The sequence below is a fragment of the Plecotus auritus genome (assembly GCF_963455305.1).
Source record: "Plecotus auritus genome assembly, chromosome: 5".
In the NCBI taxonomy this organism is placed as follows: Eukaryota; Metazoa; Chordata; class Mammalia; order Chiroptera; family Vespertilionidae; genus Plecotus; species Plecotus auritus.
Window position 1 is genome coordinate 10,723,746 of NC_137776.1, and position 127,406 is coordinate 10,851,151.

General features: G+C 42.4%; 3 protein-coding genes across 7 annotated transcripts; all 3 read right to left on the minus strand.

Annotated features, from left to right (window-relative positions):
- Positions 1-659: 659 nt before the first annotated feature.
- Positions 660-22,489, minus strand: TMEM237 (transmembrane protein 237). 2 transcript variants are annotated; one of them, XM_080669009.1, is made up of 12 exons: positions 22,358-22,489; positions 20,583-20,614; positions 19,064-19,146; positions 16,364-16,498; positions 14,988-15,105; positions 11,545-11,702; positions 9,454-9,577; positions 9,051-9,242; positions 8,145-8,218; positions 7,418-7,511; positions 6,469-6,590; positions 660-1,292 (listed from the first exon to the last, which is right to left on the minus strand). In XM_080669009.1, exons 1-12 carry the CDS (start codon positions 22,394-22,396, stop codon positions 1,225-1,227), a joined length of 1,239 nt encoding a protein of 412 aa, XP_080525135.1. In that variant the 5' UTR covers positions 22,397-22,489; the 3' UTR covers positions 660-1,224. The 2 variants fall into 2 exon arrangements, with proteins under 2 accessions (XP_080525135.1, XP_080525134.1); XM_080669008.1 differs by lacking the exon at positions 22,358-22,489 and having other exon boundaries at positions 19,064-19,120; positions 20,572-20,614.
- A 1,181-nt stretch (positions 22,490-23,670) lies between these two features.
- On the minus strand, positions 23,671-54,269 carry MPP4 (MAGUK p55 scaffold protein 4; the record flags this gene model as incomplete). Its single annotated transcript, XM_080669054.1, has 21 exons — positions 23,671-24,211; positions 25,985-26,119; positions 27,725-27,833; positions 28,222-28,315; positions 30,383-30,463; positions 31,873-32,022; positions 33,643-33,684; positions 35,043-35,057; positions 36,416-36,436; positions 38,519-38,557; positions 41,486-41,503; positions 42,740-42,804; positions 45,433-45,629; positions 46,267-46,338; positions 46,716-46,801; positions 49,101-49,182; positions 50,033-50,164; positions 51,338-51,418; positions 51,626-51,703; positions 53,240-53,361; positions 54,191-54,269. The coding sequence occupies 21 exons, from the start codon at positions 54,267-54,269 to the stop codon at positions 24,020-24,022; spliced, it is 1,890 nt and encodes a 629-aa protein (XP_080525180.1). The 3' UTR covers positions 23,671-24,019.
- A 3,226-nt stretch (positions 54,270-57,495) lies between these two features.
- ALS2 (alsin Rho guanine nucleotide exchange factor ALS2) lies at positions 57,496-114,071 on the minus strand. Of its 4 annotated transcripts, none has more exons than XM_080669233.1 (34): positions 113,997-114,071; positions 101,589-101,667; positions 100,751-100,905; positions 98,103-99,034; positions 95,763-96,120; positions 94,067-94,235; positions 92,827-92,923; positions 90,591-90,668; positions 90,130-90,312; positions 87,199-87,370; positions 85,264-85,444; positions 82,864-82,929; positions 80,501-80,663; positions 78,478-78,609; positions 77,457-77,585; positions 76,303-76,373; positions 75,840-75,906; positions 75,293-75,495; positions 75,113-75,178; positions 73,722-73,820; positions 73,080-73,244; positions 71,551-71,662; positions 71,270-71,347; positions 69,547-69,680; positions 68,466-68,630; positions 66,532-66,649; positions 66,228-66,385; positions 64,356-64,478; positions 63,722-63,898; positions 62,795-62,840; positions 62,527-62,588; positions 61,624-61,773; positions 61,291-61,387; positions 57,496-59,073 (listed from the first exon to the last, which is right to left on the minus strand). In XM_080669233.1, the coding sequence occupies exons 2-34, from the start codon at positions 101,606-101,608 to the stop codon at positions 59,035-59,037; spliced, it is 4,965 nt and encodes a 1,654-aa protein (XP_080525359.1). In that variant the 5' UTR covers positions 101,609-101,667; positions 113,997-114,071; the 3' UTR covers positions 57,496-59,034. The 4 variants fall into 4 exon arrangements, 3 of the variants coding, with proteins under 3 accessions (XP_080525359.1, XP_080525357.1, XP_080525358.1); XM_080669231.1 differs by having other exon boundaries at positions 68,466-68,633; XM_080669232.1 differs by lacking the exon at positions 113,997-114,071 and adding an exon at positions 102,329-102,349 and having other exon boundaries at positions 68,466-68,633.
- Between the last annotated feature and the right edge of the window lie 13,335 nt (positions 114,072-127,406).

Sequence of the window (127,406 nt, forward strand, 5' to 3'; positions counted from 1 at the left end):
ACAGTGGGAGCTGGGACTGGCAGGATGCCAGCGCATTCACAATTCTGTGAAAAGGGGGAATCCCGTTTCAGCAACTCCAGCCTCACAGACAGCAAACCACTCCTATGATGATGCTTACACCAAATTTAGACCTATTCTAGGCGCATCCATTTCTATCATCAATACGTCAGTCCTCTTCTGCTCTACAACATTCAGCTGTTTGCGAAGGAGGGCTGGCCCACTAGTTTTCTTGATGTGCCGGAGGCTTGGAGACACCTTGCCCCATTGAGCCTTATTACTGCCCTGAGCTCCAGGGTTTCACACCAGTTGAGGCACCACTGGACACAGCTCTGAAGAGACCTGTTCCAGTACAGGCCACCTCAGGAGTGGGATTTCGAGAGCCAAAGATCCCTCGAGAATAGATTCAGTGGATTTCTACTCATTCTTCTCGTCATGCAAAAACAGGCAGCGGAAAGGGTTCTGCAGAAGTCAATTGAGTGGTAGCTCAGCAAGCTCACTGGCCTCTGCTTTATTTCCCGGAGCGCATGGCCTGCTCTGCTTCTCTTTTGCTACATCTTCTTTTTTTTGCTACATTAGTTTTTAAAGTTTCCTAAATGATTCTGATGTGCAACCAGCTCTGGGAACCACTGATACAGATTTTAAAAAGAAGTAAACTTTTTCAGTTATAAAACCTTTCAAACAAAAAGGATATATTTTCTTTTTATTAGCCATGAAGTAAAGCATCTTTCAAGCTAAATTACATTACATTATACTTATTACATGATACACAGTCACTAAGTCACTTTAAAAAAAAAGACAAATTTCATATTTCAATGAACTCAGTAAGGAGATATCAAAAATAAATAATGAAGGTCTTTATTTCCCTTCTTCCCCATTCCCTAAATTTATGTTTAAACCTGATATAGCTTTTGTAACAGTAAAGTTACTCGTGTTCTTTAAGATAATGATTATAAATGCCACTAATTTGACAGAACAGGAAATAAGCACTTTCACCTACTTGTCTCTAGCTTATTACCTCCTTTGTCATTAAGATAATGATGTTTTCGTATAAACTGCAGGTATAATTTTAACAATTTCCATAATCTTGAGAATTTTTTCAGTATTACATAATCAAAAAAACCAATTCCAACTACACCTGTGCATATCTTATAAAAATACATTTAAAAACAAGGACGGGAAGAATTCTAAGCGCTGGGCCATTATTCCTCTGAAGGTGAGCAGGCATTAGGAAGAGGCGTTGATTCCTTTATCTTTATCAGGATATTCTTCCACCTCAGAGGAGAACATCAACTCTGGGAGAGAAAATGAACAGAACATACTCAAAAAGGTTCCCCAGGACCTCAACAAGTTTTTCAGTTTAGTTATAAACAGTCCTTTCACGTACTGACATAATATAAACAATAGAAAGCCCTCAAGTACAAGTAAGAATTCTTGATAATGAAATCTGATTTAAAAGGTGAGCTAATGACAAGGGTACAAGTTTTGCATTTAAAATTTTCCAAAAAGTAAAAATTTCCAAGTTTTAAATATAGTGCTAGCCCCTGAAAAATAAAACATCTATAATGGAGATAATATAATAATGCTCACGAGGAAATGTAAGTCACCTGGGGAATCCAGGATCATTAAACAGCTGAAATGTCTAATTCTGTAAGTGATCATGATAACCTAAAATGTAGGGGACAGATGTAGAGAAAGGACCTGGAACTAATACGAGGTGCTTGCCAGGATATCTTAAATGCGCTATCCCATTTAGTTACCATAACGACCCTATAAGTGAGGTATTACCATTCCTACTTTATAGTGATTTTTTTTATCCACATGGAAAAAATGTTATATAATTCACATGGCCCTATGAGAGAGCAGGATTCTGTAAATATTTAGTAAGTAACACACACTTTGTTATTTAGTCTGAATACTGCACAAGCTTGCTAGATGTAACTTCAATCCCAACTACAGTGTAGAAAGATATTAGTGGACATTTCTACACTTCAACTATTACTTAGCATATACTGTATATGTAGTTTATTAAAACAACAAATATTTAAAAAAGAAAACCTTAGGAACCGAATACAGTCTTCTGATGTAAGTATTATAAGAAAAAAAATCTTTTTTTCTTCAGATTACTTTATTTGAATTATAACATCTATTAAAAATGAGTGAGGTTTTTTTTTTCCCATCACCATTTACCCCCTCCCCCCATATCCTCTTCCACGTCTTCCCTTCTACCAACTGTGCCCCTGAGTTTTTTCTCTTTTTTCTTTTTTGCTCAATCCCTCCACCACCACCCCCCAACCCCCATCACCACCAGAGCTGTCTGCCTGCTCTCTATCTATGAGTCTGTCTTGATTTTGCTGGTTAAGTAAGTCTGTTCATTAAATTCCACAAATGAGTGAAATCATATGGTACTTGTCTTTCTCTGACTGGGTTATTTCCCTTCGTGTAATGCTCTCCAGGTCCATGTGTATTATAGGGTAAATTTTTCTTCCTTTTTATGGCTGATTAGTGTTCTATTGTATAAATGTACCATAGCTGTTTTTATCCACCCGTCTACTGATTTAAAAACTATACTGAGTGAAAGAAAATAGCAAAATATATAAACCCTTAGAAGATTTTTAAAAAATACTTTACATGTATCAAAATAAATAAAGCAACAGGAAGCCACTTAAGAATGACAATACAAAAAGGTATATTCATCAATGAAAATACACAAGATTACATTTTTTGTCTTGGTTTTTATAAATGGAAATGTTGGGAAAGTTCTCAATTCTAACACTTCTGAGACAGTTTGTAATTAGTTTATCAAATTGCAGCTAAATGCTCAGGATGTTCAATAATCAAGAACATAATAATAACCAAAGTCCTGGAAATGTCACAGAGGTTCAAGGGTGAAATTGTGGAATGTCTGCCAATGAAATACAACTTACACTACAAACACCTAAATGAGTGCTGAAGGACCAGCAGTTTGCCAATATGACTCCTCTCCTCCAAGGGTCCCAAAGGGGTGTGAGAACTAGAGACGAGTAAATCTCACTTCCCACAGGGCACACTAAAGGTCAGGTTACTCAACACTTTATTAGACAATGAAAGGTTAAGAATTTGTTCAACATAGAGGAAGAGGTAAGAATAATTCACTTAGGGAGAAACCAAGATGGCGGCATAGGTAAGCACCTAAACTGCTGCCTCGCACAACAATTTCAAAACTACAACTAAAAGACAGAACAGACACCATCCAGAACCACAGGAAAGCTGGCTGAGTGAAAATTCTACAACTAGAAGGAAAGAGAAAAGCTCACAGAGAATTGGAGGTACGGCAAAGGGTCTTTGTGCGCGCAGAGAGGAAGGGCGGCTGAGAGCCTGGCTGACTTTCTCTGGCGGAAGGGGGAAGGAAGCCCCCGACCGCACTGAACCCCAGTTCTGACTGCACTGAACCCCAGTTTCGGGCGAGTCCCTGGGGACCCACGCTTTTACGGGGGGGAGTCTGGACTCTCGTGCGGAGACTCGGGAGCTGGGGAAGGCAAAAGTCTGAAGGCACGCGCGTGCCAGTGCGCACAAAGGCTGCGGAGGTTGCCACAGGCTTTCCCTAGTGGAAGGGAGTCGGAGGCTCCTGACTGCACTGAGCCCCAGTTCTGACTGCACTGGACCCCAGTTTCAGGCGAGCCCCTGGGGACCCACGCTCTTGTGTGGGGAATATGGACTCTCGGGCGGAGACTCAGGAGCCAGGGAAGGCGGAGGACTGAAGGCGCGCGCGTGCCAGTGCGCACAAAGGCTGCAGAGGTTGCCACAGGTTTTCCCTAGTGGAAGGGAGTCGGAGGCTCCTGACTGCACTGGGCCCCAGTTCTGACTGCACTGAACCCCGGTTTCAGGTGAGCCCCAGGGGACCCAGGCTCTTGTGGGGGGAGTCTGGACTCTCGGGCGGAGACTCAGGAGCCGGGGAAGGCAGAGGTCTGAAGGCACGCATGTGCGCGCAATGGCAAGGCTGACTGGAAGCCAAGACTGAGACTCCACCCCATCCAAGCTGAGCACAGAGGCTATTGCAATTTGGCAAGTCTAATCCTATAAGGCTGTCTCCAGCACCGAACTTCTCCCAGCATAGACACAGCTGATCCTTATAGCCAACTGGCCTGGAGGTCAATTCTTCCCAGTGATACCAACAACAATCAAGACTTAATTACAACAAGGCTGTACACACAGTCCACAAATGGGGTGCACCAAGAGTGTCCACCTAAGGTTAACTGGGGAGGCAGACCCACTGGGCCATATTGGAAACCTAGCACACAAATCTACCTTACCAACTCAGGGAAGCAGTGAAAATGCGGCGTCAAAGAATCAGATCACAAACGAAAGAAATGGAGGAAAACAAACGACTGGATATAGAATTCAAAACCACGGTTATAAGGCTTTTCAAGAATATCCTAGAAAAGGCCGATAAATATAACGAGACCCTTGCCGAAACCGGTTTGGCTCAGTGGATAGAGCGTCGGCCTGCAGACTCAAGGGTCCCAGGTTCGATTCCGGTCAAGGGCATGTGCCTGGGTTGTGGGCACATCCCCAGTGGGGGGCGTGCAGGAGGCAGCTGATCGATGTCTCTCTCTCATCGATGTTTCTGGCTCTCTGTCCCTCTCTCTTCCTCTCTGTAAAAAATCAATAAAATATATTTTAAAAAAAAAATATAACGAGACCCTCGAAGATATGAAAAAGGACCAACTAGAAATTAAACATACACTGACTGACATAAAAAATATTATACAGAGACCCAAAAACAGACTAGAGGAACACAAGAATTAAGTCAAAGAATTGAAATACAAAGAAGCAAAAAACACTCAACCGAAAAAGCAAAAAGCAAAAAAAAAAAAAATCCAAAAAGTTGAAGATAGTGTAAGAAGACTCTGGGACAACTTCAAGCGTACCAACATCAGAATTATGGGGGTGCCAGAAGAAGAGAGAGAGCAAGATACTGAAAACCTATTGGAAGAAATAATGACCGAAAACTTCCCCCACCTGGTGAAAGAAATAGACTTACAAGTCCAGGAAGCGCACAGAACCCCAAACAAAAGGAATCCAAAGAGGACCACACCAAGACACATCATAATTAAAATGCCAAGAGCAAAAGACAAAGAGAGAATATTAAAAGCAGCAAGAGAAAAACAGTTAGTTACCTACAAGGGAGCACCCATACGACTGTCAGCTGATTTCTCAACAGAAACTATGCAGGCCAGACAGGAGTGGCAAGAAATATTCAAAGTGATGAATGGCAAGAATCTACAACCAAGACTACTCTACCCAGCAAAGCTATCATTCAGAATTGAAGGGCAGATAAAGAGCTTCACAGATAAGAAAAAGCTAAAGGAGTTCATCACCACCAAACCAGTATTATATGAAATGCTGAAAGGTATTCTTAAAGAAGAGGAAGAAGAAAAAAGTAAAGATAAAAATTATGAACAACAAATACATATCTATCAACAAGTGAACCTAAAAATCAAGTGAATTAAAAACCTGAGGAACAGAATAATCTGGTGAATATAATAGAATCAGGGGCATAGAAAGGGAGTGGACTGATAATTTTCAGGGGGAAAGGGGTATGGGGTTTTCATGAAGAGACTGGACAAAAATCATACACCTATGGATGAGGACAGTGGGGGGGGAGGAAAGGGCAGAAGGTGGGGTGGGAACCGGGTGGAGGGGAGCTATGGGGGGAAAAAGGAGAAACAATTGTAATAATCTGAATAAAGATTTATTAAAATAAAAAAAAATAAAGAATAATTCACTTAATTTGCATCTGACAAAGGCTGCATAGATGAAGCGTGATTTATTTCCAATTTAAGAGATATTTTGACCTTGTAAAGTGTATGACTGACCACTGTGCTGTACACCTGCAACTAATATAAAATAATACTGAAGTAATATTAATAAAATAATATTAATGAAACTGTAATAAAATAAAGAGATACTTTGATTGTAAGGAGAGTAGGAGACATGAAGAGCAAAGACTTTCTATAAAACATTTGAAGGGTTAAAAAAAACAAAAACCTCCTGAATATGCACCAGGGCCACAGAGGGCCTCATTCAGCACTTCCAGACCCCTGCTACCCTCGACGCTCCTCTCTGCTTCTCTTAGTATTGTTCCACCACTTTATTGTCACTCTTCTTATGTTATTTTACTTTAAATATCTTTGTTATCACAGTTATCATCCAGGGGTCCTCAAACTACGGCCCGCGGGCCACATGCGGCCTGCCAAGGACATTTATCCGGCCTGCCGGGTGCCGCTGCCTGTCCTGCTTAGCAGCCGACTCGTCCCGGGCCCGCAGTGCGCATAGGAATTTGTTCATAGTTTTTTTTAAACTATAGTCCGGCCCTCCAACGGCCTGAGGGACAGTGAACTGGCCCCCTGTTTAAAAAGTTTGAGGACCCCTGTCTAAAATCGTTACAAAAGGTTCCATGATATGCTCATACTATTTGTTCCTCAATACCTTCGCTGAGATCCATGCCTGGCCTATAAGACAAGAAAAGCCAGGACAGTCCAACCAGAATGGCCACCACCAGATTCACCAGGATCCACGGCTGGAGAACCTGTTCCTCACTTCCTGCCGCCCTAAAGACACAGAAATGCGCATTATTAATGTCTTGGTTTTTGTTCATCTATCTAAATACATCTATTTTATTCCTCATCTACAGGAATAGCAAGGAAAGAGTGAAATAAAATATGATACCCTATAAAATACAACCATATATATAGATCCCATAAATATGTATCCTGAAAACAAAGGTACAAAGGTTATTGAATTCTAAACACACCTGCTTTGTACAGTGATAGAAATGGAAATTCAGTGTTGCCAAATTTTTTTCTACGTTTCCCTTCCAGCTACTGTGGTGCTACTTACTCTTCATGAGATATCTTTCCTTTCTCGCTTTACCTCATGCCTCTAGCCACTCTCTCAAAAAAGACCCCCCACTCTAAGTCCTGTGAACTAAAATCTCAGTTGTCCTGTTAGCTCCATGGTTGGCCACTGGCCCGAGGAGGGTGGCGCGCCCTAGTCTGCTCTAGCTCCCCATTGCTTGGTTTTCTGACTCGATCCCCGCTACTCCCTCCCATCACTATTCTGACCTATTAGGCTCCAGGTTGGGGGTGAGGGTGCCAGGCTCTTCCAGTTCATCATGTAATGACATATTTTAAAACCGTAACTTAAGAGATTTAAAATAGTAAAAAGAGGACATTTCATTAAAAACGCAGGTGTTTATAACAATAGTTATCCATTTAAAAATGGAATAGGCATTTTCTTGCCACAATTTTGAAGAGAAAAACAGGGCCTTTATAAATAGATAAAAACACGTACAAGAGTGGAAGGATTAGAATAGTGCCATTACTCCCACTGTTGCTGTTATTACCATCAACAATTGCTAATGCCATTTGAACCTTACCAGAGGCTACCATTAACAGAAGAAGGTGTGTAAAGGTGGATCCTGTCACTTGTCATTTGCTGACTCAGAGATAGTGTAAGAGCAGCGAAGTACACTGGGAAAAAGATAAATGAAATTTGTATTTTTAACAGTCAAATTTATTTTTAATTTATAGATTACTTTAAGGTCAAAAGTAATCTGTACTTTAGGGAATGACAATATAAAAGAAATTCATTTGATCAATTTCAATAGGCTGGATTATTTTTCAAGAACACAGGTACTTTTGTGATGCTCACTACTTCATCTTTAGAAATGACTAGAACCTAGAAGATCTTTTAATAAATTAAATAATTGACTCAAGGTCCTAAAACTAGTTTTGTTAATATTTTCATAACAGAACAAAATGTATTCCAAATTACCCAAAGATAAAAAATATCATTTGTTACTGAAATGCTATGCCAGCTCAATCTGTTTAATGTCAAGTAGAAATACAAAAGCTAGATATTACTTAATAAGAACAAATTAAACTCTTAAAAGTTACTAAGCTCAACTTCTATTGAAAAATAGTGTTATCAAAATTATGGTTACCATCTTTTTTTAATTACAAATTCTACTGAACATCTGTAAGTAATGCTTATAGGTAGCAATAATATAACATCTTTCAAAAAATAAAATTAAACTTTTCCTTGTTCAAAATTACAATGTCACTCAAGCATCACACAGTTACCAAATTAAACTATTTACTCACAGAAAGATGCAAAAGCTGTTGGATCCAGGGCAAGAAAATTTCGGATTGCTACTGATGTTTTGGCAAAGTCAATCCTAGAAAATACAAAAGTCTCTTGTCATCGTGCAACCATAACCTTCTTACAAAACGTGCCTAGAGTTTTTCCTTCTCTGTTCTAATGCTGCCACATTTATTGTCTCTTATTAAGCCTTAAATAGCCACAGCTCATTTGGAAAGAGGGTCTTTGCAGCCATGATCAAGATAAGATGAGGCCATTAGAATGGACCGTAATCCAATGTGACTGGTGACCTTCCAAGAAGAGACACAGGCACGGAGACACTCAGAAAGACGGCCATGTGAGAACAGAGGCAGAGACTGGAGTGCTGAGTCCCAGGCCACGGACCCCCAGGATGGCCAGCAGCACCGGAAGCTTAGAGGCATGGGGCAGGCTCTTGTGGAGCCCTCCATTTGGGCCAACCTTGCTGACACCTCGAGTTCAGACTCCCAGCTTCCAGAACTGGCAGAGAATCAATTCCTGTTGTTTCAAGCCACCCAGTTTGTGGTACTTTGCTATAGTAACCCCAGTAAACTGATAAAATATCCAGACTCTCTTCTATATCTGATTAAAAGTATTTTTCAGGTTATATTTTGGACTTTTTTGAACTGATTATATTTGAAAGAAGTTTTAGACTTAGAGTGATGCTGAAACGAGTTAAGACTTTTGGGTGTTGTTTCTCCCCCCCTCCCCACCCCCACCCCGCCACAGTATTCCCACCTCCAGCTCCCTCCAACAAATAACAAAAACAGACTGGCCTAAAGATAGTCAAAACAATTCTATTTTGAAAGCTGTCACAGTCAGTGACACATGTTGCTCAACATTTCCCCCTGAAGTAAAGTTAGAAGGATCTATAGTCACAACAGTCTTACCTGTCAAAAGCTGAAACTGTACTTAGAGCCAAAAGCAAGTAGAGAAGACTCTGGAATGGATATGCTAACGTCTTGTATTGTTGCAGAAGGTTCGAGAGGTTAGAAAGCTGATCTCCTGCTAGAACATATATCACAACAATATTCCACACAGCACAGCCAGCCAAGAAGCCATGAGAAAACAGACCCACCATCCTGAATGGAAAAGGGTTTAATTATTGCACATGAATTACTAAAGTAAAAGGCTAACATATTTTTAAAACCTACTCACATATAAGAATAAAATTCAACATTTCATAAAAAGTAAAATCAAGCATTTTCTTATTTAACAGTGTTGAACAATCGACAGTTTTTTAAAAAAAATCATAGAATATTTGTTTTAAGAAAATCCAACAAAGGCAGCCACCTGAAAGCCCGGTGCACTGAAAGGGCGACGTCCCTGGTCGTCCAGGAGGGCTTCGTGTCCATCGACACGTCTACGTTCTCTGTGGTCTTTACCAACTCTGAACGGTCGGTGGCCTGGAATCGCCCTAAGAACACATTACACAATTATCCACCAACAAGAGAGAATCTGCCAGTCTTTTTAAAAATTATCCCACCCTTAAGAACCTTAGAAGGAGTGTGTCCATGTGCTTCCTTCTCAAACCAAAATAGATGTTGAAGTAACAGTTTGGGAAATTGACTATCCTATCCTATCTAATAAAGACGGAATATGCAAATTGACCGTAACTCCATGACAAAGATGGAAGTGCCCACAGCCAATAAGGAGGGAATATGCAAATTGACGCGACAAGGCGAGAAGCGGAAGGCGGCTCTGGCCAGAGTGAAGGCGGAAAGGCGGCTCCGGGCCAGAGCGAAGGCAGAAAGGCGGCTCCGGGCTGGAGCGAAGGCAGTGCCGGCAGCCAGGGGAAGGAAGGCCTGTTCATGCACAAATCTTTGTGCATCGGGCCTCTAGTATTTAATAAAATACAATAATGAGCTTCCCACTAGGAAAAAAGTCTAGAAACCTTTAAGATGACAATGTCTAATATATTCTAATTTAGAGATTTTAGAAGTACTAGCGTTTAAATGTCAACACTATAAAGGTACGCCAATATTTGAAAACCCTTTACATTTCTTAGGAAAGGACCCCAGTGTATGTAGCATGGCACATGCTCTGTGATGACAGAAAAGAAATGGATTGTTTCATAAACTTCTAAGAAGATTCCCGTGCAAGTATCAGTTCAAGTGTCAGCCTGCAACGCTGTGTGAGCAGAGCTTTACCCCTTTACTGTTGACTAGGAGGCCCCTTCTCATGTCTACCAATCACAATGGACCTCAGGCAGCAGGAAAGGTTCCAGCTTAGTCTTGCTCGCCAAACCTGGCTGCCAGGTACTTTGGAGAACAAAAGTCAGGGGTTTATCACCTAATTTTCCCTAAGAAAAGACAACTTTTGGACAGAAACTAGTATTTTTTTTACAGTCAGTTACTCTATTAGGGAAGTTTCTGTGCTAAGGGAAGCAAGAATAAAAACGGAGTGATACTGCATGAAAATAGCCTGAAGTGTATTAAATAGCCACAGGTCTACCGGTAAAAGCACTTGACTAGAAATCATGAGACTCTGAGTCCCAGTTCTACACTAACCAACTATGAGACCCTGGATAAGTCAGTCTCTCCAGATCACAGGTTTCTCGCTGGCAAAGGTCCCTTAGATGGGATATTACAGAACCACAATTTAAACAACTTACATAAAACCTAAATTATAAATTTTAAGGGCTAATCTTTATGTTCCAGACGAGTTCTTAGGCAGCATATTGACAGCATATCCATGGGAGGAGTATATGGTCATGACCATGCTTTTGGTAAGTTTTTCTTACAACACTACAAACGCAGTCTTGTAACCAGTTCATCAGAACTATTTCCAAAAGAATATGCAGTTATATTTCTTATATAATATGGTAATACCATCATGTATGTTCTCTCATTTATTCTTCATTAAAGAATTTATATCATTACCTGCCCTACCACCACCACTACCAATTGCAGAAAACTGGTGAAGTACAACAAAGAATAAAGAAATGGGTGGAGGGTAAGGGGAGATTTTAAAAATTACCCAAAATCTCATAATCCAGAAACAACTAGATATATTTCCTTCTAGTCTTTTGTCCTGTGCATGCTATAGTTGAGATTAAACTATCTGTGTACGTATGTTTATTTTTCATTCGAATTTTTCCACAAAATGTAAAATTCTCCCTAAACACTATTTTTAATGATGCAGATTTTATTGCATAGATAAAGCATATCTTACTGAAATCATTTCCCTGCCCTTTTATATTTAGGTTATTTCCAGTTTTTCACTCTTGTGAATAGCAGTGTGATGATTAGCTTGGTGTATACATTTTTATCCATGTTTTTGCTTATTGCCTTAATTCAGATGTCCAGAAATATAATTCCTAGATCAAAGGATAGCCTTACATACTCTTAAAGAGCTCATATTCCAAACCAAGGAACTACTTACGGCTTTTTTCCACAAACACTTTGTCTACAGGCTGGCTAATGCCAGTGGGAGCAGTAAATACAGACTGTTGTTCTGGACTCCTTTGCTCGTCAGTAATTATGTCTTCGTCTTCTACGCCTAGCTCATTGGCATACTGCAGTTCTGCTGGCCGGGCCTTCCTGGAGTCAGGGAGAAAGGAAGAAAACCGGGTGCTTACTGAATTTTTACAGACCCACACAAGGACGTACCTGTGAGTAGAATGAAAAGAGCCCTGGACTTTGAGCAGAGAAATTTGGATTTTACTCAAACAGATCAGTTGTTAACTGCTATGTAGGCTTCAGTTTTATCCTCTGGACAATGAAGAGGCTGAACTTTCCAGACTTAAAATTATATCATTTTATATAGACACTAGAGGCCCGAGCACGAAATATGTGCGCGGGTATGGTCCCTAGGCCTGTCCTGCGATCAGGGCCATCTTCCCCAGCTGCCCACAGCTGGCCCCGCACCCCCCCCCCCACCCCCGGTTCCCCATTCACCATCGGGTGATTGGTGCCTGATGCGGGGGGGCGGGGGGGGGGGGGAGGAACCGAGAAGTTGGCTGTTCCTGCCCGCTCACCAACCCCGCCCCCGCCGTGGGTGGCCATCAGGCGATTGGAGCCTGTCAGCCGGGGAAAGGAACCAAGAGGTGGTCAGTGCGCCTCATAGTGACTGATCCAGTGGTCATTCTGCCGTTAAGGTCAATTTGTATATTACCCTTTTATTATATAGGATTGATTGCTATTTATATGGTCATGTCTAAATACAAATAATAGTGTTATATAACTTCAGGGTACTTCTTTTTCTTTTTAATTTCTTTTTTTAAATAAACCTTTATTCAGATTATTACAATTATTTCTCTTTTCCCCCCCCATAGCTCTCCTCCACCCATTTCCCACCCCACCTTCTGCCCTTACCTCCCCCACACTGTCCTCATCCATAGGTGTATGATTTTTGTCCAGTCTCTTCATGAACCCCCCATACCCCTTTCCCCCTGAGAATTATCACTCCACTCCCTTTCTATGCCCCTGATTCTATTATATTCACCAGATTATTCTGTTCCTCAGGTTTTTAATTCACTTGATTTTTAGGTTCACTTGTTGATAGATATGTATTTGTTGTTCATAATTTTTATCTTTACTTTTTTCTTCTTCCTCTTCTTTAAGAATACCTTTCAGCATTTCATATAATACTGGTTTGGTGGTGATGAACTCCTTCAGCTTTTTCTTATCTGTGAAGCTCTTTATCTGCCCTTCAATTCTGAATGATAGCTTTGCTGGGTAGAGTAATCTTGGTTGTAGGTTCTTGCTATTCATCACATTGAAAATTTCTTGCCACTCCCGTCTGGCCTGCATAGTTTCTGTTGAGAAGTCAGCTGACAGTCGTATGGGTGCTCCCTTGTAGGTAATTAACTGTTTTTCTCTTGCTGCTTTTAATATTCTTTGTCTTTTGCTCTTGGCATTTTAATTATGATGTGTCTTGGTGTGGTCCTCTTTGGATTCCTTTTGTTTGGGGTTCTGTGGGCTTCCTGGACTTGTAAGTCTATTTCTTTCACCATGTGGGGGAAGTTTTCGGTCATTATTTCTTCCAATAGGTTTTCAGTATCTTGCTCTCTCTCTTCTTCTGGCACCCCCATAATTCTGATGTTGGTACGCTTGAAGTTGTCCCAGAGTCTTCTTACATTATCTTCAACTTTTTGGATTTTTTTTTTTTGCTTTTTGCTTTTTCGGTTGAGTGTTTTTTGCTTCTTTGTATTTCAATTCTTTGACTTGATTTTTGTGTTCCTCTTGTCTGTTTTTGGGTCTCTGTATAATATTTTTTATTTCAGTCAGTGTATGTTTAATTTCTAGTTGGTCCTTTTTCATATCCTCGAGGGTCTCACTAAATTTATCGGCCTTTTCTAGGATATTCTTAAAAAGCCTTATAACCGTGGTTTTGAATTCTATATCCAGTCGTTTGTTTTCCTCCATTTCTTTCGTTTGTGATCTGATTCTTTGACGCCGCATTTTCACTGATTCCCTGAGTTGGTAAGGTAGATTTGTGTGCTAGGTTTCCAATATGGCCCAGTGGGTCTGCCTCCCCAGTTAACCTAGGTGGACACTCTTGGTGCACCCCTTTGTGGACTGTGTGTACAGCCTTGTTGTAATTAAGTCTTTATTGTTGTTGGTATCACTGGGAAGAATTGACCTCCAGGCCAGTTGGCTGTAAGGATCAGCTGTGTCTATGCTGGGAGAAGTTCGGTGCTGGAGACAGCCTTATAGGATTAGACTTGCCAAATTGCAATAGCCTCTGTGCTCAGCTTGGATGGGGTGGAGTTTCAGTCTTGGCTTCCCGTCAGCCTTGCCCTTGCGCGCATGTGCGCGCCTTCAGACCTCTGCCTTTCCCAGCTCGAGTCTCCGCCTGAGAGTCCAAACTCCCCCCACAAGAGCGTGGGTCCCCAGGGGCTCGCCTGGAACTGGGGTTCACTGCAGTCAGAACTGGGGCTCAGTGCAGTCAGGAGCCTCTGACTCCCTTTCACTAGGGAAAGCCTGTGGCAACCTCCACAGCCTTTGTGCGCACTGGCCCGCGCGCGCCTTCAGACTTCTGCCTTTCCCAGCTCGAGTCTCCGCCCGAGAGTCCAGACTCCCCCCGTAAGAGCGTGGGTCCCCAGGGTCTCGCCCGGAACTGGGGTTCAGTGCAGTCAGAACTGGGGTTCAGTGCGGTCGGGGGCTTCCTTCCCCCTTCCGCCAGAGAAAGTCAGCCAGGCTCTCAGCCGCCCTTCCTCTCTGCGCGCACAAAGACCCTTTGCCGTACCTCCAATTCTCTGTGAGCTTTTCTCTTTCCTTCTAGTTGTAGAATTTTCACTCAGCCAGCTTTCCTGTGGTTCTGGATGGTGTCCGTTCTGTCTTTTAGTTGTAGTTTTGAAATTGTTGTGCGAGGCAGCAGTTTAGGTGCTTACCTATGCCGCCATCTTGGTTTCCCCCCCTTCAGGGTACTTCTTTAAAGTATGTCATTTTATTTTATCTAACACTGAATCCTATGCTAAATTACACATTATTTATTGCTGAAATAATCATAATTTGAATTTTGATAAAATGAGAAAATAAATTACAATAGCCTATTTTATTAATATTACCTTTAATTTTTAATATCTTGAATATATAATTTTTTTCTACTTATATAAAATCTTCTACTTGTGTTTCTCTTTTTTAGAGATAGCTCCTAAGAATTTTTATTCAAGTACAACATTTTACTTTTCTCAGTGGTCTACACTTTTCAAATTTGTCATTAGATTGGTTTAACTGATATCTTTGTAATACTACTTATCCTAGAGATATACTAGTATTTATAGTGTTTATCAAACTTCATCAGAAGCTATCATTTGGAAGCTCCAAATTAAGCATCAGAGTGTCCCTGAAGAATATTTAGAAGAACAAATAAATTCTTACTTTGTCTTCCTTCGAGGTTTTTTAATAACGGGCTCTTCAGCTGGCTCCACATCGATACCATTTTCATTCCGTAATAAAGATGGACTAGATGTCTTCTGGGTGAACGCAGTCTCCAATTCTGAAAAAAAAAAAAAAAAATAGATTAAAAATTTTAATTACTATAATGTAAAAAGAAAAGTAATATACAAGACTTTTGTAATACAAGAGAACATTAAAATTTTTAATTGGGCAACACTGTTTTGCATTTGATTTAAAAATTTTTATACCTCTAAACACAACAAAATGTTTGACATCGCAATGCCAAAAATATGGGGAAAATGATGTAACCCGACAGCGACACACACGGAAGAATGTGAAGACAGGCACAGAACGACATTATGCTGTCATAGCCAAGGACTGCTAAGAGCCACCAGATGCTAGAAGAGGCAAAGATGGGTTCTTTCCTAGAGCCTGCGGCGGGGGCGTGGCCCTGCGCACACCTCGATCCTGAACTTCTATCCTCCAGATCTGTCTGAGACTAAATTTCTGTTGTTTCAAGTCCCTCAGTTTGTGGCAATCTGTTAAGGCAGTCCTAAAAATTAATACAACATATTTTACAAAATGGGATCCTCTGATACATCCTATTTTACAACCTTTGTTTTTGACTCAACAATATATTACTGGTGGTTTTCCATAGCACAACATCACCAAAACAATGCTGTTAATGAGTACTTGGTTTCTATCAAATGGATAACATGTTTTATTTGGGTATTATCACGTTGTTAAATGTTTGATATTACCAGTGTCTGCTCTTATAAATAATATTGCAGCTAACCTCCTTTAATGACTGTAGCTGTTGTAGTTACTTCTACTCCTATACGTTTGAACAGGTTATACCATCTTACACTCCTATCAGCAGCGTATGGGTGTACCCTTTTCTCATCAACACTTCCGTATTTTATAAATTTTTAAAAGCATTGCCAATTCGATAGGCAAAATAAATTATATAGTCTTGTCTACCTTGTGAACAGTCCCTGAGACACAGCAAAACTCAATGTTACTGTTGCTTTATTATATTATTGTCAATAGAGAATCTATCCTTTCCCAACTAATCTTAGATATCAGTTTCATCATATACTAAATTCTTCTACACATCAAAATCTAAACTTTCTATTTTAGTCCTGAATTTGTACCACTTCCCTCATAATCTACACACATAGAATCAAGAGACCCTTTAAAGTGTTCTTGACTTAACCCATTAGAGCAACTCTAGTGATAAAAAATTTAAGCAAGCAGGAAAAATAAAGGGATATGGGTGGGGGTGGGAGAGGAATGGGAACATTCAGGTTTTTACTCATACACCCAAAATCACAAGCTAACCTGTTGCTTTTACATACCAAGAGGTACCCTTGACTTCTGTCTTCTTTGAACAGGAGCTTCTGGATGCTCTGTCACTTCTTTAGTTGGTGGCTCGCCGCTCTCAGATGGCCTATGAAGAGCAGTCTGAACAAGACCTTCCAAAGAAGCACTTGCTACAGAAATAGAGTAAAAAAATGGGGTAACTTGAACAGAGACCACTGAGTCGTAAAAAGATGGGAAAAGAGGGAACTGGGATGTTTCCTATGTAATATCCCCTTCTCCTACAGAACCAATCTTGATTTCCTTTCTCCTCACTTGTAACTTCAAATTTTAAGTTGAGAAAAGAAATAAAGGAACAAAGAAGAATGAAGAAGAAAAAGGGGGGGCTATTAGGAAGAAGAACAAAAAGGAGAGGAGAATTTGCTTCAGAATTTCCATTTTCACAACAAGGTAAAAACATAATGGAAGCTGTTGCCCAGAGAACTCTCTTATTTGTCTTATGCCTTAAGAATTTTCAGCTTCTATATAGTTTAGTACTTCACTAGTAAATTAACACATGATAACATCACCTTGATAAATGGAGTTAACAGAAAATTTATAAATCTTTTTATTTGGCCATTCATTTCAATCTCTCCCGTCATCAAGTCTTTGAACAGATTCTGACATATTTCAGCATATTTGAATTTTACTTGACTACATTCCCGTGCCCATCTTCTTCACAAAAAGAATATGTATTAATAAACAAATAAAAATATGCTTAACCTCACTAGTATTCAGATAAATAAAAAACTAAAATAAGCACCTTTTTTCCCACTAGATTGACAAAAAAAAATTTAAAAGACTGATATTGTCCAGTGTTGTCAAGGATTTAGCAAATGTGGCGATGTAAGAACTAAAGCTTCCTTAAAGGCAATTTAGCAGAATCTTATCCTATTGCTAACGCACACAGGTCCTTTGTCTAGCAATGTCGGTGCTAGCAATCCATCCTCCAGAAGTAGCTCTTCTCCCCCACCACCCAGCATTTCAGAACTGCAAAACTGTGGAAGTGAAAAATCTGAAATAACCTAAATGAACAGTTTTAATAAAAGCCTAGAAATGCATCCCCTCTTTTGTCTAGAGCACCGAACCTTCGTTTTCTCTTTTGTACAAGGAAGCGCTGGTAGCCATACCTCTGCTCCAACTGCCTTTACCCTTTCCTCCCCTTGCTACCTTCCTAAGCCCAGATGTGCATGTCTGTACTGAACTGTGAGTGAATTTTCAGAGCCTGGCATTCCAGTATCTTTGTGAATCCAAGTCTCTTTGAACCTCTTCTCTTTTTTTTTTTTTTGTGTGTCTACATGTCTTTTTCTCTTTCTCTGCGTCCATCTCCATTTCTTTCTTTTTCTCCATCTATCCCTCCATCCAGGGGTCCTCAAACTACGGCCCGCCGAGGACATTTATCCGGCCCGCCAGGTGCCGCTGCCTGTCCTGCTTAGCAGCCGACTCGTCCCGGGCCCGCAGTGTGCATAGGAATTTGTTCATAGTTTTTTTTTAAACTATAGTCCGGCCCTCCATCGGTCTGAGGGACAGTGAGCTGGCCCCTGTTTAAAAAGTTTGAGGACCCCTGTGACAATCGATGCTAAGCCAAAATAAGTTTCTGACCGAGTGAAAGTTGTGGCAATGAATCAGGGCATTTGCCTTGAAGCAGCTCAGCCAGCAGTGGAGGACAAGACTTGCGGGAAAGAACGCCAGCAGCACAAAGCCGGGGGCCAATCCGATAGCTCAGAAGAGGCAAGGGGCTAAGCGGCCTACAGCTGTGACAGTGGAAAGGAAAGGGAAAGGGACACAAGAGCGGTCATAGAAGGAGCAAGCAAGTAGAGTGAAGGGACCAGTTCGCAGTGCCACTGAGGCTTCAGCCTGGGTGACTGACTGGGAGAGTGGTGGGGAAAGAGGGAACAGGAATCTGTGAGAAGTGAAAGTTGATTTATTGTTGAAGGTGATGAATTCTGGATGTGCGAGTCCGAGTTACTGACGGAGCATCCAGGATTAACGAAAAAAGGGGTTCATAGAACTTGCTCATTATCGGGGCTTTAATACCTGCCTTCAGACTCATGCTCTAACATAGATATTCTTGGGCTAAAATGAGAGATCCAAGGCCCAGCTGGTTTGGCTCAGTGGACAGAGCATCGGCCAGTGGACTGAAAGGTCCCGGGTTCGATTCCAGTCGAGGGCACATGCCCGGGTTGTGGGCTCAATCCCCGGTTGGGGGTGTGCAGGAGGCAGCCAATCAATGATTATCTCTCATCATTTATGTTTCTATCTCTCTCTCCCTCTCCCTTCCTCTCTGAAATCAATAAATATATATATTTTTAAAAGTATTTAAAATGAGAGATCCAAGAATCCTATGTCTCTAAATCCAATAACCTGTTCAAGGGTCTGGAACCAATTATAGCTTAAGATAACTCATGTTGTCATGGGGATAAAAGACCCCCAAGAGTCCAAGAATGTAGAGGAAGTAAGAGTGTTGGTGGCACAACCCTTTATTTTATGAATCCTTCTAGGCACCCTTCAGGCTGCTCACTGCCTGTCCCTCACTACCACAGGAGTCCCACTGCTTCAAGGTGACCGTGGTTCTATCCTCAACACAGCAGTGACTTGGCACTGCTGGGACCGTGTCTCTCCCTGACCTGATGTTTATCACGCCTGAGGGAGGTCCTGGAAAAACCTGTGGTTCCACACCGCAGAGAGCAACTTCTTACCTGGCATGGTTTTTGTTCTCGGCTTCTTTTTCTTGGGATGACTAAGTGGAACATCATCTATAAAACAAAAAGGACAGAAAAGGCTGGGACAGTTTTTTCAAAAGGGAACCTTTAATAGGGAAGATCTTTCCCTCTCTTCTCTGGGTCCAGCCAACACCTATGCGTGAAGGGAAAGAAGGTAAGAAATTGACAAAGTCGAAGGAGCCCACCATGTGGTACTAAGAGCTCGCTGCTGGTCAGTAATGTCAGGAACAGTGACACAGAAAGTGTGCTCACCAAATATCCATGCGATCCCCAACTTGGGCCTATGCTTGGTTCTGGCCCATAGGCTACGAGAGAAGTGATCTGTGTCATCTGGAGGCCAGAACACGGAAAGAGCCAGTGAGAAGCCCTCCAGCTCTCTCTTCCCTTGACAACTGAGACCTCATGTTGAGATGGCAAAGCCACAGGACGGAAGTGGACTAATCACTGCCTCATTAGTGAAGAGGCAGTGAAAGGCAAATGCCCTGATTCGTTGCCACAACGGACTTTGCATTAACCAGATATAACCTTATTTGATATTAAGTCACTGAGATTTTGGGGTTGTGTAGCATAACCCAGTCTATCCTGACTAAATGAGACACAGTAAGATGCAGTCCCTAATACAGAACGATAACTAGCCAAGAGTTTTGATCCAGGTGACTCCATACAGGAATGAATGCTTTTATATTTGTAAGGTCAAATATCAACCATATTACTAGTGTTATTTATCAACCATCATTTAAAAATGGCAGCCATAGATTATTATGATAAAGGTATTGTATTATTATAAATTATACCACCCAGATTCAATTTTAAGAGAAACATTAATTAAACTTTTGAATATTTAATACCATATTTAGAAAATTTTACATTAACAGTGAACTCACCTTGAATAGCACTTTACATGACACCAACCAAATTTAATCAGGACAAAGACAAAAAAAAAGAAACTCCATTAATTAGAAATCTATAACACTGTCAGACTGAAAACTGACTTAAAATCATTACAAATTTAAAATAAAATTAGTTTTTACACCAAGTTTGCTCATTTACAAACTAGCTTATTTACAAATAATAAGCCAGAAAACCTGCTAATAAAATAACCCCAATATTTTCTGAATCTATATACACATACTCCCTTCTATCTATTAATAAAGTGGATTAAACAGATTAAGAACTCTTATTCGGTCACTTATTAAAATCAGCTTAAACTCTAGCAAACAAAAGGCGGCCAGGATTCCACTAACCGAGACCGTAAAACATTCAGAATAGATCCATTATCCTCCCATGTTCACAGTCAGGCTTTGAAACAGAACACTTCATTGTAACTGTTACCCTAACGATTCAGGGGTTGTTCACCTTTAAACTGTTAAGAAGCCTTTTCTTAAAAATATCAAGAAATCTTTTCTGAATTATGATGGAGTTGCAATGGTGGTCAATTTTCCACTTTGTTCATTTTGCACTTTTAGAACCCATAAGAAAATCACTGTCCTTTTACCTTGGCACAGGTGGAAGGGCTCGTGGGGGGCGCTATGGGAAAAGAAGAAAATCACTTGTAAGTAAAAAGCCGAGAGCAGCTTTACTTCCCATGTTTCAAATCTTTTGATTACTGTTCACCAGTGAAAGCCAGGCGGTTCTGATGAGAACCAAACGGGCAATATTTAAATTTCATATAAAATGCCTTCCTTTCTATGTACCTTTTTATCTACGGCCAGGCCTGTTCTAAGCACTAAGAATGCATTTAGGAACAAAAGCCGGAGATCCTGCTTCCACGGAACTTGACATTCAGTTCTCTCAGATACCTGAGCTGAGCCTGACTGAGAAAGGAGCCTGCATGTTTGACAAAGGGAAGCAAATACAAAAGCCCTGGGGGAGGTGGGCTGGGAGGGTCCCCGGTAAAAGGCCAGGAAGGCTGCAGCCGCTACCACGGAGAGGTGGGCAGAGGCCAGACTAATCAGGGTCCTGAAGATGGAGGGAAGGAAGCTAGATTTTGTTTTAATTCATTCATAGGAAGCCGATGGAGGTTTTAGGCCACCTAGTCACATACTTTTTAAAAAGATCCCTCTGAATACAGGATGAAGGATGCATTTTAAGGACAGCAAGAATGGAGGGGAACCCTTAGAAATGCTGCTTTACATGAATAAGAAGAGTTGTATTTGTAGTTCAGAGAGATTATAGTTACGAAGCACTGCGGGATCTTTCAAAATAAAATACTAACAGAAATGCCTACATCAGTTCAACGTGCCAAGGATCCCGCGCTGCTTGCAGGGAACATCGCTTCAAAGGGGTTAACATTCAGGCTGTTGCAGTTTATTCTGCAGCCGTCCCTTTCAGCAATCACCGGTTTAAACTGTGTGTTCATGTCAATGCTACCAGAAGGCAAGGAGGCTGTCTTAACACCACCCAGTACTCAGCATTCCCGGGGAAGGTACGACAGTCGCGTGAAAGCGCTTTTGTTCTAAGGATGCTACGCAGAGCGTTCTATCCAAAGGTCAGTTCACACAACTCCACGTTTCAAAAGTCCCGCAGAAATGACATGTCACCCATCCGAAACCCCAACCTGCAAGCCTCTCAAAGGTAGGACAGTTCAACTGAATGCAAAAACCCAATAACGCACCAGTAACGGAGGCTCGCTTACCACCTGCTTCTTTCCCATTCTTTCTGAAGTCCCCGGGGCCGCCCGCTCCCGGCGGCCTCACAGCCCCGCTCCCGGCTCGGGTCGGCCGCGCGCAGGCGCAGTGCGTCCCCGCGCGCAGCCCCCTCCCCGCGGCGGCAGCGAGTTGGGGAAACGCCGGGACTCGGCCTGGCCTCGCCTACCGGGTACCCCTGCTGGAGAGGGGCTGACCTGCCCCGGAGGAGACGCCAGAGGGCGTGGGGTGCACTCACGGTTCCCTCAGGGTTTCCCAAGTGATTTGTTTGTTCGAGAAACGGGAGAGATGCCCATGGTTAACAGCCTCCACGGGCAAAAACCGGTCTCTTCCTCGGCGGCCAACCGCCCTCCGGAGGGGCCGGCATTCCCACCCGCGGGCCGGGCCGGGGCGACCGGGAAGTGAGGCGTCGTCAAGGCAACACGCTCGCTGGGCCCGGAAACCTCCCGTGGCTCGGGGTTCGGGTCCCGGCTGGGAAAGGACTTCCCGCCCCGCCCCGCCCCGCTCCGTCCCATCCCGCGGGCGCCGAGGGCCGGTGCGCGTCCCCCCGGGCTCCCCTCCCGACCCGCAGCCTTAGGGCACCCCCTCCCGGCCACCGGCGAGGCCGGCGCCCCTCGCCGCTCACCGGGCGGCCCTCCAGCGGCAGCCCCGAGTCGGCCCTCATGGCGCTCTCCGGCGGGGCTCCCTCGGCGCAACCGCCGCGGCCCGAGCCTGGATCCCCGCGACGCCGCGGCCTCCGGACCCGCGGGAGGCGGGGGCTTCGGGCTGCCGGCTAGGCCTCCGCCCAGGCCGGTCTCCGCCCCGTTCCCGGCGTGCGCGCGGGTGTTGATACAGGCAATTGTCTAATTTTCTCCAGTGGCTTACCCTCCATCCCTCAGCTGTGTAAATCAAGTTCGGGAAGCCTTTTCTCAAAGAAGCACAACATAGGATCAAACCCGGGCTCACAGCACGTGTCGTTAAAAATGACAGTTTTCGTTTTGCTTGGTTGGGATTTTTAGAAAGACACTATTCACTTTAAATAACGAACTACAAGTATGTGGAAGCAGGCGCTCTGTTTTAGTTAGGAGTGGGGAGGTGTTGGATGTGGAGAGAGGGTGCGGAAGGTAGACACGGGCAGGAAGAGCGACGGGAGGCTCAGACCTGGGGAAGAAAGAAAAGCAAGACTTCTTGGAAGAATGTTCCTTTCTTGTGGTTTTCTCAGATATTGGTCTCTAGGACTAAAATTCTATCTACATAAAAGACAGCGACTGTCTGACCATCCGCCCTGCTGGTAGGTATGATGCGCACCAACCACCAGGGGGCAGACGCTCTATGCGCACCCACCACCAGGGGGCAGACGCTCTATGCGCACCCACCACCAGGGGGCAGACGCTCTATGCAGGAGCTGCCAAGCTGTGGTGACTTGGCAGCGGTGGTTCTCCGTTCTCAGGTGACACACCCCAGAACCAGAGAGGAGGGAACCCGATTCCCAATGGTTTATGTTGTTGCTGGGGCACTGTCGGCCCCCAATCTGGTTTACTGCCAAGCTGCTGTCACCTCAGAAGCCCTTTGAGCCGCAGCGCTGCCCCAGGTGCAGCCTGGCAGGGGAAGGATCAGGGGAGGTTGGCTCCAGGGCGTGTGGGCCAGTCTTGCCCAGTCTCACTCCGCTGGCCACCTTCTAATTAATTTCCTTTCAATGTGCACAAATCCGTGCACCAGGCCACTAGTTTAAGTATAAATGTAGATATTGGCTTTTAGGAAACAATATTATTTCCGCCCTGGTCAGAAGAATAATTTTTTCCTTGTAGTCTCATGTAAAATGAGGGCAGTGCAGTTTCTGTAGGTTTTGATGTTAGATGTGAAATGTGTATGTCACCCATCTTTCTTGTTGAAGTGAGTCAAGTAGGTATTTTTTGTAAAATTTATAAAACTTGTTTCATAAGGTAAAAAGCAGTTTCTGAAATTAAATACTACTTACTTTATTTAGGAAAGCGCTTTTTATCTGAACTGTACAACGACCATATGAAAACTGTAACAGGTTCTCATATCAGTCACTCGACTTCGTTCATATCCCTACCAACTGCTGTATAGAAGGTAAAAGCAAACAATTTTTTTCTAAAAGCCGAACAGGTAACTACATAACCATACAATGCAAACATTTTTTCAAGTAAGATTAATTAACAAACTGCAGGACTTTAAAAGTTGCACATATTATAACAGGGCAAATACTGCTGCTTCAGGCAGCAGCTGTTACTCCAGAGCTGAAACAGACAAACGTTGTTAAAACTCCAGCACGAAGCAGAAGCCTTTAAGACCCAGTCTCAGAGGAAACCCACGTGGCTGGTACCCACTGAGGCTCCTCCTGAGCCTTCTGAACTGCAGACACCAACTGGGCACATGCATCTTGCAAGATGTCATTCACAATCACGTGATCAAAAAACTGGCCAAACTGAGTCTCCATTTTTTGGGCTAAATCCTCCATCTCTTGTAGGTCTTCATCCTTCAGGGGAAGTGAAAGAATGCGGATAGTACAAACTCAACGAGAGGAGTAGAGATGATAGCAGTTTGTTACGCTGTTACATTCAGATGCGAACTATTTTTTAAAAATTAGGTCAAATAAGTGCCCTCTATTTTAAACCAAAAAACATATTATTCTTTTTTTAGTCTTACTAATGTTTCCCTGGTCAAGGTTTTCCAAAATTGAATGATGGTTTGTAGACAGACCAATCCTCTCAAGTTCTCATTTAGACTTAAATTATCCTATTATCTAAACATCTGGAGCGCTCAAACCATATACAACATAAAACAAAAATGTTTACCAATCAAATATAACTTAAACATAAATTTTAAATAAACATTAATAAGAATGGTGTTATTTTGTAGATACAAAATGGTCACTTTCAGCATGAGGATGGTAAGATGGTTCTATTGAATAGGCATACCTAAATTACACTTTGCTACATGATGACTTAATTCACCTATAATATTGTCTGTTTCTACTATTGTGAAATGTTCATTCCGTGAAGGTTATTTGGCTTTCACTTGACACTAATGCATTAAGTTCATTTCTGTTTTCTAATTTGTCCACAACAATTAAAATAGAACAACTTGTTGTCAATACACACATTAATAAACACACATATAAATGCAGACACTGAAATCTTGTGGCAGTACTCCTTTGCAAGGTGATCATACACATGATCCAGAAATAATTTATATATATAATTAATAATTTTGTTAATTTGTCTACATTGTCATAAAAATGAGAGAGAACACAGTTTTAAATGCCCATTAGACTCAGAGACTATATCCATGGACTCCACTGTCTGAAATGCAAACTGGAGAATCAGACTTCCATACAGAAGTCATTGAAATAAAAGAAGATAAAAATAATGAGAGATAAAGGATAATATAAAGATACCTATGCTCACTTAGGCAACATATACACTATAATTAGAATGATACAGGCATTCGTATGGTCCCTGTGTAAAGGATGGCGTGCAAATTCATGACGCATTTCATATGTTTAATTTCAGTTTTGCAAGACAAAACAGTTCTGGCGATCTTTTTCACAATGTGAATAAACTTAACACTACTGAACTATACCCTTAAAATGGTTGAGATGGTAAGTTTTATGTTTTATGTTACATGTTTTTTTTTTACCACACACACAAAAAGAAGTGGAAGAAGTAATATCTTGATCGAGACGATGGCCATCTGGGTGCATAGACATGTAAAAATTCATTGAGCTGTACACCTAAGACTTATACACCTTGCTGAGTATATGCCATGACTTAAAATATTTAAAGTAGATTTACTTTTAAAAACTGGGGTTGTGAGGGAAAATCAGCAATCCTAGGAAAAGTTCACTGATTAATCCCACCTGGCTTGGCCCTTCTATTATTACCATCTTCATTAATAAAAATTTTCATGTAAAGATGCCTCATTACAGATGAGATATATTCACTAAAGCATTTAAGAAGTAAACTCCCAAATGTTTTTATAAAATAATTCATTTTAAATACAGATATCAAGCTTGTGCACACCCAGTTTCTATATGGCTTTGCAAACTGTGGTTTGAAGGGTTAAGCTAGACACTCCCCCCTCCAAAAAAAGTAAGAAAAAACAAGAGTAGCATTATAACAGTTATTAAACTTTAACACTTATAAATGATGTCCAAGAAAGATAAATCATACGGCATTATTCATTAGAAACAAAACAGAAGTTATATTCCTTAACATAAGGAGGCCATGGAGACAGTACAGTGATTTACCTTGAATTTCATGTCCACAAAGTAGTCTGTAATGATCTTGGCGTTTTTTCGAGATTGCTTCATACAATTCAGGTTAGATGGCTTTATAAATATGACATAGGGCTTCAATTCATGGGTTCGAGCCACTTGAATGCCCTACACAGAAATTAAGTGCACATTTAAAAACTGAAGTCCTATCCTAGTCAGTGTGGCCCAGTTGGTTGGAGCATCATCTCATACACCAGAAGGTGATGGGTTCCATTCCTCATCAGGGCACATACCCAGGTTGGGGGGTCAATCCCTGGTCAGAACAACCAATCAATGCTTCTCTCTCTCTTTCTTTCTCTCTCTCTCTCATCAATAAAAAACATAGCCTTGGGTGAAGATTTAAAACACACACAAGTCCTAATTTCCTAGAGTCAACATGAATGTTCTCAAAATTTCTCAGACCAGAAATTAGCAATTATTTTTAGCCAGAGTATATTCTCATGTGCCCCCAAGTTCTCAAATCTACAAACATTTTAATAATCAAGAGAGCCCTAGCTGGTTTGGCTCAGTGGATAGAGCGTTGGCCTGCGGAATGAAGGGTCCCAGGTTTGATTCCAGCCAAGGACACATGCCCAGGTTGTGGGCTCGATCACCGCCCCCAGTAGGGGGTGTGCAGGAGGTAGCCAATCAATGATTCTCTCTCATCATTGATGTTTCTATCTCTCGATCCCTTCCCCTTCCTCTGTGAAATCAATAAAAAAAAAAACTATTTAAAAAACAATAATCAAGAGATAGGATTCTAGAATAAAAATTTACTTTAAATCCTGACTCTTCCTCTCACTAGCCATGACATCTTATTGAAAGTCAAGAATAGGATTCTATACATGATCTCACGAGACAAAGACAAAGACAGAAACTCTCCAGGAGGATCAGCTCTGTTTCATCCTCACTGCCCTTTCCTCTTGCCTTTGGTACTACTGACATCACACTGACGATCAGCTTTGAGCCTCATAAGAACAAATCTATCGTCCCCTGATTCTCTTTAGCACACAGGTATACTTTTAAAGGACTACAGAAAAAGGAAAGAAAAGACAAGTATCATAAAAATTGGGCCTACACACTGTATGTTCTTTATCTTACCTCAACTTGCTCTCTCCTGCTCCATTCCACATATAGTCTTGAGGAGGTAGCTATAGATATAACAACATAGGGACCTCACCTTCTTGTGTAAAGCAACATCTTATTCCTTCTACGAAGTAACCTTGATGCCTTTGTAATTAAGGTCAAAGCAAGATTCTAAGTTTTCTTTATGACCACCTCTTAAGCTTTGGTTTTGTATCTGAGAAAGTAAATTTATTTCTCAACTATACATAAGCTACTGGCAGTTGGTTCTTTTTTTAAATATTTTTTATTGATTTTAGAGAGGAAGGGAGAGGGGGAGAGAGATAGGAACATCAACGATGAGAGAGAATCATTGATCAGCTGCCTCCTGCACACCCCCTACTGGGGATCGAGCTCACCACCCAGGTATGTGCCCTTGGCTGGAATTGAACCTGGGACCCTTCAGTCTGCAGGCAGATGCTCTATCCACTGAGCCAAACCAACTAGGGTGACAATTGATTCTTTATGTAAGATCCTGGCCCTTAGATATGGGAAGTAGTCTTATCCTTAAAAGGCCAACAGTAACAGAACAAAACCTATAGCAGGTGCCCAGAATGAATGGCATGCGTTCATTACTTTGGGAAGATGGGAATCATTCCACCACAGACCCACCTGAGGCTCTAAGTCCATGACGCAGATCTTCCCTTCATTGAGGACGGCTTGAACAGCATCCACGCTGGTGCCATAGAAGTGGCCTTTGTACTCACCATACTCGAGCATCCTGCAAGGGTGGGACAAAGAAAACAAGAACTCTTTCTACAGGTAAGATATTAGTAGTAGTAACATGAAGATAAACTCCAACAGAATGGAATAAAATACTGAACTTTGCTAGCACAAAAACAATTAGTGGACATTTGACAGGAGAAAAAAATATTTGGAGATCTAGGACTTAATGAATTTTCCAAATTCTCTAAAATTTGCACTTCTATTCTGCTCCCTTTCAGAGCCCAGTGGCTGGTTTACTAGTATACCAATTTACATTCTTTGGTTAATTCTTCAGGAACAAAAATCAGTTTCCTCAGAAGCTTCGAGCAGTGCATAAAATAGAGACTCTAATTTGAATGTAAAACAAGCGGAGGTGAGAATCATATTCTAAACATCTAGCTTACCTGTGACTATACATGAGGCTTTCAAATGTTTCCTTTGACACATAGTGATACTCACGTCCATCTACTTCATAACTCTTTTTGGAACGAGTAGTATCTGTCAAAAAGAAATTTTAAAGATTTTAGAGTCTTCAAAATGTTTTGATTCATTACAAAATAAGTGAATGAATATGTAAGTATGTAGACAAAATACTAGATCCAAAAAGAAGTCTGACTTGGTGATAAAGTAGTTCTGATATCAAAATTATTTAATCTGTAAACCTTTATTTAATGCTCATGGTGTGGACAAGAATATATCAGGTTTTAAGCCAGGATAGGGATACCCTAAGGCAGTGGTTCTTAACCTTTCTAATGCCGCGACCCTTTAATACAGTTCCTCGTGTTGTGGTGACCCCCAACCATAAAATTATTTTCGTTGTTACTTCATAACTGTAATTTTGCTACTGTTTTGAATCGTAATGTAAATATCTGTGTTTTCCGATGGTCTTAAGCGACCCTGCTAGTGGTTCTCAACCTGTGGGTCCCGACCCACAGGTTGAGAACCACTGCTGTAGAGCCTAAGACCATCGGAAAACACAGATATTTACGTTACGATTCATTAACAGTAGCAAAATTACAGTTATGAAGTAACAATGAAAATAATTTTATGGTTGGGGGTCACCACAACACGAGGAACTGTATTAAAGGGTCGCGGCATTAGAAAGGTTGAGAACCACTGCCCTAAGGGAACACCTGATCTAACTTCTAAATAAGCACCAGTGAATTATGTATGAGCCCTAATATACCTCTCACGTAGCAATATCAGCAATATGTTGTTTATATAGTGCACTTCACAGATCTCATGTCACCCCTCACACTCCTAGCTAGGTGAAATGCTATTACCATAGCTAACTGAAGATTTTAGAGAGTAACTAACTTGCTCACATACATAGACTAATAAAAAGCAAAGTTGAGAACAAGAACCTAGGTGTTCTGACTCCTCCTAGATTAATCTTTTCTACTGCACCAGAGTGTCTCAGATTTGAAATGGAGAAAGCCAAGGACAGTCCGCAGTCTGTGGGGAATGGTGATTAGGGATCTCCAAAAGGGAGAGGTCAGTGGAGTCTGAATTCAGTCTGATTGGTTGATATAAGCACTTTGATTACAGAGTCTTCAACTTAAAGAGCATCTGGTATGGAACATAGGAGTCCACTGAATACCTGAAAGTGACTCATTGTCTGCTCATCCATGTATTCAACTAACGTGTACTGAGTATCTCAAATCCACCTCTATTCCAGCCAGTCATTTGTGATTTCCTCCACACCCTGAAGTATCTGGGGTCCCCTTTTGGCCTCTTTCTACCAAGACTTCCTCTTTGGCAAAACTAAGACAACCCAGGGGTCGCTCTCCCACATTATCCACCTACATCTGGTCCTTGGGAAACATCACAACACTTTTTACTGTGACAGACTCTAAAAGGGCAGCTGCTTCCAAAACCTCAGCCATTGGTCACTTCCCCCAAGCTCTATCCTTTAGATAGTTTTAGGTTCAGTTTGACACCTAAACTGCAGGAAACCCATATTAAGCTCTTTAAGTGGTTTCCCTAAGTTCCTCTGTCTTGCATGGTTGAAGGGGAAGCACCCACAAGCTCTTCCCACAATGTATGGTATAATCACACTTACAGTTACATAGCATTATATGTGCATATATTCTACATTTTAATAAAAAGGCAAATAAGAGTCAAGCACAGTGCCAGGAAGGTAGCAAGTACTGAATAAATGGTAGTTACTATTTTTTTTTCAAAAATTTTTTTTATTGATTAAGGTATTACATATGTGTCCATAGCCCCCATTGCCCCCCCACCCCACTCCCATACATGCTCTCACCCCCCTGCTGTCTCTGTCTATTAAATGGTAGTTACTATTGCTAAATATCAGTGGTCCTGAAAAGTCATTTATATTACTGTTAAAAATGGACAAAAGACAGTCACCTTTTAAAAGCCTAGTTAGTAATTCATTTCCCTCTATTAAAATAAGTACAGTTAGAAATTTTAAGAACTAGCCTTTGTGTCTTATATTTTTACAACAAAGAGCATATGACATAACTAAGTGAGCTCGGTGCATCTGCAGACGCAAAGAAATTTTTACCAAAACATGAACTGCGATGAAAGAGAAACGAAACATACGCGGCACAGCACTCTGAAAATGGTCAGGATTAACTTCAATGAGCTGTCTTCTCAGTTCATTCACTCCAACACCAGAAGGCCCTACACAAACAGTCACAGACAGAGCTCATCAGATGTGGCAAGGACAGGGATGTGGTGAAATCACCACGTCAGTCTTCCACTGAAGAAACCTGAGAGCAATGTTCTCAGGGGAATGACAGCGCTTCCATGAACTGGAGCAGCCCCAGAGGAATCCACATCTTCAACATGCAGAAATGAGGGGGGGAGCTGCGGGAATCTGTCAGCCCAGCAAACCTCGTCTAATGTTGGACCCTGTGCGAAGGCTCTACCTCATTTCAGAGCATCTGTCTTTCCTCTTCAAATGAGGTTTCTGCCGACTCACAGCCCAGAAACCAGGCTCCACAGCGAGCGGTCCAGTGACTGACAGAAGTCAGGGGCACTTTTCCCGGCAGGCAGGGGAGTCAACACCCCACGTGCCACCACTGGAGGCAGGGCTGACCGCCTGCGCACAGAGCCGTGCCTTGCGCAGGGCCCATGCTGCGGGGACTGCACTTGGTTAAATGCTCCGCTTTTGCTGCAGTAAATCCCTAGTGACTTTTGAATAAGGGGCCTTGCAGTCCCCTTTTGCACTGTGCGCTGCACACTCCGCAGCTGGTCCTGGCTGTAAGCCATCTTGTTTGCCCTGCAGGGACCGGCCCTGATCACAGAGAAGGCGGCAGCAAGACAGGTTACTGCTGCTGCAGGGACCGCCTGGCGGAGGTCTGGGCCACAAAAGGTCGATCCGCACTATGTGCCTTGTTGTTTAGCTCCAATGATATGGTCCAGGAGTTTTTGTCCCTTAAAGGAGATGGTTACAAATTTCTTTTAAAAATGGAACTTAAGGCCCTAACCGGTTTGGCCCAATGGATAGCGTATAGGCCTGCGGACTGAAGGGTCCCAGGTTCGATTCCGGTCAAGGGCATGTACCTTGGTTGCGGGCACATCCCCAGTAGGAGGTGTGCGGGAGGCAGCTGATCGATGTTTCTCTCTTATCGATGTTTCTAATTCTCTATCCCTCTCCCTTCCTCTCTGTAAAAAATCAATAAAATATAGTTTAAAAAAATAAATAAAAATGGATCTTAAGAATTTTTTTTTCTTATACAGACTAATGATCCCGTCTGGGAGAACAGTCATTTATGCTTAGAGAACAAATTCTAATCAGGCAAAAAAAAAAAATCTCAGTTATGGTCTTATCACGATACAACCTGTTATTCTACAAGTTCAAATACAAGACAGCATGTGACATTCAACTATAGACAATAAAAGCATGATACATGAGGGGTTTATCTATAAACACGCGCTCATAAAACAGGCTTTATTTTTTACGCCGTCCCTATGGCAGCCCCTAGAGAGTTCTGCTTTGCCCACCGCTCCCAGCAAGGCCACGGAGTGAGAAGGGAGACCTCACTGTGGAGGAGAGACGGCCTGCCCGGATGGGGGATGGGACGTACCCACGAGCACGATGAGGCGGTGCTTGTCCGAGGGGCGCCGCTGGTGCCTCACCACCTCCTCGTAAGGGGCCCTGTGGCAGCGGCTGGGGCAGCACAGGGCGGGCAGGAGAGACTTCCTGCGACAGAGGCGCATGCTGCGGCGGAAACCGGCTGCGAGGGGAAAGGCACAGAACGTGAGGCCCAGGCAGGAGAGGCCCCTTCCAGCGTCCAACCTGGTGGACACGCAGCGACTGCGATCTAACGTGCTAAGGAGCAGAGCCAGGCCTGCCTGGCGGTAGGAGAGAGGAAGCGATAGGGAGGCAAAATAACAAGATGCCCAGACGTCACCGCTAAGTGGCACCCACCCAGCGCCCACTCTGTGCCAGGCATTGTACAGGTGCTGCTCAGATAATGGCCAACTAAACCCAGGCCCTTTCCTCACGCAATTTACACTTCAGGGAGGAGGAGGGACAAAAATCAACAACAAAAGTGAGTGCTTAGGAGGAGGGTGGGTGGGTAGAGAGTTGACAAGGTGCTTCTTCGGGTAGGCGGTTCAATCCAGTGTCCGAAACGTGGACACTGAGCAGGTGTCCGGATGAAGTAATGGAGCCAGTTAAGGAGGCATCTGGGGGGAAGAGCAGACCCGGCTGAGGAACAGCAACTGCAAAGGTGCAGAGAAAGGAGCGGGCTTGAAGCGCTTGAGGAAGAGCATGGAGCTTGTGTGGCCGTGGGCAGTGAGCAGTAGGGACTGTGGTAGGAAGTGGGCTGGAGAGGAAGCTGGGGCGACCACAGGGCCTCGGTCCCACGTTGGATTGTGGTCAAAGTGGTGGGAAGTCACTGGATGGTCACGAGGCGGGTGTGACATGATTTGGTTTATGTTGGAAGAATTCCTCTGGTTGCTGAATGAAGGCGGGATGTAAACTGTAGGCCGAGGCGGCATAGGGTCGGGGGGCAGCAGTTTGGGGGCTACTCCCAGATGAGGGGGGCTGGTGGCTCGGGCCAGGGTAGAAACAGTGGAGCAGGCTTATGACTCACATCCTCCACATGGAAACAGACACAGACAGGTTTGGAGGTTGCTCACAACGTGTGTCCAGTGGCAGAGTTGGACATTTCAGTCATGATTTGCAGACTCCTGGAATCCTGCCTATTCTGCCCACTGGACCACGGGGCTTTCTGGTAGTGCCAAAGCTGCTCCCAGGCCCTCTCAGTAGATAGAGCTGGGGACTATATATATATATCACACACACACACACACACACACACACACACACACACACACACATCCATATTTGCATCTATATATGTTGAAAAGCATGAATTCACACCAATACCTTCAAGGCCAATTCAGCACTATAGGATTTATCTTAGCATGCCCGGCCCTCCCCACCACCCCACCCCCCACAGCCCCCCACCTCCCCATCCCCCAATTCTTCCACATGTGTAACTCCTTTCTCTAACAAAAACAAAACAAAACAGCTCTTATTATCCTCAATACATTTACTTATTGTATCACTGAAGAGCACCTGTGGGACAGTCTGGCAGAATACAAAAGATTTATATTGAGTAAATAATTAAGAAATACCCACTGGAAACCAGATGAATAACAACGAATGGTCAACACATCAGAATACAGACACACACACAGACACACACACACAAAAGATAGAGGGAAACCAGAACAAGGAACGAGGTTGGAAATGTCCATCAGCAAAACAAGCTATCAGAAGGTTGTCAGGTATGAATGTAACTTAGGAAGTGGCCAAGACCCACCTCTGATTCATCCAAACCTACCGATAAAGAACTTCTGACCGTAGCCAACGAACTCCTCCTTGTCTGGGACACAGAGAGCGGCAGGAGTGGAATACATGGGGAAGGAGGAGAAGTTTACTTAGAGGCATGCAATTCTCTGCAAATCTTCAGTGATACTATTTCAGCCGATGGCAGCACCGCTGTCTTAGCCTTGAGTGACTTCCTGAAGAATGTCCTAAGCACTTTCCATCCTATCCTGTGTACCAGACTACATGGAGACACCCTTCAGAATTTTAGCAGTACACTTTATATTGTCTGTCTCGTATGGTTGGGAACAGGAACCAATTTTAGGCTTATGTAAAGTTATAAGAAAGATATTGAGTCATTGTAAAAACATATAAAAATTGGGCATATATTCTTAAACATGCCCAAAATAAACTGATTAAAAACACACACACAGATAACTAACTGGCTTTGGCTTTAACTTGTAGCTATTGATTTCTTCAGGTCCTGTAAGTAACCTCTTTGTTAGAGATGGGTTTTTATCTTCTCCACTAGAGACCCGGTGCACAAAATTTGTGCACAGGTAGGGTCCCTAGGCCTGGCCAGCGATCAAGGCCAATCAGGTTCTCTGCCTTCCGGCCTCCCTGCCTCCTCCTTCCCTCACTCCCTCAGCACCCCGCTGTTGCTGCTAGTTGCCTGCTATGTTCAATGCCACCCCTGGTGGTCAGCACATGTCATAGTGAGCGATCGAATGCCTGCTCGAACTCCCAAGGGGACAATTTGCATATTAGCCTTTTATTATATAGAATTATTAAATGACTCATTCTGTATAGTTAGTATTTTCTCTACAGCTGCCAATTACTTCTGACTGTCCAAGAATGGGAAAGGCAAAAAGGGAGGAAAACTGTCCAGTGGCCCTGAAACTCCTGCCTCTGCTTCCCCTGGGGTCTCAGTAAAATTGTTATAAACTCCAGAAAGAAATACTACAGAAATGTCATTTCCAGTTACTTTTTACTAACATCTGTTTCTCATCCCTTACACAACTCTGTTCTGATCATTGAAAAAGTACATAAAGAGCATTTGTTCATAGAATGAACTGACACATACAAGCTTTTTCTCTTAACCTCTGTTTTCTTAAAAAAACACACATTTTAAAATATAAGGAAAACACACCAATATGGATTCCATCTCTGGTAAGTAAGCATATTTTTCTAACTGAAATATGTCAGTAAGTTTAAAAGGAAATGTTTACTTAGAGATATATTCATCAAGCTGAATTTCTTTCATTGTTTATTTTTAAATATTTTCTATGAAATTGAATATTTCAGCCTTAAAATACCATGTATCTTAAAATGTATTCTGTCAGGTATTCACTTTGAGGCACTGAAAGACCTTAAACATAGCTTTATTTGGCTTACCCAGGAAATAAAAACAGTTACCTTCTGAGAGTTCCTCTGGACATTTGAGGAAGTGTAAAAATAAATAAATAAATGAACATGAAAAAGTTAAGCCTTTGAGATCAAGCAGCCATCAAATAAAGACAAAGGACAAAGCGAGGCAGTCACGTCCCCCTTAGAGAAGCTGGGAGTCCTGGCGGGGCGAACAACAACCTTACCCCTACCCTCCCACCCCCCCCCACCCCCCGCCCGACCCAGAGCCATTGGCATGACCCTGCTGCTGGGGGCACAGTAGCTTTTTCTGCAAGTTGCTTATCTGGACTCTCCCTGAAGGCTTTTTATCCATGAAAACTCCTCTCTACTTGGCATGGAATGAGGCTTGAGAGAGAGAAATTATAGAAAGGCAACTGATTTGAGCCTCCGCTCTCCCCCTCCCCAAGAGGCCGCTGGGCTGCAGCCTGGGAAGCCAGGAAGTGGAGGAAGTGGGCAGGGGCCTGGGACCAGGCCTGGGGCAGGCGCTGCCCCGGGGGAGCCTGAGCGTCCTCCTTCCTCACCCTTCCCTGGCCCACCCCTCCCATCTCCAGCTGGCCCCTGAAGACAGGCGAAGCCGAGCAAACATGTCCTTGAGTACGGTAAGAGGAAGAGAACTCGCCTTAAGTGAGTTAGGGGTGATATGCCAAAGCAGTTATAGATGATGAAAGGGAGAAAATGAGAAGCACACACTTGAAAGAGTAATGCTCACAGGCCCCAGAAGGCGGCCAGTTTTTTAAAGATATTCGGAGGGGTCTCTGTTGCTATTAATGATGTCAACATTATTTTGAGGGACAGACACTTGATGATATCATGTACCATCAGTAATAACAAATCACACCTTAAAGAAAATAACGGATTCGGTACCCATCGCTCGCCATCCAGGTTATCTGCTATCAGTGTGCTATATACACAGTGTGTGGAATTGATTGATTTTCAGCAATTGCAAGGCCGTGTCTTTTTTCTGTTCAAACGTCTCTCTCCATGGTGACTGTCTTCCAAGCCACCAGCTCTCCGTGTTCGTCTGGTGAGAACTTACCTCCCTATTGTGTACCCAAGAACTTCCCGCGTATTTGTGATGAGTTTCGTTCAGCAGGAAATTCAAAGCATTGTGCAGGACGGTGTCATGGACGGCACCAGCTCTAGCCTTCCCGATTCCTACCAGTTAAAGGCCAGGGGTGCCCCTACCCAAGGTGACACCAACAATGCCCTCGCAGTTCCAAAATGGCCCTAACGGTTAAGGTGACATTTCGTCTCACAACGATACTGTTGATGAATTTAAACAATGCTTGTGTCATATCCCTAAATAGGTGTTCAGACGACACCAAAATCTGAAATACTATATACATTTTAAAATCAGAACCACATCCTCATGTTTTACTTACCAGATTCAAATGTTTCTTCGTCTATGGTTTCCCATGGAGGCAAAACACCAAAAGTGTCATTGTATTACTAGTCATACTCAATCTGTAGTTTAACAGCATAATTCCCTGTCCCTGTGCTTCTGCACACCCACCAACTGTAAGACGTGTTCCTAAATCAAGGCGAAGTCAGCGGTGTCTCTATGGCACATATAAGCCTTAAATGAGAGATGGTGTTGAGCAGTTGGGCCATGATATCAAGCAAGGGTACAGTAGGAGGTTAAAATAAAGGACGCAGGAGAGAGTAAAGAGAACGAGGCTCAGCGAGTAGGGACAGGCGGAACGTCGTGGGGAGTTCCTATAGGTGGTTGGATATTGCAGCTGCGCTGCTGGAGGGCCTGCAGACGCAGGAGGGGTGCACCCTGCGGAAGACTGGGGGTTCCTCAGCCAGGGAAGTGTGGCAAGGAGAATAAGTATATGAACGGTTTGACTGGGGGACTGGGAAAGATTTGATAAAACCCAACTTTCTCATCAGTTAAAATGTTCTTGTTAGTGTTGAAAAGAGATACTGAGGATTAAGAAACTAGGTTTTATATGGAGAGCAACTTGAAATATATAGCAACATCACCAATGCACATATCCTTGGATCAGGCAGTGCTGCATCAAACGTATTCATTGCAGCATTGTTTATAATAAAAATAAGCTGTTTAAAAAATATGAGGTGGCTTTTTATGTACCTAGATGGAATCATCTCCAGGATATATAATGCTAAGTTAAAAAGCCAGGAACAGAACAGTTTGTGTAGGGTATTATCAGAGGGTATTTTTATTGGTGTGGTTTTTGTTTGTTTTTTTAAGGTAAGGATGAGTATGAGAGAGAGGAGGAAAAAATGTACATCCCTGCTTTCATATGCACAGAACACCTCTGGAGGGATTATGGGAGAACCTGGGGGCATTTATTGCCTCAAGAAATAAAACTGAGTAGGGCAGTGGGGAAAGAAAGGAACTTTTTACTGAATATCATTTTTAGTTTTTATATTTGAAATATGTGAATGTATTGCCTAATAAAATTAAAATTAAAATTATAGAAAGGAAATGAATTTACTACAAATTTTTAAAAAAAGAATAATTACCTGGAAAAATAAATATTAAATCAGCATTACTGTATAGTTATTCTAGAAAGTATATGTGAATCTTTGAAATACCCACTATTTAAAGATTTCATATTGTTCTTCGGTTTCTAAAAACTAGATTAGCTTATTGTTAAAAACAAGACAATAGTTCCAAAATGGAGTCAAGTATGCTAAGCCCCACATCACCAAACTGAGACTTACCTTAATTATAATTTGACCTCTCCTGATGGACCCCTGCATCTCCTGAATGAAATGACCTTGCCATAACCAATCCACTTTTTGTACAATTCCTCAGAGCTCTTTTCCATCTGCTGGATGGGATGCTGATTCATGAATCATTGCACAAAGCCAATAAAATCCTTAAAACTTACTCAGTGGAATGTTTTCCAGCATCATAAAGCCAAGACAAATTAGCCTATCAGACCAAGGTCTCTTCAACTAGTCTCCCAACAAAAGTGATTCTTGAGCCAGTCTTAGTTCTGACACTAGATAAGAAAAATCTCCCAATTTACAAAAATAAATTAAGTATAGAAATATAAAAAATTTTCATATATTTCTTAAATTTGGAACCCGCTACTATTTATTTGTACTATATATAATCTATCAGAAGATGATATCAGACAATATCAAAATACATATTTTGCTTTTTAAAAATTTGATACCTCAATATTTTATAGTATTTCATATGGTGGTTTCTATATGTTCCACCTGAATGTTATTGAATGTAACACCCGAGTGTTACTAAGTGTTGCTGGGATCATTTCCAAGGTACTGATTTCTAGAAGGTTGGTTAGACCTGGAGACATCCCCACGGCTGGACTGCCCTTCCAAGTGTCAAAACCACAGAAAAAGGAGAGGGTGGGGGGATTCATTTTACACATTTCTAACAGAGGAAAGGCCTCTGTGGCCCCTTTGGCTGGCTCTCCTTAAGAGACTCTGGATCTGAGGGGCTCCATATTTCTCCTGCTGGAAAAACTATCCGGAGGAAATGTTACCTGCTTCCACACACTTCTCGTCAATCTTCATGTCGTCTTCTATACGAGAGCACCGAAAGCGAAGAGTAGAACTTAAAATGTGTTAGCATCACAAACAAAACTCCCTCTGTGTAGGCTTCCGTCAGGAAAGCACAGGCCACCTTATAAGAATGCTATTCTTACATGCCCTAACCGGTTTGGCTCAGTGGATAGAGCGTCAGCCTGCGGACTGAAAGGTCCCAGGTTCGATTCCGGTCAAGGGCATGTACCTTGGTTGTGGGCACATCCCCAGTAGGAGGTGTGCAGGAGGCAGCTGATCAATGTTTCTCTCTCATCGATGTTTCTAACTCTCTATCCCTCTCCCTTCCTCTCTGTAAAAAAATCAATAAAATATATTAAAAAAAAAAAAAAAAAGAATGCTACTCTTACAACTATTGCTCACTCACGGGATAAAAAGGACTCCACTGTATTAAATGAAGATGTATGATATGGGCGGCTGCATAACATAAAATGGTTACAAATTTTAAAGAATGGGCTTTTGAATGTTGGACAAAGGAGTCTGCCTTTAAGCGTCAGTTTCTATAAATGGGGATAGTAATAATACATCCCCTATAGGATTGGAATAAATAAGATAATGAAAAGTTCAGGCACATGGCAAACACTCAATAAGTGTTAACTAGTTTTACCTTTAGCCTGGTTATGTATAAGAGAATAAAAGAATATAACTTTTAAAACCATTCATCCTAATCCTGAAAACCCTTTACAACAGCGATTTTCAACCAGTGAGCGACAAGAATTTTTAAATCATTCAACACCTGACTATTTATCCGGGGGCACTGACCTCTTTTCCCTTAGGTTGTCAAATAAGAAAATGACAACAGCCAACACAACAATAGCCGTCCAGTGTGAATGCCCTGAATTGACCTGTGTGTTTAGGTCATAGAACAGAGTTGCATCTTATTAGTCCGGTAGCATAATAAGGTTGCATATGATCAGTTAATTCGTGGTACCAGAAATCCTTTTATACAAGTACAGGCACCTGATTTTTTAAAAGGTCACTTTGTAAATCAATTGAAATTATAAAATTTGTCAGATTGGCAAAAAGTACATTTTTTGGTGTGCCGCAGAATTTTAGTAATTAGTTTATGTGCCATGAAATGAAAAATCTCTGCTTTCCAACATGACCCAAACCCAACTCTGAGGGCTACTGTCCACTTCCATCCCTCACAGACCTTACACTCCTGTTAGAGTCGGCATCACTGGTTCTTCCTCTGGGCCTTCGCTTAAGCCAGCCTTGGGCAAACTATGGCCCGCGGGCCGGATCCGGCTGTTCTATCCGGTTCTCTTGCTCTCCCATCCGCTCCTTTACTTTGAATTTATATTAGTTCACACAAACACTCCATCCATGCTTTTGTTCCGGCCCTCCGGTCCAGTTTAAGAACCCATTGTGGCCCTCGAGTCAAAAAGTTTGCCCACCCCTGGCTTAAGCTGTTGCTTTTGCCTGTAATGTTCAAGGTCCCTTTGAAACACTGACCAAAATGAATATTCCTGCCGTGAACAGAGCGGCATTTTCTTCCTACTTCCTGGAGCTCTGCTGCTGCACATCTATCTACCTTGTAACGTAACCACTGGGTGTTTGCCATAGTCACCCTCCTAGACTGTGCCTGGAAAGCGGAAATGTCTTACTAATGTCTGCATACTTTACAGGTCTTTGTACAATGTCCTGCACATAGTAGGTACACGGATTATTTATTAAACTGAGTTGAATTTTCCTCTTAATATCAAAATATACTTTATTTCAGCATTGTACATCTGTGCCTAGCACAGTGGCCAGGACTTCCCTGGAGATCAATAAATAGGGCTTTAATAAATGTGTTAAGTATGTCCTAAAAGTACATACTATCTATAATAATAAAAGCGTAATATGCTAATTAGACCAGATAGCTGAATAACCTTCCGGATGTCCTTCCAGACATCTGGAAGACAACCTTCTGGACGAAGCTGGGGCTGCAAGGCCTGAGGCAAGCCGTGGAGGCTGCGAGGGCCGAATCAAGCTGCCGCGACCGACCAGTGGGCTGCAGCGGGTGGGCAGGGCCTCCCTCTGCGAGGGAAGCCCAGGCCCAGGTGCCTGCTGGGGGCCGAAGGGAAGCCTGGGTCCCGGGTGCCAGAGGGAAGCCAGTGCCGGCAGCCAGGGGAAGGAAGGCCTACTCTTCACGAATTCCGTGCACCGGGCCTCTAGTTCTATATAATAAACGATGATATTATAAAGTAGTACTTATCACATCCTGAAAAGGCACACCACTAATCAATGTTTTTAAATAAAATATTCAATATGAAACATTTTATGAAATAATACTATTTTATGGATAATCAAGTAGCATAGCTGAGATTTTCCACAGTATCATTCAATGCCTTATATTCATTTAGAGATTATTTTCTAGATTAGTAATTTATAGCAATAATGAAATCACTAGTTACTAGGACATAACTAGTTTGGTTTTGTTTTTTTGAAGGCAAACAAAAGCTATAGTAACAGCACAAGTCGCCCTGACTGTTGAACTTGTCACTCTGGGATCTAATAGAACTACTGATTTTGCTCTCTCGAAATCAGCGAGTCCACACTGCTGGCCAGGGTGGCTGCTATTTTGAAGACAGTATGTGTAAAGCAGCTGATTCACAAGAGCGGAGCAGTTTCATAACTTTTTTTGTTTTCTGAGTTCTTATGGTGGGCTGCCTTCGACTTTGGGACTGCACACTGTAAATGTTAGCTCTCTTTTCTTTTATTCCTCTCAGTGTTAAGACAATACACTGTGTGTGTCCTTGTGACTGACATCTGTTTATACATTGGGGCATTAGTGACTAGCACACCACTAGGTACATAGTAAGAGCTTAATAAATAGCTGAACTGAATGGAACTGATGAGGAGAACTACAGGACATTTCTAGGAGACTTTGGAGATGAGGGTTTTTCCCAAATACTATTTCTTACCTTCTTCCATAGAAATCGCTGGATACAGACAAATGATTGAAGCAGAGAGAGAGAGAGGTGGGGGGGGGGCACACATTAGTCTATACTCAGTTTCTCATATTAACTTACTTACAATAGGAAAGCAAAGAGCCAAAATTACAGTAATTAATATTCTAGGCTTATTCTCCAGAAATTTAGTGAAGATTTAGTAACAAAATGATAAGTGAATAGCCTATAGAAACTAATATGTTTATGAGCCTTATTAAAATTGGGGATCTACTTATTTCTGGCAAATCCTACTTTTCATCCCAATGAAAGATTGCACTTCTGAATTAATATGCTTAGTTCAGCATATTTTAGGAACTCATATCTTGATAGGAAGGGAGGGAGGGGGGAAAGGAGTAAAAGAAAGTGGGAAAGAAAGAGGGATGACAACTATAAGTGCATCTTCAGTAAATAAATTTTTGATAACCATGTGCAAACTAGCATAGGCCTGGAATTTTTCAATAAGTCTTCATTAATAAAAACACCCAAATCTCTCGACTCAGTAAACTGCTCCTGGGATTTCTTTTTCCTAAGGTAACATTTAAGCAGAGCAGGAAGATAGGAAATAATATCTATTGTAGAATCATCTACAACAGTTAAAAAGAAATGATCTAATAGTTTAGAAAGTGATCGCACTCCATCAGAAACATCCCTGTAAGAGGTGACCCTTTGAGTCAGTGGCTCCTACCCTGGCATTCCTGGCCTTAGGGATTTGTGAGGATTTAATAGGGTCTGCAAGCTATTTTCAGGATGGGCTTTTCAAAAACTCTGATACAAATTGCACTTGGGATATATGAGCAAATTGCGTGTCACCCAGAGGCCATACTAGTTATCAGATGCTGATTAGAAGCTTTGTTAGCATTCCCATGTGTCTCTGAGAAATGAAACAGGAAAATGAATTACAGAGGTATTTCAGTCTGGCTTGATGAACAAACTTTGTTAAAACACAAAGGAGCCTGGCCTGTGTGGCTCAGTGGTTGAGCATCGACCTATGAACCAGCGAGGGTTGCGGGCTCGATTCCCAGTGGGGGGCGTGCAGGAGGCAGCCAATCAATGATTCTCATCATTGATGTTTCTATCTCTCTCTCCCTCTCTCTTCCTTTCTGAAATCAATAAAAACATATTTAAAAAATAAAAATAAAGATCCTGTCTTGGGCAGGAAGCCAGCCCTGAGAGAGGAAGCCAGTTTGCCATGTGCACATGCTGGGTTTGAGGTATCAGCACACTCACAGATGGGTGATGTGAGGTGGGTGTGGGGCTGGTATGGCTGATTCCACCAGAACTCTCGTTGCTTCCTACGAAAAAAGAAATGCACTATGAGAAGAAAAACCAACCCAGGTCAACCCACGAGGTATAGATCCAGGTCAGAATGTTCTTAGAATTTTGCTGCCTCCACCCAAGGGAAAAGATTTCTTCCCCAAACACAATGTCAAATACATTCTCTAAATACACCGCCTTTCTTAGGTTTCTCCTGCCTCATGGGATATTGTTAGAGCCACACTGACTTAGAGTGAAAATTTTCCCCGTGATCACTAGTTCCCAGGCCACAGGCCTCAGTACAGGAGCCCTGCCCTCCGGCTCCCTCCCCTCCTCAGCTGGTCTCACTAGAATGTTCCGGCAGGTTCTGTTTCTCTCTGGCTGTGGATGCCTGCCCTCCACCGTTCCTTTAGAGACACACGGTCTCAGTTCCTGCTACTGCTCCTTGTCCAATAAACCTGGCATTTCGTGTGCTCCGTGCAGGACCCCACCAGAGCCTCCTCGCCACATTTGCCCTCATGAGACCATGAAGAACGATCTCTTTGGGCCTTTATCCCTGTTCGTGTCCTCAGCCCCCAGAGCTCAGGTCACCCCTTCCCCCTACACTCTAATCCCTGTAGACGGCCCACCACGCCCCTCCCTGAGCCCTCTCACACACACCCTGGGACTCGAGTCTCTGGGACCCCAGCCCTGCCTGTGAGCCAGCTCTTCACATCCTCGCTCTAGGAAAGCCCAGGTCTCCCTGAGGCCAGCTGTGCCTGCACCTTTCCAGGGGGAACCTGCCCCTCCCCCTCCCAGTGGTGTCAGGCACAGCAGCTCTGGGGCAGGGGAGCCCCAATATGTAGCTTTTGCCAGTTCCTCTGATATCGGCGCTGCCACCACCTCACTGACTGTGGCTGAGAGAGGGGCACACAGTGGCTGTCAGCCGCCCAGCGTACCGCTGCTCATGCCTGGAGCTGGGTCTGTGTCCTTGCTTCTCACGGCACCTCCAGACTGTTCTCCCTCCTCCCTAGAATCCCCAGCTCTGACTATTATCCCCCCACCCCCTCCTTCTGGTGACCTCAGATTACTCCTGCTCACCTCACGCTCTCGACACTGCTCTGCCCTAATTCCCGAAGACTCTATCAGGCACATAAATACCTCTTCTAACACCCTGGCCGCTCGGTTCCTGGATCTCCTCTCTCCCAATGGCCTTCCCCGCGTTCTACCTGGGCCACTGCCTCCCACTGTCATACCCTAGAACTGCTCAGACCAATAGCCACAATCTCTCCATAATTTCCATTCCCGGCATCCCTTTCTCTCACCAGCACCTCCTACCTTCCTAACCCCAATAATCTGTTGACCCCAGAGGACCTATAATCCACTGATCTTTCTAGGACCATTCCACCGACCCGTACCTCCTCACCTCCCTCCTTAGCCTAAATGTCATATTCCTTCATTTTAGTTACTCCCTGGGCTGTTAAGTCCAGCTCTCTGTCTAATCTTGGCCTGCCCCCAAGGAAACTGACCAAGTGTATGCCCTTTAACCTGAAGCGGGCCCTTGATGCCGATCCTACGGTATTTGCCTAATCCATTCGCTCTCCAGCTCTCATAGACATGTTTCAAGTTGTCTCCTCACTCCTTCCCGGCGCCTCCTTACCCACCCTTTACTCTCAGCTCATGACACGGTTGCTTTCCTCACTGAGAAAGGAAGAGCAGGTGAAGAGAACTTCCACAAGCTCGACCATACCCCACCCCCAACTCTGCTGCGCTCTCCGATTCCCTGCTGTCACCGTTGCTGTGGATGAACCGTGTATGACCCCACATATAGCCCGCCCCTCTTCTTCTACCTGCTCCAGGCAGTTCTCTTCTCTTTCTCCTAAGTCGTAAGACATTTCCTTCTCACTGGATTATTCCCACCAGTGTTATTTATCCCACCTACACAAAACTCTCTCCTTTCCCCTCTAGCAATTTCTCCATTGTTCTGGTCTGCTTTTATACCAAAATGTCTCTGAAATTTACCCCCTGCTCACTGTCATCGATTTCTTCACATCTCACTCTGCTAGCATGTTGGCCCCCAGCCCTCCACAGAAATCACTTTTATCAGGACCCCCAAGGACATCCATGTTGCTAAATTCAATGGTCAGTTCTCGGTCCCCTCAACAGCAATTGACCTAGTTGATCAGAACACCATACTGCCTTGATTTTCATCCTGCCTCATTGGTCATTTATTCTCAATATCCGTTGCTAGTTTCTTTTCGACTTCCTGGTTTCTTAACATGGGCTGAGCATTCCACCTTGTAAAAATGTTGTTTTGTTTTTTTGTCTTTACTCACTCCCTTGTACCTCAATAGCACAGAAGCGAGGGTGATGGGTTGAGATTCAGTATCTGAGGTTTCAACTCAGCCTTGAAAGCTTAAGAGAGGAGTTGGAACTACCCCTTAAAGTTTAATTTAGTTTCCTACATGTTTTCCCTCTTTTCTAACTGGCATTACTATTCGAGTCCTTTGGTGTTTAATAAGCTTAGGGCATATGGATACGTTGGCACTTGGATTTATAAGCCAGTGTGTGAGTTTGTCCATCTGCTTGTCTCCCTCTTCTCATCTGAACTACAATAACGGAGCCCGAGAAAACGCTTTCTTTCCCGATGGCTCAGCGCTGAGTCCAGGAGTGCGCACGCTCCTCACCTCGTCAGAAGGTGGCTGGAAGGGATGAGGCCAGCACAGGTGCCCGGGTCTGAGATCTTCCGGGCCTGCCACCAGAGCGCATCACTCTGGTCCACGACCTGGAGGATGTCCCCCTTCTGGAAAGGCAGCCCGGCCTCCACGCACGGGATGGTGGGGTCCTCCTGGGGCCAGTACTCAGTCATGGCTCGAACGTACACCTGACAGGGGGTGCATAATGGCACTCTCAGAAGAACCGTGCACGCCTGGGCCACCCAGACAAAACTTTCTTCCACTCTTCCATCTACCGTCCTACCTTTCCTCTCCATCCTCACAGAAAAGGAGGACTTGCCTCTTGAACTGAGTCTAAGAGCTATGGGAAAAGTGACTTCAGGAATACAATCTCTTGGTTCTGAGAGGTTTTGCTCAAATGTTCACCATTCTTTTTTTTTTTTTCAATCCTCACCCGAGGACATTTTTCCATTAATTTTTAGACAGAGGGAAAGACAGAGAGAAATATCAATGTGAGAGAAACACATCGATTGGTTGCCTCCTACACGAACCCCAACCAGGGCCCGGGCCGGGGAGGAGCCTGCAACCAAGGTACATGTCCTTGACCAGAATCGAACCCGGGACCCTTTGGTCCGCAGGCCGACACTCTATCCACTGAGCCAAACCAGCTAGGGCATGTTCGCCATTCTTTATAGGACTTCTTAACTTCTTGGTACCTCACCTCCTTTTATTGTATTCATTTACTCATTTGCCTCTCATGTCATCAGTACTGAAAAATATACACAGTATTGAACAAGTGCTCAACAGTGTAGAGAACAGTAGCATGAAGGTGTAGTAAATCCTCACCATCTTCTGGCTATTCACAGGCGGGTCAGAGACTGGGACCACCTTGAACATGATTGTGCCGCGAGACATGGCCTGGAAAATGTCGGAGGGGGAAGAATGACAAATGGCAGCGTTCAGTGAGTTCCCGGGATTCAGCACAGGGAGACACAACTCAAATGCTCAAGTGTAATGGTGGTTTCCTCCACAGGGACTTTCACAAGGGGTCACAGCTAAATAGGACCACCCAGAAATGGAGATTAGGCAGAAGTTTAGCTCTGCTCTGTCCTGGGCGGGGGGGGGGGGGGGGGGGGGGGATGGCATACAGAAACAGACAAGGTCTGGGGCCTGGAGAGAGGATGTGGGGAGAGGGATCCCGTCCCGCTCACACACAGTGAACACACCAGGGGCTGCATGGCCCGTTCGGCCTCGCCTCTCAGTGAGGCATGCAAAGGCCAAGAGGAGACTGTTACCAGAATGTGGATCACTTGCTCAGGGTCCAGTCCCTCCACTGCAACTCCATTCACTTCCACCAGTTTGTCTCCGGCACACAACAAACCTGGGCGGCCAGGAGCACAAAACAAACAAGGGGACAAAGATGTTGGCAAAGACGGAGGCGCCCTTCCCAAAGCTCTGTAATGAAGTCACTAACTCAAGCATGCTCTGACCGTTTAGAATTTACTGTGAAATACTAGTGCTGATACTAATAAAGCAAAGCGGTTATTCTAACTTACACCACCCCCAAAGTGCAGGAGAACCGCATTTTTCCACTTCCCCGCCAACCCTGGATATTAACCGATGGCGGCATCTTTATTTTTGCTAATCTGTTGTCGTGAAATGGAAACCGGAACACTGGTTAGAAGATAACACTACAAGTAAAGACGTCAGGGTCCTGAGGAAATGATAAGTGGAAAGGAAAAGGGGGGAACACCTCAAAAGAGACCCGTGGAGAAAACTGGGGGTGAAGATCAAGCCTTGAGAAATACGAAGCAAAGCAGAGGGACTGAGAGAGAGAGGAGACAAGAAGCAGGATGATGTCATTGGCCAGAAACCAAGGAGGATGACCGTTTCAAGAAAGGCAAGGTCAACAACATCACATGTGCTAGAGAGGCTGGAGGAAGGGCCAGGGGACTTAGCAACTAGGAAATCCTGGGGTGATTACTGTAAGGATGTTGGGGTAAAACGCTGTGCCAGGTGTTGGGGCCATGGACAGTGAGGTCAGGGGGCAGCAGGGACAGAACTGCTTGCTTCAGTAGCACAGCAGTGAAAGGTTCCTGGCAGGAAGAAAGGGCCAGCGAGAGGCGTTTCAGGAAGGGGAAGAGCTCTGCCTTTTGAAAGCAGGAGGACCAAGGGAAGCGTGAAAGTTGGGAACACAGACTGAGGCCGACCTGGACTTGAATCCTGATCAAATCGAACAAGTTCGTTAATCACTTTGAGCCTCGTTTCCTCCTCTGTAAAATGGCATGATAATACTTACCCTGTTAGGTTGCCATGAGAACTGAGAGAACATTATTATGGAGCCCAGGCGGAGGAGCTCAGTGAAGGAGGAGCTCAGTGAGGGAGGAGCTCAGTGAGGGAGGAGCTCAGTGAGGGAGGAGCTCAGTGAGGGAGGAGCTCAGTGAGGGAGGAGCTCAGTGAAGAAGGAGCTCAGTGAAGGAGGAGCTCAGTGAGGGAGGAGCTCAGTGAGGGAGGAGCTCAGTGAAGAAGGAGCTCAGTGAAGGAGGAGCTCAGTGAGGGAGGAGCTCAGTGAGGGAGGAGCTCAGTGAGGGAGGAGCTCAGTGAAGGAGGAGCTCAGTGAGGGAGAAGCTCAGTGAAGGAGGAGCTCAGTGAGGGAGGAGCTCAGTGAGGGAGGAGCTCAGTGAAGAAGGAGCTCAGTGAAGGAGGAGCTCAGTGAGGGAGGAGCTCAGTGAGGGAGGAGCTCAGTGAAGAAGGAGCTCAGTGAAGGAGGAGCTCAGTGAGGGAGGAGCTCTGTGAGGGAGGAGCTCAGTGAGGGAGGAGCACAGTGAGGGAGGAGCTCAGTGAAGAAGGAGCTCAGTGAAGGAGGAGCTCAGTGAGGGAGGAGCTCTGTGAGGGAGGAGCTCAGTGAGGGAGGAGCACAGTGAGGGAGGAGCTCAGTGAGGGAGGAGCTCAGTGAAGGAGAAGCTCAGTGAGGGAGGAGCTCAGTGAAGGAGAAGCTCAGTGAGGGAGGAGCTCAGTGAAGGAGAATCTCAGTGAGGGAGGAGCTCAGTGAAGGAGAAGCTCAGTGAGGGAGGAGCTCAGTGAAGGAGAAGCTCAGTGAGGGAGGAGCTCAGTGAAGGAGAAGCTCAGTGAGGGAGGAGCTCAGTGAGGGAGGAGCTCAGTGAGGGAGGAGCTCAGTGAAGGAGAAGCTCAGTGAGGGAGGAGCTCAGTGAAGGAGGAGCTCAGTGAGGGAGGAGCTCAGTGAAGGAGAATCTCAGTGAGGGAGGAGCTCAGTGAAGGAGAAGCTCAGTGAGGGAGGAGCTCAGTGAAGGAGAAGCTCAGTGAGGGAGGAGCTCAGTGAAGGAGGAGCTCAGTGAGGGAGGAGCTCAGTGAGGGAGGAGCTCAGTGAAGGAGAAGCCCAGTGAGGGAGGAGCTCAGTGAAGGAGGAGCTCAGTGAGGGAGGAGCTCAGTGAGGGAGGAGCTCAGTGAAGGAGAAGCCCAGTGAGGGAGGAGCTCAGTGAAGGAGGAACAGGATTCCTCTGGAATATTTATTCCTTCTTTCCTGAGTAACCAAGCAATGCAATGGCACTTATGGCAGCCCAGCCTTAGTTAGGACAGAGGGCTTTTCCTGCAAAGAAGGCTAAACTACCAAGCGTTTCCTAGTTTCCTGGTCCCGCTTGTCCCCTGCGGCGCCAGCCTACCGCTCCTCTCGGCCAGCCCGCCGTGGATGACTCTGGCCACCAGGATGTCCCCTGTCATCTCGTGGCGCTTGATGGTAGCTCCCTGGGGAGAGAGTACAGTGGGATTCCTCTTTCAGCTTCGTGACCATTCTTCTGCTGGCTTCCCTCAGGGAGCTCTGGTCTTTCAGATGAAGGCATTCATACCAGGCAGGGCCATACCAAGCCATCAAAAGGGAAAGTCCACTTTAGCTGGTTTGGCTCAGCGGATAGAGCGTCAGCTTTCGGATTGAAGGGTCCCAGGTTCATTTCCGGTCAAGGGCACAGGAGGCAGCCAATCAATGATTCTCTCTCATCGTTGATGTTTCTATTTCTCTTTCCCTCTCCCTTCCTCTCTAAAATCAATAAAGATATATTAAAAAAAAAAAAAAAGGGGGAAAGGCCATTCAACGTCGGCCCCCTGAGTTCTCTAACTGCACAGATATAACCACATTTAGATCCTTCCAGAGATAAAGAAACCTCCCACAATTACAACCTAATCAAGCGGGCTATTCTTAGAAAATCAAATGAATGCCTTACTTAGCTTCCTATTAATAGGGGCGGGGGGAGAACTTAGGCAAATACATTGGAATTGAGTGAAATATATGTACATGCCAGGAAGCCAAATAATCAAATATATTTCTTATCTCTCATAGCTCTTTCAAAAAAGAAAAACACTAAACAGAAATCTTTCCTCATGGAGGCATTACAACATGTGATGTGCTTGAAGCCACAGGCCAAAGTCCTTAAGATCCAGGTTAGCCATGATCACTGCGGGTGCCCCTCCCATGTTCTCAGTGCCTCAGACTGTGCCGGGGACCACAGGCAAGAATATGGCCAGGAAACCACCAGAGATAATCTGGTTCACAGTGAACCCCGGTATAATTCTAACGGAAATGAGGAAACGGCTGTCTTACCAGGGGCTGTTGGTTTTTCACCAAACAAACAATCCTCATTGCTTCCTCACCCTCCGGGATGTTGTCTGGCAGTGGGGGCAGCAGGGGCTCAAAATCTTTCTGAGCCACAGTGTCGTGGGCCCGGAGCAAGGCCTGGGGACAGGGAAGGGCAAGGTGAACAAACATCACACATAGGACATAGCTGTCTAGCAAACAGTGACTTGATACTATGTAAGACGCGACAATGACAGGCATCAACACATACATGCCAGGTGCAGTTCTAAGCCTTTTATAAAGTGGATGGACTCAATCTTCAGGATAACTCTGTGAGGCAGGAACGTTTATTGGCCCCATTTTACAGGTAAACGAGCAAGACACAGAGAGGTTAAGCAATACATATTATATTCATTCATCTCTGTTCAAATGTATTATTCTGTCACTTTCTCATTTCCTGGAAACCCATGTCATCCATGGTGCTCCTATGACCTTCAACTAAAAACAACTTTTCTAATATTTTCCCTAATGAAGACAGAATAGGGGGAGGAGGGGCAATAATCAAAACACCTTACTTGTTTAACCTGTCACCCCAAAATTTCATGTGGAACAGAATGAAAAAAATAGTTCCCTGGTTTAAGGTCTGATAAAAAGTTCCTTCTAACGACCCACCATGCTCAATTTTCCATCCCACGGCGGGGGTGGGGGGGGGGGGTGGGGGGGGGGAACAGTCCTACAGCGCTGCCTAGGTATGTGGGGCAGAACTTCATTGGAACTCAGAGAAAATTCTCTAGGGTTATCTTGTGAACTAAAATTTTTGACTCATAAATTCCATTGCTCCAAATGCAGACATTCTCTTGAAGCTCTCATGTGCTGATAACTTGATCCCCAAATCTGTAAGTACTAAGGGGTAGGCTTTTCTTCTGCCATCAAATGTTTTCCATATACCCTCTTCCCCCATAGCGCTAATCATCCCTATGCTGTGGTTTCTACATACCTTCACACACTTTATCCAAAACTTAAAATATTCCCAAAATGGAAAGGAAGGATGCTTCCTTGATTGCGCCGGGATTTTAGAGGCTTTACAGGGAGGGAAATAAGACACCATGGAAAGTTCTGGATGCCTCCTCATAAATATATCAGACCTGGCTCCTGACCGACACGTTGAGCCGCTCATATCTGGCCCCTACATGTTTTGGTACAAACGGCAGGTCACCCGTGTACAGCAATAGGACATGTACTCAGAGAGCACATCTTCCCGACATTTCCTTCCTTTCCCCACTTGGTCTACGTGCCAGGGGGGCATGTCTTGTCCATTTAGCAAGCACTTGCCTCAAAGTGCGGAGCCTGGAGGATCTGTCTCAGCTCCTGGATCTCGGGGGAACCAGGGGCTTCATGTAACATCTCCACCACCTGGTTGGTGAGGAAGCATACATTGTGAAACTGTTTAATGCGAGAGACAGCCGGCCAGTTTCCTCCCTTCTAGTTAAAGCTCAACGAGAAACCCTCAGTAGATGCACAATCATCCATCAGACTTTGCCATGAGCGCCTCTGATTTCTTTAGGAAGCACTGCGAGTAAAAGGCATCCCTACCGTGCTGCGGACTAAAAGCCACCTCACCGCATGGGACAGCGCCTGTGCCCGGGAGGCGGCAGGAAGGAGTTGCTTCCCTTGGAATTCCTGGAGGCAGTCATAAACCTGCAGAGGGCAGGGGTGCGAGAACGAGAGGGGCGTGTCCATCACAGGACTGCTGACATCCTGGGTGCCAGCATCTCCAGGGGAAGGAACAGCCCGGAGCCGCACAAGCAGCTGGGCCGCCTGCTGGCCTTTAGCAAGGGGTCTCCGGTTGCCAAGGAGAAACGAAGCCAAGTCACGCTCCAAAGGCTCCCCGCTTGGTTGCCGTGGGAAAGTGATCTTCCCTAACTGATTTCACGGAAAGACTCAAACGTTGACTCTCGTTAAACCAAGAAAGAGAGGGGTTTCTAGGACGGAGACCAATGGCGACTTGGGGCCAGACCCCCACAAGGCCCTGGGCTGGGCAGCTGGGCAGGACGTGAGCTCTGGGGTCAGGGTTCACCGATGAACGTGAACAAAAGGCCGGGCACACATATGCTTACTTGTACTCCACTCTTACCTTTTGTTTGTGTTCTCCTCCTTCCTTAGTTCTCCAGTAAAAGTTCCTTTATAAAAATTCCGACTTCATCTCTGCTGACCCTTAGGCGTTTTTTCCGTACCAGGACCTAGGGTTGGGCCGAGCACGCCAAGGCCTGCCTGCCTTCGTCTCATTTTAGAAACATCGTTTCTCTTACGGATGCAGAACCGAGACCAAGAGGCGGGCACAGCCCAGTCCCCTCCCTGGAGAGCTGGAGAGCCGCACGCCCTGCTCGACCTCAGGGCCAGTGCTCAGTGTCCGTGACCCCTAGCCAGCCTTGGGCAAACTACGGCCCGCAGGCCGGATCCGGCTGTTCTATCCGGTTCTCTTGGTCTCCCCTCCGCTCCTTTACTTTGAATTTATATTAGTTCACACAAACACTCCATCCATGCTTTTGTTCCGGCCCTCCAGTCCAGTTTAAGAACCCATTGTGGCCCTCGAGTCAAAAAGTTTGCCCACCCCTGCCTAGGCTGATCCCCTGAGGCGGGAGCACAAAGCACAGACGCTGCGGTGTGAGCACGGTCAGGGGCACACAGCTCGGGCTCTGGCTCCTCCAGGAGGGAAAGCACCTGACAGAAAGCAGGTGGGGTTTCCCCAGCTTGCCTGAGGTGTAATTGGTACATAACACTGTGGAAGTGTAAGCTATAAACGTGGCTGCTTCGTGATCCCAGGGCCCTCGGGGAGAAAAGAAAGGAGCTGCCATACGCTTTACCATCTAACTTAGTTCCTTCCTAAACTAAGCGGTTTGTTCGCTCTCTCTGAGAACTGCCCTCTAAGAACTTTTTCTGCCTGGCCAGCGTGGCTCAGTGGTTGAGTGTCAACCTATGAACCAGGAGGTCCCAGTTCGATTCCCGGTCAGGGCACATCCCCAGTGTGGGACGTGCAGGAGGCAGTCGATCAATGATTCTCTCTCATCATGGATGTTTCTCTCCCTCCCTCTCTGAAATCAATAAAAATACACTTAACAAATTTAAAAAAGGACGTTTTCCCAGTTGGGATTTCCTGCCAGGGACAAGCGGCCCTGCTGGGTAGGCGGTTTCTGCCCCCAGGATAGGCCAAGGCTTCTGGGTGTCAGGGCGCACCTTTAGCAGAGCCTGCAGCCACGGGGAGTGGAGGAGGTCGTACAGGAGACACAGTCCGCTCACGTCTCGGCTGTAGAACAGATTCAGCTCTTGCAGCACAAGCCTCAGGATTGGAGAGAGACCTGGGAAAGGCAGAGGGCAGAGTCAGGGTGACAGACAGGTGGAGGAGGCAAGAAAGGCAGTGTGATGTGAAGGACAAGCCAGCTGAGATGTGCCACAGGGGTCAGATGGCACTGAGGGGTGGCGATGACACTGGATTTAAGGCCAGATCTGCCTTCAGGCCCTATTCTGTCACTTGCTCAGCAAGTCAGCCAACTACCTGGAACCCAGGTGCCTGTGGCAAGAGAATATGCTAGCTCTCCCATAGGGTTGCTGCTAATGCCTGATGAAATAAGGTCATAGTACACAGATGGAAGATGTGGTGAGAGCAATATTGTTTTTATTCTCCCCAATCTTACCAGCCTTTGGCTTATTCCAAATTATCTAGTTGTTTTCTGGGTCCGCGTTCCCTAATTCAAACATAGAGTCATTTGTCTTTACCCTTTCAGAAAATGCTTATTAAAAGTGTTATTGAAAAACTCTAACTCCCAATAAGTTTTTAATATACATCTCAGGATTCCACTGATTAAAGGGACTGGACAGATTTTTGTGAATGCTTGGTTTTTTAGAACTATTTTCATAGAAATTCTATTTGATGCAGTGACATTTTGAATGTGAACAAGTTATGAAACCCTAAGTTTAAGTAAGACATTGGGTCAATATCTTTCCTTCCTGCCTTGAAAATTACTTAGACTTATAACCAATACATGTGGTAGGACACTCAAAAGTGTACAGGATCCTTCTAGGAATCGCAGTAAATCTATCAGAATTGTACCCATTTATTTGATCACCTATCCAGAGTGATGGTATCAGACCTTCCTAGTTTAGAAAAAGGATCCCGGGGCCACATACCATTCTCGGGATTGGATGGCGTAGAACGCTTCAGGTCCTCCTTGACAGGCATGTCTGCGCCTTTGCCTGAGTGTATCATCCTCCCACCTGAGCTCCCAGAAAGAATCCAGGCCTGGGGAGCAGATCAATAGACAACACACAGCTCACTCAACCACGCTGGCCATGCAGCTCTCGGGGCCCTGAAATGTATTTTCAACAGCACTTACTGGGCGAGCCAGGCACTGTGCTGCACACACACTGGGATCCTCATCCAACCAGAAATTCTTGCACTGTGGTCCTTACTCTCTGACCATCACTAGTTGTGCAAAAGAGAAAACTGCTGTTTCATAAAACACGCCCTCTACTTTGCCTACTTGATTTTGCGATCACTCAGAGCGTAGAAGCCTCCCTGGCCTGACTCAGGAGCCCCGTTCCCTCTCATTGTACCAGTCGTGTGTTACTGCTGAGCCACACTCTTAGAGCTTACTTTATATATTGCTTTAGGCAGGTTTCTTTCTTTCTCTATTTTTTAAAATATGTTTTTATTGATTTCAGAGAGAGGAAGGGAGAGGGAGAGATAGAAACATCAATGATGAGAGAGAATCATGGATCGGCTGCCTCCTGCATGCCCCCTACTGGGGATTCAGCCCACAACCAGGCATGTGCCCTCACCAGAATCAAACCCGGGACCTCCCAGTTCACGGTCGACGCTCAATCACTGAGCTATACCGGCTGGGCTGCTTTAGGTAGGTTTAATTTCAAGAAACAGGAACCCCAAACAATAGTGGCTTAACAGAAGTTTATATCTTGCTCACGTAAACGTCCAGAGGCGGAGACAATCCCGGGCTGGTTGGGCAGCCTTGCTCCATGAAGTTCTCAGAGTGGGTTCTCTCCACTCAGCCCTCCACCACCCCGGAGGCGGTGTGCTCCTCACCCTCCTGCTCCAGGTGGTGGCTGGGCGCCATCCATCACGTCTACAGTTCAGCCAGCAGGCCCGGGGGAGGGGGGCATGAGGAAATGAGGGCAGGGGAACGTGCCCACGGCTCTTTGAAGAAGTTTCCCAGAAGTTGCCCTCCCTTGACAATGAAGAATCACGTCATGCCCTGTGTAACCTTCAAATGTCCACTGCACTTGCATGTGGCTGGAAGAAAACCTCTAGAACTATCTGAGCCTAGAACTCAACTTTCCTTTTTTTTTTTTGTAATCAATAGACAAGCATTTATTTAAGGCCTATTTTATACCAAGTCAATAATTGCCACAAGGGAATTTTTCAGCTTTTCTTTACATACCAAGTACTTTTGCACAGTTTTAATACACACTGAATTTTCTGGAATGCTACTAAATGCAACTAAACCACTTAGACCAGAAAGCCCAGAACTGTACTTTAGCTATTGAAAACGGACAGAAGGGCAGACAGGTGGATCCCCGGCATTGAGGACCACTCGGAAGGGTCTCTTACCTGCGAGGCTGCGAACACGTAATGTTGCTGGTATCGAGAAAAGCTTTAGCGGGAAATTAGCTATCAGCTGCCAGTCACCTCGCTGTTCCAGATTAAATCTCTGCACATCCTCTTTGATTTAATCCACAGACGCCTAACCATTCAATGATCCCCAAGCCTCCCGTCACAACTCTTAAGTAATCCTTACACTGAAGAGTCTAGTAATTTCTTTCATTTTTAGCCTTCCTTTAGTATTTTCTCTCCCAAATCGTCAGCACATTGTTAATGGTTAAAGATTAATACTTGTGTTGAGTATTTCAGGATAACAGACAACCCGAAACAGAAGACAGCATTTTATTTTAGAGGAAGGGAAAACTGTGGATACCTGAGAGTAAGCCTATTAACCTTATTAATTTTCTCACACCGTGGTGAGAAAACGATGGGAGACAACAGCAGTTCCTTCTGGAAGGCCCCCCACCAAGCCACTGCTCTGAACTTAACGGTTCGCCCACCCTGTGACTCAGATGGGAGCTACTTCTTTGTCTGATCATTTCATATTGCAGGGAGGCAGCAGAGCTTTGAAAGTAGGCATCACAGAACACAAAACAGGAGAGAGGGTACTGCTGACATCAAGGCCAAGGGTCAAGACCAAATAGCGATTATAAGAGGTTTATCAGCCCCTTTATCCTAAATCAACATATGGCTTTCCCTTGCTCTCCACTGTAGATGAAAAGCCAAGCTGGGAATGGGATACATTTGTGAATGTTTTATGAAAAGCACTTAATTTTATTAAAAGTTTTTATTTTCACCCTAGCCAGTTTGGCTCCGTGGATAGAGCGTCGGCTTGCGGACCAAAGGGTCCCGGGTTTGATTCTGATCAGGGCACATACCTCGGCTGCAGGCTCCTCCCTGGCCCGGGCCCTGGTCAGGGTACATGCAGGAGGCGACCAATCGATGTGTTTCTCAATCGATATTTCTCTGTCTTTCCCTCTCTTCCACTCTCTCTAAAAATCAATGGAAAAACATCCTCAGGTGAGGATTAAAAAAAAAGTTTTTATCTCCAGCTCACTTTTCACTTTTGAACTTTTAATGCATGACCTGTATGAAATGACATCTCTACAGCTTGTAGGAGGAAAGAGCATTGGGAAGTTCTAGGTTCGAGGCTCAGCTCTAGCAGGAAGTGAATCACAGCCACTCCTTGTCTGCGAAACGGGGATCAGTGGGGTAAACCCTTGCCTCCCGGGCTGCTGAGCATTCCTCGGGGTGAGAGGTCCTTAAAAATTGCTACAGACACTGGCCTGGAGATTTAGGGCTTTTCCCCCCAAGAGAATTGAAATTTTATAATTTTAATGTTATTTGAAAAGTGTAAGTACAGTAAGAAGAAACTAAAGTAACAGGATAGTTTCATTCCTGACTCCAATAAAAGGATGAATTGTAACATGTTTTTTGTGTTTTGAAAGAACTGAGACGGCCTACCAGCATTTTAGAACTTCTCAGTGGGTCTCAAGTTTTTCTCTGTCCATTTCCACAATTATCCCAGTCTCTAGCTCCTAGGCAGTGAAAGGCATTCAGTACAATTGCCTTTATAAGTCAAATGTGGAAATCGATGTTTACTTAAAAGTCAAAGCTTTCCCTAATGGAAATGAAAAGTGTTTAACATACACTGATCTTCCAGTGCTGTCCCTCGGCAGCGAGCAGGCCCATTCGGGCAGAAAGCACCAGGCTTCTTGAGAAGACATTACAAAAAGGAGATGATTGGCTAAGGCCTAGTATTTCTAACCGGGATGTTAAATCCTCACTCCTCCCTTCCCTGAATCTGTTTCAGGGAGAGAGAGAAAAAAACCAAACACAAAACAAAAACAAAAACAAAACAAACATAAAAACCCAGTAACTATCAAAATATGCCCTTTATTCAAAGAAATAACAGACTTCTTTTAAGACCCTTGTCCTCGGGTTAATAGGATCAGAAGGTTAATAATTTGTCCTTTGCCACCAAAGGTGTTACAATTATAATTAAGTTTGTTTGTGTTAAAGGGAGAGATGTCTAGGACCCTCGAGGAACCTCTGCGGCACAGATGAGAATGTGGGCACCAAAAATGAAGCGGCTTCTTTTAAAACTGTAGGCTGCCCTGTGTCATTTCCTTCGCAATCAAAACAACCGCATAAAGATGAATGTCTTTTATTATGAAAATGCTGTTACATTACAGCCAACATTCCAAAACAATATTTAATAAACACTCGTCTTGATTATAAAGTAGAGCAGAAACCATGATCCTGCTTAAGTTAGCATCTGCTGATGTTTAACGTAAATCAGGAGGACACTCCGTACGCTCCCCACGTGTGCAGATGAGATGAGGAAGAGCACCTATGTTATCCAAACAGCTACTAGTGTTACTTGCACAGTATAAACCACCACTTACAACTTAAAAAAAAAAAAAAAGCAGAACACTCGGACGCTGAGGTGTCACAATACTTGTGAGATGGGAAAAGCCCAGCGCGTTTCCTTTTTCTCCCCCTTGAGTCCCATGCGAGGCGCAGGGAAGCACACACTAGGTCAGAGATGGATGCAGGTCTCCGCTTCCCTGTCTCCTAGTCTTCGCTCCACTGCAGCCTGCATGCAAAAGTCTCCGCCTCATTCCCAGGCCTCAGGCACAGCCTTTGCCTGTGGACAGGGGAGGATCCGCAGCAGCTCAGAGTCAGTGTTGGAGTCCAGTGTATTTACTCTGTAGCACTCATTGTAAGGAAACCAGGGACAAAATTCCTATGTTCTTTTACTCAGGAGGCAGAACACTCCTATTTGGACACGATCCTTGCGTGGGGTTGGATTTGTTGGTCATTATATTGAACCTCTCTCCCATGATGAATACCCTGGTGGAAAAGCTTAGAAAAAGTTAAAACTGCAGTTTAAAAGTTCCTCTTGCCCCTGTCTCAGCAAAGCAGCAGGATGCACCCAAGATTGCAAGGAACTCAGGAAGGCATAGTGTGGTTCCCGTCGTTTCGAGAACAAACTGCTCCTTGCAAAAGGGTCTGGGGTAACTGCAGGCAAACCAGAAACTCAAAAATATCCATCAACTTCCTTAACGTAGGAAGCTACGCTGAGAACCTTCCTGACATGTGGAGCAGCACACCCTTCGCTGAAGGAAGGGATGGAAGGGATGTCCTCTTTCTTCAAACAGTAGTAGATGAGAGTTGGGGAACTTAACATAGACCAGGGACTGGTCCAATCTGAACTCTACCTCCTTTTCGATCTTCCCTTTTACAGTCTTCTCCTCTGGGCTCAGAGCTCTGATCATTAGTAAGGCTCAGAAATAACCAAAATAACACAACACCCTAACTTCAAGACCATTCTTTTTTGCCACTACAGGAAGGTGCCAGATGGTGCTATAACACTCTGTAGAGATAATCCAGTTGTTAGCTGTTACGCAACCTAGTTAAGCTTCTCACGCTGGATCTGGTAGTAACATGCCTGAAAAAAATCAAAACAATGTCAAATTTACTTTGAAAGAAATTACATAAACATAGCAATGCACGTGGGACTGGAGAAAGGAAAACCCTTATTCATTCTGATGGCCCAATAAAATCAGTTGCTTTCATTTTCCCTGTTCTCTTCCAGTCTCCGATCCAATGTCTATATTGCCTAGCTGTAATTAATAGAAATACAATTTTGTGCATTTCCCTCTAATTAAAAAAAAAAAACACAACTTTTTACAAGCTGTATAATATTCTTCACTAAGTAATACTATAATTTGCTAAGGCACTATTAATTGGACATTCAGAGTATGCTGCTCATTTTAAGATACACAAATAACCATGATCAGAATCATCATGTTTGGTAAACATGCAGATTAAGCATCATTCCACACGTACTGAGTCAGAATTTCTAGGAACATTTTTAAAAAGCATACCTCGGTGATTCTGAAAGTATCCTGGCCTGGGAATTACTCACACTACAAACAACACCTCATCCAAATAATATATAATGTTTCCCATTCTTTAATTATAAATCTCCAGGAGTAGGACTACTCAAACTCCACAAACATTTTTGATGTTGTTGACATCAATGTTAATAACAGCTGTTTTCCAAAAGGGTGACTATTATTTAATCCATTATCAGCAATATTGGGAATAATACTGATTTTACCAGCAGTGGATACATTTTAAAACATTTTTGCTAATTTAGCAGGCACAAAATGACACCGTGTTTAAATCTGTGGTACCACAATATTCAGTAAGGTTGAGCATTTTCCTACATGTAAGTGTAACAGTTCAGTTTCTTCATTGGTGATATGTTTAGAGATGCTCTCCAATAACCTAAGTAGTTAATAAGTCATTCGTGGTCAGTATTTTCCCCAGTTCCCACCACCCTTTTTCAGTTTATTTAATAAAAATGATACTTCAGTTGGAAAGTTAAAAAATTAACCTAAGGCAGAAACCTGACATTAAATTCTAGTTTTTCCCCCTCATTTTAATGTCTGCCTTTCCTTCTTTCTCCCCTTTTCTATCTTTAACCCTAAAGCATCTGTAATTTGCAATATTGGTGATTCCACTCTTCTTCCAAAATTCTTAGTGAGTTATCCCACTACTTTACCATTTACTAAGTAAAACTTCGTTTCCATTTTTGTGTCTGATGTTTCCATTTTTATATGTGAAGTTTTCATTATAATGTCTACATGGGAGCTATCCCTTCCACCACTTAGTTGTCTATTCCTGTAACAGTGATATACTATCTTAATTATTGTAATTGTGTAACATTTTACTAACTGGCAGAGTGGTCTATTCTCCCTCTCTTTTTTCAGAAGTATTTTTGTCATTTTCTTTCTGTTGTTCTTCCAATAAACTTCAGAATGATTCTACCATAGTCCAAGAAAAATTGAGGTAGGGGAAGCAAAATAACTTTCAACAATCCCTAGAGAACCCAGGTCAGAGAACCTCCTTTGTACCTACTGGCTACAGTAATACATGGGGGGAAAGAAGATGCAATTCATATTCATTCTCTACATACTGCCTCCTGTGTTTTACCTTAGTTCTACTAAGTAGCTTGGATACTTTTTGGACACAGAATCCTGTTTCTTCTCTAAAATTACATTTATATAGATGCTCTACATTTATAAGCATTTATAAAACTTTGAATTATCAATTTATAGGGAGATTGGGTGGTGAATAATTTGCTTTAATATTTTAGAGGATAATTGACTGGTCAATTTCCTTAATATATCATATTTTAAAATATTAACAACTAGAGGCCTGGTGCACGAGATTTGTGCACTGGGGCGGGGGGGGGGGGGGTGTCCTTCAGCTTGGCCTGCGCCCTCTCGCAGTCCAGGACCCCTCACTCCTTACTGATTCGCCTGCAGTGGAGGCGGGAGAGGGTCCCGCCACCACTGCTCCGCTCGCCAGCTGGGAGCCCAGCTTCTGGCTGAGCGGCACTCCCCCTGTGGGAGCGCACTGACCACCAGGAGGCAGATCCTGCGTTGAACATCTGCTCCCTGGTGGTCAGTGTGCGTCATAGCGACCAGTTGTTCCACCGTTTGGTCGATTTGCATATTAGGCTTTTATTATATAGGATATGTGCTCTAAAGGCACTTAATGTTTGCATTAAAGTTATATAAGGCTAATGACAGATCTGTACTATGGTAACTGAAGGGGAGATTTTAAGGTAATATTAAGTAACACCTATACTTACCTTCAAGGTGGTGAACATTATGCCCTGTTCCCCATGCTGAAGATATGGGTCCATTAGATCCTCAATGAGATGTACCTCAGAGCCTAAATTCCTAATCCTGCCCAATAAGAAAAAGGTACTGAATCATTTATGTGTACATCTTTCTTCTGAATCTATTTGAGGGGGAAAGAAAGAATAGCTCAACAAAGAGGTAATGACATAGTGGAATGGTTTAATAGAAATAGAATTTTTTTAGTGGGGGGGAGCATATTCCTGTCATCAGTTCAGAAAAAGCAAAAGGCATACATGTTAAAATAAGTGGTCACTAACATTAAAGTCAGAAAGACTGGTCACCTGGCCCGTAGCACCACATATAAGAAAACAGGAAACAGGTCGTCCATGGACCACAAGAAGTCCTCCTGCAAAGACGCCAGGACGCCCTGAGAGATCTCCTCAAAAGTCTGCTGGATGACCTTCAGTTTGTCTGATGGGGTAAATGTTGTGCTGTTGGGGGGGGGGGGGGGGAGACAAAAAGATACCTGGTAATTTTCTTTTTTTAATATATTTTATTGATACTTTACAGAGAGGAAGGGAGAGGGATAGAGAGCTAGAAACATCGATGAGAGAGAAACATCGATCAGCTGCCTCCTGCACACCTCCCACTGGGGATGTGCCCGCAACCAAGGTACATGCTCTTGACCGGAATCGAACCCGGGACCCTTCAGTCTGCAGGCCGACGCTCTATCCACTGAGCCAAACCGGTTTCGGCTGGTAATTTTCTTAATAGAGCCATTTGTTATTAATTTTTTGAGAGTATTCCCTCCGGGGTACACCAGGCATAATGAGTCGCTGGAAGGGGTGACCTCTGTTCTCTGGGAAAAGAAGCTTCCAACTATCTACGATTCACTGGAAGAATTCACTAAGTCGCATGTCATCTCCCTTCACCAAGTGGATCTTATTTTCCTATTGCATGCTCTTCTCTGAGGAAGTTTAGTTAATTTCCATTTGGCTAAAGATGTGATTGTACAGGTAAGTTTCTGGGTAGGCGCTCCACTTCTGACAATACAAGGGCTCTGTAACGTGAAAGGTAACACAATGTCCCAAAAGAGCCTTTCTTATCTCCAGGCTGAGTTTGACAACATCTAGGAGGGGAGGGGCGCTTAGAGCTCAAGTAAAAATAAGATCTCATTAATATCTTAATAGACTAACCACTACTTTGATTTATGTGTTTTTTTTCCAACAAATAAGAGAGATTACCTGATCTGCTGTAGACATTCTACAGCTGAGGCAAAACAAGCATCTTTTGTGGTTGGCAAAACCTGCAGAAAGAGTATTTATGGAGCTCAGTGAGAAAAGCTATCTTTTACTGTAATACTAAAACAATACCGATGGCAGAGTGCGGGTCTTTGGTGAGTAACTCATGCTTGGGTACTATTCTACCAAAGTAAGATGGAAATTTCTAGTATCTCAAATCCCCCCTTCCAAAGAAAAGCACAGTTGCTAAGGAAACTAAAATCTACTATACCTTTTTAGTCTCTCCAAGGATTGACAAGGTCACTGGCCAAAATTTCCTGCAATGGAATCCATACTTTGTCAATACAAGTTATTACTTATGGTAAATTAACCCCTATAAAAACAGGTGATGGCTATATTGGCTTTCCTGTCCCCATTTAAAATAACTGTACCACAGACAGGTAAAGTTTTAATAAACATTCCAGAAGTAATTTAAGGTCTATCATGTCCCTTTATGGATCTGTTATTCTATACTCCAAAATCCCTATATATTATGAATATGACCTAACAATGGCCAAAATCTTTCCTTCACTCAGTTTTATTTATCTCATCTTTACTATTAAATTATTCCCCACTGAAAAGATTTACTTTCCAATTCAGGTTTATTACCTTTTTTGATAGCACAAATATATAATTATTGGGCATTGGGGTGATCAGCCTTATTACAGCACAAGAAAGCATAATCACTTAGTATTCTCCTAGAATAACAAGAAACAATACCTTTCAAAAAAAGAGCACTTCTAAAACTTTTAAACTAGAAATTATGTATGGGGAAGGAGGAACAAGAAGGGAAGGAAGCATGCCCAAGACTGAATACAATTAGCTTTCTTTGAAAATATGAATGTATATATATTTTGCTTCAAAAACTGCAAAATATCAGGTATGATAACTCAAATTATATGTATATAATTTGATATATATATAAAGCATGAACACACACAAATAAAAAATACATTCTAAAGAATAATTGGGTCCATACTCATCTTCAAAAATAAAGATTGTTAAATATCACTATTTTGTGAAATAAGACAGATATGCAAATAAGTGAATAAACTGCAAATTGTATACATAATTAGATATCAAAGTACTCAATTCCTGATAATGCTATTCACATTTTAAATGAAAACCACTTGATTCCACTCATAACTGCTGCACGTACCTCTGCACCCCAAGGAAGCCCAGCAGGGCAATATCTGGCTGCTTGTTTAGTCGCAGAACACACTCCCAGTAAATGTCCTCCTCGCGGTCGTTCTCCAGGGCATAGAGCATGAACAGTGGTGGGTAGAGCCGAGGCAGGAGCACAGGAAGCAGCAACCCAGAACTGGTTACCACGTAACTACAAAATAGTGGAGTGAGAATCATTCATATTAAAACTCAATGCAGAATCAAAGTTGAAAGTAGAGGTGGGAAATTCTGAGTAAAGTAGTTATAATATTACTCTACTTTTACATATGGAGTTCACATGAGGAGCTTAGGCCCCGAGTTTTGTCTTGGACCAACTGTGAACTCTTTTCATAACTCAAAATCTAACTGGAAACCCACTTGGTTTCCACTGTGAGATGATTTCTCGGTGATTATTCTAGATCAGCATCAGGTGGCTTTTCTCAGCAGCCTTTGTGCCCAGTCATTTGCGGCTGCACTTTCATGAACTTGAGAGCTAAATGAACCTCAGAGATCACCTGTCCAACCACATCACTTTAGAAATAAGGCAGCTGAGATCGAGAGAAAACAACTTTTCTGGGGTCATTTGGCCGCCACCCCCTTTCTTCACTATCTCCACCACCTCCATTTACCCCGGCTCTGGGGATTCGGATCTGGAATCTGACTTCCCAGTGCAGAAGGATTTCCTTTCTGTGGGCAGAGGAGCGGAGAGAGGAATTGTGCTGCCCTCTTCAGGAAGCTCAGGAAATAAAAACCTAAGGAGTAATAAAACATGTAATTATAGAATTACACCTCCAGAGAGGCTGAAAGAGTAAAAACACATTCCCATTATCTAATCTATTTAAGGACCTATGAAATCAAACTTTATATCAAATAGATATTTTAGTTGTCTATGAGTTTCTTAACTGATGCTTCTCAAAGAATAAAATTAAGAATGCCGCTAGTGAATAATACCACTACAAATCTTCATGTGTTATGGTTTTTTCCTGTCTAGTTATTTAAGAATGAAGAATTCTGATCCTTATGTTTCTTTTACTGGAAAATCCTATCTGAGGTCAATCTGTATAAACTCTTCAAGCAGAGACCATTATTCTCAGAGTATAATTATCTGTAGAAACTAAATATACAACGTTAAGAAAAAAATGAAAACCCAATTATTGTAAAATTTTAAAAACGTTTTCATTAATTTATTGGGGTGGCAATGGTTAATAAAATTATATAGGTTTCAGGTAAAAATTTCCAGTGTTCATCTAAAAAGCCAAGTTGCTAAAAGAAATCTTCAAGTGATTAAAATGCCAAATTGTTGAGGATTTTCTTCTAGGCTCTGAATTTGCCCTACATTTTATCTCCAATCTCAAATGGCAGGTTTTACCACGGACAAGTTTATTGTCCTCTTTATTTTTAAAGACTTTAACTGTGACCCCTGCTCTTTAAAGACAGCCAGCAATCTTCTCTATTTTTGTAGACTTATCCCCCTAATTTCATAGTTGGTAAAGCTAATGAAGGTCAGGAAACTTATCTTTATTATACCCTTGCTAACGCCAGAGCGGAAATACTCACAACCTAGTGATCTTTTAGATCACAATGCCCCTAAAAGCTGAAACATTTCCACATAATTTTAAGAAAGTTTTCTGGGACAAAATGATAAACTTTTGCATAATTATTTCAACATAGTATTTTGTTGGCTTACACCCAGTAAATGATCTTGAATTTCACTAGTTCCAGATTTGCTTACTGCTTTAAAACTTTCAAAAAATGCTTACTTGCCCGCTTTCTAACCTCCATCAGAGTCTCTGTTCAGAAATGACCTTATTAGTCAGGCCTCCGTGACCTTCTGTTAAACAGCAGCATTTTACCCCAGCCCCATTCTCTTTCCCTATCGCATTCATATTGTATATTTTGTCTACTCTGTTCCCACTACAATGTAAGCTCCAGGACAATACAGATTTCAAAAAAGTTTTGTGTGTGTTGTTTTATTCTGATAAATTCCCCCAGGAGCTAGAATGGTGGCTAACACAGAAATGCACTCGATAAATATTTGTTGAGTAAATGAACAAAGATGATACTGTTGTCAAGGAACAGGACATAAATACTCAGGGACAAAACTTCACGTTAGAGTTTATCCTCTGTGATGGGACCTAGAGATGAAATCCAAATAAGAGTACTCTATTTCATACCAAAATTACAGTTAAATAACACTATTTTAGCTTCCAGTATACTTAATGAGTAAGAAAAACATAAAGGAAATTAATTCACAATGGCTAAGGTTCTTCTTTTTTTCTATTTATAGCATAAACATGAAGTAAAAATGTACTTTCATGATTCAATCTACTTAAGGATCTCTGGCACAAAACCATTTTCTTGATGAATAGTTTCTGTGATAAAGGAAAACATTAACGATTTTTCACCAAGTTATAATCTCTAGATTCAGAGCAAAGATACCCAAACGTTAGTATAAACTAGTATCCCACAACTTGCCACCTTTTCATGGAAAGATCTCTTACCTCACCAGTTGGAAAATCCGCTTAAGGTAGGACTTAATCTCCTTCACAGCCTCCTGCAGTAACCGGCGGTTGGCTCCCACACCCACGTATGTCATTCTGTACACGGCAACCAGTGTCTCCATGAGCCTGCCCAGGGGGTGCAGAGGAGTGTCACAGGCCTGAGTAGGGAGAAAATTAACAAAATAAATACATAGAAGCAAAACCAGGAATATGACAAAAATGAGCAGTGAGTAGACTTGGATGATATGTTGTGGTTTTGCATCATTAATCCACAAGCCCAGAGTAATTTTGACTCTAGTTTTACCTTTATTAAATATTTCTTGATGTCATCATATTTCTCCACTGAGAAGGCACCAACATGCTGAGGGATGAATTCCAAACTCTCTAGTGTCTGAGTCTGTGAACGACTTAGTATCTCTGGACTATGAAAGGGAAAAGAAAGCCTCTTATGAATTTCACATCAAGAAAGCAAGATGATTGTAATGTGCACATAAAACACAGTTGACAACAAAAGGATAAAACGGAGGATCTAGAACAGCGTTTGCCCCAAATGAGCACATATATGGCAACTGACCTGCTATTAAGTTTATGTAACAGTCATTCAAAGCAGCATTTAAGGTTACTTCATAACAACAATAAATTAAAGAAGATTTTACTCCACTATAAACCATGGTGTTGGAAGATACTATGTCAGCCTGAAAGAGAAAACTGGTGATAGATTTGGCAGAAATGAGAGAAAAATGGGATAAAAGGGAAAGGAATAGCGAAGGAAAAAAGAAATCAAATCAGAGGGCAAAGGAAGAAATAAAAATGAGCTCAAGGAGTAAGGAGATAATGAGGATGCTACAGCAGGTGTCGAGGTAAGCACATTAATGGGTAAAGGGAAGCTTTGGACGAAGAAGCTAAGACAAAACACACTACTTATAATCAGCAGAAATGTTTGGTAATGGCGCTCTATCATTAGATTATAACCAATCAGAAATTAGAAACAATACGCAATCATTATTTTTACACTATTTTAGAGATACAAATAAGATATGGTTTTACATAAAAGTTCATTCATTCTCACTCCTTGGGAACATTCAACAACAATTCATCAAGGTTAACCGGAGGCCTAAAGTATCAATGTCTACAGTAACCGGCTGTCAGTGAAGGCTGGCCATCTGCAGCACACACAAGGGCAAGCCCAGTTTTAGTCAATTCTGGGAGTTCCTATTTCTTCCACTGATGGAGCAGAGGCTAAAAATCATGAACTTCATGAATGAAACACTATAATCAATTCCCATTTATCCCAAATACAGAAAAAAAGACCCAAACTTAAATGCTCAGCAATGCTTGTGGAAGTTACTAAGTTAAAAAATAAGGATATGAAAAAGGGCAGACAGGGGAAAGAAAAGCAGGAGAAAAGGATAAGAAAAAGTAGAAAAACAGCACGGCTGGTGTGGCCCAGTGGTTGAGTGTCGACCTATGAAACAAGAGGTCATGGTTCGATTCCAGGTCAGGGCTCGATCCCCAGTGTGGGGCATGCAGGAGGCAGCCGATTAATGATTCTCTCTCATCATTGATGTTTCTATCTCTCTCTCTCCCTCTCCCTTTCTCTCTAAAATCTATAAAAAATGTATATATATATATTTTTTTAAAAGAATTTCCTCAAGACTTTTAGCTCTTGCAAGCTTCCCGTCATGGCTTCTCAAGCAGCTGGCATTGCCCCTGCCACAGAGGTAGCGGAGGCTGGAGCATGAGAAAACGGAGGAAAGCCAGCCCAGTGTATGGCCCCCACTCTATCTGAGCTTTAGGAGTCTTTTCCGCATCTTGAGCCAAAGCAGAGGGTTTTTTCTGGGTCTCCTGTCAATTTACAGTAACAGTGCCTGCTTCAAGGTTCCAGGTTACACTGCGTTCAGGCTGAGGGATATTTCAGTTTAAAAACCTAGTTAACTCATGACTGGTTCAATGGTCCTTTGAATTCAGATGTTCTTCCCCAGTACACTAGTTGACATTTACTTTTCAGTGTTCAAATAGCTATCCATGTATTTGGTGTGGGTTTTATAGCTCAGTTCAGTAGAAAAAAAGCGGGGAGGGGAGGTGTTTTATCACTCTTACCCAGAAACAAAAGTACACCATTGACTTTGAAATTCAATTATATTTTTAAGTTAAGTGTGGCAAGCCTTGACTACTCGTTGGTTTTAAGTTCCACCTTCCTCCCATGCTCTGCTCTGTGCTGGGCAGGCATTCACTCACCTGTCTCTGTGTTGGCGCCGGTTGACAGTCAGGGCCACAGCAATATTGTCCCATGCTTTCCAAACTTCCCCTTGGCCGGGACTTTCACAGCCCAGCTGACGCCAACATTCATCAAACACTGCTTTCCACTTCTCATCAGCCGGCACGGCCAGATTTCCTAGTTTCCTGCTATAAAAAGTCATACCACGCTTTTATTAATCACCTTTTTTTTGTGCAAAAATCCTAAAAAGAAACTAATAAACAACTGGGAGTGCTTTTGTGACAAAACTGCCTGAATTTGACGGTGGTTCTATTTTAAAAACACTGAATAAAATTATGAAGGGATGGTTTTTAACTACTATTCATACACTGAAGTCTATGCATTGTTAAGTACAAAGCACACCGAATGGATTCCTTTGCTTTCTCCATTTACACAGAGTTGATTTTGTAAAGTTGATTCCTGTTAAAACAGGACTTTCTGTGCTTTGCTCAACTCATGATAGGAATTGTGAAATGCATTGAGTAGTGGGTTCTAATAATACTCCAAGAATAAACATGGTATAACAAATATATCAAGCTCCCATCAGAAGAATCTGAGATACTACCAAAATACAAAAACAAAGCTAAAGCTGGAATTAATAAAGGAAAATATACACATGCCAAAAACTTGTTGGGAGAACATAATATAACGTAGAGACTTAGATTTTAACTTTCTTTTTCATGAGTGCAGAGTAACTATTCCACTTGTTATATGTATACATGCCTGATCTTTATTTTTCAAATCAAATTGTGTAAGGGTTCCATTTAAGAATGCTTTCTTTTAATCAACTGGATACCTACACCATTAACAGTAATATTATTCCCACATACAGAACTTTTATTTTAAACACCTGTGCTCTAAGGCTTTAATCTAAACCAAGACTTTAGATTTAGCTATCCACAGTAGTGTCAGCTGACAATTTTATACTTCGTTAAAAAAATAAAGAAAGAAAAAGAAACCTTCAAAAACTTGTACTGCATTTAAAATATTAACCAGCTTTGATAAAAGCAAGACAACTCAAAACATTCAATAATTAATCCAAAATTAACATTAATTACTCACAAAACTTTGGGTTTGTCCTTATCACTCTCATACAGACTAGGCTTAAAGTAGGTTCCAGTGATTTTTATGCCAGATCCCCATTCTCCACTAAAATAACCTTCAATGTAATCTCCATTTGGCATAGTCAGTGTTCCCTAAGTAAAGTTAGAGAAAATGTGGAATTAGAAAAAGTATTTTCAATTTAAAAAAATCAAGAGAAAAAACAGTACCAACTGGTTAACATTTCCCTTTTTAACTTATTCTTTGCCAACCCCCAATTCTTTTTTTTAATTGTGTGTATATGCCTGTGCAGAAGGAGTATGTGAAAATAAACCCTGTAGCCGAAACCGGTTTGGCTCAGTGGATAGAGCATCGGCCTGTGGACTGAAGGGTCCCGGGTTCGATCCCGGTCAAGGGCATGTACCTTGGCTGCAGGCACATCCCCAGTGGGAGGTGTGCAGGAGGCAGCTGATCGATGTTTCTCTCTCATCGATGTTTCTAACTCTCTATCCCTCTCCCTTCCTCTCTGTAAAAAATCAATAAAATATATTTAAAAAAAAAAAAAAAAAAAAAAACACTCACAGAAAATATTTGTAAAATATTTTGAGCTGAATGAAAAGAACACACAATTTATACAAATGCATGGGGCGCTGCCAAAACAGTGCCCAGAGGCAAATTTATAGCATGTGAAAATATGCTCTAATGCAGCCGTGGGCAAACTACGGCCCGCGGGCCGGATCCGGCCCGTTCGGCTGTTCTATCCAGCCCGCGGAGCCGAAAGAGCAGAGGGTTCTCTTGCTCTCCCCTCCGCTCCTTTACTTTGAATTTATATTAGTTCACACAAACACTCCATCCATGCTTTTGTTCCGGCCCTCCGGTCCAGTTTAAGAACCCATTGTGGCCCTCGAGTCAAAAAGTTTGCCCACCCCTGCTCTAATGACATGTAACATCATTAGTTTTAAGGGAAATGCAAATTAAAATCACAAGATAACACTTCATATCCACTAGAATGGCAAAAAAAGGAAGAAAAAGCAGAAAAGAAAAAATATTAGTGAAGACATGGAGAAATTAGAACCCTCATACAATGATGGGGGAATACAAAATGCTGTAGCCACTTGGGAAAACAATTTGGCAATTTCATAATATGTTAATCATCAATTTTCCATACAACTCAGCAATTACACCCATAGGCATCTACCCAAGAGAAATAAAAACATATGTATATACTAAAATTGGAAATAATAGAATGCCCATTAACTGGTGAAGGAAGAGATAAACAAAATGTGTTTTTGGAATACTATTCAGCAATAAAAAGGAATGAAGTACTGCAAGTGCCTGGGTTGCGGGTTGGATCTCCAACCCCAGTCGGGGTACGTGTGGGAGGCAACTGATTAATGGGCCTCTCTCCCATCAATGTTTGAAGGAAGACCTCAAAAACACTGTGCTAATAAGAACCCACACAGAAGAGACCACGAGCTGTATGATTCCATTTATATTCAGGCAAACTTAGAGAGTAATCAAGTCCACCAGAGGTTCTCTGGGACTGGGTTAGAAATGACGGGTGACTTCAGATGGGCAGGAGATGGTGATGATAATGCTCCAAAATTGGACTGCAGTGATGGTTGTACAACTCTTACTAAAAATCACTGAAACAAGTGAATTTTATGAAGTTAGCCTTTTTAAAAAATCAAGGAAAATGAGTAGCATTGTATTAGAGAGAGATAGAAGAAAGTTAGTTTCCAACCTTTCCACTAAGAGTCCAGTCATCCGAAAATTCTCCCTCATAGATCGTATCATCTTCAGAAAGCAAAACCCCATTTCCCTAGGTGAAGAAACAAAACAAAAATCACAATACGTAAAATGCAGACAACTTGGGAGTACATGCAGTCATATTCTCTAAAGCCTTACATACTTTTAAAGACAAGAAAAACTAAGAAGGTAGAACATTAATAAATAATTTTAAAAGTTAATGACATAGGAGTTTTAAAAAAACCAATAGTAACTATGTGTAAACGTTCCACTCACCATCATTTTATTAAGGTGAAAGTTGCCTTCATAGTATAATCCAAACTGGGTAACTACCACACCATTCCCTTGACAAACATCATCTTGCCACATTCCCATATACTTTTCCCCCCTTCATAGAAAAAGAAAAGAAATGAAAAATCAATGATGATAAAGATGAGGTGGGGAAAAAACAATCATCACATGAAAGATACCAAGCATCATCCTAGGTTGGTATGTGTTCACTTTTTCTAGTTCAAGTGGTTAATTCAATCGCCTCAAACATGAGACCATGAGATAGCAAAAGGTATCGTCCTCAGAGCAATGTTCTTGCAGGGATTAAATATTATAGTCTACCCGACATAGATCTGCTTCTACTCCATGTACATCCACGATAACTTTAAAATATATAACTATTCAAAATGTGATAGGCAAACTCAAAACCTAGGAAGTTTTTTATTACCCAAAAGTTTAGTAACCAAAAAAAGAGAAAAAAGAAATGAGGTTTATCATACAAGAGAAATCGTACTAATCTCCACTAAAAAGACAACATAAGCACAAACTTCTGTTAAATACGCATGGATTTTAGTAATAACAGCAAACTTTTTTTTTTGTTAATCCTCATTCAAGGCTATTTTTCCCACTGATTTTTTTAGAGCGTGGAAGGGAAGGAGAAGGGGGGAGAAGAGTGAGAGAAACATCAATGTGAGAGAGGCACATTAATCAGTTGCCTCTCACACGGGCCCTGACTGGGGTTGGGAATCAAACCCACAACCCAGGCTTATGCCCTTGACTGGGAATTGAACCTGCAACCTAATGGTCACAGGCCGACGCTCTAACAACCGAGCAACTGGCCAGGGCAACAGCAAATTTTTTAAAAATTTCACATTATGACAACAACCTGAATGGAAAAGAGTACATAATTAAGTCCAAAGACAAATCAGGCCAAGTCAAATATGGGGTCAAAAGAACTCCGCACCTCCCCAAGGTTTACATGAATTTAACTAAGCTTGATATCTGGGTTGTGGCATAAAAAAAAAAGATGTTACACAGTTTCAGACATAAGAGCAAAGAAAATTTACCCCTTGAAAATTTTGGCTACACAAACATTTAAATTTACATGATTCTTTGAAAAAGCAACTGTATATACCCCTTTCCTGTATCTGACCTGAGCAAGAGGTATTTAAATACCATGCTAGGACTGCAAAAGGAATTTCCACAGGTCCCCTTCTAACTTTTTACCCCTATCTTCTACTACTTTCAAGGTTTTTCTTTGCATAATAGTTAATGATTTGGTAGCCTCGTTGAGACACTAAAAACTTTTTATGTGTGAAGCTTTAAGAAAAATGGTACCAATGCTAATTCTGAATGATCCTGACAATATAAAGAAGTAACCTATAGTTTGGTTCACAAATAAATGAATAAAATGTTGTCTGATAAGTCTTCTTATTAAAATTTTTCTCAACACTGTTGAATTAAGACACTCAGCCTTCAAAAAATCATCACTGTTTTTGGAGAAATACTTTGAGATTAGAAGCAGAATACTGTACCTTGTGATATCATCAAAGACACCATATCCTGATTTCTTATCCATTACCCACTGGCCAATGAACATGCTGGGAGAAGAGGAAGTCAATTTTCCACTTCGTAGGAGACCATGACCATGACGCATGTTATCTTGAAAACAACCTTCAAACACTTCACCAGAGGCATAACTGTGGTTAAAAGGGATGGATAAACATCACATCACATTTAATTTTGATGCTTATTTTTGCAAAGTTAGGAAACTTAAAAGTATATTCATGTCTTATTGGTAATTATAATGATTTAGTTATATGATTATTTTTCACCAATCAAATCTCATTTCCAATAGGAAAATGAAAAGAGTGATCTCTGAAAGAATGATAGATTTGTCCATATTAGAGTCATATAATAAACATAAATTTATAGGCAAGACATTTAGGAGAGCCTATGAGAAAGTTAGGGTTTATAAAGTTTGTACAGTTTTGTTAAGAACTAAATAAAAACCTAGTATTTTCATCTTGTGATAGATGATAGGCTGAACTTTTAAAAAAAGACTTTACACAGTTTCAGACATAAGAGCAAAGAAGATTTTGGCTATACAAACATTTAAATTTACATGATTCTTTGAAAAAGCAACACCAGTCCTACAACCTTTCCAATGTTATTACCTATAGACTCCCTGACCACACATCTTTCCTTCCTTCCAATGGCCCACATAATGGTCTTCTTTGCTCAGTGCTTTGTTTGGGATTCTGTATTCTCCATACCTGCCAGGAGAATGAAAAACAGCAGATACATGTATGGCATAGTCACCTTCTGCATGTAGACACTTGTAAACATTTTAACAAGGAAGAGAGAAGATTTACCAGTAGGAGGAAAGGGGTATACGGAGTCTTGGTTTATGCTGTATCTATTACCTAAACTGCTGGGCAAATATCAAAGGAGTGAGATATCAACCCCACTATGCAGAGATTAAATGTTTTATCCCAGGTCCAAGGGAAAACAGAAAACCTGTGTCCTAGGTCGATATATCACTGCCACTTAGTAGCCACATCATCCTGGGTAAGTCCTGGTACCCAGTTCCCTCACTTGTATAATAAGGGGGGTAAATCAGGTTATCTAAATTCTCTTCTCATCCTAAAGTTCTAGCAAATAGGAAACTAAAAGACACCACAAAAACTTATATTATCGCACACACACAAAATCACCTACCCAATCTATATAATAATATTTAGTAAAATAATGACTTCTCTATAATACAAAATAATTCATTGCCATTAATTCATCATGTAAATATGTTTAAGAATTAGAAAGCATGACAAGCTTATAAAAAAGTAATGCCATGGAGTACCAATAGGATAATATAGAACTTAGAAGATTTTTCCCTTTAGCATCTCACAGAAATTAAGATGACTTAAAACTACAGAAGGAGCCCTAACCGGTTTGGCTCAGTAGATAGAGCGTCGGCCTGCGGACTGAAAGGTCCCAGGTTCGATTCCGGTCAAGGGCATGTACCTTGGTTGCGGGCACATCCCCAATGGGGAGTGTGCAGGAGGCAGCTGATCGATGTTTCTCTCTCATCGATGTTTCAAACTCTCTATCCCTCTCCCTTCCTCTCTGTAAAAAATCAATTAAATATATTTAAAAAAAAAAAAAAAAGAAGAAAACTACAGAAGGAAAAATTTCTGTATGTCCTTTGTATACAGGGGGCAGTACTATTCCAACAGTCTCACCATCAACATTGCCCAAGGTTCTCAGTCTTCACAATCAAGAAGTGCATAGAAAACACAGTCCCATTTTAACAGATGCAAGGCTGGCTGTGTAATCTGAGGCCACCCCACCGCCAAGGTCATGGATTCGCTCTAGGTAAATCAAGGCTGCATCCTAGATTCCTAGCTTCGTGTGCACACATCTGCATTATAGACCTTAATACATGGTATGTATTTCTGGTAAGAAAAACAAAAATCTACTACTTGTTTTGAAAATGACTCTGATCACAAAATAACATAACTTGTGACTGAAGTTGAATTTATCCTCATGTTTTACACAATTTTCTTACCCATCTTCCAAGCCATTCCTGAACATGCCAGAATACATCTTTCCATCTGGCCACTTCAAAACCCCTCTGAAATGCATAATCAAAGAATAATACATGTCAAGTAATGTCTCAGATAATTATTACTTTCTCAGTAATCAGACTATCATCCTCACCCCAGGCATAAATCTTAAACATTTTCACCTTCCATGAGGCTTCCCTGAAAACCAGCGTCCATCATAGGTTGCATCCTTCAGGCGAGGATCCTTGTAGAAAGTGTATTTAGCGCTGCGTGAAATGGGCGGCTCCTGCCTCTGAACGCTGCTGCCACCTCCATAAGGTGGATGATCAGATGCCCCTCTCAAAGCCTGATCCACAGCTTGGCTTATAGCCCGTAGCCACTTAGTCTAGGAGAAAAAAAAAAAAAAAAAAAAAAAGTGTCAATAAGCTTAAGGCAGTAACTCATCACACCTGCGTTAAGTCCTGCTAGCTGTTCTTGGTGTGAATAATTTTTATGCCTTCTAATGCTTTTCTTATTGAGTAATGCTGACGGGCTCTTGGAATTCACTGCTATATGTTTAAAATTAAGTCACATTAAAAAAATCTATAGTCTTAGTTTAATGAAGATTTATCACATAGATAAATCATAGATCATGAGCCAAACAAGAACAATTTTTATCTCTTCTTTACTATCATAAGAGACAGGAATAGCGAAGTCAAAGATGGAAATAACATAACATACTGGACTCACCTTTTCCTGGGGTGTTGATGAAATGAGAGTGAACTGCTCCTCAGGTGTAGTTATCTTTAAACCATTCCTAAAACATTCATAAGGATAAATACCAGTAGGTATGAGAACCTGTCATTACAATATCAATCCTTACACATGAAAAGCAACTTGTTTATTTCAAGAGGAGCAGAAGTGAATTAAATGTAAATGCAGCCATGGGCTGGGTTTTCCTCCCAGAGTGGGAGAAAGGACACCGTTACTTTGCTCTGTTGAATGATGGGGCTGTGAGCAACAGAGAAGCCCTTCCATCACTTATGATCTGTCATGACTGTCACAACAGCCACTTTACTATCTCCACGCTGGGAGGGGAAACCTCATTATGCAGAATGGAAAGGCCTCCTAAGCCTTTTTTCACATCTAAGGAAGCAACCTGGGTAACAGAGGAGAGAATTAGGGTAGAGGTGGGGGTAGGGGGCACACTTACACAGCACCTGCTTCTTCAGAAAGTGGCTCTGCCCATATGGTGGCCAAAGGGAAAACATGGTGTGTGGAGAACTGAAACAAACACATGGAGACACATCTGAGAAAGCCCATGTTCTGTGCTATATAACCTGTTTCTAACGGCGAAGTCCACATGGTGTCACTATCTCAGCCAAATAGTCCCCATAACATAGCAAGGACCCTGTCACATGGCTGTTACTCATTTTCAAGATGTAAACTAAAAAACCTCCCTGAAATCTGGCCCATACCAGAAATGTAAGCTAAGTATTCTCTGTCATTCAAGTTTCAGCGAAATCACAACAAATTTTAATACAAACTGATGGTATAATCCTATATAATAAAAGGCCAATATGCAAATAGAACGAACGGCGGAACAACTGAACTATCGATTGCTATGACACGCGCTGACCACCAGGGGGCGTGTGTGGAACATGGCGGGCATTGGCCCCGGCAGGATGGTGGAGCATGTGAGCAGGGGTGCCGGTCGCTGTCATCATCGGGGTGAGCCTCTGGTGGTTACTGAAAATTCTTTGCTTCTGTGCGCCACAGTCTCACCCAGCACTCACACCTGCTGCTGGTGCCGGCCCCACTCGCACCCACTGCCAGCGCCGGCCCCGCTCACACCCGCAGCCGGCGCCGAAGCCGCCGCTAGCACCCACTGCCGGTGCCCAGCACCAGTCCTGATCACTCGGCGCCATCAGTGGGTGCAAGTGGCAGCTGCCAGCCCTGATCGCCCCTACAGGCTTCTCCACCTCCCCCTGCTCCTGAGGGGCAATGGGGGCAGCAGCTGCCACTCGCACACACCGACAGCGCTGGCCCCTCTTGCATCTGCTGCTGGCGCTGGCCCCAATCATTCCGCACCATCAACAGGTGCCAGTGGGGTAGAAGCCATCAGCACGTGGGAGTGGCAATGGTGGGAGTGGGGCTGCCAGCAGACAGGGGACTGAGGGCCACAGCGGGAGGGACTGGATGGGGTCGCGGAGGATGGGCTGATACCTGCCCCTGTGCCTACCGCAGCCTTGTGGCCCACAGTTCCTTTCAAGGTGCACGAATTTGTGCACTGGGTCCTTAGTTAATTAAATAAGTAGAGTACTCCACTTTCCTTCAGTGTTTTTTAAGGTGAGGAATCCGGCCTACCTGGGCGTGGACCAGGGCATCATTAAAGAGAATGAACCAGTTCACAGAGAACCGCCCAGCATGCTGCAGAGATAAGGCTCGGTTACTGCTCTCACATAGCAGTCGGCGCTCTGGCTTCCTTAAGGAATCCTGGAATTAAAAATAAATTCAAAATCAAATCACCAAAATTACTTTAACATGCAAAGAGAAAATCCTGTATAATAAAGAGGTAATATGCAAACTGACCATCATGCCCTCGCACAAGATGGCCGCCCCATGTGGTCACAAGATGGCCAGCAGGGAAGGGCAGTTGGGGGCGACTGGGCCAGAGAGGAGGGCAGTTGGGGGCGATTCAGCTGGCAGGGGAGGGCAGTTAGGGGCGACTGGGCCCGCAGGGGAGGGCAGTTGGGGGCGATTCGGCTGGCAGGGGAGGGCAGTTGGGGGCAATCAGGCTGGCAGGGGAGCAGTTAGGCGTCAATCAGGCTGGCAGGGAAGTGGTTAGCGGGTGATCAGGCTGTCAGGCAAAAGCAGTTAGGGGCAATCAGGCAAGCAGGCAGGCGAGCAGTTGGGAGCCAGCAGTCCCAGATTGTGAGAAGGCAGTCAGACATCACCTGAGGGGTCCCAGATTGGAGAGGGTGCAGACTGGGCTGAGGGACACCCCTCCTCCCCCCGAGTGCACAAATTTCGTGCACTGGGCCTCTAGTAAAAAATACATATAGGGAAACCTGTTGGTCCTAGCTTAGCTTGGTGTTAAACCTAAATTTAAATGCAATCCAAATATCCCATAAAATTAGCAACCAAAGGAGATGAAAAAGATTGAAACAAACAAAAGAAAGTGAGACACATGTCCAGAGAGGATTCCTAGGAATGAGGAAAGGAGATGTTTAGAACATCCATGGCTGTGGTCCTTAGACCATCCTTGGCAAGGGGTTCATTAAAGCATTCTCACCACAAATGAGTGAGGAATGGAGAAAATGGTGGCAGTTGTTATGGATATGCCTGCTGTTTGCTGAGGTAATGGCAGTTGGCATGGCCTACTTACCGTCATTTTCCCAGGGAAGGTCTTCCAGAAGCCCAGTGTGTATTCTGCTTCCTTCCTTTTCCTGCCGAGATGGAGAGCAAGACACTCATAACAAGAACTGGAATCCTGCAGTTTCTGGTATTCTGGAGATGTCTAGAGGCCAATATATCAAAGGGGGAAAATAATATAAAACAATTGTCCAGAATCTGTAGCCTCCGTGTGGTTCAGATACTTAGTATTAAATTTAGGGAGGAAATCCTGCTGGTATACTAAATGGAGCTGAGCAAAAAGCAGAATGGTTCCAGAAAATTCTGTAACATACAGGTACATAAGAAATAGAGAAATAACTCCAGGGGGAAAGAAACAAACGCTGGTAATTATTAGTGAGTACAGCAGCAGAAAACTCAGGATAGACTGGGAATTTCAAATGTTTTGTTCTCACATTCCCTCCATTTTGCTTATGTGGGTTATATATGTTGATATTTACCATATTAGAAGATACAGTTGAGAAATAAAACTATTTTAAATTTACTTCAAATACAGTAACATTTTATTTTTATTTTTATAATATATTTTTATTTATTCCAGAAAGAAAGGGAGAGGGAGAGAGATAGGAATATTAATGATGAGAATCTTTGATCGGCTGCCTCCTGCATACCTGTGCCCTGAGTGGGAATTGAACCGTGACCTCCTGGTTTGTAGGTCGATGCTCAATAATTGAGCCACGCCGGTTGGGCAATAAATAACATTTTAAATAAAAAATAACAAATTTTCCAAGACAAAAAAAAATTTTTTTAATGAGAAAAGTGGCATTGTTCTACATTTTTCCAAATCTCTTTATCATCTGGCTTAAAAGATGATAGCTGCTACTCCATTTAATCTTTTACGGTTGAAACATATGAAGAAAATCTTGCTTTATAAAAATATATTGTTGGAAAAGGAAGGAGTATTTTAATAGTCATTTTAAATAATTGTGGATATTCTTCTCTGAAACAGGGTAGAAGAAACAAAAAAGGTATCTGATTGTGGAGTCTGTATTTTTTACATAGAATTTGAACCCTTGAGACTGGAAATAGAACAATATCACTCTTTTAACAATTCCCAGTTTTCTAGGAGAGAAGGTTTTTAATTAATTGAGGATAGATTGAGGTAATATCTTTATCTCATTGGGTTATTTGTGTAGCTCAAATCTTCATTGATAAAACTAAGCCAGTTTGGGTTAAACTAAAGAAATCACCTACAGGACCCCAGTAGGATCAAATGTAGAAAGCCTGTATCAGTTCTTAGGTCACTCTGGAGACTGAAATCTGTCCAGATAAGGAGACAGAGTTTAACAAGGTTCTAAACTATAAGGAACCCTGAAGTCATCATGGTTTCTCTAGAGCCCTTCACACAGGAAATGAAATGAAACTGCACATTTCAGTACAACTTCAAAGGCGAATGTCTTAGGACCAGCTTTATCATGTACCCACATCCTAAGAGCAGTGCTCATTTTCTAGGATTCCACCTAACTAATTTTATACAGAAAGTAGACCAGCTAACATATGATGAAATCCTGTAACACTGTGATTTCTCATAGCATATGTCATGGTGACCTAAATACCTGGTATGAATCTACCATGAGACCAGGCCAGGTGGCAACTGGACTGCCTCACAGGTGTGTGTTGTTTACACAGAGAGCCAGGGTTTGAAAGCTCTGTGTAACCTGTACTCAGTGTGCACTCAGTGAACTTTAACATCTATTTAATGAACAACACTCAGACTTGGCTCTCAACTTTACACACAGTTTCATAACCTGTGTATAATTCATCTCAATAACATCCTGAGAGGAAACTGAATCCACCACAAAGAAAACTAGATTTACCTACAGCTATACATTTTTCTTTCATTTCCCTGAAGAAAAATAAAGTTAATTAAACATATATAAATATTAAATTAGTGGAATTCCAGGTTGTAGAGTGGCATAATCCAAACAAACAAACAAGAAAACAAACTATGACCCTTGGCTTCCCAAGTGTCCAAAGAGAATATGTATGGGCCTTACCACTTCAAAACAAGTAGCAAGCTTTAGCAAAACTTCTGCATAATTATGAAGTCGTCTAGTTGGCAAGAAAAACAAAGTATTCAGTATTTCTATCAACTGGGTGTTTTCATCAGTCACTTCTGATAAATCTTGCAACAGCTCCTGGTTTTTATTTAGGAAATCACTGGAGGTGGAACAAAAAGAGATTAAGTTAATCATTTCGGTAATGACAACATGCATGATACTGAATAAAAATATTTCACTAGATCCTACCTTTCTCAGAATGCACATCTTTAGGTGCTATGGAATAGTAGACGATAAATACAATAAAATAAGCCAGTTATAATTAAAAGAGTTTCCCTGCCTACAGGATGGGATTATTTAAAATATGAAAAGTAGCAAATGGTAGCAATAGTAACTCCATAATAGAGATGATTAATCTGACTTGTGCCTCATGGTCTAGGAAATAACTCATGCAACCCACAATTTCACGGAATACTTGAAGACCAGCTAACATCATTATCTATTAATTTCTAAGCAAAAAGTCACAGCAAAAAGTGGCAAGACTAATTGCTCTGATCAGTTGTGATAAACAGAAATACTGGAGGAAAAACAAAACTCTTTGCTCCACCAAAATTGGCATGAAATGTTAAAATACTTCTAATTTCTTCCTTTTTTTTTCATTAAGTGTTGGTCACCTAATAAGAGTTTACTACAGGAGAGTAATAGAGCTGAAGGTACCAGTACTATAATGAACAGGAAATAATAAAGCAAATTATATGCAAATATTTCAATGCTGAGATCTTCAAAAGCATTTCAAACTTCAGCCAACATTTAATTTTCATACTCAATTTTATATATAAATTCATTATTAACATTTTACTGTAAACTTTAATGCCCACTGAGACTATGCTCACTAGGCAAAATGCTTTTATAAAAAAGCAAGAATTCATATGACAGAATAATAATTATCTGCCACTTAATGAGCGATTATTATGTGCTAGGCCTGAGTGTTTTATGAGCATTATGCTACAATTCTAAGGTACAAGGCCTCAAATAAGACAATGCCACACAAGACTATAAGGCAAGAATGAATCATTTTATAATCCCTCAGGGAACTATGAAATAAAGAAATGTTATGTCAGAAACTATGAAATGTTATTGTGGAAAGATGGAAAAGATGTGTAATAACTTCCAGGAACCCCAAAGTTCAACGGCACAACTGGATTCTTTTATAATGCAATTAAGAGAGAGTGCCCTGGGAACTGGCCCAGAGTTTTATTTGTACTCGGCCTGTGTGACTGTTTCTGCTTCCGCCTCCGTGTTGTGCTGCTGAGATGTCTTGAGGACACTCGTTTAAGCCTTTACAAGTGTTCTGCTTGGACCCGCTCCCGAGAGAAGGACATATTACATGGCAAACACATACTCTCTCTGACCATGTTTCTCCTGAAAGCCCAGCACTAGACAGAGATGCTCCAACACTTGTGAACCCCATTAATTTTCAGGATTTATCTCCTTGCCTATAGACTTTCCCAAGAGGGACCCTGGTATGCTCTCAGGAAATCTGAACCAGAAACTGTGTGGCTTCTCTTCTCTCGGGCATTGTTGATTTAATAGTGGCAATACTGCTCTTCCCTTACATGGCTAGATTTGTACTTGTTCCTCAAAAAATAAGTATATTAAAGGTAGAAACAACCCAAATGCCCATCAACAGATGAATGCATAAACAAAATGTGTTGTATAAATACAATGGAATATTATTCACCCATACAATGGAATAAAATTTTGGTATATGCAACATGAACTCTCAAAACATTATGCTTCGGGAAATAAGCCATACACAGAAGGACAAATACTGTATGATTTCTTATAGAATAGGCAATTCATAGACAGGAAATAGAATATAACTTACCAGGGGCTGTGGGGAGGGAGAAAAGGTAACTTATTATTTAATGGGTACAAAGTTTTTGTTGGGGATAATTTAAAATACATCTTGTTTATAGGTAATGGTCTCATCAGCTACGTGATGAGAGCCTGAGCCTTATCATCCAAGATCCACACCACCACGTTGGCTCGCTAGTTATGCTCTAGAGCAGGGGTGGGCAAACTTTTTGACTCGAGGGCCACAATGGGTTCTTAAACTGGACTGGAGGGCTGGAACAAAAGCATGGATGGAGTGTTTGTGTGAACTAATATAAATTCAAAGTAAAGGAGCGGAGGAGAGAGCAAGAGAACCGGATAGAACAGCCGGATCCGGCCTGCGGGCCGTAGTTTGCCCACGGCTGCTCTAGAGGTTCTCAAACTGCTCTCTTTTAAAATGAATACTTTAAAATAATTTCAAATATTGACTTGATATGAATGATAACTGGAAGGTATCTGCTTACATGGCAGGCTTAGCGAGCAGCTGGAATCCTCCCATAACCAGGAAATGTGTAATAGATGTACAATACCTTGAGCAAAAAAGAAAACATATGTACATTAGTGTTCAAGTGCATATTAGTTCTTCAGAGTTTTCGAACAAGCATCCAGCATCTCTCCAATGAGTTTCAGCATTTTTATGATGTCAACATTCATGAACTATAAAGGACTGAAGAGAAGGGCAGGTTATATGATAATCACAAAATCAGGGGGAGGGAAAAAAGCCATCTTAGTAAAGATGCTAACATAATAAGAAATTTTAAAAAACACCCACCTAAAGCTATGCAGAAGATGCTAGAATGTATCTGGTAGATTTTACTTAGTAACTTAACAAATCTGAGAAAATATGACTGAACATGGTTGAACATGGTCCCATGCACCAGGAGGTCACTAATTTGATTCCTAGTCAGGGCACATGCCCTGGTTGCAGGCTCGATCCCTGGTAGGGGGCGTGCAGGAGGCAGCCAGTGGAGTTCTCTCTCTCTAGATAGATAGATAGATAGATAGATAGATAGATAGATATCCCTTTCTCTCTCTCTCTGGGAAAAAAAATCAGCCCTAGCCGGTTTGGCTCAGTGGATAGAGCGTCAGCCTGCGGACTGAAGGATCCTGGGTTCGATTCCGGTCAAGGGCACGTACCTCAGTTGCAGGCTCCAGGGCGAGTGCAGGAGGCAACCAATCAATGTTTCTCTCACATTGATATTTCTCTGTCTTTCCCTCTCTCTTCCACTCTCTCTAAAAATCAATGGAAAATACCCTTGGGTGAGGATTAAAAAAAAAATGATGTTGAAAAACAAACAGATAAATAATAAAATAAATTTTAAAAAATCAGTAAGAGCATATTAAAAAATGGTTACAATGGTAAAGTTTATGTTACATATATTTTATACCACAATTAAAAATAATTTTTAAAATTCATAAAGAGCCCAGCCAGTATGGCTCAGTTGGTTGAGCATCATCCCATGTACAGGAGGTCATGGTTTGATTTCTGGTCAGGGAATGTGCCTGGGTTGAGTGCTTGACCCCCCCCTGTAGGGGGCGTGCAGGAGGTAGCCGACTGATGTTTCTATCTCTCTCCCTATTCCTTACTTTCTCTGAAATCAATAAAAACATATTTAAAAGTAAATAAAAAATTTACTTGCTTCATCTATATGAATAAATTATGTTAAAAAATAGCCCAAGGTATCAAAATAAAAAGCATTTCAAGCATAAATTCTGAAGTATCAGAGAAGAAAAAGAACTGAAATAGACTGCACTGAATATAAGTCAAAAATTATACTACTAAAAACTGAAACCTTCACACAAACAAAATTTAGCTCAAAAAAATAAATTGGTTTCAAATTATGCTATTTTCATGTCTGAAAGATGATGAGTTAAAAGACTCCAACCAGGGTCTTTTCCACTCAGACAATAGCTTCAAGTATATTAAACTTTGCTGAGGATTAAATCACATACATCCATTTGCACATATATGCTAAGTCCCAAAGGAAATACACTAAGACATTAACAATGCTTATTACTGGGTGGGAGGATTATGGACGGCCTAACCTCTCTTTCTGACTATCTTTCCTTGCACAGCTGTCAGTAACAAACATTGTTTGTAGTGTACGTAACCCACACAGACCCCACAGCACATGACTCCTGCGCCGTGCTCTTGCCTGGCTCTACACTGTGCTACGTGGTCTCGAAGCTGCATACAGAGTGGCTATTCAGTCAAAGGAGAAAACCTACACTTCACATAAACAATAAGCGTTAATAGACATTAAAATAACATTTAAATTATGTCTCACATCACAATGTCAAACTATAAATTAAGAAAAAGTGAGAAATATTTAAATTTTCAAATACACTCGGGATAGTTTACTTGAAAAACATGAAAAGAGCCTTAAATTACTATCCTTGGTTTTATTTAAAGAGCATCTTTATTTTAAAGAGAGCTTGGTCTTTAAACCCTCCATTTACACCACAGGGGAAAGCAGCCCTTGGAACAGCTCCACGTTTGCAATCAGTAATCGGTCTTGAAATAATTTGTTTAGTTACTTATTTCCTCAAAGTTTAGTATAATTTACTTAAGTAAACAAGTTTGTTCTCTAAAGGGAATGTTTACATATTCATACTTATTACAGTACACTTTATGCTAGGATATAGAAGAAAATATGAGACTTGTTTTTAAAGCTTTTTTTCCCCTTAGAAAAACAGTAAAATGTTAGCAATGCAGAACTATAGTTGTCTTAAGATTAAAATACTGCTTTGCAATTTCTATTACCTTATATCACTCTCCCTAATCTAGTCTCCTCTGATTAAGGAGCTGTTCTTAGCAGAAAAACCCTGCAGAGGTTGAACATGACACGGGACTGGATACTTGCTCTGTGTAACTATCCAAGAAGAGACTGGCATGCTTCAGAATGACCAGGCTCCTGGCTTCCTTGACCCCTTGAAGGAAGCTGCTCAGTGAGGCTCCATGCTGCCCAATCAGGTAACACAGCTTACTGAACCGGCTTGCCACTTCTTGCAACAGCTGGACAGTACTTGCGGTGCCCAAATTTTCTGTAACAAAATGATGATGATGATGATGACAACATAACCTAAAGATTCATTTCCTGAATACTTCCTTACAATTAGGATTATGAATTTCCCTTTTCTTAAAGTATTCTCAACTGTGGAACCCCAACAATCACAGAGTTAAAGAAAGCAGCGTCAGAGGCCACAGAATCCAGTCATTGAGGAACTTGCTAAAGAAACCTTCACAGAGGCCCCACAGATTCTGACTCAGGAGGCCAGGGTTAAGATCCCAGGATAGATATGTTAAAAAGAAATGTTTCTGCAAGTAATTCTGCAGGCTCACCAAATGTGAGAACCATTGAGCTAACCCAACTCTCCTCTCATTTTGAAGATAAGTAATCTGAAGCCAAGAGAAGGGAATTACCTAGTTTCACACAACTGGTGAGGGACAGCCAGGAATTAAACTCACTTCTATGGTTACAGCTTGGTTAACATTTTCAACTTTTGTACTGACTTCTACTCAACTTATTCTTTGGACAAGCCCACCGCTTCAGTACAGAGAGGGCAATCCAAGCCCTAGACTGCCAGGTTGCTCTAAACTTTACAGAGGGCATCAGGAGCCTATGTGCTCTTTCCCAATCCGGAGGTCCTAGTTTCCAGGATTTCTCCCCGACCGTGAAGCTGACGAGCAGACCGGGTAAGACCAACACAGAAACTGGCCTCACCTGGCTGCTTTTTCTTTCCTGTCAGAGCAATCCTGGAAGCCTACAGCTTGGACTGCTTCCTCCCCTTGCCAAAGTCCTAGGGTATTGGGTCCACCCACTAAAGGGGAATTTATAGAGCAGGGGACTCTACTACATTCAAAAAAGCAAAATACTTTTTTCCCCCCCTTTAATGCAGAGTCTCTAACACACAAAGGAAACACTAAGTTAGTTGTTTGAAAAGTAGATGTTTTCCCACTAAAAACAATGAGCAATGATCCATACAAGCCAATGTCGCTTCACTGTGGAAAAGCTGATGCACTAACGAGGTAGAATTTAGTACTACAATATTGGCCTGAATTCTGAGTCCTCAGTGGGGCCCACGGAGTACAGGAGATAGAAAGAGAAAGAAAACTTCCTCTCCATTTTCTGAGTGCAGGGCCAAACCCAGAAAAATTTTGAAATAAGGCCCAGCGTGGCTCAGTGGTTGAACATCGACCTGTGAACCAGGAGGTCACCGTTCGATTCCCGGTCAGGGCACATGCCCAGGTTGTGGGCTCAATCCCCAGTGTGGGGCATGCAGAAGGTAACCTTTCAATGATTCTTTCTCATCATTGATGTTTCTCTCTCTCCCCTCCTCTCTGAAATCAATAAAAAATATATTAAAAAAACAAAGAATCAGATTTCATTAATTCATGCTAATGTGGGATAAGACCCTAGCACTCTTACAGTTATCAACAATTTCAAATGAATCTCTACTTGACATAATTCTAGGAACTATAACCAAGACAGTGTATAATATATCTTAGGGCTAGTGGGGCTAGAGTGTTGTTTGGAAGTCTAGCTCCTAGGATCAACTGTCCCAAAGCTATTTCTGCTTCTCTGCCATGAATATTCCAAAAGCTCCATTTTCTACTTCTACAGCGGAAGGAGCTCCGGAAGTGTTAGGATAGGAGAGCGGCAGCTGGGCCACTGAAAACGTGGGAATGGTTTGCAAGGTGTTGACTGCCTGTGTACAAAAAGAAGAGAATGGAAAGCAAGCAGTAAACCATAATGCAAATATAGGAAGAACAGGTAAAACAAGAGTGTTCTACTTACCTAAACTGAGAAGAGGCCTGAGAATCTGAGATTTGATGTCACTCAGTTTTGAATAAAACCTTCTTTCCGTAGCAGCCAACTCATGGAGACTGGCAATATACCCCATAATGTTCTTGTCCACCAAGGCTACATAGCTGTCTTTTCCAGCTGCCACTCTGCTTATATATCCAAGCTAAAACAGGGGACAAGAAAAGATTAAAGATAAGATATGATTTACTAGCAGCGATTTGGACACTGCAGCTGGCCTCTATCAGCTGGGGAGAAGCCAAATGGCAAATATTTAGGAATTTTAAAAGTTGATAATGGAACCACTGGTAGCTTGAAATTGGCAATAATAAAATTATAAACAAAACTGGCAAAGACTACAGATCAGGGCTTTTGGTTTTGTTTTGATGTTAATTTTAGGGATGGTTTACCAGTACACCATAGTTATACATGTATATCTGTACCTATAACTAACTATATACACTATACTTTTATTTATTGCCAAAAAACCTTTTATTTCATATTATATGTGTTCAGTACCACAGACACACACTCTGAATATACAAAGATCCAAATGATGTAGATAGGATTCCTTTTTGCATAAAATAGGATAAATGAGAGCAAAGAGGATTCTGTGTTATAGACCAAAATAACAAAGGTCTGGGAGTTACCTTGCCTTTTAAAAGTACTTTACAACATAAAGGGATTTTATTTAAAAATGTACTTTTTTCACTTATTCATGACACCACTGAATAAAAACATTCAATGCCTTTATTCACATATGCCTATTAAACTAGGTAACCAAGCTGCAGACCCAATCCTATCTAATAAAAAGGGAATATGCTAACTGACCGTCACGCCCTCACAAAGATGGCGCCCGCAGCCAATAAGGAGGGAATATGCTAATTGACTGCCATGCCCTCAAAGATGGCGGCGCCCAGTCTCCTCAGACCTGCCAGGGTGGCAGGCGCGCGGCACGGCCATGCCCGCCTCCAGGCGGGTTCAGCTGCTCCTCGCGCCTGCCTCCAGAGTCCCTCAGTCCCCTCAGCGCCCCCAGCCACCTAGGGCCGGCCCGAGGTGTAGGCAAGCCTTGGATGGCAGCTGCCCAGCCGCCCAGGGCAGGCCTGAGGGATGACCAAACAACTGAACAAGTAGGCTGCGTGGGGCAACCAGGCCAGCAGGGGGGTTAGCGAGGGACGACCTAATGACTGAACAGCAGGCTGCGTGGGGCAACCAGGCCAGCGGGGGAGGGCATGAGGGGCAACCAGGCTGGCAGGGGGGCAGCTGGGGGCAACCAGGCCAGCAGGGGGGGCTGTTGGGGGTGACCAGGCCAGTGAGGGGGGGCTGTTGGGGGTGACCAGGCCAGTGAGGGGGGTGTTGTTGGGGGCATCCAGGCTGGTGGGGAGCAGGTGGGGAGATTAGGCTGGTAGGGGGGGGGTCAGTGAGGGGCAACCAGGCCGGGGGGGGGGGCAGTTGGAGGTGACCAGGCTGGCAGCAGGGGGGCAGTTAGGGGCAACCAGGCCGGCAGAGGGGAATAGTTGGGGGCAACCAGGCTGGGGGGGGGCAGTTAGGAGCAACCAGGCCGGCAGGGAGGGGGCAGTTGGGGGCAACCTGGCCGGCAGCGGGGGACAGTTAGGGGTGACCAGGCCGGCAGCGGGGGGAAGTTAAGGGCAATCAGGCCAGCAGGCAGAGGCAGTGAGGGGCGATCAGGCCAGTGGGGGGGGGCAGTGAGGGGCAACCAGGCAGGCAGGCAGGTGAGTGATTAGGAGCCAGCGGTCCAGGATTGTGAGAGGGATGTCCAACTAGACCGGCAGTCGGACATCCCCCAAGGGGTTCCAGATTGGAGAGGGTGCAGGCTGGGCTGAGGGAAGGCCCCCCCCAACCATGCACGAATTTCATGCACCGGGCCTCTAGTAGACTATTAAAATCCCATTGTAACTAAAGAAACGTATTAGAGCCTCATCCCTTTCATCAGGATATTTCATACTTTATCTGGACTGTGGCATCCTGGATGGGGAATGTGGAACCAGGGCCAACAACTACAAACAGCCAATTAGTGTGTGTGGAGTAACAGGCTATATATAGGTTAAGAGCCAAATCTCAGCCAGAGTTGCCTTCAGCATGGAAGATCTTGTCCGGGTACATTCACAGCTCACATATTTAGCCAGAAAAACACCAAGGATATAAAACAGTCCATAGGATATATTATTCAATAAGAATAAGAAATCCAGAATGAACTAGCTTTGTGGGTTAATTTCCTTGAGGGCACATAACTTAGAGGATGTGAGTTACCTTAGTGGGGGGTGAGGGAGAAACACATCAGAAACAGGCCAATGATTTAAGTTTATGAAAAAGAATTAGAAAGTAGGAAAGCAAAGAAATTCAGATCAACAAATGAAAAAGGGATAAACAGTAGTACATAAAGTGAAAAACTAAGAGAAACAGGAACATGATGGGAAACAGGACACTGTGGTGGCCTGTCAGGCCCCTGGGATTTTTACTGCCCACTTACAGTTAAAAATTCATCTCTATTTCTATTCTAATTCACCTCTGAGAGATCCACAAATGCAGTCAAGAAACTTCACTGCAAAACGTACTTTTTAATATTCCTACATGAAGGTGTTAATTCAACAAATAAAGTATTTACTATGAGGATACAGCAGTACATAAGAAATCCTAAAATCCCTACTCTTATGAATCTTACAGATAAGGAGGATAGACAACAGACAAGTAAGTAAGTTATATAATGTGTTAGACAGTGATATGCACTGTGGACATAAGTCAGGGAAGGGAGATAAGGAGTGAAGGAGATGATGGGAAGGGCTTGCACAGTAGTGTAACACAGTAGTCAAAGATACTTAGTAACAGGCATATGCACAAATGACAAAAACAAAGTATTTCTTGTGTGTTACAGAATGTGGGCCTTAGGATCCAAGTCCTGTTCACCTTACTACAGGAGAGAAGTACTGGAGCCTTAGTACCACTGGGATTCTCTGGAAGGTTGTCACCTTCTGTATGGTCCTGCCGGCCACTGTAATATAACCCAGGCTGGAAGTCTTCTGTATCCACTAAAAACAGGGAATAATCCTGGCCTGCAGCTACACTCCAGATTCCATTGTCACTCTTTACCTGCAATGACAGCAAGATATTGTCGGTCCAAGATGAAGGAATGAGACAGAACTTCAGGTCCACAGGAACTGAAATATTAGGTTACTTAAACAAGTGTGGTGCAAAGTCAGTCATATCTCAAAGGGCAAATTTTCCCAGCAATGTACCCAACCAAATGCAGAACAAACAGGGGAAAGAAGGAATCCTTTGTTAGTTTTAAATTTAGAACTGGATTGTTTTTTATAACTTAGAATTCAGGAATAAGTTGCTATAGAAGTTTATAAAGTTCACAAAAGTACCTTTGCAAGACGAGGAACAGTTGTTGGAAAATCGGAATGCCCAAGTTGGCCAAAGGTATTGCTACCCCATGAGTAAACCTATTAGAAAACCAAAGGAAAGTAGGTAAGAGTTGTGAATCTAACTTTGCATGTCAATTCTGAGTCTTTAAAATAACATATATACTATATTGTATATATACCAATAGTTACATATACATTACTTATACTAGTCTTTCCACAAATTACTTATACTAGTCTTTCTACTCTTTAAAATAACAGATATTAAGGAAATTCATTTTAAAAAGACCAGAGATAATGGGCAGACAACATAGTTTTACAATATTTTATGTGGCTAATTCTTATCCTTCCTTTCTGTTCATTTTCAGAATTTATGTGGCTCACCGCCTGTGCTTAGTCTCCTAGAATACTTTTGAGATCATTTTATCAAGTTGTAAATATTATATTGGAATATTTGGGAGATTGTATTGAATTTAAACTGTACTAATTTAATGATCTGGGGAGAAATGACATTTGTGCAACATTGACTCTTATCTAAAAATGAAATCTCTCTCCCTTTACTCCTATTTTATGACCTATTAGAGGCCCGGTGCACGAAATTCGTGCACTTGGTGGGGGGGTGTCCCCTCAGCCCATCCTGTGCCCTCTCACAGTCCAGGAGCCCTTAGGGGATGTCCAACTCACGGCTTAGGCCTGCTCCCGCCACCGCTACTGGGCTTGCCAGCCGTGAGCCCGGCTATTGGCTGAGCCAGGGGTCCTCAAACTTTTTAAACAGGGGCCAGTTCACTGTCCCTCAGACCGTTGGAGGGCCGGACTATAGTTTGAAAAAAAAAAAAACTATGAACAAATTCCTATGCGCACTGCGGGCCCGGGACGAGTCGGCTGTAAGCAGGACAGATAGCGGCACCCGGCGGGCCGGATAAATGTCCTCGGCAGGCCGCATGTGGCCCGTGGGCCGTAGTTTGAGGACCCCTGGTGAGCGGCACTCCCCCTGTGGGAGTGCACTGATCACCAGGGGGCAGCTCCTGCATTGAGCATCTGCCCCCTGGTGGTCAGTGCGCATCATAGCAACCGGTCATTCTGCTGTTCGGTCGATTTGCATATTAGCCTTTTATTATATAGGATTAGAAGAGTTCTTGAGTTTGTGTCATATGGGCTCTACACATTTCCTATTAAGACTATTCCTACTTCCTTAATACTTCGTTGTAATTGTGAATAGCTTCTTTTTTTCCCTGGTATGTTTTCTACTTTACTTTATGTATATAACAAGGCTAACAATTGTGCTTATTTTGTAAATGACCATATTCCTAATCTCTTATTTTTAAGCCTTTTAGATGATTCATCATGTTAATAGTAAATTATCCTTTTCTTTCCTAATATTTATAGTTATTTAAATGGGCTATGTTAGAGTTTTTGGCTAGCCTGTTATGTGAAATTTAAAATAAAGTACTTGATGGATTTAGAAGCCTCCACTGATTTTTTTTCATGAAGAATCACAGGCACAGGTGGGCAGGGCCGTGAGGCCGGGTGGGTGGGCAGGGCCACGCGATTTCATGCGCTGGGCTTCTAGTATTTAAGAATAGCTTAGAACTGTGGTCGGCAAACCGCAGCTCGCGAGCCACATGCGGCTCGTGAGCCGCGGTTTGCCACTCTGTTGACTAATGAGTTTGCTGACCAGTGACCTAGACTCTCAATTCCAATAATTACAGGCTGTTGTTGTTCCTTGTGATTAAGCCCCTATCCCAGTGGTCGGCAAACATTAGTCAACAGTTTGCCAATCACTGGCTTAGAACAACTACTTTTATTAGGAGGGTTATGTATATGGCCCTGGCTTGAAGTGCTTCTGGAGGTCAATTTCAGGTCCCATGATTTTAACAGAGAAATACGCCTTTGTCTTCTTTTCTTAGTGTCTTACGTATGGAAATTCACCAATACCCTGGAAAATTCTAAGTTCTGTTTTTAGATGAGAGCACATTATAGAAAGATTCTTTGACAGGTAGACCTTAATCCAAACTCTACTATCACATGTGTGACTTTAGACAAGTTATGTAATTTCTCTAAACCCCCCTTCCCCATCTGTAAAATGGAAATAATGCAATGCAATGTAAAACACTGGAAAGATCAAATAAGATATGGGATTGTTGCTTGACACATAGCAGATACTGAAGAAATAATGGTCAATCTTGTCATGTTGGCCTTCTCTGAAATTAAGATCAGCTTGTTATAGTTCACCTCCTACCTGGGATTTCGCAGTAAGTGCAAGGGAATGGTAGCCACCTGCCTCCAGGTGAATTATTTCTTTACCATCCAGACATTTCACACACAATGGTTGAAGCCTTAAAGAAAAACATACACACACAAACTCAAAGAAGTATTTTCAGCATGAATCATGACTTTTCTCAAATTATAGAGTAAGTGCTTTCAGGTAATAATAAACATTTTAAAAGAAAACATTGCAATTAAAATGATGTACATATGTTCAATCTACTCCTAAATATAATTTTGGATGGTTTCAACTTAATCTTTATCTATCAATCACTAATTAACCACCATCATTCAGAATTTGTTAAGAATCATCAAACTATTAAATGATTCATACAGTAGAGAGATACTTAGGACACAATGAAATGCAACCATAGAGGGGAGTTAAGTCTTTTTTTTCTTAATGTTATAGTTGTCTATATTCTGCTAAGAACAGACATTAACATTAACTGTTTTAGATAATCATTCCAGTTACACACCTTCACAAATGTCTAACTTGTTAATATCATAAGAGTTCCTCTTAAAACAAGTTTTTCCTTGAGATACATACATAGACATGGCTTAATATTGCAGCTACAGTTATTCTGGCAGTTAAGAAACATCTTTCAGGTTAAAAAGAATGTTGGGTGTTTTGTTTTTGTTTTTTTTTTTCTTTTTTCAATGTCTCCCCATTCACAATACAGAGCAGGCAAAGGGCCTAAGCTGAGGTGTATATGGGGTGGGTTTACTCTGCCTCCTATTTCTGTACAGTCAGTGTAAGAACACAGCCTGTGGGGGTGTTTTTTTAATGTAAGTTAAAAATTTGAACCATGCAAGGGTTCCTATGAAATACAACTTTATCCCAAATGTGCCTTTCTGTGTTCCAAGATGTATGTACAGGGTGGGGCAAAAGTAGGTTTATAGTTGTGAGTATGCGAGACAGAGTTTATTCTTGCATTAGTATTTATTAATTACTGTATTATTTTCCATACGAATAACTGTTAACCTGCTTTGCCCCACCCTATACATCAAAGATGGGATGAAGACGTATGCCATGGATACTTAAGTCCTTTACTGTTAGGAACAAATTCAAGACTAAGACCACAGTTGTTTTTACATCAGAGTTAGTGGTGCACAATGATTTCGAGTTAGAGGAGGCCAAGTTTCCTGCCTGGGGAAATAGACTTAGAAGCCTCCGCAGGAGTCCATTCCGAACAGCAAGCCCTGGCGGCACTCACCTGGGCAGGACGTCGCCGTGCCCCAGCTGCCCTTCCTTCCCTTTGCCCCAGGTCCACACCTCTGTTCTCAGGGAAGGCAGGAGCGCATCTGCTTCTCCGCTGTATGTCGGGGTCAGAACCACTGTCCGTGTTTTCACCCGTGCAGCCTTTCTTAGCAGCCTGGGGGACACTGAACACAAACCAGAGACGGGGTGAGGGAGTAGATGGGGGATGGGGAAAGGGGGTGATAACATTTTGATAAACTGCTGATTTTCAAAGAAATACACTAACATGGTTTTGTGAAGCATATTCACTAGGCTCTGCAAAAATGGGGATTTAATAGTCAAATGAGTTTGGCAAATGCTGCCTACTACATTCTATCCTCCTACTGCTGCCCTGTCACGCATACATTAGCATGAAAAGGGGCTGACAAGTCCTGTGATTAAAAGCCCTACTTAAATCAGTCTGACCCTGGCCCCCTTCCAAACATTTGCCCATAGAACCCTTTTCTGTATAACAAAAATCAATATTCCACATCTGTGATTTAAAGAGATCTCAAATATAAAATGCTAAAGGACATTTAAGAATAAGAAAAATTTGGCACAAAATTCTCCTTCAGTCCTAATACGATTGATTTATGGGCTTTCTTTATACGCACACTAAAATTAGCCAGGACTGAGGGTTTTACTTGCACAGATGAAAATTCAGTGGCAGTGAGCATTAGGAGGCAAGATAACAGAAGTGCTCAATGGCCCAAGAAAGCGTAATAAACAAGTAGAGCAAGTGCAGGGAACAGCGGAAGGGCAGAAGAGGCAAATGTATTCTAGGATTCCTAACTTTAGAGCTTTGCACAAAATGGTACAAAGCAGGGGTTGGTGAACGAGAGCCAGCGGGTCAAATACAGCCCACTGCTTGTTTTTGTAAAGTCTTACTGGAATACAGCTTTGACCATTCACTTATCTGGCTGCTTTCAAGCAACGACAGCAAAGTTAAGTAGTTGTAACCGAGACTATATGGCCAACAAATCATAAAATATTTCTCTTTAGATATTATAGAAAAAGTTTGCCAACTCCTGGTCAAATCCAATAATTCTCAAACTTTAGAGCGCATAGGGTGGGTCACCCAGGATCTTGTTACCATGAACATCTCATGCATCAGGTTTGGAGTGGAGCCTGAAACCCTGGGTTTCTAGCAGCTTCCCAGATGCTGCTGAGATTGCTGGGCTGCAGGACACACTTTGAGAAGAAGTCTAGATGACTGAGATGCCTAAACTGATGGAGAAATGTAGAAGGGCCAACTGTGTCACATTCTTAACATTCTAAGAATTTATTGCTAATGGTTTTGGAAAATGAAGTTTTCTCTTTTTGAAGCTTAAAATTATCTCTACTTTCAGGTCAAGTACAGTAACTCTGCATGTATCGAATGGTCACATCTGCAACTCCATCTTTGGGTAGTACAGGCCCCAACTTGGAAATAAGGCCATGAGATTCATAAAAAAGCTCACAAGCAGAAGTAAACATAAAAAAAAGTTACCTTCTAAAGTTATTTCTAGAGCAGACAAATATGTAACTTTCTTTTAAAATCACCTACGGTAACCAAAATTAAATATGTCAGCCTTAACAATTAGGAAAGCCAATTGATTATAATATAGCCTGTGATGTCAGGAGCATCTTGGATTCAGCAAAAGTCAATTCACGAAACCTGGCAATGTCCTTACCTTGTGACAACAATCCAGGGAGGGAGAGCCTGCGGCTGCCTCCCTCTGATTCTTCTTCTCTGATATCCACGAGACTTGAACTCTTCTTTCCTTGCATGGATTCCTGTTTAACCTGCTCTTCTCTGCTGTCCTTCAGACCTTCTGGGCCTAGGGAACTGCTGCCTGCCTGAGCTCCAGGCTCACATGGGGCTGTACTATAAAAGTTCATAACTTTCTTAAGAGACAAGGCCCCAGCTTCATAGGTAGCAGCCACTCTCACACCAACAGCAGATGCACACGAGACCACGAGGCTGTTTAGGGCTGAGGTGCTTGTGGTTGGTGGGCTGTGAAGATTAGGAACTGCTTCTTCTACAAGAGGCTAAAATATATACATATAAAGAAGTATATAAAAATATAAGTCCTTATACAATAGCAATCAATAAAAAAAGTTTATCATCTATCACTATTTGCAAATATAAGAGTGTAAAACAAAGGTCTCTTTATCTCCAAATTAAAGATATGCCCTCTTGAACATGGATTTAACAGTATTATATGGAAATCAGTACACAAAATATATAGTTCCTCATCAAAAGTACTTCCTTTTGAGTGTTGAATTTTTCTATGGTATTTACAAATAAGCCACAACTGCATTCATAAAATTAAACACAGTAAAAGGGGAAAGGAGAAAAAAAGTATGAACATCATCTTTAATATGAAGTATACTGTGACAGCCCTGGATAGAAGGTTGAAAAGATGAAAGCTTTATTTAGCGATCAGTTTTAGGAAAATTTACACAGAATGCTACTAAGAAATATCAGAAAAACAATTAATTGTTTTTAACAAAGCTTTTCTTAAAATGTTTTATGAATGGAAATTTAGATACAACATATATAGAGAGAAAATGTTACAGTTCTGGCCCATCAGCCCCTAACTTATACTCTAAGTTCAAGTCCTTCTACTGTCTCATTAATGAGTTATTTTCCATGGCCCAGAGGCTAGGTAAACTGAAGAATTACCTTTGCTCTCGCTACCATAGAGAATTAACACGGGAGGTTAATAATTAAACATTTGGAACTAATGTTCTTCATGTTATTCATTGCTGTATTAGAAAGTCAAACTCAAGTTCTCTAATACCTTAGTGAAAAATCAGTTGAAATTTATTGTGAGCTGTCAAGCACCATTACTTACTAAACAGGAAAGTCTTAAATGCACCTATTAACCACACACAGAAAGCTTTTGACATATCAAAATAGGTCACAATAAACAATTTGCTTCCTATGCTACCTTAAGGTCAGAATATATGTACATTCCTTAATTTATCCTGAACTAAAAACCAAACCAAAAATTTTTTTAACATTGGCTTTTGAGTTTCTTAAAGGAATTAACTTCTGTTAACTAGAACAGTGCCGGACAAGTAGTAGGTACTCAATGCATTTGTCGAATTAAATGCTAGTCAGAGGCATTGAAACCAAGGGTCTTTATTACTTCGATTAAATTTAGTTTTAAATTCTAGCTCTAGAAATCATATTTCTCTCTCTAGAGACCTCACCTTTCCCTGGATAATCAGCAGCCCCTGAGGCAGCAGACTGTAACCCACACTGGCAGGCTAAAGAGAACATCCTGAATTAAGTTCTGCTTCGGCTCCCGAGCCCTAATGTAGAATGGCCCTCTGGCTGCTTTCCCACGGCACCAGACAGAAGAGATCTCAGACCTGGACTCAAGATCTGAAGAAATGATTTACCGCCCTTACCACACTTCGGACCAATCAGTTCCCAGCACGACCTCGAACCCCCTAACCCAGTGTCCTGTCATTTTGCCCTATATAATCTGTAACCTACGTGTCATCAGGGAGTTTGGGCTTTTGAGTATTAGCTTCCTGTTCTCCTGGATGGTAGCATTCATCATAAAACAGCCAATATTCTCCACTGCCATTCTCCATGTTGTGTTTGGCTCTGCTAGAGCCGGGTGGTCTAACTCTTTCAGTTCTGTAATAGAATCTCTGTGAATATAACAGAATCTTAGTTGAATTATTCAGGGGCCTGCCAAAATGCAGTACCTTAGCCAAGGGGGCGTGGAGAGAGAAGTACTAAGAAAAAAAAAAAGGGAAGGGATTTTCTACTTATAAAACAAGCCCAGCATGACATTTTCCAACATCATAAAAGGCCAGAATTTGAACATAAAGAGTAATTTTGCGTTAATCCAGGTATTTCCTTATCTAGGCTTACATTATGAAACCGATTTATAGTCAAATTCAAAAACTAAAAAGTGCTACCAAGCCTTAGGCATTTTCAAGTTTCTAAAGAAAAACTCAAGATGGTTGAACTCCAGTAGCAGCTTTCAATTATAAAATTTAGCAGGTACCTGGGATGGCACTGGCTTTTCACCGTTCTCCGAGTTCTCTCTCTCTGAGGGATCTGACAGTTTCTGCACGTGCTCATTCCCTGCCGGAGCATCAGGGTCTGATGGTATGTTTCTAGCAGAAGATGTTTCTGTTGTTCCTATGATGTCCAGTTGGGGGGGAATGGCATCGCCACTGGTGGTATGAACATTTCCAACGTTCAGTTTGTTAGCTACAGCCAGATCATGCTGTACACGCGTGTTCTCCAATACTTCTCCCTGGCTGTCCCGGGTTTCCGTGGAGGGGCTGATGGCAGTGCTAGCCTGGTGTTCTGCCCGGGATTCCGCCAAGGTCACACCAAGTGGGCAACAATGACTGTCTGATATAATCACGTGGTCTTCTTTGTCAGTCATAGTGATCAAGAGCTGGCTGCACTGGTTGCATCGTTCTGGGACTGGCTTCTGAGAAGGGGGGCACTGCACGAGCGCTAAGCTGTGGAACGCACCACAGGCGACCTGGAGCACTACACGCCCAGCAAGATGCTCCACCTTTTGTGGCTTTGTCACTGGGAAGGTAGTGGTCATGAGACCCAACTGACAACCGGTACCCCATGCCCAAATCTCTCTGCTTATCGACAATGCCAGCGTGTGCTCCTCGCCACATGCCAACTGCAAAATCCTGACTGCTAACAAAGGACTGGTCTCGGAGTCAGCAATGCTGACGGCACTGGGCTCCGGAACCCACTGCTGGTTGGCGACGGCGCACTGGCCAGCGGAGTTCTCTCCCCACATGTACACGACACCGCTTTCTGTCACCGCTCCACTGTGGAAACTCCCCGCTGCCACAGTAACGACACATTGCCCTACCAGGGCATGTTCTAGAATGGGGCTGCTCGGACAGGTCTCTGATGGTGCACTTCTCCAAGGAAGGGTGCCGAAGCTGTACACCGCCCCATCTGAAAGTTAAAAAGGGGAAGGGGTAGTGAATTAACTAGACGTCAGCAAAGTTTTAATCCCCTCTACATTTAACAAAATAGGATTTTTTTTTCTAAAGCACAGTGTAGAGATTTGGTTCAAGCATATAATATTCCAAATGTATTCATCTTTAAATGAATGACAACTTCTAATATTCTGAAATATAGTGAGAATTTCTACAAATTGCAGGGTATTTCTTCAAATGAAGGGTATTGCACTTTCCTTCAGCCTCATCCTACAAACTCTAGCATCGATCCACTACCAACGGCTACCATCACAGACTATTACAAAAGCAGAGTCCCACTGTTCAAAGACAAAATGATCGTGACAAAATAAAGTAAGCAGAACATAAAGTTTGTTAAGCAGAAGACACACTTGTTAATATCTACAACATTCACTACTACTGAATAAGTCAGAACAGCAGAAAATTTAGGAGGCACAAAAACATTAGATTCATTTTGGCCAAAATTAAGAAATTAACTTTATACCTCCAGGTTGTACAGAAAGCACCAGTGTTAACGAGATGTGGCTGTCTTTAGGTTGTGTGCCGTATGATGTGTAAATTTTAAATGTTATCCTATATAATAAAAGCATAATATGCAAATCGACCGAACGGTGGAACAACCGGTTTGCAGGGGGCAGGGCCGGTGAGCAAGCAGCGCCAGGACAGCCAAGGTGCGAGCCAGCAGGCAGAGGGAGGGGATGGCAATCAGGGGGCGGCAGCGACCAGTGGCGGCAAAGGGGCGATGGGGGGTGGGAGGGCCAGGGCCGGCCACTTGCTGGCCAGCTCCATCCCCTGATCAGCCCGCCTGGTCACCTCCCGTCAGTCAGACATCCCCTGAGGGGTCCTGGACCACGAGAGGGCACAGGCCGGGCTGAGGGACCCCACCCCCCCGCCCCAGTGCACGAATTTTCATGCACCAGGCCTCTAGTATATATATAATATACAGTGTGTGCTGCTTAACAACAGGAATACATTCTGATAAATGTGTTGTTTAGTGATTTAGTCACTGTGCGAACATCATAGAGTGTACTTATACAAACCTAGGTGGTGTATGCTTACTATACATCTAAACTATAGGGCAAAAGGTCTAGTCTACTGTACTATAGGGGAGGAAAAATAATTTTCCCTCTATCCTTCTAGGTTCTAGGCTGAAACAGCCCTGTAATAAAAGACAGATTAATGAGAGAAAAACTATCATTCTCCCTTTTATTCCAGTTATGGTATATCTTAAATATAAGAACTAGCTAGCCCTGCCAGTATGGCTCAGTGGTTGAGCATCAACCCATGAACCAGGAGGTCATGATTCGACTCCTGATCAGGGCACATGCATGGGTTGTGGGCTCGATCCCCTGGTGTGGGGCATGCAGGAGGCAGCTGATCGATGATTCTCTCATCATTGGTGTTTCTATCTCTCTCTCCCTCTCCCTTCCTCTCTGAAATCAACAAAAATATATTTTAAAAAGATATATAAGAATTAATCTGATTTCTGATAAAGTATATATATCTTAAATTTAATAATTAATCCAATTTCTGATAAAGGGAATAAAAACATTATTTTGAAAACAAAAAGAATATATGCTCCAGCAAAGTTCATTAAAAACACCTGGCATCCAGTAACTCTCTTCCTGCTCTTCCACACTCAGACATTCGTTAGACTCTCAGTTACTATTTGCTAAGCCATTCTTTTCAATACCTTCTGTCAGAAGAACTCCATGCTTCACTCCCAGGGCCGCCTGAAGCACTGTCCTTTCTCCCCAGCCGGGCAATCTCTCTGGGGTTACAGAGCAGGATCCTGCCTGCCAGACATGGACCAGGCCTCTTTCTTTGGATCCTTCTGCCTTTGTTGAGCTATAAACATGAAGAAAAATCACTTAAATGTTCCTGCAACTCAGAGTTGTATCTTACTGGTATGTCATGAGATTGGCACCTTTTACCAGCACATAGGAGACTGTGTCAGATAATTTAACTGGCACCTATTTTATGCTTTAGCACAAGAGTGGAGGTAAAACTAGTTATATAAAAGGTGGGAAAAATAATCTAAACCCACAAATACTTTATTTCTATCTAAGAAGCAAACAAAACCTGGGTTATTTTTTGAAGGTTTATGATTTCGTAGCATAAAATGTCAAGATCCTAACTTCTCAATATATTAATTCTTTGTTTAGGTATTAAAGTTATAACATGCCCCAAGTTGGAGTTTTCTTTTAAATTTTTGTTTTTAATGTGGTAACAAAGTATTTGATGAGGAAGATAGAAGGAATAGGGATCCATATTTCACTTCACACTGCATTTAAGTTCTAGAATTGCTATTAAAAATTTAAGAACCAAATTTAAAGGAACTAGCAACAAAGCTTATCCCTAATCAGCTTTATTTCAATATCTTTCTCTACCAATCAATACAAATGTCACTCACTATTCCTACTTAATAACTATCAACAAGAAAATTAAAGTGAAACGAAGCTACACATATACGGACATGCTTTCTGTGTTTTTCTACAAGGATAGAGGAGAAAGAAGAAATGGTTTTTTACCTTCCCTTCTTTGAGTCCATCGGTCAGTGGGAGCACTCCATCACCAAATCATTTCCTCTTTGCAAAAGCATCTAAAGACCTAAATGTCAAAGCACAGGTAAGCACAAAGAGCAGTGAAAGAATGCTTTGCTATTTTATCCCACAGATTAAAAAAAAAAAAAGCAGCCCACTAACAAGTGCACATTCACTCGGCAGTAAATACGCAGTGAAACTATTTAAACTATTTTACATCTTGCCTGCCAAAGAGGACTATCTAGACTGAGCCTGCCCATATGAAATGCCTATTGACTGGAATGTAATGTCAAAGGAAGACTAGCTACAATTAGGCTGTACTTTATCAAGGCAACACTTATTTGGTTTGTGTTTTACTGTACATAAAGTAGTTCAATCTGAAAACTCAACATGTTAAGTTCATTTCATAAACATTATGGTTACTTTTTAAAAGCCTCTGGAACAAACGAACATTTAAGTACCAATTAAATAAGAATTCTTAAAATCTCTTCAGTAATGTATCAAGTAGTTTTAATTCACATTTTTCAGTAATGCACACAAAAATTAATTATGAAAATGGAAAGTTTTTCATTTATTGGAACTAGCAGTGTTTTCCTAAAATCAACCTCAATTCAAAGCCATAATCCAAAGGGAAGAGTAAAATATGTTTTAAAATCAACCACTGAATAGAAAAGAGCTATATGAAAATTATGGTACAAATATCATGACCCATCGGGTCAGAAACTTACTGTTTAAGAAATAGATAGAAATATAAACAGGCAGACAGTAATACTCAATGCGTTTCAACTAAAAATTCACATTTTTAAGGACACCAAAACTCATGAAAATAAAGGCAATTTTGTGTGAACCATAAAAATCCTGGGGCCAAATTTATGATTTTTCTGCAGAAAGATGTAACCTGGTCACTGTGCCCTAAAACAGCCTCTACCAGCAGGAATGATGTAAGAGCCATCTGTTTACTCCAGGTTGCCTGTGAATTCTTATGGTTTCCCATCTGTATATCTGGAGGAAATTACCCTCTTCCTAATGCTTATTTTAGAAAGAGTTTGGATCATTCAAATTTGGATGAAGGGTGCTATGTAACAAAAGATATAACTGAATAATTTTAATAAATGCTATTAATTTGATAAATCTGATCATTATGTGACAGTTTTATGTGTGACAGTAATAAACTTTAAGTAAAATGTGCAGTCCATGGTATACAGAGAAATTCTGAAGCCAGATCTAACTTGTGCTTACCTATCAGAGAATAAGAAGTAACTGTTCGACTGTGGAATCTCAGAGGGAAGGCGGAGGTGGGTGGGTGGATGGAAAGAAATCAACCAAAGAACTTGTATGCTTATATGCATAACCCATGGACACAGACAACAGGGTGGTAAAGGTCTGGGGTCGGGGGTGGAGGCAGGTTAAAAGAGGTCAATGGGGAGAAAAAGGGGACATATGCAATACTTTCAACAATAAAGATATATAAAAAAAAGAGAAGTAATGTTCCCTTGATTAAAGTTAAACCATATCCAGCAGAAACCGCTGGGAGGGTGTGGAAGTACAGGAGCACACTTTACAACTAATTAACTGTATGTAAATTGAATTTTGTCCTACTGCCTGACATTCAAAATGTTGAGAATCTTTTGGTAAAGTGAATAAAACAGTAAACCTTCTCTTTAATGCTCTATTTTTAAATACAGAGCTTTTTAAAAGGGGATTTCGCCTTACACCATATGGTTTCTCACCACCACTCATTTTTTCAAATCCAAAGGGAATTAAAACGCTACTGTTTTACAACTTTCTTTCGTTACTAACTATACATGGTATGCCCTTGTCCTATTACTCACAACTTTTGAATATGTTAGGTTACTTGGCAAAAGGAAATCAAGGTTGGTAGTCAGCTGACTTTAAGATAGGGAGCCTATCCGGTTATCCAGGCAGACCCGATGTAATTACAAGAGTCCTTAAAAGTGGAAGAGGGAGGGAGGAGGAGAGAGAGAAAGATGTGATGGAAGCAGGGTGAGAGAGATGCTACATAGTTGGTTTTGAAGATTGGGCGGGGAGGGGGGGATAAATAGTGGCCTCTAGAAGCTAAAAGGCAAGGAAGGAGGTCAGAAAAGAATGCAGCCCTGCTGACACCTTGATTTCAGCCCTGAGAGAATTGTTGAACTTTAACCTAAAGAGATGTAAGATAATAACTGTGTTATTTCAAGCCACTAAGTGTGTAGCAATTTGTTACAGGAGCAACAGAAAGTTACCTAACATACTACTCAGAGATATCTTTCTGTATCAGTTTTTACAGATCTATCTCATTTTGTCTTAGTGGTGTTTAATGTTTGACTTCCAAGAAATGTCTGCCTGAAACTCAAATACAGCAATGAGAAAAAGAGAAAAAATTGCAAAAGAAACGTAACTAAAAAGGAATATTGCAGCTAAATATTATGGGAAACTTATATCACAAAGTGGCCCCAGGCAGGGCACAAGCAGTGGCTGACTTTGCACCTCACAGGAGGCCCCAGAGCCAGTGCACCCAGTGGACAGCTTTAGACCATGCCAGATTACAACTTACACATCCATGAATGACTGAATGACAAACTCTAGGGGCAGACTTAGTGAGCACCAAAGCCCCACTGATGCAAGTCCTGCTCAATATGGGTATCTCCTGCACAGCAGTTCTTCCTCTATAGTCACAGCTGGTCCTCACAGTCAACTGGCCTGGGGGTCAATTCCTCCCAGTGACACCAACAGCAATCAAGGCTCAACTATAACACAGTGCACACAGCCCACAAAGGGGTGCACTTATAGTGCCCAGCTCAGGTGACTGGGGAGGCTGAGCCACTGGGCTCTACAGGACACCTACTACATAAGACCAATTCCAGGAGACATAGCAGCTCTACCTAATACATAGAAACAAACACAGGGAAGCAGCCAAAACGTGGAGACAAAGAAACATGTCAAAAATGAAAGAACAGGATAAATCTCCAGAAAAAGAACTAAATGAAATGGAAGCAAGCAAACTATTACATACAGAGTTCAAAACAATGGTTATATGGATGCTCAAGGATCTTACTGAGAGCTTCAAGGGACTTAGTGAGAATTTCAAGGTTCTTAATGAGAACATCAAAGACATGAAAAAGGACCAGTCAGAAATAAAGAATACACTAACTGAAATAAAGAATAATTTACAGGGAATAAACAGTAGAGTACAGGATGCAAGAGAATCAAATCAGCAATTTGGAATATGGGGAAGCAAAAACACCCAATCAGAAGAGCAAAAAGAAAAAAGAATTCAAAAATATGAAGACTGTGTAAAGAGCCTGTGGGTCAACTTCAAGTGTACCAACAGCTGCATCATGGGGGTGCCAGAAGGAGAAGATATTGAAAACCTATTTGAAGAAATAATGACAGAAAACTTGCCCTATCTGGTGAAAGAAATTGACTTACAAGTCCAGAAGTGCAGAGTCCCAAACAAGATAAAGCCAAGGAGCCCACACCAAGACACATCATAATTAAAATGGCAAAGGTTAAAGACAAAGAGAGAATCTTAAAAGCAGCAAGAGAAAAGCAGTTAGTTACCTACAAGGGAGCACCCATATGACTGTCAGCTGATTTTTAACAGAAACTTTGCAGGCCAGAAGGGAGTGGCAAGAAATATTCTAAGTGATGAATAGCAAGGACCTACAACCAAGATTACCCTGCAAAGCTATCATTCAGAATGGAAGGTCAGAAAAAGAGCTTCACAGACAAGAAAAAGCTAAAGGAGTTCATCTCCACCAAACCAGTATTACATGAAATGCTGAAGGGCGCTCTTTAAGAAGAAAGGGGCGGGGAGAGGGAGAAGAAAAAGGGGGAGGGGGAGTAGGGCAACTAAGACTTGATTATGTTTTAGAGATGGGGGGGATAAAAGAGAAGGAGGTATCAAAAATTATCTCTAGGTTCTGCCTTGAACAACTCTATGTTGGTGATGCTGTTTACTGAAATGGGGAAGAGTAAAGAGAGAGAATTCTGAAGTGGAAGATAAACTTCTGGTAAGATAAAGTTGTTCCTGTCAAGTTTAAAATGCCTATGGGAAATCCAAAAGTACATATCAAGTGAGTAGATGAATATATGCGTATGTTTTTCAGAAAAAAGGTTTCAGCTTACAGATATAAACTGGGGAAGGCATATGAATAATATTTGAAATCAAGACAGTGGGTAATATGGAGTGTGTATTAAGAGAAAGGAAAGGCAGAGATCAAGCTGTAAAGAGCTCCTGCACCAGGGTTGGAGAGGAGGAAGAACAAGAAAAAATGACTGAGGTGAGAAGTGCTCTGAGAGAAAGAAAAAACGAGTCTGTGTGGGCACAGAAGTGAAGCGAGGGCGTTTCCAGCAGGAAGGACTGGTCACTTAGGTCAATGCAGCTGGGCTCTCACAGGAGGAGACCTGAAAAGGGCCCACGGGACCCGCCAGCACAGACATCATGCTGAGATAGCCACGGTTTGAGCAGTACAGGAGGGGCCTGAAAACCAGACTGGAGGAGGATGACTGTACATGGCAGGTAAGGACATGAAATCAAAGTTCATGCAACTGATTCTTTTGAAAAATGTTGTTAAAATGGCAAACAGAGAGATGGAGCAGTAGCTGGAGAGAAATGTGAAGAGCAAGGGTGTGTTTTTGTGTGTTGGGGGAGAGAGTCAAACATGTTTGCAGGACAATGGCATTGATCCTAGAATGCAAGGGAGATAAGGAGAGCGGACAGAACCAAGTCCTGGACAAAGGGAAATAGGAACATGTGTGGTGGGTTGATCTTCCACAAAAGGAAGGAAACCACAGGTAAAGATATAGGCAGGATCACAGATTTTGTGGAGGGAGGATATAGTCCCATATGATGTAAGTGACTAGGACTTCACAGTATGTGTGATATGTGTCCTAATCTCACTCCTGGCTCCATTCATTGCTTATTTTATCTTGCCATATTTACACATTTCTGTAAAGTGCCTTAATATTTTTAGGAACAAGGCAGAATATAAATAATTTTTAAATGAGAACAGAAATGTGTCAGTAGACTATTATCCCAAATGCACAGAGAAAATCAAATCATGTAGGAGTCTTTATTCTCCGGATAAAGTCCTTTTGCCTTAATAATGCAGTGAAAGGTAAATTTGTAAGTCATAAATATACTAACTTTCAAATGCTTAAATTTCAACAACTAAAACCATGTGCGTTTTTTGCACCTATTCTGTTCCAGGTTTGCTGATCTAAAACTGCCATGGGAGCCAATAATATCTTATTCTCTTATTATATCCCAGCTGCTTAACACAGTCCTGATATGTAACAGGTACTCAATAAATAACTACAGACAGACTAGGCCTATAAACAAACAAGTTCCCGCTGTTAAGGAGTTTACGTACTGGTGTGTTCTGTCTTTCTCACTGGAAGATTGACTAGGTAAAGCAGACAGTACCCTCAACATACAGAAAGCTAACTTACATTAGCAAAGTTGGGCCCTTCTTTTCTTCTCCTATCACTTACTGGTTTAAAATAGGTGTATTGGTTAAAATAGTAAAATAAAGCAATAATTGTAATTATAAATGTAATGATATTAGTGTTCAGAATAACAAGACGTTAAGAAAGACAATAAAAATAATAGAGAAGCAAACTGTATCAGAATACCCTGAAAGAAATTTGGACATAGAGTAAACCCAATATAAAACTACTACAGATTTCATGCAGTCACTTACACTCTATTTTTAAAATATGACTGCATTTCATTGCAATGTAGAGTTTATACTGTGAGTTTGGTAAACAACAATTTAAAACACTATGGTACTCCACACATGGCACATGCTTAATAAATGTTTGCTTTTACACAAAAATATGTTTACACATAGATTAAGGCAACTTTGGACTCAAACGCCTGACTTACAGCTAATCTAAACACCAACAACTGCTACTTCCGGAATATCCTGCCACGGAAGCCATCACCAGCACTACTGAAGGTCAAGCAACACTCATCTTGCAATGACATCTTGACAAACCAACCACTACCAAAGGTCAAGGACTCTCTGAATTCCAGCCCTCTCAGCCTTAATTAATGAAGTGGGCACACTACCTGATACCACTGTAGGAGCCGACCAACCCCTTAAATCCTGACCCAGAGTTCAGGGATTCAGTAAATTTATGCCTTCAACAAAGTCAGTAGGCTGGCCTAAAAGTACTTGTTATTTACAATGCTGTTATTAATGAGATAATGCACTTACTAAGCCATTGATTCAAAATATATTATAAACTCCTAAAGGTCAGAAACTATGACTTTCTCATCAGTATATTCTTGTACCCACAGCAACCACCAGGTACAAGCTGAGTCAGTGGAAGACAGTCCTTGATCTTAAGTTCCAATCCACAGACTTCCAAATGATACAGAAGATTTCTAGAGCTTGTAATAAAAGTCAGTATCAGACACAAAAAGAAAGTGACATCTCCTAGTAGAAACATACATAATTTGCTAATGTATTTTCTAACAATAAAATCACTTATATTTCATATCACTTCACAAATGTTAGACAACCCAGGAAAGAACAGTCTCTTTCTCTTTAGTACACGAGACAGTTTTTGGTGCAATCAGGGATGCTAGTCTCTTTTATATGGTCTGTTAATTTCACCTTAAAAATTATTAAAACTGCACACTTTAAAATGGATATTACCATGGAGGGGAGGTTACATGGGGTAGGGATGGGAGGTGGGGATAAAGGCCCAGCAATGCCCATTAGCTCCTTTTTGTACTAAATCTTTTATTTATTTTTTATTTATTTTTATTTTTTTAAATATATTTTATTGATATTTTACAGAGAGGAAGGGAGAGGGATAGAGAGTTAGAAACATCGATGAGAGAGAAACATCGATCAGCTGCCTCCTGCACACCTCCCACTGGGGATGTGCCCGCAACCAAGGTACGTGCCCTTGACCGGAATCGAACCTGGGACCCTTTAGTCCGCAGGCCGACGCTCTATCCACTGAGCCAAACCGGTTTTGGCTGTACTAAATCTTTTAAAAATGAAATTTTTCAGACTACTAAATTCCCCATGAAACATTTTGATGGATATTATAATACTAGCAACTAAATTTCAAATTCCTAGGTACTGCAATAATTTGTCCCTGTTATTACATGTTGCAGTATAATTTATGACACAAATTGTTTATTCCTTTAATATTTTGCTATTATTCTTTTATTAAAATGGCCAATGTTTTTAAAGGCAATATTACAGAAACACAGTTCAAAGTATATTGGCTTATTTTTACCAATCAGTATCATCCAAATGCTTAATTTAAGATCATCAAGGGGCCACATAATTGAATAGGGAGTAAACATAACAAAAAAATACTGCTCTGGAGTTATAAGTTTCACTTATTTTGAAAATGCTAGTAATAGTGTTCTTGATTAGAAATGGAAATACAGTTTAAATACTGAGGTTACATTAGGGATCGGCTATTAAATTTACTATTCATTACTCAACTACTTAACATATTGTCATCATGTTTACTTATTAATACCTATAAAGAGAGAATTATTTTCTTAGAGCAATAACTAAGACACCTGCATTCACAGTATAAACTTGGGCTTACCACATTATACTAAAATGTAATCAACTCAAACTTTAAGTGTTAATGACCAGGTAGTAATTTTGCATCTGAGTCACTCTGCCAATCTGCTCCGCAATACTTTAAAGAGTTCATGATCAGTATATGCCTGTATTTCCCAAGAGTCTTTAAAATTTAAATTCCCCTGCAGCCTTTTAAGAAAGATCATTTCTCATATCCTAAGAAAAGCATCTTCCCAGGAGCACAAGTCAAACAGCAAAGTAAAATTGACTAAATAATTGGTCTGTCTCTTCTTAGAAAAGCTTTCCACTGGCACACATTGCAGGAGAAAAATAACTCTTGTTCCAGAGTCGACTGCTTTGAGACTAGGAAGTAAAATAAAGAAAGCTTACTGGGTGAGAGCCCTGATTATAAGTAAAAATGTTAAAGCGCTAGGCTCACAAACTACCTTAATCATACATAAGTCTGTAAGAGAAAAAAATCCATGTACCATAACCGTCGCTCAGTTTTAACAGATATTAACATATTTTCATATTTGCTTCAGTTCTTTAAAATAGAAGAAAAGCCCTGACTGGTTTGGCTCAGTGGATAGAGTGTCGGCCTGCGGACTGAAAAGTCCCAGGTTCGATTCCAGTCAAGGGCATGTACCTTGGTTGCGGGCACATCCCTGGTGGGCAGTGTGCAGGAGGCAGCTGATCGATGTTTCTCTCTCATTGATGTTTCTAACTCTCTATCCCTCTTCCTTCCTCTCTAAAAAATCAATAAAATATATTTTAAAAATAAATAAATAAAATAAAATAGAAGAAAAACTTCTAGAGATCTAAAGGAGCCTCATCCCAACCTTTCTTGGCCAGAGTTAATGTCTTATTTCTGTATGTTCTTATATTTTACGTACTTTCATTAGGTACATGTATATCAATAAACAATGTATCATGTATTACTTTAAAGCTCTATATAAGTACATCACACTGTATATATCCTTTGGAAACTTGCTTTTTTCCACTCAATATTATGCACATGCGATGTATCCGTGTTGATGAACAAAGATCTAGTTCATTCATTTTTACTAGGGGATAGTATTCCATTGTATAAATAAACCATAGCTTATACATTTCCTTACTGAAGTACAGCTGAATTGTTCTACTTTTTGCTACATGTTTATTTGGGCAATTGCCCCAAGTTTAGTTAACGTTTCAGAAGGAAGGAGGAAAGCTCACCCAGATGCCAATGTTAGGTCTAACTGTTACCAGAGAAGTAAGTGGCTCCAATTTCCCCATCACTGGTGAGAGTGGGATGGCTCTTGCAATATGTCTTTAGAAAAAGAAGTTTCTAAGACTCGCCTGGGAGGATAAATGGCTTTTATCGGCCTGAAATTATGTTTCTCAGGTTGCAAAGTCCCATGTCCCTTAACCCAGTCCTAAAAGAGGTGCAGCTGGAGTTCCAGTACAGCCAAAACAAAGCCAGTGTCCAGAGCTTCCTTTCCAAACTGCAGCCAGGTCAAGTTCAGCATCAAGCTGATTAAAGTCCATTAATCCATTGTGTGGAGCCCACATGGCTATGTGTCACGTGGATGGATGCAGGAGAGCACACCCCCTACAATGGGAAAGCCAGAAGCCTAGTACAGGAGAGAGAGAACCAAGAGCCAAGAGAGAATTCCCTTTGTTCAGAAGTTTAAATATTCAGGTTTCACCTCCGCTTGCAGTGGCCACGCCTATTCTGGCCAATTACCTATTCCCAGGTGTGACTGACAGACAGGTAGGCACCTTCCCATGTCACTCAGACCTTATTGGGCATGTATCTAAACTGCCTTTGTCCAATCCCTTCCCCCATCAATCAAGACTGAGTGTTAAATTATCAAAGCTGTATAAATGACATGCCTGTATTATCTGGTCTTCCCTTTACTCCTTTCCTGTTAAATAATAACCAGGTTATTATAACCGTATCATAACCACTACCTTCCTAATATAGAGGTCATGTGAACTGTATGATGACTCAGAAAAAAAAAATTTAAATAATGTGATCATTAAGGGAAACATGAGATGATCAATTTGTGGAATTAATGAGACTAAAGCTGATCTTCTCTCTACACATAATTCACAAAGAGCCCCATAGGAGGTGAGAGAATTATCCATTTTTTTCACAAAAGAACTCTACAATAAAAAACGAACTCTAGCCCCCTGGCTGGCATGGCTCAGCTGGTTGGAGCATCATCCCACACACCAAAAGTTGCAGGCGGGTTCAAATTCCCAGGCAGGGCGCATTGAAGTTTTCCTTCTCTCTCTTTCTCTCCCTTCCTCTCTCTCTAAAAATCAATAAACATATCCTAGGGTGAGGATTTAAAAAAAACACACACAAAACAATGTAAAGACACCACCATTACATATATAAACAGGTGATGAGGATAGGAAAATAAATGCAATACTAAACAGCTCCAAATCATAGTTTATTGCTACTTTATTTGTGGTTACCATACATTTTCTTAAGGACTGATATCCTATAAAATCTACTACTCTCTTATTACTGATGACAAAACTGTTTGATCATCAATAAAGAAGAGTTAAAAGAAAAAAAATGTTTTAAAAAATCTCTACCAGAAAAATCTGTATCCCTAATACAGTTGGAATATGTGGCAGATTTAATACCATAAAGTTTTAAAAACCGCTAAATGATTTAGAAATCATTAAAATCCTCACAGCATTCCTGAGTGTCTGAGAAAGGGACACAACCTCACACTACAGCAAAGCAGGCCTCTCACACCAGCTCAAAAACCACCACTCTTACATCCCTTCCTATTTTTTAACTCATACCTGGCTTACATAGTCTCACATTCATACAAAATTATAGAAGGTGTTTACAAGCCAGTCATATTCTTTGGAAATAATTTTAAAATGGACCCAGCAATATTACATTAAAATATTACATTTTCATGAAAAGACAAACGATTGATAGTAATATTTCCAACTAACCACACAAAAACTAAAATCAGGTGTCAGGAGTGTTCTTAGTAGTAGTAAACCCTTTGCTTCTTTAACAAACTGTTCAAAGTGTTTCAAATCACAATCTAAATTGTGAAAGGCTGAACTTTGGAGAAAAGGGATTCCAGTTAACATTGCTTAAATATTTTTTTTTAAGAGGCTTATATAATGCCATTCAAATCCCCCCCCCAAAAAAAAATTCTGTTTAGTACTTTAGTTTCTTCATCATTATCTTTTTAAATGTTAATATTGGGAAACAGCTTTGAACTTTTTTGGTATAAGCCTTGAATCTGTCAATAGTAATCACAGTTTGAGAACTAAGTATAAAATTTAAACTAGGTATAGATTCCATCAGCATCTTTAGATGCCCTTATGGATTCCAAAGTTACTACAGACAATCCTGAAATCATATCTTTTCTAACTATAAGTCTATGTATCATAAAACTATCTGGAAACTATCCCTTGATTTTTAAAAGTGAATTATAGTTCTTTTCTAAAAATATTTAGTTCTCTTTCCCACCATTTAGTAAAAAAAAAAAAAAAAGTCAGTTTGGGTCATGCTATAGTGAAAGAAATTAGTAATTATAAAAATAGCTAGTGTGTATAGTATGTATTGAATATCTACCAGGTGCCAGGCACTGAAATAAATGATACATGAACTATCAAATGTAAAAATACTACTCTGGGAAAGTACTTTGACCTCCAACTTAAAGATAAAGAAAATGAGGCAGGAAAGTTAAGTAACTTTCCCAATATAAGTGGATGTATAGCCAGATCCAAATCCTAGGATCTTAACCACTCTGCTTTTATTAATAAGATTAAAATATTGCAATTTACTGCAAAAGCAAAATTTTCACTGCTTTTAAGTTCTTTAAGTATTCATTAACCCAAAGGTGGTCACTCCAAACCATTCATATCAATGATAAACTGAAAAAAATATTGGACCAATAAGTTTGCTGAATGTTTATAGCCGTTCATCATAAACACACATCGTAAAGCCTTTGCGAGAACAGTCACAGCCACCAACAAATCTAAAAGGCAGCAGACGAAGGATATGCATTTGAGCCTTTCCCACCCTAAACCGGAACGAGAACACAGCCCCTGGAATAGGAGAGCGCTTTTCCCCTTCCCTCAGCATCCAGGCCTCCCGCGCGGGAGTTCGCACAACTCCTCTGCCAGCACATAGTCGTCTGTCTCCAAAGCAGCCCTGTTACCGACGAGCACCCACACCAGCGCCAGGGCTATTTCCTCAGACAGCTCCTGGGTACGTTCCGTCGTCGCTTCTCAGAAGAACTTACCGCCCTCGGGCAGATCATTTTACACACGAAAGGACTTGGCTCAACTACTAATTCTTAATATCAGAGTCATTTTCTTTGTCCGAAACCGCCTTTTCAAGCCACCAAAACCCTCGATCCCCTCTCCACGGCGATCTGCATCCCGGGGCAAAGCCGCCCGGTTCACTCTCCCAGGTTCGCGGCCAGCGACCAGCGATTTTCAGCTCAGCGCTCGGAGTGAGCATTCAATAGATCCTCATGAATGAATGGGGGGAAGGCAGCGTGGGTGGGGCCGGGAAGAGGGGGGTCGTGAAGGCATTTCACGCGGCTGAGACCACCGCAGGGGCGCCCCGTCTGGGGAGGAAGGAAAGGTGTCGACTGGAAGAACCTGGGGCCCGGGCGAAGGGGCGCCGTCGGTCGGATGCCGGCTTGGGAAACCGCGAGCGCTGTCTTTGTGGGTCCCCGCAGCGCGATCGCGGGCCCGCGCCTCCGCCTCCCTCCGGGACCCCGCCTCCCGCACACCGGAGGCCCGGGCCAACCCGCCCTCAGAAGCCGAGGCCGCCCCGGGACGCGCACCGGCTCACCTGACGCTCTACCAGCGGCACCGCGGTCTGCATACCCAGCGAGCTTGCAGCCCAACAACACCGCGAGATCAGCTGATTCACGGGGGGCGGGGCCTTCGGCGGCCGCGGGCCTGTAGGCAACGAGCGAGTGTGAAGTAGGCGGGGTCAGAAGCCGACAGTGTCTGGTAGGGATCAAAATTACCCAAGAGGCGTTGGGCACTGCGGACAGAAACCTAAGAAGGTCTGCCCCTCCCTTACCATAGGGCGGGGCCACCAGGTCTGAGGCCGATGACGTAACTTGGAGCCGCAGGGGGCCTAACTACCCCGTTGCTGCTGCTGTGGGCACTGCTGGTGGCAGAGTGATTGGTAGCTGCAGTCATTGTGTTACCGTCTCAAACTGCAAGAATCAGAAGGGTAAGTTTGCTACTCTTTACAGCGAAAAGGCTAAAATATCTGCAAAGCGCTTCTATGGACTGTACCCTAACGGTAGTCTCTTCCGCTCCCGCGAATGACGTCATCGCCTGAGCCGCGGGTTGACCCTACTGTCCACGGTTTTCACTACTGAGCTGCAACCCCAAAGGATGGAGGAGGGGGAGAAGGAATAAATTGGCCTCTCCTACGATTCCCACAAGGTACCCCGCTACACAATATGAGTAAAACCCGTTTGCTTTCCGCAGCCACAGCCCCATTCGGACTCAGCTCGCACCCAAGACCCCCACGAAGATTTCCGGGAGCCGTGCGGAAGCTCCCTCTGCTGCGCGGCTGCGTGCCTTGGCTGAACCTGCAAACTTGTATCCGGGCCACCGACGGCAGGTGTGCAGTCAGGGTGTGGAGCTCCTGGCCGAAATGGTCTGTCACGTTCACTGATACCCTCAACTCGGTTGTCGTCTTGATCCTCCGCCCACCTGCAAACCCGTGAGCCTGCAGCAGTTAAACCAACCTTGCCCACTGTGCACCAGTGCTGGAAATCACATAACCTGTGAACTGGCACCAGTGCAAACCAGCGTGTCCAACTTCCATCGAGACTTCCATGGGACCGGGCGACCTTGCTAAGCCTAAAACAGTCTTTTCCAAATTGCTACTCAGATATTCTGCTATTCCCGGCCCCCTGCTATTCCCAACCCTCACTCTCTTAACTTCTCACTGAATTCTATCCACCCCAGCCCTTTGGTAAAAATGAAAAACTGCCTCCTACATTTCTGAAGAAAATGAGACCACTGCGAAGGAATTTCCTTAACTCCCGCCAGTCACTATTACAAAACCTACCTGCAGCCCTTCCTTTCCTTCTGAGAAGAGGTGTTCTGTCCTCTCAAGGTTAATCCGGCCACTTGAACCCCATATCCCTTCCAATCCCTTTAGAGACTTTGCTCTGATATTATCCCTTCTCTTTTGTGCATTTTCAATCTCCACCTCTCTCTTACTCTTATTCTTCAGTATATGAGCCTGTTCCTGCCTAACCCATCTTTTAATTTCTTTTCCTCTGTCCTCAATTCTTTTTTTTTTTTTTTAGTATATTTTATTGATTTTTTACAGAGAGGAAGGGAGAGAGATAGAGAGTTAGAAACATCCATCCGCTTCCTCTTGCACACCCCCTACTGGGGATGTGCCCCCAACCAAGGTACGTGCCTTTGACTGGAATCAAACCTGGGACCCTTCAGTCCACAGGTCGAGGCTCTATCCACTGAGCCAAACCGCTTAGGGCTCTGTCCTCATTTCAAACCTCCTTTTCTTTCCCACTCTTTCCTATCCCTTTCTAGAATCTCTACTTTTTCAGGTCTACCGACACCAGTAGTCACCTCCTACTTTTGGAATTTAATGATTCTAAGAATGAAAACACTTTATGCAGCCGTTTAAATGAAAGAATGAATCTATCTCTATTGATATGGAATGATCTAGAAGTTAAAATTGTTAAGAGAAAAAAATACCAGATACTGAGTCGCGTGTATTGTATTCCACTAATTGTGTATGTGTGACTTTTAGAGAGAGGGAGAGAAAGAGAGAGAGAGAGAGAGAGAGAGAGAGAGAGAGAGGTGTCCTCTGAAAGGACACATTAAAATGTGACTAGCCCTGGCTGGGCAGCTCTATTGGTTAGAGCAGTGGTCGGCAAACTGTGGCTCGTGATCCACATGCAGCTCTTTGGCCCCTTGAGTGTAGCTCTTCCACAAAATACCACGGCCTGGGCGAGTCTATTTTGAAGAAGTGGCGTCAGAAGAAGTTTAAGTTTAAAAAATTGGCTCTCAAAAGAAATTTCAATCGTTGTACTGTTGATATTTGGCTCTGTTGACTAATGAGTTTGCCGACCACTGGGTTAGAGCATGGTCCTGATACACCAAGGTTGTAGGTTTGAGCCCTGGTCAGGGCACATATAAGAGGCAACCAGTGAACGCATAAATAAATGGAATAACAAATTGATGTTTCTGCCCCAGCCGGTTTGGCTCAGTGGATAAAGCATCGGCCTGCGGACTGAAGGGTCCCAAGTTAGATTCTGGTCAAGGGCACATGCCCAGGTTGCGGACTCGATCCCCAGTAGAGGGCGTGCAGGAGGCAGCTGATCAATGATTATCTCTCATCATTGATGTTTCTATCTCTCTCTCTCCCTCCTTCTTCCTCTCTGAAGTCAATAAAAATATATTTTAAAAAATTGATGTTTCTGTTTCTCTCTCTAAAAAAAATTAGAAACAAAAACTTTTAATGCCAAGTGACTAATGCCAATGAGAATTGGGAACAAAAGTGGAAGGAAAACTCACTTTTTACTCCATGCAATATTGCACTGTTTGAACTTGTAACTTTACAAATATAGTTTGGATATACATTTTACTATTTTTTGAAACATGAAAAAAGTATGTAGTCTTATCTTCCTTTCCCTCTTATTCTTCTAGACTTCTGGGACACACTCCTGGGTTTTCCTCCTACTCTTTTCAGACTCTTTCACTTGTCCCTAAAATTCTCGGGTTAAATAAATATTTAATCCACGCTTATACTGTGCTGGGCACTGTTCTAGGCACTAGGGAGACATGATAACGAAAAGAGACAGGCAAGAGTCCCTGTTCTCACGGAACTTGCACTCTGCTGGTGTGGAAGATAGTCTCCAGAGATGGCGCCATCGGTTTCTCCATTCATGTATGCAAATGCCACTCTTGGCAGCAAGTGATGGAATCTATTTCTTCTTCCCCTGATCGTGGCTTAGGCTTGTGATTTTTTTTTTTAACTAATAGAATGTGGCAGAAATGAAGTTCTGGGACTTCTGAATTAATTCCTTAAATAAACTGGCAGCTTCCAGATCTCCCTCTGAGAAGCCAGCTGCCGCCCGAGAGAAGCTTCAGCAATACCACAGATTGATAAGAGAACGTGTAGAGATAAGCCACATGGAAGCGCATTCAGGTGCCAGGATGTGAGTGAAGCCGTCCAGTTCCTTTCAGGTCAGCCCAGTTCCCGGCCAAGTGCAGCCGAAGATTGACACCAGCTAATGCCAGTGGTGCAGAACAGCTTCATCAGAACCTGCCTGAATTCCTGCCTGTCGCTGGTTCTAGCTCCAGTCTTCTGACTGACTATCCATTGGAGGAACTGAGGAGTGATTCTCCTACTTTTTTGTTCTTAAAAGTCAGAAAACAAGGATCCTCCTGGACTCAAAGGTCAAAAGGATTGAATGCCCTGCAACAATCCAGGAGTCAGTGTGTGGATGTGTGTCTCTGTGAGTGTGTGTGGAATGGGGGGTGTGCAGCCTATGGAAGGCAATGATAGCCTAGTTTAGATAGTATTGCAATATAATATATTATTTGCAAAATGCTTCACATGTGTATTTTATCCTTAAAACAACTCCACGATGGGTATAATTTTTTTTTTAAATATGTTTTATTGATTTTTTTACAGAGAGGAAGGGAGAGGGATAGAGAGTTAGAAACATCGATGAGAGAGAAACATCGATCAGCTGCCTCCTGCACACCCCCTACTGGAGATGTGCCCGCAACCAAGGTACATGCCCTTGACCGGAATCGAACCTGGGACCCTTCAGTCCGCAGGCCGACGCTCTATCCGCTGAGCCAAACCGGTTGGGGCTCCACGATGGGTATAATTATTCCTAAAATACACATGAACAAACTGAAGCCCACTGACTTTTCCAGGTTAACCCAACTACTCTAAGTGACAGAGGGACCCACACCCAGGTCTCCAAATCTAGATCTCCAAACTCCAAATTCTCATTCCACCGCACCCCCCTACACACACACACACACACACACACACACACACACACACACACTTGAACTCCCACTGGATCAAGGTGATGAATAGAGGATTCAGGACTAAGATAAAAAGTAGCGTTCAAAAAAGATGATAGAGAATAACAGAAGTAACAGGCTCCGTGAAGGCTGGCATTAGAAACTAAGACTCGTGGAGGGCAGTGTACAGGGATGTGCTCAAAGTGGGGTCACAAAAACAAGAAGTAAACACTGGTTCTAGGTCCCCATCCTCCGTGTGTGTATATGTGTGGTATGGGGGTGGCTTCACACACACATAAATGCTATTATTTACTTTAACAGCCATTTATTAGGAGTCTGAAAGGAGCATAGATAATGTTCATATTTTCAAAGAATGCATTTACTAACTTGCTAGGAGAACAGTGAAATTAGTCCTTAGAGAGCACAGTTCAGACAATCAGTGGTCCAGGAGCTCAGCCTTTCAGGAGATGGGGGCAGAGGTGGGGAGGACCACAGAGGTAAGAAAAGGCTCAAAGCAAAGATAGAACCTCAGCTAGGCCTTGAAGGAGGGGTAGAGACAGCCAAGGGAAGAGCATGTCAGATGAGAAATAGAACAGCAAGGAAGGTTTGTTGGACAGTGAGGCTATGGGGGTGGCTGCTGTGACATGTAGGTGGGTGATTGGGGAATTGTGATGGGCGGGGCAGGGTAAAGTCAGGTTGTCAGAGCCAAGCCCAGGAATTTAGACTGATTCCATTGGGAGTAGGGGGTCTTTGAGGATATTTAAGCAGAAATGATCAAAAAGGTGTTTTAAAAGTATACCACAGGAAGATATTCCGGGCTTTTAAAGTATAGTTGTAGTCTATTATCGTATTCTACCTAACCATTAAACTAGAGGCTGTGTGTATGGTTGTGTTACACTTTTTATTCTTCCTGAGTTAGGTTACATTTCTCTCTATCCCAAGTTAAAAAGGGGAGTTTAAACAACTTAGACCTTCGTTTTCAAAAATGGATGCTGAGATTCCGAGTGGTTGAGATTTTAGAACAGGGGCACCCAACTCTTGTTGACATCTGGGAGCACTTTACTATGTGGCTGGACTTCATGCAAGAAGATAATGAACCAATGAGGAGCAAAGACCTGATGGTGGCATATTGTAATTTTGGGGAATGATTTAAATAGAAATGCTTCTACTCATCTCTTACCAAAAGTAATTAGTGGATTGAATGACTAATCACCAGATGTAGGTAAGCAAATGCTGACTTATTTTTAGAATGGAAGCATGAAGCTATATGAGCGTTATTGAGGCACATGTTCATAAATCCTGCATTATGACATATAATGTTACACTTCTCAAGCTGGGCATTACATCACTTTTTTGTGGTGTGCTAAAAATATAGAGCAGTAGTTTGGGCTAAAGGGCCTCTTTTTGTGTGTGTATTACAGTATATAACATATAAATTGTTAACATTTAAAGAAAGCATTTAGGCCCAACCTACAAAAAATAGCATCCCAAATATTTATTTGCAAGTGAGTTTGAAACTTAGAACATGTTTTTCTATAGAAACAGTGAAGTAAATACTGTATTTGTTCCTGGACTAATCTACAAACATTATGTGATTTATGATACTATCTAATAAAGAGGAAATATGCTAATTGACCATCACACCCCCACAAATATGGCGGTGCCCACAGCCAATAAGGAGAGAATATGCTAATTGACTGCCACACCCTCAAAGATGGCAGTACCTACAGCCACAAGATGGCGGCGCCCAGTCCCCTCAGCCCCACCTGGGTGGCAGGCACACAGTGCGAGTGTTCCTCTCCCCACCACGTCCCGCATGGTTCAGGGTTTAGGTTCAGGGTTCAGGTTCTGGAGGAGGCCTCACACAAATGAAAGAGACTAGACAAGAAAGTATAAATTTGGGAATATTGGGGGCCAGGCGGGAAACCAACTCTGGCCTTGCTATCCCTTTTATTAAGACTGTGGGACACACCCATAGCCTTTAGGCAGGCAATTCCAATAATAGCTCCATGATAGCCCATCAGCAAGGATTTACATAAGACTAAAGGTGGAAGTTGCTTTAGCTACCATTGTCTCAACTAAACAGTGGGTGGTTGGCTCTGACCTTTCAGAACTTCAAGGTTGACCAACCTTCTGGGTTCCTTGTCCACACCTCTCTGCTAGTGGGGACAATGGGCGGCTTCCAACATCTCCCCCCTTTTTTTTCCTTAAAAAATCTTGCATCTGCAGACTAGAAATAAACATATGAGAACAAAAATGAGACAAGCGATAGTAGTTATGCTGAGAGACAAATGAATCAGTCTGGAGTAAGTTTCTTTCTGGGCCAACAGTTTTTTGAATCCCAATTTCAATGTCCAACAGTTCATGTCAGCAATGATACGCTAGTTCTGGATGGTGGGCGAACGGTGGCAATGCAGGTCCAACCTTCTCTGGCTTGGTGCTGGGCAACCTGCAGCGATGCACAGCTGCTGACTGCTAGTATAGCAAGGCGTCTTCACCATCTTCCATCTCTGGACTGTTTCTCCTCTTGTGTTCATGGCTAGAGCAATCCGGTCAGCTCTCTCCGGGATCCCTTGTTGCAGGAATCCACATGGGCTTTTCTGGAAATATACAAACATATTCTTGACCAAAGGTTAATAAAAGAATCTTTTCTATAAATTAGACTTGGGATCCTTTTTCATTTTTGCCCAAATGATTTTCCTTTGGCTTATTTTGACACCATGTGATTTTTCATGGGTGTCTTGCTATTAGCATTACAAGTGAAAATTAATTTTCAAAGTAAAAATTTATTGAAGTAATTTACTTACAGAATATTATTTCTCATAGGATATTACTCTACTATCTCCCCCTTTTTATTTAAATATTAGGAGGCTTTTGGAAATTTTTACAATGCAGTCTTGATAACTTTTAATTTTAATTTTTTTGCATAAAAATATGACTGCTTTGGATTCATTGCATGTTAGGCAATTTTACTATGAGATGAATTATCAATAAAAATTTTAGTTAATACTTCAGTAACAGTTTTTTGTCCAGTACAATTAAGTTTTTATGAATATTCACTTATTTCAATTAGCCAATTTAAATTAATCTGAAATAAGGTTTATTTTTTAACTTCACTTGTCCTAGGTTATGGACAATAAATGACATTAACCAAATTTTTGCAATTAGTCTTTGAGTAACTTAACAAACTTTTGTAGGAGAGGCAAAAACACAAATTATTTACTTTAGTTTAAGAGGCCAAATATATTGACTTTTAATTACAGTTCTTCAGATGTTTGAAGAAAACCTCTCTTTATTTCCTTCCAAAATAATTTTCAGGCCACAGAGAATTTCATTTAAAACTCTTTGTCTTTTTTTAAGACAAGCAACCTACAAGGCTGCTGCTTAATATTTGCTTGTGTACCCAAATAGCCATGTCACAAGAAATCTCATTACAATAAACTTGACTACTGTTTTACTGTCAGATTTAATACTCTAACAACAATCTTAGTTTACCCTGTAAATATCAGTGAAAGAGATTTCAAAATGTTCAAATTTCTCCTTTTTATTAAGCTATAATTTTATTTTTAAAGAGTATCCCCTTTGGCTAATTAGCATAGAGGGATCATGGGAGGTCTCAGTAACTTTATTCAAAGGGAGGGGTTGGCCTTTGCTGTTTCAAGATGGCGGCCCCCAGGGGAGCGGCAAGCCATGAGGCCAACATGGTGGCTGCCAATCCAGGCAGTCCAAAAATGGTGACTGTCTAAACTGTTAAAGCCAAAACTACACTGCAGACAAACAGAAATCTCACTAGCTGTTTCTGGTGGCTTTATTAGAATTTAATTGTTTATAATTTAAGTAGGTATCTTTAATTAAAAAAGCAAAGCAAACTTAGTAAATGTTTACGTCTGATTCACAAGGCGCAAAAGCGGCCCCACCTTCAGCCTAATTAAAAATGCAGGTGGCTATGGGCTTTTTGTCATTTTAACTTTCCGCTGTTGGATTTTAAGAAACAGTTTGCCCTCCTTAGAGGCCAAAACTTTCATAACATTTATAAGTAAAATATAGTTATTAATTTTTATTTGATAAAGCTTTCCATGCAATTTCAAGTATATTAGATCAGTTAAATTCAAAATATTTCCTTTAAGAAGAGAGAATAACTTCTTGAATTACTCCGGGCCCTTGGAGCTCTCCAAGAATCATCTCTCGGTTAAAGCCTTGAAATTTTAACATGGAAAAAACCATCAAACAAATATCTATATATGATTTAAAGATTATATTACTTTTAATAATTATCTTAAGATATCAATTAAATTTTAACTGGTCTTTATATTAAAATTTTCAGTTGGGATCACAGAATTAATCCTTATTATTTAATTAGACCAATGAGCAACATATTTTGAATTCCTAATTATTTTCAGAGAAAACACAACATTTTTTCAACAATTTTTATACTTTAGGCATTTAATTACCACAACTATATTTTCTCCCAATTTAATTTGAACTTTAAACTTTTAGAGCTGGCAAGTCAAATATTTAGCATTTCTTTAGATTAGTATTACCTTTATATTCTTAAGAATAAATTTCAAAAACACAAGACATAATCAATTAATAGATTCAGTTCTGTCCTCTAGGTTTTTCTCATGAGAAAGCAAACTTCCAAAATTTTAAGCCTCCAAACCTACTTTTCTTAAAGATGGCAAAACATGTTTGGTCTATTCAAATGTAAATTACCACATTCCTCCTTAAAGATGGCTCCTGGCGGGAACTGATTTACCTGTCTGCTGGGGGAAGGGCGTCTACCCCTTCCTCCATTAACAAAGGGCATAGCCAGTCTTTGTCTGGGCTACTTGATCTTTATAATATATTTTTCAACAATTTTTGAGTTTCAAATCCAATTCCAATTATTTTAAGGCATTTACTTTGGATAAATTCTTTTGTAACACAATTCACTGATTTTCTTGAAGGCCTTAAAAGTTGGCTTTTTAACACCCTTCATTAGCATTTTAAAAACCACTCTTTATTATGGAAATGCCAATCTGCTGCTGGAACTACCCTGTGTTCTTTCCTTTTGGTCAAATCCACCATTTTTCTCAAGAAAAAACCAGTCTTGGGTTTTTCATTTCTATAGCCCTTGTAAAGAGTCAAGTCCAGTTTAAGACCTATCTAATATCCGAAATCGGACCGTGTGCACATTTTGTCTTACACTAGCTTTTCTCTTTACACGTGCACAGATATCCCAGATGCATTTCTAAATTTTTAAGACGAGAAGACTTTTTCATGGCGAGAAAGGAGACTTTAAATTAGCATACTGGGAGAGTGGCCTTCCATATTGGATTGTCACATGTCTCCCTTCCCCACATCCTGCTTGCTCTGGGGGAAGTGTTCAGTAACAGATCTGGCTGCGTATCTTTTCATGTTTAATAGATAAAGACAGATCTTAAATTTTTTCTTTCTTTTTCACTTTCCAAAGTAATTACTAGCACCCAATTTGGACAAATTTTGAATTTCCCTGTGAGTTCTTCTATAATTTTTAAACAAAACTTTAAGTAATCTCATTTCGAGAGAGTGGATAGCCCTGCCCTCTCCTGCCACCTTTGAATTTCTCCACACCAGCAGTGGAGTTTCATTTCTTATAACAGATTTTAGATTCCAAATACAAATTAAGATTTTAATTTGAACAAGAACCACATTCCTTAAGCATGCAAACCAAAAGTCTATAATAAAGTTTACTTTATAACCTAATTCTTCCCCATTAGCCTGGCTGAAAAAGATGTTCCCATCCTACTTACAGATGGCGACTTCTGCAGCTGATCCTGGGCTTTGCGTGCGGTGAATTTCCCTCACCTATACGGTGATTTTCCCCCCACCTTTTCGGTGAATTCTTAATCTTCCCCACCTTTTCGGTGAAATCTTCCTTTCTTGCTCTAGGCAAAAATATCATCCCCTCCAGAGGTCCCACGTCGAAGGCGCAAGTTGCAACTGCCCCACGTTGGGCTGCCAGTTGCGAGTGTCCCCCCCATGTCCCCCATGGTTCAGGGTTTAGGTTCAGGGTTCGGGTTCTGGAGGAGGCCGCACACAAATGAAAGAGACTAGACAAGAAAGTATAAATTTGGGAATATTGGGGGCCAGGCGGGAGCCCAACTCTGGCCTTGCTATCCCTTTTATTAAGACTGTGGGACACACCCATAGCCTTTAGGCAGGCAATTCCAATAATAGCTCCATGATAGCCCATCAGCAAGGATTTGCATAAGACTAAAAGGTGGAAGTTGCTTTAGCTACCATTGTCTCAACCAAACAGTGGGTGGTTGGCTCTGATCTTTCAGAACTTCAAGGTTGACCAACCTTCCAGGTTCCTTGTCCACACCTCTCTGCTAGTGAGGACAATGGGCAGCTTCCAACAGCACAGCACGGCCAGGCCCACTCCCAGGCAGGTCTGGCCGCTCCGCGCACCTGCCTCCAGAGTCCCCCAGTCCCCTCAGCCCCTACCTGTGCAGGCAAGCCTCGGATGGCGGCTCCCAACCACCCAGGGCCGCCCAAGGCTCAGGTAACAGAGTTGGCTGAGGCTTGCGCTGCCGGCAGTGGCAGCAGCAGAGGTGCGATGGGGGTGTCGCCTTCCCCTGATCGCTGGGTTGCCTCCCACCCCTGAGGGCTCCCGGACTGTGAGAGGGGTCAGGCTGGGCTGAGGGACTCCCCCCCCCCCCGACCTCCAGTGCATGAATTTTCATGCACCAGGCCTCTAGTGTTCATTTGCAATGAAAAAAAGGAAGCAATGCTTTTGCAATACTTTATCCTCCTATCTAATAAAAGAGTAATATGCAAATTGACTGTACCTCTGCTACACCCACAAGCCATGCCCACCAGCCAATCAGGAGGGAATATACAAATAAACCCATCAAGATGGCTGCGGCCACAGAGAGCAGGAGGGCGGCTTGGGTTTCCCTGGCAATGGAGGAAGCCAAGCTTTCCGCCTGTCCTTGCCAGCCCAGGCCTCCACTCAATGCTACAAATTTTCAATTATAGAAGATAAATAAAGCCCAACAGAAATGGCAGCAGCCATGCAGCTGGAAAGAGCAGGAGGCTAGGGTCGCCCGCGGCAATGAAGGAAGCCAAGCTTCCTGGCCTGCTTTGGCCTCTGCTTAAGGCTACAAAGTTTCAATTATAGAAGATACATAAATCCCAACAGAAATGGCTGCTGCCACAGAGCGAGCAGAAGGCTTGGCTCCACTCCAGGCTACAAAGTTTCAATTGTAGAAGATAAATAAATCCCATATCCCAGGGCCTCTGCTTGGGTCGCTGGGGGGCATGGCCGGCCTGCAAACCACCACAGGCCCCTTGCCCAGGCCGCCCCAGGCCCCAAGGGAACCCCACCCTGATCCGGGACACCCTTCAGGGCAAACCAGCTGGCCCCCACCCGTGCACCAGGCCTCTATCCTATCTAATAAAAGAGTAATATGCAGATTGACCATCACTCCAACACACAAGATGGCTGCCCCCATGTGGACACAAGATGGCCACCACAAGATGGCCAGCAGGGGAGGGCAGTTGGGAGGAACCAGGCCTGCAAGGGAGGGCAGTTGGGGGTGACCCGGCCAGCAGAGGAGGGAAGTTGGGGGTGACTGGGTCTGCAGGGATGGGCAGTTGGGGGGGACCCAGGCCTGCAGGGGAAGGCAGTTAGGGGCAAACAGGCTGGCAGGAGAGCAGTTAAGCATCAATCAGGCTGGCAGGGGAGTGGTTAGGGGGTGATCAGGCTGGCAGGCAGAAGCAGTTAGGGGCAATCAGGAAGGCAAGCAGGCGAGCAGTTGGGAGCCAGCAGTCCTGGATTGTGAGAGGGATGTCCGACGCCCGTTTAGGCCCAATCCCAGTGGGTCTCAGATTGGAGAGGGTGCAGGCTGGGCTGAGGGAAACCCCCCCCCCCCAGTGCACAAATTTCGTGCACCGGGCCTCTACTAATTTAAATAAGAGGAGAAGCCCTTGGTACTAAGTACTTTTCATAGATGCTGGTACTTAAAGAAAAGCAGGTTTTAAGGGACAAGGATGAAGAGTTGGATGGAAGTTGTGGAGCTCTGGTGTGCAGAGGGGAAGGGGGTTAGTGGGAAACAGCCGATCCAGCCACACTGGAGCCTGAGGCAACAAGAAAAATGTGTGCCCTATGCATACGTGGATCAAAATAGCTTCTCATATTTGGAATCAATAGGAAAAAGTTAATAAAAGCCCAGCAGTTTGGAAAAAACATCTATAAGTAAAACCCCGTGTTGCCAATCTACTCACACACCATTGTCAACCCTCATAAACACGCCTGCCCCGCCCAGGCAGGGTTGGAGGTGGGAAGGGGGAACCCCTGCAGCCACTGGGTGGAACTGACGGCTAATTGGAAACCCCTGACTGTTCCCTTTGCACAGATCGTAAAACCAGCAGGAGTAGCTCGTTTTTTTTTTAAATGCTGCTACTACACTTTGTTTACCATGGATTTTTTACATTCATTTTTATTTTAATTTAAAAATATTGCATTAAGATTGTTTGTTATTTTTATTTGTCTTGATTACCGAGGTGTGTGTGTGTGTGTGTGTGTGTGTGTGTGTGTGTGTGTGTCCGTGTGTCCCCTTCTGCCTTATCCCAATCCAGGCACTGGTGGGAAGCAGTGAGGAAGCCCCAGGTTAAACTTTCCCCCCCTCTTCTTTCTTCCTTTCCTTCCTTCTCCCACTCTCTGCCTCTTGCTCCTCCTCCCCTCCCCCTTCCTATCTTTTAATTAATTTTTTAATGGACTTTTCTTACTCGGGGTCTCCAGCTCCATCACTTTTCCTGGCTGTTACTGAAGGCCCTCCCATGACAGGGGCTCCTGGGGGCTGGGGGTTGGAGCGGGCATAGAGTCCTGAGGGGAAGAGGCCTAATCGATTTTGCACAGATTTTGAAATGCTTAATTTTTAAAAAGTTGGTTAAACCCTTGAAGTTTTAGAGACTTGGGGCCATGTCTGGTTTGTCCAGCCCTAGTAACGGCTAGGCTTAAGTATGTGATAAAGGCAGTTGGAGGAATAAACCTATGAAGTAACGGGTGGGGTTAAGAAAAAAGATTTTTGTACAAGGATGTGTGTAACTTTGAGAGTTTGCCTGAGGTGCAGTCACCTTGGCTGTGAGTGGCAAAGCACATAGAAAAGTGAAGTGATGGGTGGTGTAGTCAGTAGTTAGAGCATCAGCCCCACATACTGGAGGGTCAAGGGTTCGATTCCTGGTCAAG

Excerpts from the sequence above, each read along its gene's own strand:
- TMEM237 (XM_080669009.1), bottom strand. The coding sequence starts at position 22,396 with ATGAGGGCCGACTCGGGGCTGCCGCTGGAGGGCCGCCCG. Across the intron at positions 19,147-20,582 it reads GCCCTTCCACCTGTGCCAAG|CCTTTTCTGTCCTTTTTGTT; the intron begins GTAAAAGGACAG and ends AAACTGTCCCAG. Across the intron at positions 8,219-9,050 it reads ACAGTTTCAGCTTTTGACAG|GATTGACTTTGCCAAAACAT; the intron begins GTAAGACTGTTG and ends TGTATTTTCTAG.
- ALS2 (XM_080669231.1), bottom strand. The coding sequence starts at position 101,608 with ATGGACTCAAAGAAGGGAAG. Across the intron at positions 90,669-92,826 it reads CACTTACTGCGAAATCCCAG|GTTTACTCATGGGGTAGCAA; the intron begins GTAGGAGGTGAA and ends GTTTTCTAATAG. Across the intron at positions 75,179-75,292 it reads TCAGGGAAGCCTCATGGAAG|AGGGGTTTTGAAGTGGCCAG; the intron begins GTGAAAATGTTT and ends TATGCATTTCAG.